Source organism: Pleurodeles waltl, chromosome 10 (assembly GCF_031143425.1).
Source record: "Pleurodeles waltl isolate 20211129_DDA chromosome 10, aPleWal1.hap1.20221129, whole genome shotgun sequence".
Taxonomy (NCBI): Eukaryota; Metazoa; Chordata; class Amphibia; order Caudata; family Salamandridae; genus Pleurodeles; species Pleurodeles waltl.
Genome location: NC_090449.1, coordinates 57,234,587 through 57,378,765, shown reverse-complemented (window position 1 = coordinate 57,378,765; position 144,179 = coordinate 57,234,587). Strand labels below are relative to the sequence as shown.

General features: G+C 44.9%; 1 protein-coding gene across 1 annotated transcript; it reads left to right on the top strand.

Moving 5' to 3' along the window:
• The first annotated feature begins 23,335 nt into the window (after positions 1-23,335).
• On the top strand, positions 23,336-121,785 carry CFP (complement factor properdin). Its single transcript, XM_069209654.1, has 10 exons — positions 23,336-23,504; positions 53,675-53,825; positions 81,566-81,735; positions 88,151-88,321; positions 90,315-90,512; positions 92,106-92,279; positions 97,367-97,558; positions 106,899-107,010; positions 116,884-117,026; positions 120,545-121,785. Exons 1-9 carry the CDS (start codon positions 23,450-23,452, stop codon positions 117,023-117,025), a joined length of 1,365 nt encoding a protein of 454 aa, XP_069065755.1. The 5' UTR covers positions 23,336-23,449; the 3' UTR covers position 117,026; positions 120,545-121,785.
• The last annotated feature ends 22,394 nt before the right edge of the window (positions 121,786-144,179 follow it).

Sequence of the window (144,179 nt, the reverse complement as noted above, 5' to 3'; positions counted from 1 at the left end):
TGTTAGCATACGTGTTCCGAGAGTTCACCTATATCACAGTAGAGCACATTACAAAGCTGAAACACAGAGTAGACAATATGGGGTAAACATAATCCAGGGTGAAAAGCCAACCGCAACCAAAGTAGAGCTATCTCAAAAGAGTAGTGCAACAATCAAAAGCCATTCACAACATTGAATTCTGGCCAGATTGGAGTCAGTATTCAGCTATCATTGGGTTTCAAGGCTGATGGGAACAGGATGGAGCCACAGTTGGAATATGAGACAGCTTAACCCTAGCCTACACCAGGGTTCCAAGGATTTGTGGACCTCAGGCCCTCTCAGCATCATCCTTTTAGTGCAGAATCTAACTCAGCATTCCAGGTTGGACCTCCTAAGACTTACATGTAGGGATGGGTAAAAAGCAAATGAGATATGCATTTAAACAAATTCTAACTGAACAGCAGACTTGGCTTTGAAAGAAATTACATCATCTATACTGTAGGCTGTTTAAAGAAAGGGGCAGATTGTATATTTAAACACAGAAAACGTCCACTGGCTGGGCTGGCATACTCCCATCAACGAATAAGAACAGTCCAAAAATAGAATACTATTTTGATTGGTTGAAAGGTTGGGCGGTAGATTGCTATTGTGTCATCAATTTGACGGACCACCCTGACAAGCAATCAGAAGAGAGTTCTGTGTTAGCACCATTCAAAAGTGAGAAAAATCAACAGACCGAAATGCTGAAAACTCTTGTGCCATCTGGCAATCTCACAAGGGTCAATGAACCTCTACACATTGGCGGCCCGTCCTTTAGGGCGGAGGAGCCACGCCCCCCACCTTTTGCCCCTCATGAAGAGTGTCTGTCAGGCTGAACAAAGGTCAGCCTGGCAGACACTCTCCATGTTCAGCTCAGACAGTCAGGAGTGAGACATGCACGATTTGCGCACACTCCTGGCTGTCTGAGCTGAACTTTGCTGGGCTGAGGAGGTCACAGCTCCTATGGGCGTGACCTCCTCAGCTCAGCAAAGGTGCCTCGAGGCCCTGCCCTGGGTGGCGAGGAAAGCGTCACCAATTGACATTCTCCATGGGCGCTTCAGTTTAAGCCCTGAGGTCCCCAGGGCGAGTGTCAATCAGTGACACTTCGTCACAGAGTGGGGTGGGGTCAGCAGTCTCACTGACCCTATCCCACTCTGTGACGAGGCTGGGACTGCTGCCTTCCATCACTGGCTGACCCAAGGTCAGCCAATGATGGAAGGCAGCAGTTCCAACCCTCCTGGAGGCTGAAGGTAAGTGTGTGTGTATGTGTGTGTGGTGTTTTAAATTGAATGTTTGGTGGGCGCGTGCATGTTTGAGTGTTTTGAGTGTTGTTAATGGATGTGCGTGCGTGTGTGTGTGAAAGAATGAGTATGTGTGATCTTTTAAAATGAATGTTTGGTGGGTGTGTGCATGTTTGAATGGTATTAGTGTTGTTAATGGATGTGCGTGCGTGCGTGTCTGTGTGAAAGAATGAGTGTGTGTGTGTGTCCCGCCCGCCCCCCTCCCTCCTAAAGCTGCCGGCCGCCACTGCCTCTACAAGATACAGCCTGCTGTTTGTGTATTTTCAGAGCATGGTAGGTTTAAGCACATTCTCTGAATGCAACTGAGATCTATCTATCTATCTATCTATCTATCTATCTATCTATCTATCTATCTATCTATCTATCTATCTATCTATCTATCTATCTATCTATCTATCTATCTGTCTGTCTGTCTGTCTGTCTGTCTGTCTGTCTGTCTGTCTGTCTGTCTGTCTGTCTGTCTGTCTGTCTGTCTGTCTATCTATCTATCTATCTATCTATCTATATGTATCCCTGTCTGCCTGTCTGTCTGTCTTGAGTAGAGAAGTGAGTATGAAAGATGTATATACTTGAATTTATAGGCGGTAGCTTAGGCATTTATTTTGGAGTTTAATGAGCGTACACCTTACAATAGTATTATCATTAGTATTAATAATATTAAAAAACAAATTGTAGATTTTTTTTATCAAGCACTGCTACCCATCCCCTGGTGGTCTCGGAGTGCGGGGAGTCTCGGTGCAGTGAAGTGTATTAGGTGGCCAGATATTGACTACACACCTGGAGGTCAGTGGTTTAACTGTTTAAGTAAGAATCTGAAGTTCGTAAGCCTTTAAAACAGAAATATGGCCCAGTGGGAAGTGTGTCATCCTTGGGTGTCCAATCAAGACTGCTATGAGCTTTTCGAAGAAGATGGGATATTTTGCAAGTACTGTGGAAAAGAGGTGAGTATTCGGATGTTTTCTGTACTTGAAGGAATCATCCTCTAGTCGTAGGTCCAAAGGTAAGGAGTTCCACAGGGAGGATGGCTCCTGCAGCGGTAGGCAATGACCGCCAAATTTCTAATATCTGGTCTTTCTAATAAAAGTGAGTTCTTTATTAGGCAGGGGCGGCTCCTCCGCAATGGGTGATGAGCGTCGCCACACTGCCTAAAAGTCAGCATTAGAAAAATAAAATATTTCATTATCATTTAATTTTTCTGCTGCTGGCTCAGCCAGCATGTGAAGGGAGGGACGAGGCTGGACAACGGGAGGGAGGAGAGAGAGGGGTAGTGGAGTCTGTGGACTAAGGGCGCATGCGTGTTTGGCCGGCCGTCTCAGGCTGCCCAAACGCACATGCATACTTAGGTTTCTCCAACCTGGCTGTGTAACACAGCGGGGTTTGAGAAACTGCACAGGTTCGAGTGCGCTGTCTTATTGGCAGATCAAGCCTCTCAGACCAATCTTGGTGCTGCTCTCATGCTAGGTTTAGCATGAGAGCAGAGGCAGGATTGCCGGGGAAACTTTGCTGGTGTCCCAGTGAATGCTGGAACACCAAAACAGCAGAGGAGCAAGGCGGCAGAAGGTGGCGACGGTGGCAATGGTAAGTGTTTTTTTAAATTATTTGTTTCCCCCATCCTCGTTGTCCCCCTGCAGCCCCCCTTGACAATAGTGGCGGCTGCCGCTGCTGATTAGAAGGTCAGGGTATCCTATGAGGAAATTACGGTGTGAACAGTTTTGTGAATTGGAGACCTGCTAAAAGCTTGGAGGGGCAGAAGGAGGGGATGGGCTCAAGGCTCTGTACCCACCGACGATTAAGTATCACTTTTTCTTGAGGCTACCAACCCCTGAAAAGTAGAGGAACACCACACTGGGAATGAAAAGACGAAAAGACGAAGAGAGAATGACAGAGAGAGAATGAATGAATGAATGAATGAATGAGAATGAGTGAGTATTACTGTCACCAAGATCTGCTGTATCCAAACTTCATAGGTGTGTTCCATTGGGGAAGTGGACCTGGCCTTTGGTGGTGCATAGGGACATCGTAAAAAGAGAAGGCCCTTTGAAGAAGGACTCATTAAGCCAAGTAAAAATGGATCATTGGTTTAAGGCTAAATGAAGGGGTCTCCTTTGAAGAACAGTGCACAGCTGTGTAGTGCCTTCTGCACTATGCATAGGGTCTTGAAAGTTGATTTCTCTTTTACTGGGAGCAAGTGAAGAGATTTTAGGGCAGATGTGATGTGCTCCTATCTATTCGGAATTAATAACTGCCAGGCCGAGTAGGTTTGGACACTTTGGGCCTCATTTACTAGGCCCTAGCGGCACAATGTGCCACCCACAGAGCCTCATTGTTTTTTAACGCTCCAGTGGCGCAGTGTGCCATCCCATATTTACAAGATCACGCAAAGCCACCTTTCATGGCTCTTCATGGCCTAGTAAATATGGACCCCTTTCATGCATAACACTGCGTGAAAGTGGCATTCCATGGGTATTGCTTGGGGTGTCCCCATACAACACCCATGGACCCCCAAAGAATCTGATGTATTTCCAGTTTTACAAGTCTGGGAATGCGTCAGATTCCTGCGCCACCTCAGGGGTGGCATAAGAGTGACACAATCACAACAGGGAGAAATGCCTTTATTTCTTCCTGTTTTTTCCTCTTTCTATGTATGCTGCAGCACACTTAGAAAGGGGAAGACACCTTTTCTGATTGTTTTTGGGTAGGAAGGTGTCCCTTCCTGCACAAAAACAGTCATCCCCACAACGCAGCCACCCTTGCACCACAGTGCAAAGGTGCATGTGTTGATGCATGGCAGCAATCTGTGCACCAGCGCAGGGGGGAGGACAGAAATGCACTGTATATTGTAGATAGGATGCATTTCTGTCCTTTTCTGCTAACGCAACAATCTGTTACAATAATCCAAATGTAGCAATACCAATGAAATGATCAGGATGATGTTTTTTGGATGCAATGTATCAACGCAAAACCACTTTTAGTAGTCTAAGTTGTTGGAAAGCGGTTTTGTAGATATCATTTGTTTGGGGCATGAATGATAGGTCACTGTCATAGAACATTCCCAAGTTATGAACTTAAACCACATGTTTGGCGATGGACCTAATTCCCTAGACCAGAGAAGAGGAAAAGAGGAGCAACTAGCTTGCCCCAACAGGACTCCTGCTTTCTTGCTGTTGGGACACATCAGTTATACTCCATCCATTGGTGGGCATGGACGCGGCATTGAGACAAATTGAAGAGTTTGCCAAGTTTGTCATTCAACCTGGGATGAAGTTGTGAGTCATCTGCATACATGTGGAAGTCTGATTCATCAAAGTTTAGAATGGCAGTGAAGGGTGGCACACAAACGTTGAAGGGTGAAGGCAACATAACAGATCCTCAGGGGACTCTCCAGCGATATTTGTGGTCTTGGAGTGGAATTGTACTCAATTTCACTTGGTGGGACTGGTTTAGCAGGACCAGCTCACATGAGGAAAGCGTGGTGCCAGTTACACAGGCTGATGTGGACAATCCTTCGAATGAGATATGATGGCCTGTGGTATCAAAGGTAGCTGAGAAGTCCAAGAGAATCACCGCGCCACGGAGGCCTTAGGTCATGTGCCTCAAGAAGTTCTTCTCTAATGTTAAGAAGCTTCATCTAAGTTCTTTGGCGAGGGCTAAAACCTGATTGACAGTCACTTAGGAGTATTTTAATCTCCAGATTTTAAGACACTCGTAGGTAGCAACATTCATGAATGCTTTAGCTATGCATGGAAGGAGTGAGATGGGTCTGTATTTGGAAAGAGTTTTTGGCTCAGTTATGGATTTTTTTTTAGGATTGGTGTAATGATGGCACTTTTACGGAAGAGTGTTATCCTGTGTTACAGGAGGTGTTGACTAGGCTAGTGATGACAAGTGTTAGGGCATCACAGCCCATGTTGATGGGTTTGGCATTAGAAATATTTGAGGAAAATGCAGATTCCTTGAAGGAGGACACAATAGTGTTAATGTTGAAATCATAGACAGGCAGTAAGCCGCTGCGTGGGATTATGCTGGCAAGGACTGTAGAGTGGTAGTCGTTGTGTGGACCCTAATTATGCTAATTTTGCTGGTGAAAAAGGGCATGAGATTGTTGCAGAGGATGGTGGAAGGGCTGGGTAGCTCAACGGTGCAATGAGGACCGCATTTCTAAGTAATTTCCGTGCAATTTGACGTTGCGGGGTCATCAATGAGTGATTGAAAGTATTTTTTCTTTGCTTTGAAGCAGACTTTGTAGCCTCTGTTTTGAGCTCAGAATGCTGTGCGAGATGAATGAGATTGTTCTACCAGCATTGCTCAATGGTTCTGTTTTACTATTTCATTTATTGAATGGTACAAGTAGACCACTTACCAGTTTTCACTTGCCTTAATTTGTGAAAGAACAGGATGCCAGGTTGCCCAGTGCCATTTTTAGTTTGAGATGACCTTAGAAGTTGGCAGCTGATTCCAAGTGGGGGTGAAGAAGTGCAGAAGGGTGGGCACTCAAAACATCAAGCTGAATTTTGTAAAGGTTTGTCGATAGAGTGAGTTGGCAAGATGTGGGCCAGATTTGGATTGCTCTTCAAATTCATTTTCCATGTCGTATTTCACTAGGAATGATTGGTTCAAGGTGGCGTGTGTGTTCTTTGGAACTGAAGATTAAGTAACAATAAGAATAGCAAGTCAAAGGTGTACACTCCATCATGAGTGGGGTCATAATCCAACTGGGTAAAACCGAGTGAATCCATGTCTTCAGTGATGGCCTTTCTGTAGGCATCAGCTGAATCGTCAACCCAGATGTGAAGTTGCCCAATATGACCACACAGGAAGAGAGCACAAGATGTGCTGGAGATCAAGTACATTTTGGTGGAAAGAAGTGCTGGATATCTTGAGAGGATATAAATCTTAACACATATGGGCTACTGTTTTGAGGATGAAGTCCATAAAGTATTTATAGGAAGGCATGGATGATCTTGACTGAGAGCGATTCATGGTAAACTAAAGCAACTCCACCGCTTAGACTCAATTCTCTGGTTCTGGCTAGGATGTTATAATTAGAGGGAAGGAGATTTGCTTGGCATTGAGGAAGAAGTAAACCAGCCTCAGTGATGGCCAGCAGATCGAAGCTTCTGTCACGGTTTTTCACCGCAGACCTTGTATTGATGAACGTGCCAGGTTGGCCATGGGTTGGAATGGAAGAGAAAATGGAACTTGCATCATCATTCACTATGGTGAGGAAAAGGATGGGCAGGATAGAGCCAGAGAGAGCGTTGGTATGAAGGGAGCTTAGAGGGAAGAGGGTGCCATGGCCGTGTGCTAGTGGGTGCGTGGATGAGCTCTTGTGGGGTGGATGGTTTTGCATGACAGATTTTAGTTTAGTGAAGCACTATTCAAAAGACTGGAGGTTGAACTGATTAGACTGACCCACGATCTTACCAATGTTTTAAATATTTATTGAAAGAAGAAAATTTTGAGTGACAAGAGGTATTACTGACATCCAGCTAGCATAGATTTATGGGTGAAGTTGTAGTTTTGGGTGAATGAATGCTCACAGGTGGGTGTGTCTGTGGTTTAAAGAAGGATGTCTACATTCGTATTTCCCATTAAAGCAAAGAGGTAGGATTCTGACCAAAGGATCTCAGGAAGTGCAATCAGCAGGTCGGATTTGATTTTTCTCTTGCTCTGGTTGGAAAAGGCAGTGTAGGGATCAATAATTTTGCAGCTTGAATGGCTGAATGCTGCAAGGTGGAATCACCAGGTGTTTGTGACTTCCATGGTTAGTGATCCCAGCTTATAGGAAAGTGAACAGTGCAGTTAGTAAGGGTAGATCCAGGTTGTTGAGGTGAGAGAGAGTCCTGCACCCAGTACTGCTCCAACAGATGCAAGGAAGATGGCATGAATAGGTGCCATGTGGCCAGCCTTTTAGATATTTAATAGTTACATGGCATTTGAAGTAATTATTTCATTAGTCTGGTCTTATATTAATTAATGACAATTATGAGATTGTTGTTCCCCACATCCAGCATGGCTCCCAGATTTGAACTGAGGAGTAGGTAGGTATGTTGGCTGTCTAGATGATATTAGTGATAAATCAAGATTGGTGCCCACATCTGAGTGGCAGGAGTGTGCAGGTCATATGGTGGCATCTTCATGGCACGGGACGCAGGAATCAGGACACACACCAGCATGTAGGCAGTGCCTGGAATTGTACTTGGGTAGCAGGGATGGAACTAAGGGTCTGATTTAAGGAAAGTGGCACTACACCAACTGCAGCGCCACTTTCCTTGCGCCCCCAGCACCCCTCTGCCACCACCATGGGTGCGCCGTATTTGCTCCTTATTTTAAGTACAGCACACCATGACGCAGGGTAGGGGGCAGTAGCGTAATTATGTATGACTCTATTGATGTACTCTTCAGGAGTAGCGCCAAAATGTTGGCGCTACTCCTGCAGAGTACATAGGGGCCCATTGTATTCAATGGCATGCCCCCTTTTAACACCTGCTCTGTGCAGGTGTTAAAAGTGCCAAAAAAATGACGCAAACAAATCTTCTAGATTCCTTTGTGCCATTTTGTGGGCCCCCCTAATGGGGACACCCCCCCTTGCCCACATTATGCCTGGCGCAGGCATAATGTAGCGCAAAGGGTTAAAAAGTGGGGCAATGCATGCATTGCGCCACTTTGTGAATATGGCGCATCGTTTTTGGCTTTCTAACACCACATTAATGTAAAAAAATGACCGTAATGGCATTAGAATGGTGCTTGGGGCTCTTAAATCAGCCCCTAAATGTGATTCTAAAGGGGGGTGCAGGTCAGGAGCACAGCAAAGACTCTCTGGCCAGCCACATTGGCTTTTGATTTAGGGCCCACCCAGGAAATTCCTGGCTTGACTGGGAAGAAGGTGCTCATTGGCCAGCAGGTATTTAGTAGGAATCAGTGAGACCGCCAGCGTTGCGAGCAGGCACCACCGATTGGCTGTATGTAGGGTGATTCTGGGTGTGGCCAAGGTCTGTATAGGGGCTGGTGTAACAGAGGGGCTCCAGCATATATGAATCTATAGGAAAACAGTTAGGACCATCTTAATATGTTATATATAAAATGTTGTATGGGCTAATATTTTTAATTTTTGTAGGAGAGCAAAATAAAAAGTACAGCAATTGGGGAAATTTTCCTCTCACCAAAACTCATTCATTTGATTAACATTTTGAATGTAAAATATCCATAGAAATTGATCGGTTCGGAACTAGAGAAGCACAGCATTATGTTTCATTGCTCAGACATAATGTTTACCTTACCTTTTTAAGAAGATGAATAATTGGTTTTCCCAACTGTGAAGTTGCTGGGAATCCCCAACAACTGAAGAAAACACCTGACGGTTTTACCACATAATCCACTGTCTGACTCCAGAGAGCAGCCTTCCAGCTTCTAGGCACCCTAGACGTGTCCCTCCACATACCTCCTCGGGGCACCATCTTGTACAACAAACATTGCTTCTTAGGTAGGTCCCTGCTCTCAAAAATCTCCACATACATAAATACCACAGACAGGCAAGGACCACACATACATTATTAACATACACAAACCACAGATACATACACATTACAGAATAAATATCACACCAATATCAATACTACATGTATATGAATACCATAAATAAATACCATATATAAACAAGGACCGAATGTACATTATTACTACTCAGAAGCCACCTATACAAAAACACCAAGCACAAATGCCACACCAAATAAATACAACATGTATATGATTACCATACATAAATACTTTACATAGAAAAGGACCACATACATTATAATCACACACAAACCAAATATACATAAACCGCATATACAGAAACACAAATATCACACACAAATAAATACCACGTGTATATGAACACCATGCATAATTACCACATATAGACAAGGACCACGAATTCATTACCTCACATAAACCATAAATACAGAAACACACAAAAGTTCCATAAACAAATGCATATCACATGTATATAACATACATAAATACCACATATAGACAAGGGCCTCACATACATCAATAGCCACAAATTCATTAATACTTGATATGCACAATAAAAATGTGTAGTTGTATTTTAGAGCATACAGAAAGGTAAACCCACGAAACTAAACAGTTATGGTATGAAATACAGGCATTGCATGCCATAACTCACTCCGCCTGCCATGTTTTGCTCTTGGTAAGTCAGACTTTTTTCCTGTGCTGTTAGCAAAGGGTTATTTTGGGCATGGTGGTGGCGGCAGCTATGACGTGAGTTATTTGCATTCCATTCCATAACTGGTGACTTTCCGGCATTTTAGGGACGTGCATTTGTTAGCCCTCAAAGTACCTAGAATTTAGTTTTTTCATTGAATTTGTATAGTTTTTATGAGGCTCTTCAGCTACGATGTGCCAGTTTGGTCAGCAGAAGACTTTTGGCCCCTGCTGGGGTGACTAAACACATTATATCTATATTGTATGATGATTCTGCCGGGGAATAATTCGATTAATGGACTTTTACTGAAAATGAAACTGAAAGTAGTCCTCTTAGTGCCAAAATTAATGAGAAAAACAAAGAAAGGCACATATTTTTTAATTGGAAAACACTCTATTTTATTAAACAGAACATATTATACATCACATAATGGTGTCCTTGCGGGCAAGCTGTGCAGAGTAGCACAGGGGACATGGTATGATAAAGAGGAATATTAAATACTAAGAAAACCACAAAGGCTTGTTGATAAATAATGTCCAAGGGCAAACAGTTCACTTAATGTTGTGCCCATTTGTAATCGTGTTATACCAAGCATTTGATTACGTAGATGTCAATGTTTCAACTCGTTTAAATGATTATTGGTTGAGTCTTCATCAGGACAAACAAAGGGGATACACCCTAGGTAATCAGAAGAAAAGTGTGTTCAGTGCCCCTGCCGATCGGTGCTACACATAGACAATACATGTATGCTTGCTAAAGCTCTTACCTCACAAGTCTTCAAGTTAGTATTGGTGACATGTGCGTGTTATGTCATCAGGTAAAGAGGATCTGGTAAGTACGCTCTATTAGGTCAGGATCCAGCGGAATGAGGTCCTACAGATGCACAGAGGCCAGAGTCAGAGACTCAAGGTGTAGCACCAATCTCTACCAGATGTTACCAGTGGTAATTGCTCGTTAACTGCTACATAAGTATCCCTGCACAAGGGCCTCTATGATACTCTGTGGTTATAAGAAAAATCAATCCACCTATGTCATCTAAGTCGACGATAGATGATATCAGAGCGAGCCACCATGGATGGTTGCGTGCCAGGTGGAGACTGTGTATGAGACTGGGTGTGCATCTATAGACTACATCCATGAAGTGGGGACTCATATCAGTAGAATCTATTGGACCCTCATCATCAAGCACGCAAAAGCACAGAAAAACTCACACAGTGTCTAACTCGAGGACTATCTTCAATTGACCAAACGCAGGTGATCACAAACACTATTTTAAACCAATGAGAGTGTAAATCACATATCTGCCAAGACCCATAAACAACTCACACTTAGGATCATGATATATTATTATTGATTTAGGGACTCGCATATCAATAGAATTAATTAAATTATTGTCTAGCACCTAGACACATCAAAATGCTAATTCCGTGTGTATTTACAGGCCAGCTCACAAATGACCATGGGCATTTAAAATAGTAATTAAAAGCATTTCCAAATGGTGAAGTTTGTACTTTTTATTTGGACCTAAGAGACAGTTTAGTGTGTGTACATCACATATCTGCCAGATCGCACTGCAGTTCAAATTGGCTAATTGGCTTTTATTGCTCTTACTTGAAGGGATGGTAATTAACTCTACAAAAGTAAGCCCGCTGTGTGAGGGTGTGCATTCTAAAGGTCAGAGTCAAGATTAACTTACAGAAAAGAAAATGCATCTTCAAAACCCAGCTGTGTGGAGGAGCTCATCCCTGCATCATGTCAGGATCAGCCTGCTGTTCAGTCTGTGGAGGAGACCAGATCCATCCTCGGTGATCCATAAACCCTGGACTGGCCCACACCGGTTTGAAAGGAGTGTCTCTAAAGTGCTTGTGAGGGAGTTTCATTGAAACCTATTTACATGAATCTGGCTTTAAACTATTCATGGAAAGCTACATAACCCAGAGGTTCCCAAACTTTTTAGACCCACGGCTCCCTTGACTTATTGGTCGTTGGCTGCGGTTCACACTTATGTTACCTTTTATGGGGTGGTGGGGGCTGTGAAGGACCAGCATCTGGAGTACTTCCATGTTTCTCCCTAAAAATAATTGGGGTGAATCTGATGAAGGTATTATAATCATAGATGTAACAAAATAAATATATAATATTTGTTTAATAAAAAACTTTATTTGTTCAAGTAGTGCCTTTGGTATGGTCTGATACATAGGTCACACGCTTCTCCAGAGCCTGTGGGCAGAACCGTGACTCAAGCACAATGAAGAATTGGCCTAAGCAAGTCAGTCTGGGATGCAGTCTCTTGACATATTTTAAAGAGGTAGGTCTCTGCACTGCTCTAGATCAGAGATGACTCAGTGGAATTTGATGCAAATCCCTTCCGCCTTGTTGGGTTTTATTAACTTGAGTTAATACACTGAGCACCAATTTAGAACTGATTTTAAGTGGTTAGCCCAGGATTGGAACTAGATGACCTCTGTGATAGGGAGTTTCAGAATTGTTTTTCACAAGCCGACCATTAAAGGCTTTAATGAATTGACATCACTTCAATACATTTCAGTCACAACAAAATAACACAAATTGTAGCACGTTGCGAGTTTTCATGTTAAGTTGTTCTTCACATTTTTGATATAAGATCGCCACCTTATGGAATAAATGTGCATAACATTTCTAATTTGGCAGGTCAATTTATCCTGAAATAAATATAAAACAAGTGCCATCAGTGGTTCCCTAACTGTGTTAGCGGTGCCCCGGGCTAGTTTTGAGGGTGCAGCGGTGGACAGATTGGGAACCACTGAGTCATAACCGAAGAGTGCAGGCAGGTGCAATGTGTGAATTGTTATGAAACAACTAAAAAACTTATAACATCACAATTTCAGATCAACATAATATTGCATACAGTATGATGTATATGTTACATTTGCTTAAGGCCTTATATTAAATGTCCTAATTCGTCATATACATTTAATCCAAGATTTATACAGTCAACCAGGTTCATCCATTTGTTTTCACATGTAAGCAGGCGAACGATATCCACTCCACGCCTATTTTGAAGTACATTTTCCAGTGCCAGCCATTTGATATCTTCTGGCTTGCGGATTGCTCCCTTGTAGTGGCTAAATACCACAGCTTCCGACCAAACCTGCACTACCTGCCTGCAACTTTTTCATGAAAATTATGATTTTTATGAAAATCAAAATTTTTTGACGAAGTGAGGCCTTTTTTACAGAAACAAAATGGCAGCTGCCTGATTGTGGGAAATGAGTAAACACATTGGCCCTCATTATGACCCTGGCGGATGGCGGTATTATGGAGAAAAGTACTGCCAACAGGCTTGCGGTACTACTCCCCATAATATGACATTGGCGGTTTGACTCATGCCAAACTGCCAATGTACCACTCTGTCCGCCACGGCGGTAACAACTGCTGGGCTAGAGACTTCAGTCTCTAGCCCGGCAGCTGTCACTAGCCCACCTGCGGGATTATGACCCCGCCTACCGCCATGGTTTTCGCGGCCTCCTTACCGCCACGAAAACCATGGCGGTAGGCACTATCAGTGACAGGGAATTCCTTCCCTGTCACTGATAGGGGTCTTCTCCGGCTCCCTCCCCCACCATGTTTTCCCCCCAAGCCCCCCTTCTTCTCTAGACCCACCCGCCAACATACACGCACATTCACACACCATCACACACACTCATACACACATGCACCCACACATGCATATATCCATTCACACATACATCCAAACACACTGACATACAAACAAGCACACACGCATTCACACAACTCAACATACACGCACTCACACATCCATACATGCACACACAGTCAACATGCATCACACACCTGCATTCACGCACACACAAACATTCAGACACACCCCACACACACAAACACCCCCCACCCACTTCCCCTGTCAGAGCACACAACTTACCTGATTGCAGGGGGTCCTCCGTCAGGAGACGGGACGGGGCGCTGCTGCCAGCAGCATCGTCCGCTAGCAGAACACTGCCATGCCGTATCATGGGTCCTGATACGGTCTGAAACAGTCTACAGGCGTGGCGCTGCTGCTGGCAGCAACGCCACCATACCGCCGTCCGCCGCCATGACCGTTGCCGGAATTCCGCCACCCTTCTGGCGGAATTCCGGCTGTGGTCATAATATGGTGGTCGGCTGGTAGCCGCGGCGATGGTGTTTTGGCGGCCGTCGCTGCGGCGGTAGGCGGTTTTTACCGCTTCTGTCATAATGAGGGCCATTGTCTTTGTCCCTTCTCGCCCCTTAACTTTTTTCCCCTTCTCGGAACTACATGAAATTTAACTTCATGGATCTTAGCTGTCTTTGTGCTAAATTTGGCACGGATTTGCCATGAGAGCCAATGTTGTAGGCAAATCCAAAAAAATCATTTTTCTAGGGAAAGTGCATCTGAACATTAACTTCACAGCGATGAATGCCGCCAACTGTATCATATATATTGATGCTGTAGCAGTGAAAATAAATGTGGCCTGATATCACATTATTTAGAGCAACGGTACTAACAAACGCACACTCACACATGTATTACTGCAGTGCAAAGGTCAAATTTGAGTTTATAACCACAGCAGAGCAAACTTGACATTAGAACTCCTCTGTTGCCTCACAGATTGCTTATTACAATTGCTTTACACGTGTAAACAACTTTCCTAATGGTCAAGATGCCTCTTCCATGTGATTTTACATTCCAACACAAGCCCTGCATCATTGTTTAGAATAGAAACATGATATATATTTTAAAGCAAACTTGAAAAAATGCCAATGCATAGAGCATACATCCACAATGAAAAATGATATTACCAATGTTGACGGAGTGACATTATAACCCACTTGAAGCTTTGCCTCTTATGAATCATAGCGCCTACTCTCTCCCAGCAGTGGGGATAAACAGCATATTACATTCGGCTTAGTATATTACTTTGCAGCCTGCAGTCTCTGTATTAAGGCCCGGCTCTAATTCCCCTATCGCAGGCAACTTGTGACATTTCAATTCATCTGTAATAATGAAATGTCGTACCTGACCAACTGCAGTCACTTATTACAGTTGAGTTCTGACATCATAATGCCTTCTGCCAGAGGCAGGTGAAGGTTGAAGCAGTCAACAGATCATAATTACAGCTGCTACAGAAACAACAACAAAAAAGAACATGCCATTCCTTCTTTTGGTTAGTTTTTTTCTTAAATGAACACTGATCAGCAGAAAGGTGGTATTCACGGCAACATGTTTATTTTTTCATGCTACAGGTCTTCATGGGAAAGACCACTATACATGTTTCTACACATTCTGAGCTACAATGTTTTAATCAGATTTAAAGAAACTGATTCCGATAACTTTGTGCTACAAATTACTAACTGATTTTTGTGTTTTTAATGTCACACTGCAGAGTCTACTTCATTTATGGTATGTCTGCAAATAACCTGGCTTTTTCACATGAAAGAGCAAGACACTAAGGAAATAAGGGCCTGGTTTAGATGTTGGTGGCGGGGTCACTCCGCCGCAGCGGTGAAGGATATCCCAACAGTCGAAATCTAAGCACCGTATAAAACAATGGTACTTAGATTTCAGTGGATGGGAAATCCTTCTACTTTGCGATTGAGTAACCCCAACGCCGAGATCTAAATTAGGCCGTAATGGTTTTGTCGAAAGTCTGATGGGATGACCATGTATTATGAAAAATTAAAATGCCCTCGCCAAAAGGATATTGCACTTGACTTTGGAGTTCTGTGATGAGATCTAATTCCTCCATATGGTCACGAAACTCCTGGGGGACATGTAATTTATGTCAAGAGTATTTTACCCCTTATATGTGTGTGTGTGTGTGTGTGTGTGTGTGTGTTTGTACACATGTATACACATAAATATACATGGGTCTGTTCATATAGAGGTGCTGAATTGTGGGTTGTATCTCCCTCTATCTTTAGTGAACACCGGCACTAAAATTTACACTTGTGTCTTCGCTAATTGCATATCCTCGGTCATCGCTATGTTGGTTGATGACAAGCAGCACAGGTTTATCCCCGGATGAGACACTACAGCTCATGTTAATACCGGCATTTCTGTTCTGGATGTCACAGAAACAAAAGGTGAGCCTGCGGGACTGGTTCCACTCAGCGCTGAGAAGGCATTTGATAGGGTGGCATGGGGTTTTCTATGGATGATCTTGCCCAAAATTGGGCTGGGAATAAAGGTTATAAATGAGGCCAAGACTCTCTATACTTCTTTATCTGCCTGTATTGTGAGCATGGGGCCAATATCAGACAGTATTTTGCTTCAGCGGGGCACGACTGCCCCTTGTCTCCGCTGTTATTTGCACTATACTTGGAGCCTTTATCCAGAGACTCAAGCTTCCCAATACTTTACTTCCACTGTGCTTGAAGCAGTTCATGGGAAAGATTACGGCTCATGCCGATGATATTGCCATCTTGACATCATATTCCGCTCAAGCACTAACCGGTATTGAGGCCGCGGGCGCTGATTTTGCTACAGTCTCTGGTTATAAATTAAATATCAGCAAAATACAAATTATAACAGCTGCGCTGTACCTTGAGTTTGCAGTCATGTCAAGGACGCTACTTATCTAGCGGTTTGTATATCTCCCAGCTCAGGTTGGGTGGTTTAGAGCAATTATGTGGGGCTATACAACGAATCAATGATACTCTTGCGAGAATTTGATAAGATTCAGCTGCGGCTAATCTCCCACTGTAATCTCATTATAATGGCCATTTTGCCTCAGTTTGTGGACCTCTTTTTTCTATATCATTATATCTCCCTAAGAATTTTTTGTAAAATGGTTGCGACTAGCTGGGAGGTATTTATTTGGGGATACAAAAACCCTGTTGCACCCTAAGGTACTTGCAGCTTTCTTGTGATATAGGCGTATTGCCCTTCCATCATTGTGGCTGTATTTCCTTTCTTCATTTGGATTTTACTGTTGGCAATAATGGGGAGGGTCGAAATACAGTTATCTTACTTATTTTTTGGTATACCCGGTGTTCAAGGACGCACCACCAACAGTACCAGGATTGATTGACCCAGTTTATTTCAGACATACCAGGTTTAAGATGCTCGTGGTCTATCACAAGGTTTGGGGTTCAGTTGGCACAAACTGCAGTATTTCTGTTTTTAATAAGTTCACTTCCCTGGAGGGCAACACTAACTCACCAGTGTCCTGGCATGAAGGCTATTTACAAGTCTGGCACCAGGTTATCATTAAACAACATGGCCAACTATCCTCTAATTGTATAGTTCAATAAACTTTAGAGCCTTCTCTGCGCTCATTGGCAGGAGTTTCTAGATATCTTCAGCTCAGTGATTTTGTCACCCACTGGCCAGCTACGGATATTTCTGTGCGCCCTCATCCATTTTTGGAGCGGTTCTATCATCTGCCTAAACCTCGGTCTATTAGTATTTTCTATAACACTCTCACCTTCTCTAGCTCTACTACACAACACTTACTACAGCTAGCATTAAGGTGGACTATGAATTTAGGCCTGACCAAAAGGGCCATCCCGGCTAGTGTCCAGTTGGCTCACGACATACCCGATGTGTCGCGATTGAAAGCTCATTTTTTAAGATATTATTCAAATTATGCTACACCCATTATAGACTATACAGAATGGGCCTTTGACCATCTTCTGACTGTTTTTAGGTGTTCGACACCAGGGCCGGATGCTATACATATTTTTGGCACATGTCCTTCCCTTTCTTCACTTTGGGATTTGGGATTTTATAGGCTAAACAATCTCTAACAGGAGAAATTGATTATGGCCCAAGCTTATGATGCTTGGTCAATCGACCTCTATTCCACATAATCTGGCGTGGATATAGTTTTACGCGACACAGCAGCTAGACTGTGTATCGCAGGGGCATGGCTGCAGTAGGAACCTCCTGATCCAGGGGCCTAATGGCGTGAGCTTATCTTTATCTGTGGTTTGGAGTTTAGGGTTATTCTTTGCAATCCCAAAAGACATAAACTGGAAAACTGTGGGCTCCGGTAAGGGAAGGTTTGGTCTAAGTTTGCCGGACTATCTTTCTGAGACCTTAAATATTTTAGATATTGTATAATCTTTAGATGATTGTTGTATGACATTGCATTTCTTTTGCTATGTATTTAAACTGGTTTTGGTTTATATTTGAATGCAATGTTATTATATTTTGTGCTTAATGTATTTTATGTTTTGATACTTTTTCAATAAAAAGAGGCAAGCAAGCGTTCTTGCCTAAACCCCACGTTGACTTCCAGCTTCTGTGTGTATAGATAAAAGTGGATGTTTCAGACAGTAAATATGTACATAAGTGCTATTTTACAAGATTTTTATTTAGTGCCAATGTTGCCTTTCCCAATGGAACCTAACCATTTTGGGTGACAACAGTCTAGTGACGCAAGCTTATTTTCTCACATGTAATTATTTTACACAGTATGAAATACTAGACAGGTTTACTTTACCCGGTATACAGTCACAGATAATTAAATGAATGCAGAGATTGTTTATAGGAGCTACGTATTATTAGGCTTACATATATATTTCAGCCTCGCCAACCTGTCATTGGGTACTACGCATGACGTAACATGGAATGATTAGTGCTATATTAAATATGTTCGAAGAGACTTGTGACCGTGCGTACATTGAGTGAGTAGGTACATTTATAAAGTGCAAAGTGTGGCTGAATCTCTGCCAGTGCCCTGCCTGAACCCTGCAAAACAGCCAATGAATAAGTTATCATCACCTTTACTTGTGAAATCCATGAATGTTTTCTCATAATAGGGAAACTGAGCTTAGAAATCGGTGTATTTTCGAACAGATAATAGTGTGGCATTGATGCGCTTGAGGCCTGCTGGCAAAATAAAGGCTGAAGTAGAAAATAATGGGGCATGTTTACAAGAAAGTAGTGCATAAGCTCTGATGCACCACTTTTCTTGCATCTCCCTGCATTCCCTTACGTCACCATGGTAACGATGTATTTACAATACGGTGCACCATGGCGCTTGTTAGGACAATAGTGTCAAAATTATTGATGCTATTGTGGCGCTTTGCTGGGCCAAAAGGTCAGGGAGGCCCATAGGGTTTTACGTCGGTGGCAATTTATCGCTTGCCCTGAGCAGGCGTTAAAAATAACAGAAAAAAATGGCACAGTGAAAGCTTGGAAATTTCCCTGCATCGTTTTTTTGGGCCTCCCTGCGGGGGGAACGCCCCCTTTGCATACATTATACCTGATGTGGGTATAATGTGGCGCAAGGGGTTACAAAGTGACGGGCAATGCAAGCATTGCGCCACTTTGTAAATTTTCCGCACGGTTGGGGCCTCCTTCCTTAACGTCAAAAAAGTGACAGTAAGCCGGCGCAAGGGGCATATAAAAATGCCGCAAAATCCCTCCACTATCCCACTGACACACGGGGCCCGATTCACAAGGAAACTTGTAAATCTGAACCCCTAGTTCTAGGACCTCACAGAGCTGAAGATGTATGAACGGGATTTACTCCTGCCATTGACGGAGTAAATCTGTGACTGTTTCCAGGGTGGGAAGGGTGTTGGAAGAAGGCTGTGAGCACCACAAAGTAGATATGTGTGAGCATAAAACTTGTAAGCACTCATCATCCACCCCTAGAGTGAGTCACCCTGCACAGCATTACACGCCTGTGCACCTGTTTTACAAGCGCGAAAAGGGTTTCCACCGAGGTCATCTTTTGTGAACTAGGAGGAAACCCAGCCATTTGAGTGTGTAAGTGAGTTTAACACACGCAGATGGGCCCATGTCATCTCCTCGGCAGTGAAAGCATAAATGAGGCATCTTCCTTTGTGGTTAGGAGCTTCAGCTCCTGGGGGGTTCTTGCATCTCTCAGGAGAAACCTCCGATAAGGGGGGGGGGAACACTGCAAAGCCGCACTGTGGGCCCCTGGGAGCGCAGGTCCTGCGAGTGCTGAAGAACAGCCTGGGAAGTTCTCGAAGGTAACCCCACAACCTGGTTCACAAGAAAGGGGCCAAAGTCCACGTCTCTCTCGGCAAAAGTCTGCTGCTATCTCCCATCCCCCCACCTCCGCAGCCCCTCGTATGGACCGTAGTGGTACTTCTGTCACTAGTGTTTACTTTCAACTTTGTGCCCTGACCTACGACCTTTGGTTCCTGGTCCTGGCTTGTTTAGATGATGGTGAATTCAGAGTGGGCGACACCACCGGGGAAGGGGTGGACTTATCCTCTCCTGGCCTATTTATGCCTCTGACAAACTTGCTGGATGTAGGTTATCCCTAGATGACATTCTGAGAATGGACTCAGGGCATTATTAACACGCGGAATGCCCATTTCGGTGTGGCGTAGCAGCACTGTCATCAGATTGCATATTTTGGCAGGGAATATCACCAGCGGCCTCCATAAATGCCAAAGGAGGGGAGGAGACTGGAAGGAGGAGGGGAACAGGGAAAAAAATACGGTTTCATCGTCGCGGCCCGCCGTCTCCTGCCTCCTCGTGCTCCTTTTCTGGCATGCCAGTATTCACTGCTGGGACACCAGAACAGGCTCCCCAGCAATCCTGGTGCTGCTTAAATGCTAAACCTAGCACAAAGGCAGTGTCAGGATTGGTCTGAGCTGCAGTGACTGACGCTCAGACACAGCCCTGGGGTCTGTGCAGTTTCTCCAGCCCACCTTGGCTGGAGAAACCTAAGTAAGTATGTGTGTTTGGCCGGCATGAGATGGCTGGCCAAACACACATGCGCACTTAGGTGCACTCTCCCCTCCTCCCTCCCACCTCCTGTGGCTTAGCTCCGCCCCTCCATGCACTGCTGGCTCAGCCAGCAGATGAAAAATAAAATAATATTAAAATATTGTTTTATTTTTCATCTCCTGACTCTTCCTATTGCAGAGGAGCCACCCCTGGTACTACTTTGGACAAAATAGATGCCCCTACTTACTGGTGTGACTGCGCTACTTAAACCCATCTAATAAACTGCCTCCATCTCGCACTGTGCTGAAGAGTGCTCAGGAAAGATTTGGAGAGGATATGGCAGTAAGTACTACGCATAGGCTCTGCCCCGCTAGTGGAGCTAACAGAGTTTTTGGCGCTCCGCTTGGAGCACAGAGTTCAGCCAGAAACACTGCTAGCCCCGCCAGGGGAGCGGAACTCACCGCGTGCACACTGCAACTCAGTTATGGGCCCCACAGTGCAAGTGCAGACAGTCTGCACTTGTGCTGTGTGACCCACAACTGGACTGCAGTGTGCACTCTCGGCCGGCATGGAGCTGCGGCTATCGCCAGCTCTGGTTCCACTTCTCCCTCTGCCACAGCCCCGGGGCAGGGGGTAGAGGGAGGCAGAGAGCCGGTCCACTGGGAACGAGGACCTAGGTAAGTCGTAGTTTTTAAATTTTTTATTTTTACACACTGGTGTACAAGAGGCCTGAAAAGGCAGCTTTCACTGCCTACTTCCTGAATGCGCCCAATCTTGGAAGCACTAAGCAGGGTCAGGACCAGGGTCAGGGCTGGCTAATCAGGCCAGACCCTGCCTAGCGCTTCAGAGATCAGGTGCATTCAGGACAGGGTACCACTAGGGCAGGCGACAGTGGCCCTCCGCCACTCACGGAATTCCATCTCGGTGGAAATCCACACAGTTGTAAATCAACTCTGCGGAATTCCCTAGAGTGGAACTCCGTGAGCTCCGCCCAGGCCTACTAAGTACAAAGCAGTACAGAGATCCATTACAACCACCCCTCTCCACGCGGTTTCAGAACTGGGAGCCACTGAAGCTGGCTGTGCAGCTCAGCCTATGCTGGTAATGATTAACACATGATGGGGCATATTTATGAGGAGCATGCGCCGCCGCTGTGTCTTTTTTGTGATGCAACTGTGACGCAGACATTTCACCCACATCTGTGAGACCAAGCTAAGCCACAATGCTGGCTTTGAATGGCCTCCTAGATATCGAGTAAGGCAAGGCAGTGTAAATCGCTGCATGGCCTTACTCTCCACCAGGGTAGCGTTCCATGGCAATTGAGGTGGGTTTTCCACACAACACCCATGGAATTTGACACCTCTCCAAATTCACAAGAGCCTGTAAACCCAAGGATGCTCCAAAGCCTTACGGTTCCCAATGTGAGGCGTAGCGACGAGAAATATTTTATTTCTCCTCGTTTTTCCCTACTTCTCTGGGCGCTGCATTCTGCAGCACATGTAGAAAGAGGAAAACACCTCACAGGATATTTTTTATGCAGGAAGGTGTCACTTCCTGCACAAAAACAATCCTGCTGTGAACACAGCCACCCTTGTACAATGGTGCCAGGCTACTTGCTTTGGTGCTAGGCTACCAAAATGGCACCAGCACAGGGGAAAAGGACAGGAATGCACCATATTGCAAAAATACGGTGCATTCCTGCCCTCTCACTTTGGCGTAGGGCAGCGCAGCAAGGTGACTTGCGGAGCTGCCCAACACCAAATCACCATACATTTGGGCCTGTGTCTTTGTTTCGTGCTCATTTTGCTGTTTTGTAGCACAGTAACAACAGTAAGTCCTATCACAATGCCGTTCATCTGCACTGCGCCAATACAGAAGAGATCTGCGTGTTTCTTTTTGGCATCTTCAGCGCGAACATTGACTTGAAAGATCTCCGAATTAATGCATGCTTTTCTGACCCCAGAGGAAGGAAAGGGGGTAAGGGCCAGAGATGCCGACTTTGGAGCTGGGGAACCAGGTTCCAGTGTGGGCGTTTGCTCAACATCCTGTGATTCTGGGCAAATCACTTAATCTCCTGCGCCTACCCAGGCCTTTAAATGGGCCGGTACTGCAGGCACGAAGTACCAGCACTTTTTTATTTGGAGAGGGAGAGTACCTGCACTTCTCAAGAAAAACGTAATACATTTAATTGGAGAGTACCGGCAGTTCTCAGAAACAAGCAGGTACTCTGGAACAGAGTACCTGCACTTCTATCTTTCCATTCCAAGCACTTTGCCTACCAAAAAAACATGAATGTGTCCTTGTGTAATGTAATTGGTGCTTGTGTAAAGCGCTCCAATACCTTCCGGTGGAGTTCGCGCTATATAAAACCGCAAAATGGAAAGGAAACACAGGACAGTAAATGCCTCTTATATTTCGAACTCTACTGTCACAAAAGCATGCAATTACTCGCAGATGTTACCTAATGTAAGCGCACATAACACAAATAAAGCGTTCAGGTATTGCTGTTACTAGTGCTTTAAATGGGCCGGTACTGTTCGCTACTGAGTACCGGCACTTTTTTATTTGGAGAGGGAGAGTACCTTCACTTCTCGAGGATAAACGTAATATTTTTAATTGGAGAGTACCGGCACTTCTCAGAAACAAGCAGGTACTCCGGTAGAGAGTACCTGCACTTCTATTTTTTCCATTTCAAGCACTTGATGTTACCCGTCTCAATGGTACTCATTTTTGAGTGAGTAATGAAGCAAACCTGAGTTGTCGCTTCGTGGGATTCAAGCCCACTGTGACTTGCACACCCAGCAACAGGCGCACAACTCACTGAGCTATCTCCCGATTCCCAGTTTCAGCTGAGCCCTTTGTTGCTTTGCGCAGCAGGGCGTTCACCGTGACTCCTTCCGCTCTTTATTCATTTCTTTTTTTCTGAAATCTTATTTTAAAGTTGTTTAGCAGGATTCGGGCGAATTTGCGCAACTTCGGGCATATAGTTGGTTCTTGCTTGACCGGGGGGGGAGAGGGGGGGGAGGAGGCGGTCACTGTGGATAAACTCCTCCCTTTCTCTGCTTGTGGTCGGGTGGACAATGCCCCCTGCCCGAGGGCGGACTGCCAACAAACAGAGGGCAGATAAAGGATTACCAGCAGGCGACTGACCCCGCCCACCCCCTCAGCCTCTAGATTACCGCGAGCTACTCAGCCACTGCTGCTGGGCAAGGGCAGAACAGCTCCAGCCCTCGGTTCACCCCAGCCATGACTGCCGGGATACCCCTGCTCCTGACCGCTCTGCTGGCGGGCTTCGTGCGAGGTGAGCCCCTACATTCACGAATGTGTGCCGTACCAGATATTACAGGGCTTAATTTGTGCCGGTGCGGGGGGAAAAACCTTGCAACGGTGACATAAAGAGAAATGGAGTATAGGGTAGTGGAAGAAAAAGGCATGAAATGGAATCAAGACTACGGGGCCTTGGTATTGCCAATGGGGAACCCCCAGTCTTTTAAGAAAGGGTTCGGGCCCTGAACTACCTATATTAATATTTTACAAATTAAGCACTTTGGGGGGGGGCGGGGGGGGGGGTGGTTGTTGCTAATGTCCTTCACCGACAGCAAGCAATGCTTGTTTATCCTTTGCACCCTCTATCTACTGTGGACGTTTTGCGTGTGCTTGCTGCTGCCTGTGCTGTTTGTTAAAGGGGCGATGTATACATTCAAGTCTCGAGTTTCCTGTCCTCCTGATGTAGGATCTCCCTCTAGTTACAACATCAGGGCCGGATTCACACATCTGTCTGCAAACTTATATTACTGCAGAGATGGCTCATGACGAGTGCAGATTCAATAGTGTTTTTCACAACATGTGAAGTTTCGCTTGTAAATGGATTTACACCTATATTTAATTTACACTAGCATGATTTAATTTCCGTGCTGTTAAGCTTCCTCAAAGGGACACGACTGTGGTGTTTCAGGGTGTAACAAAGGCGACAGTTGATGAGGACCTACAAATAACCACGTTCTGTATACAGACGTAAAACATCTTAGGAACTTGCACTTTCTGAAGACATCTGTGTTACTACACCCCTGTACTACACCACCAGTCAGTAAGTCCCTTTCACTACATTACCTGCCACAACCTCATTTTCGGTTGTGGGAGACCCCATATGTAGTTTCATTTACATTGCCTTAAATCTGTTTCTATTTTTAACTAAAAAATCCTCACACTTAACCTAACTTATATAAAACTTACATTTTGAGATTGTGTTGTCAGGCCCTGTAGTGGGGATGTGCAGTGAGCATGCGCAGAGATTTACTCCTGTTTAAGCAGCAATGGAAAGGGGATGGAAAAGCCCCAAAATTCGGATAAGAAGAAGAAGGAAAAAGTTAGGTGGAGAGGTACACCTATGAATTAAAGGTGCCCATTTGGAAATAAATTAGTTTAACAATTGTTGTGTAATGCACTGGCTTATGGCTGGGCTTGTTGTCGAAGAAAGAGGCAGCCGGGCCTAGGAAATGAGCCACAGGAGGACAAGGTGTGTTTCACAAAACATGAACTTGTAATTGTAAACTGACTTACCGAAGCATAAAGGTTTATGCTCATAGATGTTACGATCCTATACAGTCAACTGTGAGACCAGTCTCAGGCCACGCAGGCATTCTAATGCATTAATGCCCCATTGAACAACCTGACGAGCAGGTCCGAATCCAGATGAAAGTTCATAGATGTGCTACCGGGTCACGGAAAAGTACCCGGAATCAGCACTGGAACAGGGATAGTGGAATTTTGATTGGTAGACTGAATTAAAAACACTGACAGTTTGTAAAAGTCATAAGACATTGTCCCTCTTCAAGGCATATCTTGCTGAGAAACCTCCAAATCATGCAGTTGACACGTCCATCTGAGAAAGTCAACAGCAATGCAGATGGCATGTGATCCACTGTATAAAACTGTGAAAAACAAGGAAACAAGGCAACAAATACATGCTACGACGAAAAGGCAGGGGAACTGGTTGTCACTCAGACCAAAAGGTGATTTTTGTTAATAAAAGGCAAAAAGGTAATCTTGCAAAGATCATGTTTACCTAAGGGCTGTGCACTTTTTGGGCTGCATTTTAAAATAACACGTCCTTTTTTTCTGGCTGATGAAGTGGTGACTTGGGCAGAAACCGATGAGGTCATGAAAGGCAGCGAGCGGACATATTCCTTAGTTTAATAAGGGGCTCATCTTTGGAAAACATTTTTTTTTTTTTTCCAAATTTTACATTTTAAAATGTAGTTATAATGAAAAGAATGGAAGTCCAGAGAATACGTAAATTGTTTACAAATCAAAGACCTAATAATACATTGCAGAACACTGCACAGGGTATTGATTTCGCTGCTCTTCCTAATGTAATATTCCATTAGCTTTCTATAGTTTTGCAGCCCCACGTGCATGTATTGCTTTCATCTCTCTGTGCCCTTAAACACTGCTTTATACCCCTATTCTGTGTTTATTTGCAGCCCCTCTTCCTTTTATATCCATATGTCCCTTTCATTTTCTGTACTGTTACCATTTTGTTTGTAGGCACCTGACAGTAAGTATGTATTACTATTTATGTATCGGAAACCTAGTTGGAGAGCAATGTTGTGAAATACATTAGGGTGGGAGTTGGGAGACAATGAAAAATGGACACACCAAGGTATCCATGCAAGTGCCCTAGAATACTTTGTTTTTTCTATTCCCCTGAAATTACCATTAGGCCTTGCAGGCACTAGTAAGGAGGCCCAAAGTAAGGAAGTACATGTTTTTAAATCACAAGATGTGACTTTCCCCGCTGACTTACATTTAAGGAGCAGAGATTTTAGGCGGGAGACACCTAAAAAAAATATTTTGGGCTTGAAAAATCGGAATTCTCCCACCTGAGTCTGGTCTGTTTATGGTTGAGGAGCATGCAAGTTTCATAATATCAGCAAGTGACTTAAATTTACACCGCATTCAACTCTTAAGAATAGAATCACAAGGACCAGTTTAGTAAATAGAACAGGAATCCTGGAAGTAAAAACAACATGGAAGCCATTGGTAGATTACATGCTCGGCTGAAATCAAACAAACAACAATGAAACCTAATTCGTTTAGTGACATGGAGAATAGACATTGTTTAGCCAGTAGCATCCTTACTTCAATACACCTTAATGGCCAAGGCTTTGATTTTGAAGAGCTGTCACAGGCATGGGCTCTCAGGAGGGGATGGGAGATAATGGGGGAACCCATCTTACATTTTAACCCCAGTGAAGAAGTCGACAGCCAGTATTAAATAACCACAAAAAGTCTAGTAATGGAGTACATAATGGTAAAATCCGTCTGCTAAAACACACCAACAGATAGAAACACTCCCACTCTTCACTGTTTGTTTGTAAAATAACATCCAGTTGTGATCTGGCCACTAATACTGAAATCTAGGCTGCTTCTAAGCTCTTCCAATATAAATGAGTTAATGATGCTGAAAAAGATGGCGACTGACGTGTCTGAATGGGACAAATTTAAATGTGATGCAACCACGCCTTCCGTTTTGGAACAGGGCAGGATTCTCAAAATACTTGGTACAACCTGCCATTCTCTGTCTGTGCAAGAGCTGCTGGGGTCAGCACAACTTGCTCGAAGCCGTATTAGGCAGGCACACTCAGGGCCCCCACCGGCAGCTTGCCAAATCGCCCTTCGCGCCCTCAACCTGCAAGGACCCTCGAGCAACACGTGGTCACAGTTATCAAATAGATTAGATTCGCTGTCTCGTTTGGTCCTCTGATGGAATAACAGCTCAGTAGGTTAAGTGCTTGGCGCGGGGACCCGCGTGTAACCTGCAAGTTACTGGTTCGGATTTCGGAATCCATGAAAATGGCGCTGTGGTTTAACCAGTGAAACCCTGATTAACAATATTCATTAAACATGGAACCTTGCAGACTTGATTGTGGAAAAAGAGGGCTCTGCAAGTGCGAACAGCAAACCCTGATTCAAAGAAACATACCCTGCTCACATTTTGGGCCACAGAATGAAGATATATGTTCAGAAAATCCACATGGATGGCAGATTTTCTGTTGCTGTGGCCAGATGGGTTTCTCCAGGGTAAAGGGAGCGTGTGGCCTTAGTAAAACGGTCAACACTCACTAAGTAGAAACTATAAGGGATTTCACAAACCACCTCAATAGTTTTTCATACCTAATTCGTGCATCACATTTTTCGCTGAGTGCAAGGGACTCTTTCGTATGCAAACAAAAAATAAAACAATAAAAAACAGAAGAAAGACAAATGAGTTTGTATTTTCAACTTTATCCTAACCATGGAAATGTGCGACTTTCGTAAATTCCCTTGCACAGGCTGCCGAATTTTTGTCAGTCTCAAAAAATCAAACTTATACCGCCCTTTCGAGCAAGCATGGGGGGAACTAGTGCTGGTGGTGCCTTCAACCTCTGCACAGCACAGGAACCGCACGATAGATTAAAGAAACAGTCACCAGAGATGACTGGAGAGACATGCCCTACCAAGGCCTTTCAGCACATGGGACTTTTGTCACAAAACACATTGACCGTGGGCGGTCCTGGCCACAACCCCCCCCCCGCCCCCCCACCCAACATGACTGCAATCTGTCCCCCAGGGACGTAGGAATGATAACACCCAGAACCCCTCCCCCACTTCCTATTCAGGCAGAGATACATACATGATAGTGGCTACCGACCCCTCCCCTCCCCCTTCTCAGCTCAAGACACCCCCCCCCCCACCTACACACACATCGTGCACCGCCCACTGCCAAATTAATTTGATTTCAGTTGATTGTTATTGTTGACTCTGGGGTTGAAAAATGTTGGCCCCTAAGCAAAGGAAACTGATGCTCTTAGCAATAACCTGCAATTAATGTATATGGAACTGACACTGTAACCTGTTGCCAGGGAACTCAATAAAGACAAGTTAAAAAATTCTCAAAAAGTCCATTACGTTGTAAGCACAAGCTTGTAGAGTTACTCATTGTTGGAGGAACGTGGACCAAAAAAGTTTCCACTCCTGGGTGTATGGTTAGAAGTGTGCAATATTGTTTCACGCCTGCGGCGAGACTTACCTTTATGTGACCAGGCCCCGTGCTCCTGCACCACCCTCTTTACTGGGACCTCTGTCTCAAAATGGATTGGGATTTATGCTGCTTGTTTCTTTGGCAGTGAACTGTATTGACACCAGTATTATAGTTTTGAGTGTTGAATTATTCAAAATATTTGCTCGTATTGCGAAACGTGAGATATAAGCTCCTTCTTCAGGTCTCAACAATAAAGTTTGTTTTTTGGTTTTTTTTTCTAAAGATCCGGGCCGGAGCACACAAAGTGCCCTCAGTTGGCATTATCTAACCACACAAGGCAGTCACTGTTTGAGAGCCAAGTGTTGCCACAATCCTCTCTTTAGTTGGGGCCACTGTAGTGTTGCTTGCTGTGTTAATGTTTGTAGTGCGTAGCACCATGATATTGTCAGGCTGCAACCTGGAACATAGGTCTTAAAAGCAGTCCATGCGGAATATATTCTTACATTTATTCTATGTCTCTCGTATACCCTGGCTGCATTGTCCTAAACATCCAAATTTGGTAACCCCTGTTTATGGTTTTTTTCAGTTATTTCATGGTATTTGTGACTGGACCTTTGAGGTGCACCACTGGTTGGTTAGTAACCGTAATGTTGAATGTATTGGGACTTTTGGGGATTTTACAGGCCTGGTAATGGGGACTGAGGAAGGTCTGCTTTGCAGCTTACCACTGGGCAAAGCTGCATTTAAAATAAGCATTTGCTATGCATCGGGTCTCGCATTACGTCGAGTTAGAGCTATTAGCATTGTAAACTCCTAACCGGACTTTCCTTGCCACATTACATGAAAAAAAAAAAACCGAGCACAATCGCGCTGTGTAAAACTCAGCACGATCACACTGCGAAATAAAGAGAAAAAGTAGTCCAGAAAACATGTAGCCTCATATGTTTCAGTAGTTTACCCGTGCTCTCGAGGAGGGATAAACACCGGAAAAGGCATGACCTACGCATGCCTTTCACGAATGAAAACAAGTGAATTTTAAAAGGCAAGCACACAAACCAATGAAAGTGACGTAAGATGGGCGCGGTTAAAATCTCCCTAAAGAGAGATTAGAAGAGGGACGGAGCGCTTTGCGCTCGCCCCTAAAAATACTTCTGGCAGCTATAATAATAGATGATATGGTGCAATATGACGCCAACGTCAAGCAGTGTGCAACTGATTGCAAACAGATTTAATGCCACAAAAAATAATATGCTTATTGGGGAAACGTAATATCTTGATTACAGCCCATATTTGACATCCCATGCATTAAGAGTGATGCCACAATATTGTGGTAAGGGCACAGGATACATGTAACATGGCACAAAGTGGTGAAAACTATACCGTATTTACATGCAAAAATGTGCAGCAACCACGTCAACCACTACTTTGTCTTCATTTGTTGGCGCTGGGCGCTAAACCTGAAGATAATAGTTTGTGGGAAGGTTATTATTGCTCCAGGGTATTACCTACAATATTTATAGTGACTCTAACTGGTTTCATGTGTATTGTTCTGCAAATCATATTCTGTGTTTTACGGTAAGGCCCTCATTATGACTTGGCCAATGAATTCTCATATTAAGTGTAACTCATTGACAACACTCATTAGAATTATTATGTTTTTTGTGATAAAATATTAGCAGCTCAAAACTGACGATATTTGTAGGGGAAAATGTTCAGCTTTTACTGGACTTTGGTGCGGAAAGAACTCAAATCCGTGTATTATTTATATATACGAAGTTTGGAGGATTTTAGAAGCATTTCTCATTGAAATATTTTTCTGTGCTAATTATCAAACTTTGGCACTGACCACATTCAAAAAGAATCCTATCATATATTTTCTCCTTTTCTGCCAGACATGTGGACCTGTCTCAATACAAACAAGTTCATAGAAATAAACTACAGTGTGAGACAACCTGTAATCATGAAGCCACCAGAACATTTTTGAGCAAATGTGACTATGAAAAGGAATCCCTGACCACAACGATATTCACAACAATCTTTCATTTTTACTCCTCTCACCTTATTCCCTCCTTTCTCTGTTTTGTTACCTGTAACTTAGACGCATGACCTGACCCTACCCCATTCTATTCCCTAGCGGTTAACCCACCTAGTCCCGTCCCCTCTATTCTTAAACCTTTTCTCGCTCATCACCACGATGCCAGCCGAAACATTTATCACAAGTCCAACCCTCTATCTAAACTAACCATGACCAACACCTTATCTACTTATTTGCTTTCCCATTGACTTTAACTATGAGCATTTTGGGGGACTCTCTTTTAAGATATTAATCATGGTGGACTCTCTGGTAAGATATGCCCTGGTGTGATATTCTATGTCATGACATATTTCAGACAATCACCAGGCAGGTCTCCTTTTGGTACAACATACACCTGATGGTTGATGGAATCAGTGTCACTGCCTTGATCTTTTTTTCTGAGAACCACATTTTTATTATTTTCGCTAAGTCTGAGACCAGTACACACACAGTTGAGTTCCGATAGTGTCAATAATATAGTTACAGACTATAGGACACAATCCATTGCTGGAAAACCAGTGCTTAGCATTACTTTACAATAAAACATCATGATAGGCCCACCGTTTCCCCCATCACTGTCTCGATCTTGCACAAGCGACCAGTATGTGTTTTACTTCACTCCGGATAGTTGTGGGGAGCTGTGTTTTGTCTGGTTGTGTTCAGCAGAGAGATCCTTCATTGATTACTTCTGTAACCATTGATCTTACAAAATCTCTCATGCCTCATTTTTATAATATATTATGCTTTATCTTGTCGCCTAAACTATTTGCTTCTTCATGTTTCATAGTATATGTATTTGAACAATGATGGACAAGGAGGCAGCAGGCAATCCCAAAACATCTGGATAAAGCTCACACTTTGAAAGAAGTTCTGGGTTTTTTAATACAGTCTCCCACTACTGAGCGAGAGCTTTAGTCTCTGTCAGGTTGCAATTTCCATTAATATTAACATCCTGTTGTACTCTAATCTTAGAAATTGTATGTCCCTGCTACAACTCTAAGGGCCAGAACTACAAGGCCCTTGCGCCCCTTAGCATCACATTTGCGGCAAAATTTTTGCTGCAAATGTGACGCTAACAGGCCTTTACCATAGCGCCCTATTTACAAGGTGGCGCAAACTAGGTTTGCGCCAGGTTGTAAACCCTTTGCACCACATATATGCAAATGGGGTGTTCCCCTCATTAAAGGGTTGCCAAAAATGGCGCAATGGAATCTACAAGATCCCATTGCACCATTTCTAGTGTAATTTTTAACGCCTGCTTAAAGCAGGTGTGAAAATGAGGCTCCCATTGATTTCAATGGGCCTCTTTACACTATACTGGATTAGCGTATTTTTTTTTACGCTAATACAGTATAGCATTACAATAGCGTCAAACAAATGATGCTATTGTCCCCAGCATGCGCCATGGTGCACCGTATTGTGAATACGGCGCTACCATGGTGGCATTAGGGGACGCAAGAAAAGTGAAGAATCACTAGTGATGCACCACTTTCTTGTAAGTATGGCCCCTAATACATTTACATGAAAGTCATATATACATATGTTATAATCCACTGTAAAGCCCTTCCTGTTTCTTCAGAGGGCAGCCTTGGTAGAACATACAACCCCAGTCTGAACGTTTCAAGTAACTATTCAAGTGAATAGTTCAAAGTTCATTTTCATCAACAACATGACTTTCAGGATTCTTGTCTGTGATGCACTTGTCCTTCATGAAGCCATGAGCTCCTGCACAGAGATTCAGGATCTTATAGCAAGAACCTGGCCGCAGTACCATTCACAAAAGTTCCACAATGGACAGTGGTTTCCTTGAAGGATGTTTAGCTTCCGAAGCTTCCTAAGCAGATGTAATGTAGACTTACAGAAAACCTAACAAAACAGGTATTTAATACTTGCTACCACGTCTAATGAGAACACTAATATTGCAACACAACTGCCAAGCAAAGGATGCCAAGAGCCATGCGGAAGGGAGGATTCACTCGTCATCCGAAGAAACCTTGCTGCAGTACATTGTGAGACACGGAGAGGGCAGGAAGGCGCTATATTTAATATTATATGGTGCATTCCTGTCCCCCCAGGTGCTAGCACACTACATGCTGCCTAGTGCCAACGCAGGCACCTTACACCGTCGTGGTGCAAAGGTGCTTGCATTGCAGGCAGGATTGCTTTTGTGTAGGGATGGACACCTTCCTGCACAAAATCAGTCCTCTGTGGCTCTTCCCTCTTTCTATGGGTGCTGCAGAATGCAGCACACGTAGAAATTTAAAAAAACAAGGAGAAATAAACACTTCTCCTTAGGTCTTCCCTGGGAAGGCTTGGAATGTTGATGCATCTCTGGGTCTACCACTCATGGGAAATCTGGGTTATGCAGATTGAGGAGTGTATTCCGACATGTTGGGGAATCAAGCTTGGATGGGCGTTTCCCACACATTTGAAGACTGGATCCACCACCTCCGCACCAACATGGTGAACATTGCAGAAAGAACAGCGGACTGGATTACCCGGATGAAGCTGGATGCTTTGGGATGGTTCCCGACTTCAGCTGTGCACTTGGTGCTCGCGCGCTTCCCCCAGTTCTTCTGCAAGAGATCCCTGGCACTGAGGCAGAGCGCGCCAGAGGCTGCATCCCACAACTTCGCCTTTCAGCATCTCTAAGAAATGACTGATAATTGTGATTTATCTTGGGCGTGCATTCACTGTATTTTTGTCGTATTTACACTTCTGCCTCGCTTGTAGTTTGCACCCATTGACTCCAGGCTGAATACAAACAGCATCGGAGGCCATCGGGCACTGCTGAGCTAGACAGATTGTCTAACAAGGGGAGCTATTTCTATGCACTGAACCGAGGACATGTAGTTACGGAGCACCCCTTCATTTCCCGAAGGCGCCCACCTTTACCTTCCAACATTCGTATCATCAATGCTTGATTAAGTATTATTTACACAAGCTTATTTCTCTCCAAATGTTGGTAGAGCTATTCCACATTATGGTATTTTCCTATTGTATCTTAGTAATTAAGAATTGTTGTTCAGTAGCGTGTTATTTTGCAAACTCGCACTGCTTTGGTTTGTGTGTGGTGTTCACGTTTATTTCAGCACGGGAATTCACTGGGGTCACGTGGTGTAATCTTAGGGCAAAGCAAAAACAACAAGTGATGGACGGAATGCTGAACATTGTCAGACACTCACCCCCAGTCACAGATCTGGGTTTAATCCATCGTTTTTTTGCTCACCATGCCACCCCAGTTTGGACCAAGCCATATGCAAATCAGTCTTGACCCTGTTCCTCATGGGAACAGTCCAGCCCGAACTGCCAAGCCAGGTCCTCACTGGACCGGAAACAAGCATCCTGGGACCGGTTTCGGGGTTTCACCCCTCATCAGCCAGGCTAGCTTGAATCCAGTGGCATGGGAAGCACGGGACCCACGTCTGGGTATACCCTTCCCACTTAGGGCGACAAAGCAAAAACAACAAGTGATGGACGGAATGCTGAACATTGTCAGACACTCACCCCCAGTCACAGATCTGGGTTTAATCCATCGTTTTTTTGCTCACCATGCCACCCCAGTTTGGACCAAGCCATATGCAAATCAGTCTTGACCCTGTTCCTCATGGGAACAGTCCAGCCCGAACTGCCAAGCCAGGTCCTCACTGGACCGGAAACAAGCATCCTGGGACCGGTTTCGGGGTTTCACCCCTCATCAGCCAGGCTAGCTTGAATCCAGTGGCATGGGAAGCACGGGACCCACGTCTGGGTATACCCTTCCCACTTAGGGCGACAAAGCAAAAACAACAAGTGATGGACGGAATGCTGAACATTGTCAGACACTCACCCCCAGTCACAGATCTGGGTTTAATCCATCGTTTTTTTGCTCACCATGCCACCCCAGTTTGGACCAAGCCATATGCAAATCAGTCTTGACCCTGTTCCTCATGGGAACAGTCCATCCCGAACTGCCAAGCCAGGTCCTCACTGGACCGGAAACAAGCATCCTGGGACCGGTTTCGGGGTTTCACCCCTCATCAGCCAGGCTAGCTTGAATCCAGTGGCATGGGAAGCACGGGACCCACGTCTGGGTATACCCTTCCCACTTAGGGCGACAAAGCAAAAACAACAAGTGATGGACGGAATGCTGAACATTGTCAGACACTCACCCCCAGTCACAGATCTGGGTTTAATCCATCGTTTTTTTGCTCACCATGCCACCCCAGTTTGGACCAAGCCATATGCAAATCAGTCTTGACCCTGTTCCTCATGGGAACAGTCCAGCCCGAACTGCCAAGCCAGGTCCTCACTGGACCGGAAACAAGCATCCTGGGACCGGTTTCGGGGTTTCACCCCTCATCAGCCAGGCTAGCTTGAATCCAGTGGCATGGGAAGCACGGGACCCACGTCTGGGTATACCCTTCCCACTTAGGGCGACAAAGCAAAAACAACAAGTGATGGACGGAATGCTGAACATTGTCAGACAATCTTAGGGCAACCTACAAAATGAATGATTTCACCTGCACAGCCGGCTCGAGGTTCCCTGTTTCATTTCTTTCATTTCAGATGGTCCAACCAGTGGTCAGGTGACCAGGTGTTTATACCTTAGCAGGTATGGAATATTTTGCATCATGCCATGTGAATTTATTCCCTGTTCACATTCGGGTTTGTTAACCTTGATTTTATTTTGAGTTATGCACATTGGTTTATTGTGGCACTGGTTTATGTTTGGGGTATGTTGGGTTTGTGTTAGTGTACACATTGGGAATTCATTCACTCTCTGCGTTTACAAATGCTGTAGGTATTAAGGGGCATATATAAAGTCCCCTAGCGCCACCCTGCGCCACATTAACGTCATTTATTTTGATGTTAATGTGGCCCAACGAGGCCAAAATCCCTGCGCCATATTTACAGGGTGGCGCAATGCATGCATTGCGCCACCCTGTAACCTTTTGCACTACATTACGCCTGCACCAGGCATAATGTATGCAAAGGGGGCGTACCACTGTTAGGGGAGCTGGTAACATGGTGCAAGGAAATCTATGGGATTTCCTTGCGCCCTTTACTATGGCACTTTTAACGCCTGCTCAAGAGCAGGCGTTAAAAGGGGGATTCCATTCTTTAGAATGGGCCCCTACGTACTCTGCAGGAGTAGCTCCAACAGTTAGGCGCTACTCCTGCATTGTTGGCGCTAATCATGCAGAGTACATCAATAGAGCCAATAAAAATGACTCTATTTCCCCCTACACTGCGCCATGCTGCGCCGTATTTTAAATACCGTGCACACATGGTGGCCGTAGGGGGGTGTTATGGGGCGCAGGGAAAGTGGCACTGCACTGCCACTTTCCATAAATCTGCACCTTAGTGCGTAGCACAAGTGAAATTATTTTTCGCAACGCTTTCATGGTGATTTATTTTCCAATGGTCTTAATGAAGTGCATGCTAATACTTTACTTTAATGCTGAATTATGTGCAATGAGACAGGGATATTAATGGCTGCTTATGGGCCTTGTTATGTGTTGTATTTTCCCCTGACGAAGGGCTTTCAGCCCGAAATGCCTTGAGTTTACACCAGCTGGGTTATGCAGAATGATGAGTGCATTCCGACATGTTGGGAATAAAGCTTGGATGGGCATTTCCCATACATTTGAAGATTGGATACACGTCGCCATAGTGAACACTGGAGAAAGAGTAGAAAGACTGGATGAAACTGGATGCTTTGTGGATTGCTTCCAACTTCAGCTGTGCGTCTTGGTGCTTGTGTGCTTCCTCCAGCCTGGTTTGGAATATATCCCTGCTGCTGAGTCAGAGCACGTCTGAGGCTGCACACTACAACTTCGCCTTTGAGCATCTCTGAAAAATTACTGATAATTATGATTTCACTTTGGTGTGCATTCTGCTGCATTTTTGTCAAATCTGGAACTGTGCCAAAATCCATAAGTGGATGCGTGAGAATACCCAAGCTCCATCCATGGAACACCTCAAGCTCCATCCATGGAGCACCTCAAGCTCCATCCATGGAACACCTCAAGCTCCATCCATAGAACACCTCAAGCTCCATCCACGGAACACCTCAAGCTCCATCCATGGAACACCTCAAGCTCCATCCATGGAACACCTCAAGCTCCATCCATGGAACACCTCAAGCTCTATCCATGGAACACCTTCCCAACGCAGAGGACAGCAAGGCAGCAACTAGCGCTGCCTTGCGTTACTCCAGATTTACCCAGCCAAAAAAGGCCATGCGAGGTGGCCTTCTGTGGCTTGGTAAATCTGATCTAGGTTTTGCATCACCCTTGTGTTACCTTGTGTGACGCAAGAGTGAAGCAAAACATTGATAAATATGCCCATTAGTTCTGTAGAATGCAAATTAGTACTGTTAGGAGTACTATTTACCTACTACAAAATGCAATTCACTAATCTACTATAGGAATTTTACCCCCACCTCTCCTATTGTGTCTGTCTGGAGATCACTGGCATGATGGAGGAGATCTGGCACAGATAGGTATTCAGCTTTGAGTAAATGCTGAAGAGACCAGAGGGAGTGAGGGGAACACAGGGAATATTTAATCCAAAATGGGTGGAATTAAGGTCATGTTAAAGATGGTTTCAGCGTGGAATATGCTAACGCAAAGCAAATGGTCACAAAATGCTACTCTGTAATACTGGCAAAACAGGCTTAAATGTACTCCAGTCCAGCTTTGGAGTTAGTGAAGAGCCAGACATGGACAACCACTGGCACTGCAACACACTCCCCCAGAAATCTGTGGTGGCAGGACATAAAACTTACACCCCTTAAAAATAAGTATTGATTCTATATGTAAAATCTATCTATCTATCTATCTATCTATCTATCTATCTATCTATCTATCTATCTATCTATCTATCTATCTATCTATTTATCTATCTATCTTTCTTTCTTTCTTTCTATCTATGTATTTTAATTTTCAGTGATAAAAATTAAGAAAAATTGTTGATTACTTTTTGCAATATAATAATATACTCAATAAAAAATAATTGATTAATGATAATGCATTAATTTAAAAAATAACGATATGCAAATTATTTATGATTTAAAGCAAATTTAATTTGATCGGGTAATGTATTGTAACTTTTTAGCTTATTACTTCCAGGTAATTATTATTAATATTTTTGTTTAAATTATTTTACATGTATTTTTTATTCAAATATTTTAATTAATATATATATTTAAAAAATCTTCATTAACTTTCCCTATGCTTTCTTGTCTCCGCCCTGGTGGTGGATATCTCTACCAACATCTGGAAAGTCACTAAAAGTAACTTTACACTCAATCATTCAGTCATAGTAGGCTCCATTATTATGAATATAATTGGCTGCAAACTGAGGGATGGTGCCCTGCAAGCTACAGCAGACCATTCTCCCCCCTGTATATGCATTCCCAAATGGGAAACCTATGTTGCTTTAAAGTGCAGCCTGTATTCATTGCAGGAACCACAGCTGCTTTTGCAAAAAAAGATCTCTATTGGAAGCACATCTGGGAGAGCAGCCACTGGTTCCTCGTACCATGCCCTCCTTCTCCCGAAGTCGCCGACACGATTCCCAAAGGCAAAGCTGTCAGATGGAGACAGCTTCCCCTTTGCAAATGTATTGGCACCTCCTTTGAGGAGTCGGTAAGTTTTCAATGGTTAGCAACCAGAATTTCATTGCAAATCATTGATGCATTCCATTATGAATTACAATTAGGACAGGACTTCCTTTTTCACGCTTCTTCCTAACTATGATGTGGAATGGGTCAGTATACCCATTTTTGCGAGTCAGAAATGCTTTCCCGCTCACAATATATATTTAGTACATAGCAATAAGGGGCTTTGCGAAGCAAAATGGTTTTGTACACCCGGCTCTCAGTTCTTTGCTACGTATGCGTGGTGCACGTAAATCAATGCTTTTTTTTCTTTTCACTAAATCAGGCACTTCTTGCTGTTATTTGTATTTATATGACTAGACCTGAATGTGTGCGCATGTTGCCGTATTAAAGCCAGGCCTGTTTGAATTTCCTGTGCATATTATTTTCCTCAGTGCAGCACCTTTCACCCAATGGGGACAGAGATTATATTAAAATAATAGAAACGATAGGCTGTGAGGGAGGTGCAGTGAACAAAATGGAGATATACAGAAATGAAGACGTAATGATATCCTTTCAAAATTGTCGAAATACACACACATTGTGATGTACACTTTCATTGAGCAAAAGTGTTTTGCAAGTACTCAAACACAACCAATGAGAAAATGAGCAACACCTTCCTGCGAGGAGGTAAGAGTGCAATAATGAGAATTAGTACAATACCTTTCTCTGTACAATACTTAAAGAAAAATAAAGGCAAAAAGAACATAGCAGGGGTGCACCCATCATAGATGCACTCAAACAGTTTTAAGATTAATCACTAGACTATTGCTTCGTTTGTAAATACCAAGACATTTAAAATAGCCAAAATTAAATTGACCTATTTGTGAAATGTTTCTTTTAATAAAAATACTTTAACTGATGCAAGTACAATTAACACTGCTTTATTATTACTTATGTTATCTTCATTTCTTTCTTTATTAAATATTTTGTCATTTTTGTCCTAGATGTTATATCTAGTTTGAATGAGCACAAACGAGGTCTGTAGTCATCTGGTGGATTTGAGGCATGGCCTTCACCTGTGGGTCTGAAAAGGGCATGTTTTCTTTTTCTGACCCCGCTGTCCCCTGTAACTTGCATTCACACCCCTCACATGCTTTTAGGTTTGTGCTACATAGGCTTGGCAAGGGTTAAAGTCCAGCAGCCTTCTTTGGGCCATCATAGATTTCAGGTTTGTTAATAAGCCCAAGGCTGGCCATCAGCCATTGTAGGTTGAGTAAACATTGCAGAGCTTATTCCAGTAAAGCTCCCTGGGAGGGGGGGGGGGGTGTTGTTCACATTTTGCCTCCGCCCACCATAGCTTACAGCACGGGGCAATGGGTCAGCCCTCTTCTGGCTCTCTTCGCTCTACGTGCACATACACCTAAAAAGTAGTCCATATCAGTAGCAGGGCTAGTAAACCAATCTGTGCTTTCATTTTTGGATTTTTTTATTTTTGAGGTGGGTAATTTTTAGGTCGAGCGTAGCAACACGCATGTGCTACTTTTCTGACGTGTTTGTATCTATGTGGGGTTTTAACCACTCCCACCTGACACCCATCACTTTCACTTGTTCTTGGGCTTGCCTTTCAAAAATCCTTTGTTATCATTGGTAAATGCTTTACGTTTTTCCCTTCTTGTGGTGGTTTTGTTGCTGCCTTGGCGTGACCCTGTTATGTCGATAATTGCACTTTTACCGATACGTTTGACTGCGAGCGAACTTCTTTTTCCTTTTGTGTCACTCCCTCGCGCTCATGCTCATGGTGGCTGTGGTGCATTGAATTGAATTGCTTATGTCAACTGTTTTACTCTTCATTTTCAAGTTATGTGGCAAGAAAAGTCTAGTTAGGAATTTACAAAGCTAATAGCTCTTACTTGAGCAAACGCGAGACCCATTGCATTGCAAAAGCTTGTTTACTATATTTTTACAGCTACACACTGCCCACCTCTAGACGGCAGCATTTTTACCATGCATTATTTTAACACTTTCAATATCCATTTCATACGTCTGCAAAAAACATTGCATTCTTGCAAATGACAGGGCTAATGACTTTGCCAATGCTTTTTGAAGGAAGGTGGCTGATGTTGGCCTGACCAGGTGTGCTGAAGGATGGTACTACACAGTTTTAAAAAAGATTACATTTCTTACCCCCGGCCTCCAATCTCATTCCTCTGACATGTCATGTTTCTTGATCCATTATTTTCTAGATACATACGCTCAGTAATGTAAGCATGTCATCTACAGATCTATCACCAAGAGGTGTTGTTGAATTATCATAAGTCCACTTTCACTGCTTTCTTCAGGGCTGTGCATAGCTCCTCCCTTCTCCTTTCTCTGGCAGCAATAGGTATTTGGGGGCATATTTACGAGAAACTGGTGCATCAGTCCTGATGCTTCACTTTGCTTGCGTCGCCCCTGCTCTACCTAACGATACCAAGGTTGCACCGTATTTACAATAAGGCACACCATGGCAGTCGTTAGGACAATAGTGACAAAATTTTTGATGGTTTGCTGCACTAGCATAAAATATTTTGACGCTAGTGCACCAAAGCGCTGGGAGGCTCATTGATTAAAATGGGTGCGTCATTTTAACGCCTCTGAGCAAGCTTTAAAAATGACAGAAAAAATGGTGCAGTGGAATGTTGTAAATTTCACTGCACTGTTTTTTCAGGCCTCCTTGCGTGGGAATGCCCCCTTGCATACATTATGCCTGGCGCAGGCATAATGTGGTGCAAGGGTTTACAAAGTGGCGCAATGCAAGCATTGTGCCAGTTTGTAAATATGGAGTGGGAGAAAGGCCTCCTTAAACCACTTAGCATAAAAACAGATTATGCTCTGGTGACACAAGATGGCGCTAGGGGCTTGTAAATAGGCCTCTTGGTGCCTTTTCGGTTTTGTGTTTTTTTTCCCCTTCCGACCTCTGAGCTGAGCAAGGGCAGGTGCGGTAGTGTCGCCGCCCCTGCCAGCAGCTTCTGCTGCAAACCTTTTACTAAAAAATGATAATAAACTACGCATATTATCATTTGATGAGCAGTGAGGGCGGGCCATGGGCAGTGACGAGCACTCCTCCTCAGAGTGCTTGTGTGTTTGGCTGGCCGTCTAGGGCATCAGGATTGGCCGTAGGGCAGGCTGGGAGCCTGTGCCTGCAGTCTGCCTGCATTAGAGGAGCAGCGCGGCGGTGACAGCGGCGACGATGAAGGTACGTTTATTTTAAAAAAAATGAATTTCACCCCCCGTGCACCGCCCCCTGTTAGCACCGTGAGCCACTCCTGAGCAGGGGTGTGTTTCTCTATATTAGTAGGGGTATGCAAGCAAATGGTAAAGCTTACCAGCCACTGATGTCCTATCCTGAAATCATACGCACCAGCTCTCTGGATAGCACACTGCCGCCTGACTGTCTAAAAGGACTAACCTTGATCCACCTACCACTGAACCAAGAGGTTAGTCCTGTTTGATGAGGATGAGGTGAAAAGGAAAGAAGGAAAAGTCACTAACACTTTGCAAAATTGGTCATGATTTTCTGGAAAAATGGTGAAAGTCAATATTTGCTAAGTGACTTTTGTTTTTTCTCTAAAGGTGTCCAAAGGAGTCCACCCAAACTGTACTTCCTAATTTATATTGGAAATTCAGTGAAAGTCATCTATTAAGCACACCAAGACTACTAATGACCCAGCTCAAACAACCAGAAACTGGGCTCCAGTCTATAAACAAATCTTCAAGTCCAAGACCATGGGCTGTAAATATCTCCCTACCATCACATACCGTACCTGGCAGGAGAAAATTAAGGGCCTCATTTACAAGGTTTTGGCGCAGGACAGCGCCGCAGGCCTTCTTGCTGCGCTGCCCTGCATCAAAAAACAAAAGGGCAGGAATGAGTCAAAGCAAAGGGCAGGATAGAAGATACTGCGCATTCCTGTCCTTGTCCCCTGCACTGGTGCACAAATTGCTTCCAGGCATCAAAGCAGGCACTATCGCACCATGTTGCAAGGGTGCCTGCATTGTAGGGAGGATTATTTTTGTGCAGGAAGGCAGACCTTCTTGCACAAAAACAATCATGAGAGATGTTTTCCCCTTTCTAAATGTGCTGCAAAATGCTAATAGAAAGAGGAAACAACAGTGAGAAATAATGTGATTTGCCCCGTTGTGCCACCCTTACGCCACTCCTGGGGTGGCGTAGGCTTTTCACACATTCCTAGGCTTACAAAACCTTGCAAATCTGGAAATGTGACAAAATCCATGGGTGTTGCGTGGGAACACCCACCACAACATCCATGGAACACCGCCCTGATGCAAAGTAAGGCAACGCAGCGACTTGCGCTGCGCTGCCTTACTCCATACCTACAAGGTAATGTAATGCCACGCAAAGTGGCTTTGCGTGGCCTTGTAGCTATGGCCCTGCAGCCTGCACTGCCAGTGTGACACAAAAAATGATGCACTGACGGTGCAGGGGGCTTGTGAATATGGGCATAAGTCTCAACAACATTTGGAGGTACTGCCCAGAGCGAATACTGGACCAAATTCATCCCTAATGTACCAAGTGGGACTGTGCATTGTGAGGGGCTCTTATTGTTCCTTCGCTTCTCTACTCCAAGTGATGGAGACAGAGTGGCATGCTGAAGACACCCAAATCCATAAAACCAACTGAGTGGCATGCGGAAGACACCCAAATCCATAAAACAGACAGACTGGCATGTGGAAGACAGTGAAATCCATGAAACAGACGGAGTGGCATGCTGAAGACAGCGAAATCCATAAAACAGAGGGAGTGACATGCTAAAGACATTGAAATCTATAAAACAGACAGAGTGGCATGCTGAAGGCACAAAAATCCACAAAATAGACAGAGTGGGATGCTGAAGACACTGAGATCCACAAAACAGACAGAGTGGCATCAGGGTCAGACTGGGAACCTAAAGCAGCCCTGGCAAAGTTTGTCAGACCAAACCCCTTTAGGGTGGATAGTGAGCAAGCTTGACCCCTACAACGGGGCTTAGAGGTTTGCCCCCCAAGAAAATTTGAGAAAAAGTGTCAAAGAGAGTGCATTCTACAACACATTTTTCAGTATATATTCAATTGTATTCGTTTTTAGAGCCTGGTAAATGATGGCCTTGCAGAGCACCAGGATACGGCAGTCTTTAATGAGGTTCTTCAGTGATTCCCTCACCATCACCCTCTAACAGGACCTCTCATCTTTCCATAGCCCCCGTCACACATGTATTTTATTTGTTTTATAGCGCCTCTTTTACCAGCGCAGGGTGTTGGAGCACTTTACATCACATAAGAGGGGAGACAATGAATCAGTGAATGGAAAATGTTGAGAAAGTGGACTAGATGGTGTAGTATTCACTTTTATCCACACTGGTAGCAGTTCTTGGCCTGGAGAAGCTTAAACTCAGGATTCAGAATGTAACACAGTGGTTATGATTGACTTTACAAATAACAATTTATTTCCTACCTAAGCAAACCCTTTTTAACAAAATTAGGATAATCAAAGACTGGGAAAAAAGCATAACTTTCTAACATGAACTATGCAGTTTGAATGCAGCTGCTTGATGGCAGTTCATAGCTCACTGTGCTAGATTGTGATTTAACTTAAGAACTGCACAGTAACAAAAGGATTTCTGTGACAAAAGCAGCATCCTACGGAGCTAAGCACATAAAATACAGTTCTGTGATCTGCATAGTACATGTTTTATGCAGCAGGCACATTAATCCTCTGTGCTACCTTTCTGTGCTACCTTTTATGAGTCAAAACTGCCACTAGACAAAACCCCACTCTCTCTCTCCATCAGGTACATTAATCACCAGAGTTATCTTGGCACTGCCATTGCTGCCTGAAGACTGTTGGATATACAAGGAGCTCTGCAGTTATTTTAAAACTGCTACAAAACTGGCCCACAGTGACAAAAATGGATCTCCCCCAAGCCCCACCCCCACCCTTCCAGCCTCCCGGTGAAATACCCGAAGCTCGGTATGGCCAGTCCGGCCTTGAGTGGCATGCTGAAGACAGAGAAATCCCTAAAACAGACAGAATGGCATGCTGAAGACATTGAAATCCATACAAATATTTGGCTAACACTAATACTGATTTCACCTAGACACCTACTGTTTTTTACACTTAGTTAAAGTGGAAAGTATAGACATATCAGAAATATACTCAATAGCACAGTTCTGCAGTGGAAATTCTTGGAATGCAGGGGTACACCCCACCCCAGAACCTCTTGGGGACCAATCTGATTGCATTGTATGCCTCCAGATGGCCGTTAAAATCATTTAATTGTGCTAACTGTTCTGTTGTTTGCTGTTATTTTCTGCTGTCATACCCTATCAGTACTTATACTAGAAATAATATGAAAATACGAATAAGATCCTCGTGACAAAGTGGCCTATTAGTTGAAGTGGGTGGCAGCCTTCTTCAAGGAATAATGGTACTTTTCCTTACTAGGTCCAATTAGGTTTAAACCTGGGCTCAACCCCTGATAAATGCAGCACAAAGTTGTCAGGGCTAACATAGGAGAAATGTGTAAAGCCTTTATCAGTAACAAAACAGGTAATAAGTAGACAACACAACATAATATAAATCCCACTCAAAATTATAAAAATAGAGAGAATTTTATTGAGCAATTAGACACCGAAACAAGAAAAATCGGATGCAGGGAACCAGAGCTATTATTTTTTTAATACATATTTAGATGTTTCTAGCCCCAGAAGTCCAGCGCTCCATCAGCAGGTATCTGTTTGCACTAGACCGGATCAAAGGTAAAGTTAAGGCTAACCATGATGGAGCATAGATCTGATACAGGGTACGGGTTTGGTCCGGTAGAAAGTTGACTTTCCTCCTTGGAAACTGTGAATCAGAACGCTACTATGAGGCTAATAGAGGCATCCTCACCATGCAACATTACCCATGAACTTCACCTCCTCTGTGCTATTGCAGGGCTCTCACCTCCAAGTCCAGAGTCCAGACCAGGAACTGTGTGACATAGGCTGTAGCGCATTTTTTAGGTCTCGCCTGTGACAGCGCATGCGATGCTTGCACTCTTGCTTGCAAGAGATACTGCACACAACCAGGGACTTGCAGCCACCTCCCATTGATCAACATTTGTTGGTTACATTGTCACTCTTATTTGCTATGTTCTAATTGGCCAGCAGAAGCTGGCTTAACTTCCTCTTCTTTTGGCTGGAGCAGGGACTAATTATTGATTGCTTTAGCTTGATTGCTGTCCTTTCGATGATAGCTCTGTGATTGAGGTACTACTTTTATTTTTTTCTTCTTCTCAGTCGTTGTTATCAAACCTCTTGTCATTTGTAGCCATGTTCTACTCTGCCATATGCACTTCAAAGAAGCCATTTTTTACCTTGAAATAGATGCTTATTGTGACAACAGATGCTATGTGCTTTAATTGTGGCAACGGATGCGATCTGGTTCCAAATGCCTTTATACTGAGACATAGACATGCACTCAATTGCTTTCTTTATGTGACAGGATTTTTTCCATGTGTCATATTTATTTATTTTTCACGCATAGGGTGATTAACTGGTTTGCTCAGAATCACAAGGGTGTTGTGCAAAGATCTAATAAGCATTGGCAAAGCCAATTGGTCTCACCTTTGAGACTATTGGTTCTGCATTGCCTTAGCTTCATGCTGTACAACATAGGCAATGCCAACTTTGATAATGATGTGTTGCCATTTTGCATAGCAGTGTGACTGCTGTGGAGCACGGCTATATGTCATAGTAAAAAAAGATTATGATTCATCCAGCGCTGATGCACTTTGTAAAAGAATAGTGCAATAGCCTTAGCAGCATCATAGCACTTTCTTAAATTAGTTTTAACCACTTTGCAAAGCATCTGCGCTGCTGTACAGCGTGGCTACACAACATTGCCGAAGCAAATAGCTCTCATAGGTGAGACCTATTGGCTTTGCCAATGCTTGTTCCCATCTTGGTCATTTACCAATTAAGGCTTAGAATAAAGGTTTAGTGTATGGACCCAAACATCCAAGAAACTGAATGGCTAAGCAGAACAGAGGTCACCGGAAGGGAAGTAAATTCTCTGACACTAGAGTTGCCTCCCAGGGGGCATTTTTTGCACTTTTCCTTTTGACAACTGCCATGGATAACTGGTGGTCACAAACAGAAATATCAGTGTCAGAAGGCCAGCCTGCTGTCAGAGGGTTTCAGACAGCAGAGCCGGGTGAGATGTGCTATTGGAAATTTAGCAGCCCCCACTTCAAAATGAAGAGTGGGAACCAAGAGGTGGGTGGAATGGAACATCTACAGATTTATGCAAATGCCCTATTACTACCCACCTCTACATACCCTCAATGTCATGATCTCATGGGAATTGTTCATATTTGTTTTGGTCCACAGTAGAAAACTAAAAGTCTTCCTGGGGACAGGCTACCAGCCTCTCTTTTCCTCCCCAGCAGCAACTAAATGGGTAACCTCACATCTCTAGTGTGGTCAAGGTTATAAACTAGACTGTTCGGCAACAAGTTTTTCAGTGGGATAGTTTAGAGGGTCACCAGCAGGGTTCACATATCCCTGTCTTTAACGTCACCTACAATCTAATCCATTGAAGGATCCTACTCTTGGGTACATATCACGGTCTTAGGAGATCAACAAATTAACTGGCTGGATTTAAGATCTCAGTGCCACATTATCATGACGTGGGATAAAATCAGGGCACTTAGACTTATGTGGCAAAGAAGGATCAAATTATATGAATTATATGTCAGGGTTGATCAAAATTATGTGACAGAGAAAGGCAAAGTATGCAACAGTGCAGAACATTCTTTGAAATATTTATATTATTATTTTGTCATTTTAGTACAGATTAATATTAACTAGATACCATTACTAAAGAAGTTATTCAGGTTTTTCAAGGAAGAAAACACTATACATATTATCAGATCCCAATCAAAGTCCATTCATTAACAAAAATAACTTTTATTATTGCACAGAAGGCTATTTTATGCACACTGCCCTAACTCCCACAGTAGCCTAGTTTGTATCAAATACACAGTGCTGCATTCAGCTGAAACTAAACCTACATGTTCATACAGTTTTTTAAATAAACAGTGTATTTATTGTGGGCACCTCAGATATGCTTTTGTACACTAGTCTTCAATGCAGATTTATGCCCTCATTATGACCCTGGCGGTCTCTAGACGGTTGCAGGCAGCGGTCCTGCCACTTTTTGGCCGCCTGACGGCCTGGTTGTGCCGGCAGTCCCAATCCACCAGGGCAGCGCTGCCCTGGAGATTACGACCCCTCTATCCGCCGGTGTTTACAAAAGGCTGGCGGAGAAGGGGTGCATGGGCCCCAGGGGGGCCCCCAAACTGCCCATGCACTTGGCATGGGCAGTGCGGGGGGCCCCCTGGCCAGCCCCGTCACGCAAATCACTGTCTGTTGGTGCACAACAGCATTGCCGGCGGCTCTATAATGAGCTGGCGTAAATGTTGTTGTGCTTTTCTCGCTGGGCCAGTGGGCAGAAACTGTGTTTCCGCCCGCTGACCCAGCAGGAAACTCATCAAAGGGCGGGAGGGAAGGAGACTGCACTGGCGGTCTCCTGACGGTGGGAGTTTGGTGGGCGGCCTTTTTTGCCCGCCAAACTCGTAATTAGGGCCTTATTCTGTGTCCATACTGTGGACAGCTCCTCTTTCCTTTAGAAAGAACCCTGCCTTGTACAATAGTTATGTATAATGCAAGTGTCTCACACATAGGCAGTGTAAGATTCATTTTATCAGCCCTCGCAAAGGGACAGTCACTGTGGCGTAGCCATAGCATTCAGTTTGCTTATGTGTGACATTCCCATGTGTGCAGTGCGTTTATGTCTTACATTTCAAGCCTTGTGTGTGACACTCTGAGTGACATTTTATTGTGAGTGAAATCAGACAGTTGCATCAATGTCAAGAGGTCATTTTTAGAAATGACACCCTTTTCTCACATGTGACGGTCGTTAATGCTCCAATTGAGCCAGGGGAGCTTTAGATGAGAATCAGATAGATCTTTAATTAGCACGATTAAGTTAGATGGCTTACTCAGAATCGCAGAATATTGAGCCGAGGACAGGATTCAAGTCCTCTTCAACGGTTCTAAAGTAGACAGTTCTGGTCCCTAGGCCACATCTCATCCAGCCTTCACCACCTTCTCCCTGGAAAGTTCTCCAATTAGGCCCCTCTTCTGATCAACAGGGGCAGGTGGTAACCTTAAAAAGTGGTGCGGCTAGCGAAGTGCCCCACCACTCCCCACAAAATAAAATAAAATACCCCCACCCTAAAAAAGCCCTTAATAAAACACCCCCTCCTTCAAATGCACAAGATGAAATACTCCCTTCCTCCATAAGCCCATATTAAAACAACCCCTCCCTCCAAAGCCCCAGAATAAAGATTCCATGTTAAATTGAAATAAAAGTTACTTACCGACCGAAGGAGGTCCTCCCCAGAGTTCTGGAAACTGCAGTCTTCTATAGAGCTCCCTTGACCAATCCAAACACTTTTCTCATGCTGTTAACCAGCATGAGCGATGTGCCTGGATTGGATGGACCGGCTGGCCGGACACTCCTTCAGGCCCCGGAGGCCTATGCTTTCTCTCCGCCCTTAAGCTGTCTTAAGACAGCTGAGTTAGGAGCTTCAAAGTGTGCATGTCACTTTAGCCTGTGAAAAACAGCCGGCCAAAGAGACATGCGCACTTTGGGGCATCCAGCCCACACCCCCATGTCTTGTGCCTCCGGGTCACTGTCTGCAACGCGCACATCGGGGGGGGGGGAGAAATAAAATGGCAATGAAATTGTTTCATTGCCATTTTATGTTTTTCAACCTTGGCTCGCAGTGGGTGGGGGCGAGGGGTTACGCTCCCCCACTCTCACTGAGAAACTGCCGCTGCTGACCAAGTTTCTGGCATATATTTAGAAACTTTGTTTTATGGTTGGACATCCACATCTGTTTGATAACATGGTTTGAGCAGGGACTGATTTTGTACATTAATTAGTCTGGAGTGTGCTTTTGTGTCTAGTTCTTCAAATCTCTGTAGTTTGCTGGACTGGGATATGAGTTTCGGTGACAGTGGAATATTTCTCGTAATGTATTGATAATTGTACACCAGTACCCCCTTGTGGCCTTTGGTAAACAGTACTCGGAGCTTAGTTTTTATGTGTCCCATCAAAGTGAGAAACTGGAACTATACATGTTTATCTCACTTCAGGACACCTTTTTTGCATGACAATCTCAGACTTTGCAGTAATATGGGAAAATGTGTTATTTTTAACGCGTGGTGCGTGGCACTTGGCAGGGCTACATACCATGAACCTGCACTATTATAAAAAAAGAGGAGTTGTTTTTTCTCTGTTTTCATTCCGTCTAAATCTGAAAGGTTTGGGTGCTGCAGACAACAGTCTTTCTTCAGATCACCAACAGAGGGCGCTGGTAGCAGTGGCGTAGCGTGGGAGGTGCAGGGGGGGCCGGCCGCACCGGGCGCAACATCTTGGAAGAGACTAAATCCACGGGTTAGGGGGCGCAAATTACTTGCCTTGTCCCGGGTTAGGGGGCGCAAATTACTTGCCTTGCCCCGGGTGCTGACAACCCACGCTACGCCACTGGCTGGTAGCACCTAGATAACATGTTCACATCTTTGGTGCCTGTTAAATACACGCATTCATCAATCAGTGGCTGACTGGTGACCAGCTGGGTCATGCCGCATATGAAGTGTACATTTGGTATCTTTTGATTTGCCTGGCCTATAAATATTTTTTGTTGAACTATGGAAACTACGCAGCAGATGACGGATTATGTGACCAATGTGAGAATCCACAGTTGTGCAGAAAAAGCAGCGGCAACGGGATCACATGTATCTTGAGTGTCTCAGGATATCATTTTATACCCACATGTCCACATGGGATAGCTGCTTATGCCAGACTTTGCCCCCCACAAGAGTAACAGAACAAACAAACTTGCAAAGGCAGTTAAGGGCCAGATGTAGCAAAGGTTTTTACCCATTCTGTGTCTATGGGAAAAAGTGTTCGTACATATGGCCCTTATTAATGTGGTATTTTAGGTGGGTAAATGTCTCCAAGAGAATGATTGAGTTTCCATTACGGATATTTGTTATTTTAGTGCACAATCATGTTGTCAAATCAGTGACACGTGATGTGCAAGTCTTGGACAGGAGCTCTAAATGTCAGGGCCTCAACCAGGATCATTTACAAGTACCAAAATCAAACCACATGCTTGGACTACAACTGAAATGATCTAGGCTTCTTTAAAGATCGAGACCCATGTTTATGGGCTTTGTGGCATGGCACAGCAAATCTCCTTGCTGCGCTGCTCTGCGTCACAGGGAAAGGGCAGGAATGCACAATATTTAAAAGAATACTGCACATTCTTGTACTTTCCACTGCGCTGGTGCCCTTTAGACAGTCTAGGTCCAACATACGCACCCTTGGACCCCACGGTGTAAGGGTGCCTGTGGTGCATGCAGGATTGTTTAAGTGGCACCTTCTGCACAAAAACAACCCTGAGTGGCTATTTCCTCTTTCTATGTGGGCATATTTTTTGGCACATTCCTAGATTTACAAGTGCTTGTAAATCTGGGAATACATCAAAATCCATGGATGTTGCGTGGCAGAGTAATGCAACGCAGCGATTTGTGCTACGCTACATTACTTGAGATGTATGAAGCCACACAGGGCGATGGAAGGTGGCCTTTTATGGCTACCTCAATCTCGCTTAAGGTTTGTGTCGTTGTTGCACCACATTGTGTGGTGCAAAAGTGACTCAAACTGCATCATACATACGTCCCCAGTTTCCATATAAGCACCATCATTAGGGAAAACCATCAAAGTCAATTTGTAGCAAGTGTCACTATTCAGCATTCACCCTTACATTTCCACAGGGTACACAAGCCTTGAATCATACTATTAGAATGAGGATACAATCCCAGCAGAGCTGCTGTTTCTCTATCATGCGGAGTCCTACACCTCTCTTGACCAATTTCATCTTTAACTCCCATTCAACTCCACCATTTCAATTTGTTGTAAAAGAGTTTACCCAACGTACAATATATTTTCGTGATTATTTTATCAGTTCCATTACACACATCCAAACGAGACAGATGTTTCTGCGGACAGGCAGGTGACTGACCTACTATCATCATATTATCTGCCAACTTTAATGGGCGGTGGGCCAGATGGATATTCTGGGTGGCAGAGGTTTCACTATTGGCCTGGCAGAGGACTTTACGTCTGCAAAGCCATGAATACTTTGCCCACCAGATTTATAAATGACCGCTAAGAAGGCAGTCATTTATAAAGGTATTGACAGGAACCACAGTCATAGCAGTTCCTGTCAATGCATTGTACTGCTTGTTACAAGACTGCATCGGCAGGACACAGCACTGCAACACACAGTGAGTTTTTTTACTTTTCAAAAAGAAAATCCTGAGGTGGGATTTTCTTTTTGTAAAGAAAAAAAGTATGCTCCCCTCCCCACAGGAGGCTTCTCCCATGGCGGGGGGAGCATTAGAATGTTTTTACTGTTCCTTACCGCCAAGTTTTATCTGGAAGGAGCAGTTGAAGTGCATTAAAAAACACGTATGGGAACTGTGATGCTGCATGCAGTGGGGGCGGAGTCAGCGAGCATGGTGGCGGGGTCAAAGGTGGGGCTAGAAAAAGTAAAATATTCTGTAAGTTTTTTTGGTCTTTCATCATCAGGTAGCGACAATAAAATAACATGCAGCTTGATTGAAAACAAATAAACAAAAGTTGTTACTCATTGGGAAATACGCTATAGTACTTTAGGAAACCTCTATTAGTTAATGCACTGCAGAGGTCTGTGTGTCACCAGAGGGAACAAATAGGTCACATCATGTGACAGAAAGCACTGTGGATATGTAATCCATTATTTTAAACTTGGATTACACACAGTATAAGAGATAGACTGCTACAAAATGTGCAAAATGTTTAAAGTAAAATGGTTCTTCCAAAAATAGATTTTACTACTACCCAGAGTGTATGTATTGCAACGTTTTTACATTACTGTCTCTTCATAACCTATTGGTGTAGTAAGTGTGATATAAATACTTTACAATTAAAAACCTGCATTTCACAACCCAGTTGTTACCTATGTGCACTTCCGCTCAAAAAGAATAAATCTTTGTCATCACAACGCCTCAAGCGATTAGGTAAATTAAAGCCAGTACTGGCTCCAAAGCATCCTTTACATTTGCAGATTAACTAGTAGTGCACATTTGCATTTCTTTCATGCAAGCAGGCACTCCGGCAGGAAGGCTTATTTAGCTATCTGCCTGGCTTCGGTTTCACCCCACAAGAGACTCACTTAATGACATTTCAGCGGAGGCATTTAAACTGTGGGAATTAACCATTGTCGCGCCCCTTCGATTCCGCCCACTTTGAACACTGCCTGGCAGCAAGTAATAGTAAACAAGCATTTGCAATGCAATAGGTCTCGCGTTTGCTCGAGTTAGAGCTATTAGCATTGTAAATTCCTAACTGGACTTTTCTTGCCATATAAATTGAAACTTAAAAGTAAAATAGTTGACATAAGCAAGCCAATTCAAAGTGCCACGGCCACCATGAGAGTGAAGGAGAGACAGAAAAGGAAAAAGAAGTTTGCTCACAGTCAAACGTATGGGCAAACGTTGAATTATCCATGTAACAGGGTCGATGGCCAAGGTGGTAACAAAACTGCCCCAAGGAGGGACAAACATAAAGCATTTTCCAATGATAAGAAAGGATTTTTGAAAGGCAAGCCCATGAACGAGTGATAATGATGGGAATGCGGTGGGCGTGGCTAACAGCCCACAGATAGATTACAACACGTCAGAGCACTTGCACGCTCAACCTAAAAATCCAAATTAGGTGGGTCATTTCTCTGACAGCTCTTGCTTCCAAGGGCCATTGGAGGGGGTTATGGCAGAGAGAGTAGTCTCTGCCATGATTAATCTCAAGATGTGCCGCATTTAAATGAGGTGGGGAGGCTGCATTCTTGTTGGCGAGGACGGAGTATCCTTACTGCCAAGAAATTAGGCCTTTTGTATCTTAGCTTGGGTTCTATCGGAGAGCAGTGTTTTTCAAGCCACCAGCTAAGAAGTATTTATAAATAGATACTAAGCGCTTACGCTAAAGTTTAGTTTTAACAGAAAATCTGTTTATTTGGGGAGGAACAGGTAAACCTGTAGGAGGGTCTGCCAGCAGAATTCTCTGGATTAGCATATTTGTTTTCAGCATGCTCTCTCTATTGGGAGGAAACTCCACTGGTGGATTCTCCACCAGATTTAGAAATTCTTCCACAAATCATTTTCCACCAAGCTAGTTAAATTTGTGAAATTCTGTAAAATTGATACAAATCTAACACAGATTCATACACTCAATTTCCCAGAGATGAGTATTACATGGTGCATATCTCTGTTAAATCATATGAATTTTTTAAATTTAAAGGAAATGTCAGAATATGAAGAATTTAAGAACGTGTGCCTTTTGTCCTGGGGATTTACTCCCAGCACAAATGTATTCTGTGAGCATTAGGGTCTGTCACCAGAACTTCTTCCACCAGGAACTCCCTGAGAGCAGTTTCTCAAAGGTGCAACTCATGTTGTGCGTGGCAGGGGGCGTTCAGTGATGGGCATTAACCTAATGAGATAGCCTATGGGAACCCACCTCTTTCTCACCTCTGATCATGTTTGTCACCCATTGGCTTCAACAATAATCACTCTGCTCCTTTCCTCTTATAGTCTCAGAGAGTGTTTCCTGCTACAGTAACTTCAACAACGCTGATGGCAGCTGCGTGGACTTCCTTGGCGATGACGTTTCGCAAGATGATTGCTGTCTGAACCATCAGTATGGCTTCAAGCATGATGAAGGCTCCCCCTGTGAAGCTTGCTAGTAAGTATGATTGATGGTTGGAGATGATCAGTGTCAAAGGGCAGGTATCAGCCAGTGTGGTCCAACAGCCGTAGTTGGGGATGCTTGCCTCTGGTATGCTGGGGCTTTCCTACTAGGGCTTTGCAAACCAGGTCATGTACTCCCCTTTTGCGCTCGATTCTCAGGGCAGCAAGGGCAAGCAATTAAAAGCTTTTCAGAGAGCTAATGTGAAGGACAGAGACTCAGAACTAAAAAAAGTGAAACAACAGACACCAATATTGGACTGTCCAGTTCAACGCTTATTTTAGGAAACAGAGGTACTTTAACCTCACAACAAAACAAGATGTCATCTTCAATAGTGGAGGTTCAGGTACAGGGTGTTACTAAGTACACCACGGGACTCTTGCTTGGTTCTACAGGTCCTACACCAACAATTGTGGTCTAGCACCAGTGAAAACAACACAGGGAGAAATCGGGTACAGGTGTGGCTTCACTAGTAGGCTTGTGCGAGCAAACACTAGGTTTGGAAACCTGTACCTAACACGCTAATTTTTTTATGCTCAAGACACATCCTCTAAGTCATCGCAGCAGTTGTGCAACTTATCTGTTCAGAAGCGGCCTGGCATGGGGGTTGGTGCTGCACCGTTAGTGGTGCAGTCATCTCCTCAACCAGTGCGCCAGAGGTCACAGGCAGTGGCCCCACCGCGTTGATCCCACCACTGGGAAGGAACACCATGTGTGGCCTCAGCAGCAGTTACTCTTTTCTGGAATTGCAGCCTGCATGCCAGTGGATGTTCATTCGCTACAGCGGTGTTGTTGGGTCTCACATGACTTGCAGCATGGTGGATCAGTGGCATCCCTTTTGTCATGTTGCATTAACGCTGGACTGCATGCTGTCATATGGGGGACTGCGGAGTCCTCTTCACACAGTTCACTACATGAATTGCAAAGAGAGACCTGGTGACTCTCACAGCTCGGGTCAATGGTGGTCACACTCGTTGTCACATGCCCGTTCTTCTTGGTGGAACATGGTTGGGCTTCTCCTCCTTCACGCTTTCTGCCCCTGTAGGGCCAGATACACTCCTTCCCAGTGGCAGCTCCTCTACATGGGCATAAGAGCCTTGCCTCCCTACTTTGAGCCGCCACCCCTCTTGAAAATGTCTTTTTTTGTTCCATAGTAAAATTCATGTTTGCAGAGCTTCGCAACGCAACCCGGCTGGGCTACTGCAGTTACTTTCATTGTTGCCAAATGACAACTGTGGGGGGAGGCATGGCTGCTGTTGCCAAGGAGAGGGTGCCAGCTGTGCTGTGTAATTAAAAGTGCGCATGACAGGCTGGCAGGTCCCTGGAATCGGCCAGCATGACATGCGTTGTTCAGGCTTCTCAGTAAGAATGCTCACTGCCTTGAGATCACAGTGCGGAGCAGCAAATGCAAACCTCTGAGTCTTCATTGGGGCGCTGGGTTCCCTGGTCCATCCAATCCTGACACAGTTCTTATGCTATGTAATATTTAAACATCATAAGAGCTGCGTTGGGATTGGCTGTTAGGCACAATTGAAACTGCCGAACTCAGGCACAGTCAAGCATGAGAGTGCGGGTGGGAACAGCATACACATGGCCAATAGTGGGGCGCTTTTATATTAAAGCACAGGACAATTGCACTTTTTTTTAAATTATCCTTTGTCCTGGCTTTCTTCCAGCAGTGAACGCGCTAAAGAGATCCGTGTGCTGTCAGCTGAGTTGTGTGTGTTGTCTGCATCCCGCTAAGGCACCTGTGGCCGTTGTACTTATATTTCAAGATAGAAATAGCAAGATGGGTCCCTGAGCTTCACTCATAGTCATCCTCCACATAGAATCATTCAGATGATATCTCTGACTCAAGGGGTGCACCCTTCTTTATTTAGTAAACACAGGACAAGGCCAGATGGTGTACAATGCACTGTCACTATGATGGTGTTGAAATGTCTTAATTTGTCAGCGCAGCTGCTCAAGACGAGAAAGGGTTTGCTTAATTTTTTTAGCAGCAAAATAGAAAAGTAACACATGATTTGTGAGGGAACAAAATGAGGAGGGAGCTGCATGCACTTAGTCAAATAAGTAAACATTTAAAGGTAACAATATGTGTCATTTGTGTCCCACTCTTACATTTCAAAGAATTTCAGATTGATTCCGAATAAGAAATAGCCATTTCAGTTTTCATTGTTATATTGTTAAGGTCACCATTCCTTCTGTGCATAAATTCAAAGTGATGTTTGCCTCTCATTTTTTTATGAACACATTTTTTAAAATATTATGGCACATGCCAGTTAACATTAGAAATAGTTAGCAGTATCAGTGATACATAAAAGGTATGATTAGCCATTTCCCTGCCATCATCCCCCACCCGATCCCATGTATTCATAGTCTATCATTATAAATGTGTAGAGTCTGACCATCTCAGGAGACTTGGAAGTTTCTGATCTCATCCTCCAGCAGTCGCATTTGGGTTTGCACTGGGGGCAGGACTATATCTCATTATTCGGCTCATCTCATCTGGGATTTTGGGGTGTTTCTGTGGGCAACCCCTAGCTTGACATATTGGTATTTCAAGTCCCAAACAGTAATCCATACCCTGCTTCCATTCAGAGATAAATGCGGATGTGGTCAATTTCCACTACTTCGCTATAGCCCTCTTGGCGATTGTAAGTCTCAAGAGGAGGAGTGATTGTTTGTACCTATTGCCCCCCAGGCCATAAGAGCTGTGTGGGAGTATCAGTCGGGGGTCCAATGGGATGGGTCACGCAAAGACCTCCCCAAGGTATCGTGTCACTTTGAGCTAATATTGTTTTAAGACAGGACAGCCCCAACACAGGAATGTACCCTCTGCTGTTCAACATCGGAGACATGAGGGAGAGGTAATTACTCCCATGCACCACAGGAGGTGTCTAGTGTCATATGCCCTGTGGAGGTATTTCTGCGGTATCAGGTGCAGGCGCGCTGTAATAGCCGCTGCCCTAGGAGCCCTTATGGCCTCCGCCCAGGCTACACCCTCTAGGTTAATAACATCAGCCTCCCAGGCTTGCCGAAGGGCTGGTAATATGGATAGGCTCTTTAATACTAACAAGTGGTATATTTTACAAATTTTGTGGGTCCCACCATGTCCCCATAGAGGAGCTTTTCTTCCAGGGGGTTGAATTGGGGCAGTGTGTCTAGATTTCTGATGTATGGGGTGAATGCATGTCGTAGTTGAAGATATCTATGGAATTGGTGGCAATATAATTGGTTGTTTGTTTGCAAATCTTGAAAGGTTTTCAGTGTTGTGCCACTCAGAAGGTCCCCAAGGAGTGAAATTCCGATCAGGTCCAATTTCCTGAATCCCACAAGCTGAACCACCTGTGGCATGATGGAGCCATGCCACAGGGGTGTCATCTCCGTAGGCCTACCTGACCAGCCCAGGCGTTTCAGTGTTCTTCATCACGCGGTAATGACCACCTGTGTTGCAGGGGGACCTGATCAATAGTCATGGTACTTACTATAAAAGTAAGCAAGGAGCGGAGTGTCACCTATCGCCCATTTTTCAGTCATGTATGCAGGATCATCAAGTTGGCCACACCACCAGTTATTTATAAGCAATAAATGTGCTGCTCCGTAGTAGGAATACATGTCAGCCGTGGTTGTGCCCCCGGAGTAGGTGGATTAAAAACAAGTGGTTAGAGCTATGTGGGGTGTTCCACCATTCCAGCGGAAGTTGGAGAGGGTATTGTTGATCTGACAGAACTAACTGCATGGGCTAGGGTATGGGTAGTCTTACACTCTCTATAATAGCCGCAGGAGGGCGACCATTTTAAATATCAATGAACGACCCAGTAGCGATATAGGGAGAAGTGACTATGCTTTAATTTCTTCTTGAGCCTTGGTGGTGACTGATTCAATATTCCTAGTACAGGATAATTCTTTTTGCCTCTCATTTGATCACTTCTACTGACAGCATGCACCATTGCAAAGTCCTGCAAACCACCTGCTTGTCGGGGCAATGCTCTATTGAAAAAAATATGTGCCGGGGCAGTGCTACCCCTACAGTGCTCAACTTGTAAATGATTAAGTGCCGGGACCCAAAGTTTTGCTCAGAAACCTCAGCCAGCGCTACTGAATATTGGTGTGTTGTGTAGTCTTGGTTTACCCTCATGCCGGTCCATTTTACTCTTTCGTTCAGGCTTTTGCTTTCTTCCTTTGACCCATTCTTCCATCGTTCTCTTTTTATCCTCCTTTCCCATGTGCTTTTTTCTGTCTCTTGCTCTGTTAAATGTGTTAGTTCCCAAAAATGAGTGCCGGTGGTCTCCATCTACAACCATTGACTTAAATTAAGCATTGGCTACCCCCTTGGGTTTTGGGGTTGGTTACTGCAGACTACACCAGGGTAAAGATAATACAATGTGAACAAACAGAGAAGTCGACACAGACAGGGGGCTGTGACTACTGTGTTGGATAAATTAGCCACCTACTAATGGCAGGTAAAGGAGATAGATGCAAAGTTCCTGAGGGCAAATATCTTTGCACAAACTCTGCTGTAAGATGCACCTCTAGGTGCTCTAATTTTCAATATTTTCTTGGGAGAGGATACCTCAATACCCCCTAGAAAATGCTGGGCTAGAGTGCTTCACTCACTAAATCCAATATAGGGCATGCATTTACGCCCCACCATTTTTAAATTACACCAGCCGCCACTGCTCCTTCCATCTCAGAGCAGGCAGGCAGGCTACTAGATGCTACTCAGATGCACGGCTCTCCAGCAAGATGCACAGACTTCAGATGACCCTCTCCCACTTCCAGGAGACTAGTTGCCAGGCAGACAGCAGACCTATATCCCAGCAGGTCTTAAAGTACTCTACAGAGCACTCCCTTCCATGGTCACAAAGACATTTGGACTGTGTGAATGTTGGGTGGTTTGGATCCCACTTTTATACACATTTTCTAAACAGGTGAGGTGACTCCAATGTGTAAGGAACTGGAATTTGTTTGAGGTGGTTTATTTTCACATTTCATTTTTTGGCTGCTGCACAAACAGCTTTTGTGCAGGGAGATGGCTCTCACAGCAGGTTTTGATGATGCTGCCCCCTAACTGGCATATCCAAGGCATGTGCACAATGCAAAAAGAAGACTGCACCCGCTGTCATTCCTAAATTAGCACTCAAGGATAGACAAAAGAGGCAGGCCTTCCCTAGAAACATCCTCACCTACAGTAACAGAATCTGCAGACCCACCCTCTCCCCTGCTACCCACCAAATAACAATGCTCAGGAAGCACTAGTTAGCAACACCTCGCTAAAAAGTCCCGAAAGGATTTCTATGGGTATCCCTGTCTTTATCCTGCCACACTTAGGTGTCTGAGTCTCCTCCCTGGCAGTCAATGCACTTCTACTTTCTTGGGAAGTGGTGTTCTATATATATATATATATATATATATATATATATATATATATATAGATATCCCCTCCCCCCTTCGATTAGCCCAGAAATAATAGGCTAAGAACTACTTGCGGAAAAGTCGTGTCTTTATAGACTTATTTAGATTTAATAAGTCAGAATTCTTGAGACGCTTATGAGGAAGCTCATTCCACAATTTAGCACAATATGCAAAAACATGCTGCAACCTCTACTTCATATCAACAACCCAGCAGTCCTAGGTCATGCTAGATGACATGCTTGGTATACCCCCCCCACCCGGATCACAGAATGGGTTCTGGAGCTTGGCCATAGCATGGAGAGAACACATCACACATGCTACACTGACTTGTTGGCAAAGCCAAAGAAAAAGCCAGTGTGCCAGCTTCACATGCAGTTGCATCTTGAGTTGAAGTATCCTATTTAGTTACATTGTGGTGTGTTTCATCTCTGTAACACATTCTTCTTCAACTCTGATGTGTACACACAGAAAAAGAAATATAAAAGGTAATTATCCATACATGCCATCCTTGTACATGTAATACAATCCGCTTATAGCACCATCTAACAATATGACCTTTTACAGTAAAATTGCAGTTATTGAAGTTCAACATCAAAGGTTTCTGCCGAGATGTTCCAGAGATGGAAAAGCAGGAAGTCTTCTGCTGCTGTAAAATGTCGTTATTTGTTGTTGTTTTCACACCAGGTCAAAGTAGGATATGTTCAGACAGACCCTGGACTGCTGTAATAGAAACAGAGGGGATTACAGAGAAAAATTAGATTTTCATTGATTATGGGACTCATAGGAGAGAGATTAAATGCTGGTGTGGATGGTTTTGCAGCAAATATTTCCTCATGTAAGAAACTTGTATTTGAGTATCTTTTATTTGTACCTAAATTTGTAATTTAAGGTAAAATTATGAAGAGTCTCGGCAGGAAAACAAAAGATACAGGAGTGTTTGAGCTGAGGGCAGCCTTTTTGTCCCTCCACTTTCAATTACTAACAAAAGTCAGGAGGCAGAATGAGCAGTGAGCCAGAGGTGCTGGTGCCTGCAGGAGCATTGGGACTTTTTTTGATTCTCAGTTATGTCTGAATACAAAACCACCTGGCAAAAAGAACCTCCTGGTAATAAGAAAATAAGAGACAGACCTTCAGAAGAAGGTAAAGGTTTGTACACACTTAAATACACCTAAGGGGAAATTTACTAACTTTTCAAGCAATGCTATGCAGCAAGCGAAGTTGTTGCTCTTTGTTGTGTGAAAAGGAAGACATTCTCTCTCTTATCGCTGACACACCTGTGGCTGCCTAGCACCAATCCAAACACCCTAGCAAGGTTCCCCATGCTTAGGTCAGGTTTATTTTTGTGCAGGAAAGAATAACTTCCTGCACAAAAACTATCCTTTGAGGCTTTTTGCTCTTTGCATGTGTGCTGCAGAATACTTTGCACAGTGGCCCAAGGTTTACTCAGGGAAGTGGTGTGGCGAGAGACACAGAATTCAGCACAAGTCAATTTATAGTTAATAAATCAGCTTTGTGAATAACTGGGTTATTGATTACCACTATCTTGTTTGGTCAAACCCTAGTTCTAAGAGAACCTCTGCTCAGACCGTGGTACCTATGGCACAAGCAGCAGGCAATCCCCAAAGAAGTGCATGGTAAGGTCAAGCAGTACAGAACATTTCAATATTAAGAACATAATAAATGAAAATTTCCAAACTAATATAGAAAATTAGGTGACCCGGATACTCATTTTCAAAGTATTTAAACAAAAAGTACCTAGATAAAGTAAAGCTCCAATGAAAAAGTTTGCCTTTGAACTGGCACATCAGCTCCGATGCGCAAGTTTTCATTGTGCCACCCTGTGCCTCCCTATCGACACCATGGTAGCACTGTACTTATAATACAGCACACCATGGTGCTCTTTAGCGCAACCTCGCCAAACTTTTTGGCGCAGTTGTGGTGCTTTGCTAGACTAGCGCCAAAAATGTTGGTGCTAGTCCAGCAAAGCTCAGGGAGGCCCATAGGATAAAGAACTAGTGTCACTTGAATGCTGCCCTGGGCAGGTGTAAAATAATGATTCTAGAATGGCGCTGAGAAATCTTGTAAATTTCAATGCACCATTTTTGTGGGCCTCCCTGTGGGGGAACGCCCCCCCTTGCATACATTATACCTGGGGCACCTATAATGTGGTCCAAGCATTTACAAAGTGGCGCAATGGTACGATTGCGCCACTTTGTAAATATGGCGCCGGGTGAGGGCCGGTTTAGCGCCATAGTAGTGTAAAAAAAAATATGCTACAGCGGGGCTAAAGTGTGCGAGTTTTTTTAATATGCCAGCAAGTTTCTGAAATGGTGGTCAACATCTTCCAGCAGGACAAGGTCCCGGACTGTGCCAGTGAGGGTCCCATGAAGCCATATACATCGTCATCTAGCTCTTGCTGAAGCACTTGGTTTTGGTGCCAAAAGCACTGAGTAGGGCAAAGCTGGATTTTGTGCCAAGGTTGCTTTGCCGGTTGGATAGATTTGCCACTTCGCCCCATGCCAAGATTTTTTCTTTGGACTTTGTTACTTTTTGGGAAATCTGTATTCTCCAGTATAGCAAGAATGAAAGTTGTAGCCGGAAAGGCTGGATAACTTTACAGTGAATCCAGCTGACCCTGTTGTCAGCACAGCAAAAATCTCCAAGCATGACAAACTTGGTTTTCTTGCCCGCCTAGCATGTGACCTTCCCGGGCAAGCCTCACAACCTTTTCTCCAACTGTTGGGAACTTACTTTCTGGTCAGTCCTACGAGCTTACCTCCTCTGGCCAGTGTTTAGGCACCGGTCCTCTCTCCAGCCAGGATGCCTGCTGTCCCCAGAGCTCTATGGTCAGCTGACTCCTCTTGGCATCAAGAGTCATTCTCCTTCTAATTTCCCAGGAAACAGGAATTCAACCACTTCAACTTTGGAGGGCAGGTCCAGTCCCTGGGTTCCATTAGGAGTCAGGAATCCTTGAGTCCTTGAGTCTTTGAGTCGGTCCTCTTCTTCCAGCAGGAGTCTTCTTTCATCAGGGCCTTCTTCTTCAGGTTGAGTCCTCCTAAGTCCAGGAATATTCCAGGAGGTGGTGGTGGTTAAAGTGCTATGGTTAACCTGTGCAGTAGCCAGTGATTGGAGCAGTCTGCAACCGAATCCCAACTAATTTCTCCCAGCCCGCCTCCTTTTACAGCAATTCAACTTTGCCTTAACGCAAAGTTACCCCACAGTCCCTGTTTCAATATAGCAGAACCCTTCCTTCACCAGACACCCTGTTGTACGCTCCTTAGCCACTCCCATATTTAGATAAGCTCTCTATCCACCTGCGGGGGATCCAAACTGGTTCTCTACCCCACTTGGAATGGAGCCTGGCTGTCTAGCAGGGCCCTACAATGGAATAGGAGAAGCCCTTCCCGATATTCATAAGAGGTAGTTTTTTGCCAGTCGTTCTTGGTGAATCCCAGGTAGCTTATGCCCGGTAAGAAGTTTGCAGGTAACACCATACCGTCCCTCTTGAGCTCACAGGCAGCCCTTTGTCTCCTGAGCCAGGTTTATTAACTCTCCCATCAAAGGATTCATATTCCAGTGGTGTGATGAGTGGCAAAACTGGTTTTAAGCCAGATCTGCCTCAGGCAGCTCAAAGCGCATGTTAACGAGAGTGCTTTTCAAATCACATAATCAAAAATTGGCTTTTTCCATTAAATTCGATTTTGAAAATTAGGTAGAAAATAACTTTGAATGACCTTTCTAATATTGTCCAATGTGGAGCTACAGAATTAGATATTCTAATCACACCAAGGTTTGTCTAAAACAACATGTAGCTGGACTTGCATAGTCAAATAGCTGTTCAGCCCTCAGTCAATGTGGAGGCACACTTTTTAAATAAATGGCATGCCACTTTTTCATACATTAGGGGCCCTGACTCATGGGCTTACAAGGTAACCTTAGAGTTGATATATTGACTTATAAAAGTAGGTTTTCCTACATGACAAAGACACTTTTCTGGGACACGTTTTATTGCAGTGCCTTTAAACTGCAGCTCAGCCAGATGCAGACATTCACATGACAGCCTTATATTTCTGCCATAAGTGTGGGCCGTATAATTACATACTTTAGCCCACATATGACATTTAACTCCCATATGATTGGTGCTTTTTCAGCATCATGTACTATGCCCTTACAGGAAAGTTACAAAGATCAATTGGTTCATTACAATTTTCACTATGCCATTTTAGGGCCAGGCACAAACGCTGTGGCACTGAAGAGAAGTTTTACAGTGCAGTCCTAGCACCATCAAAATAGCTTTAAAAAAAGTGACAAATCTTGGATGACTAAATAGAAAATATGAATATGTTATAAATAGCTAGCCAGTACTTTTGATTAAAAAGAAAACTACTTTATGCTATAGACAGCTAAATATTACACAGAGGAAATTATTAAGGCACGTAGACAAACAAAAAGAAAAAGATAAAGGCTGTCCACAATGAGCTGTTTCAGACGACTGGCTTTTACAGAGGTGATAGCCCTCAGCTTGTGGTCTTGATAAAGCTTTGTACTTATGCCAAGATGGGGTGATGCCCAAAAGTTCTTTGTTATTGTGTCTCTGACATCCACCTTTGACCTGTTTTCTTTGTTGAGTGTTTCACTTTACTTTTGATTAGGTTGCACCCAATGGCCCAAAAAGTATTCTCTGAAACATGTCCTGTTTTGAGCAACACACCTGTGGTTCCTCGCCTAGTTAAAAGCAAACGCATGCACCAAAACAGTGGCAAGTGGAAGAGCGGGTGGTCGAACTGGATGGTGGGAGACTTTCCATAGATAAGGATCAGGAGAAGGCACATATGTCCTCATCACAGCCTGGCCCAGAGCCACACCCTCTTGATTCCTGTGCTGTTTTTTTCGAACGGCAATCTAGTCTAATGAAAATTAAGAGTATACCCCAGCCCAAACTGGCACACACTGCTCACAAAAAGGGATGGGAGATTGAAACCCCACATCAGGAGTCATTGATTGACTGGAGACGGGTATTGGTAACTGAGCATCTGGATCCCCAACTCAAGCAGCGAGGGGAAGTGAAAAATTAACAAAGCAGTACTACAAGAAAGCTTATCTTTGGGCAGTGCTATTGTGAACCTGTTTATATACAACTCCACACATCAAGGGGCCTACAGCTCAAAACGTGCAGCCCAGAGTAAGATTTATTATGACCAACCACACACAGAGTGGCAATTCTGTAACAGCTGGACTGTGGGGATTGATAGCTTTAGGTAATCACAACCCTGGCAAAATCATCTAGGCCAAAGAGCAGGACCAAGCAGACCCAAAGTCCTGTTGTTGACATCCAGGGGCACACACTGGAAGATTCTGGGACTGAGGGCAAACTATAGTTCTTTGTCACGCTAATCACCCTTTGGCCTTAAAGTTTTGGTGGGAATTTGGTGCTTAAATCCTTCTTCACATCCTCATCAGACATCAGGCCACCATGCTGTGATCTACTCTTCTGCAGATCTTTCCCTCATGAAGGGGTGGTTCCAAACACCATCATCACAGTTGTTGGCTTCTGCACAGAAGGACATGATCAAGCAGAACTTCTAGCAGAGTTCAAGATACTCATTTCTGTCAATAACTTGTCAAGGAGAGTGACCATCAGCCATTTTCAGCCCTTTATTTCAGCGGATAACATAGGCCCACTTCTGTGGACATCCTTTCTTGGGAAAAGAGAGCAACCTTTGTTAGGAAAAATTGTCCCGGCATCTTGATCTGCAGCCTGCACCCAGTAACTATCTCTGGCTGGCAGAGGCAAATGTGATTTCTGAAGCCTCCACTTAATTACATTTAGGTTTCGGGGCGTTGTTAAGTTCACCACAGCCTGTACCAGGCACAGTCTTTTGTTCTGCAAAATTAGCAGAAAGAGCATTTCGAATTGGATGTGCCCTTAAAGCGGTTGTTAAATTAAGGTACAAAAGAAGGAGAGACCATCCATCCAGCCACTACACCATGTACATCTGTCTCTGGTGATGCTTGTGGGAATAAGAAAGGAGAAAAGTCACAGGGCTGCTGCAGGAGATTGTAAAACCCCTCTTACACTCTTTAGGGCCTGACTCCAACAAAAGGGAAGCTTAAAGGGCCCCATCCCAATGAACCCGAGCTGCTCACCTTCAATCTCCATTTTGTCAGCTGTCAACACACAAGGATTCTAGATAAATCCTGACCCCTACACAGTGAAGCACAACACATAGAGCCTACCTCTTCCATGCTGAGTAAACATGCAGGCTCCAGCCGTATCCCAGATGGATGCAGTGAAGGGCCTGTTGGATGGGGCCAGGCCGACCTTTCTACAGCAGACTTGAGTAGGCATCCCTTCCTTGAAGACAACAGGAGAAAAGATGGCTTGTACCTTTTACTACATTGAAATGCTGCTTCACTGCCAGTCTTACAGCCATTTGTGAGAGAAGAGTGGTCACTCTCAATGGGTGTACTTTTCATGAAGCTCCAGTCTTCAGAGCCATGCTCTTGGGTCAAGACATTGCACAGGAGGCAATCAATGAACATCTATGATTGCCATGTTCACTGAGAACATTAAAATCCTGAAAAGGCCTACCAAGACATCACAAGCATTTTAATACAGAGCAGGGGCACATGCTTCACAGAGCATGCAGCTGAAGTTTATGGCCCCAAAGGCATGAATCTCTACCCTCCCTCAGGAATGCTAAGAAATGGCATACTTCTTGTATATTGATAATCTACATGTATGGTGTAGTCCATTCTGTGTTTTTATTAGTAGTAGTTACCAAATAAAAGGTTTTAACCAGAACCAAGGCACAAGAGCTTACATCCTTGCCGCAACATAAAATCTCATTGAATAGACCTAGTGAATATTAGCAGAGTTTTTTCCTTGATAAAGATGTGTGCGATCTGTGACTCAAACACCAGTGCTTTCTCACTTTAGTTTAGCTGTACTAGGGAAATAACACATAATTTGAAACTGATATTGTAATAATAAATGAATGGGTGCATGCACATTTATTAGAACACGTGTTCCAAAGAGCATGTGACATATATATAATTAATGCGGTCCACCAAATTCAGTGTCTGTGATGGACTTTTGGTGGAGTAGGTGGGCCTGCTCTGGGGCTTTGAACCTAAAAAAAAGTCTCGGGAAAGACCTACAAAGCTTGGTGTGGGTTCACAGTCCCTGGTCATGAAGCTCGTTATTGGTTCACAAATCCTACTGTACGGTCCATGGAACGTAGAGCTGGGCTGTGGACCACAAACCCAAGTGTGACATCCATCAATTCTTTAGCGATTATTGTTTTACATTTCATTCATAGTGGGATCACTTTGGGGATCCTCACCTGACCAGTGGTCATATTTTACCCCTCATGCCCCTTTATAGCTTGTTTCATTTTTTTCCCAAGAACGTGTTAAGAGTCTCTGCATGCTAAAATGGCAATTGCAACTTTTTCTCCAAATTGTGACTATACAATCATATCATACTGGGTTCATGGACCCAGATTAATGTTCAGAGACTAAAAAACACCAGAAAGGAGAAAAAGGGCCAATTTATAAAACTTTAGGTTGCTGAGGGTCCAATAAAACATTATTTAGAGCAACTATACTAACAGTAGGCCTAGGCGTTATACCCTGCACTGCCGGCGGAGTAGACAGAGTTTTGGCCACTCTGAGTTACGCCTGTAACAAGGAGTTCTGGCCAAATTCTACGACCTCCGCGCTGCAGAGTTTTTTCTGGTGCGCGGCTCACCAATGGTAAATTGGCAAGCATGTCCAAGAATTGGCATTCCATAGCACAATTTTCAGTTCCTAGGAGTGCACCTGGCACAATTTTTACAACGTGGGAGGTCACGGTCAGTTGCTTCCATTCATGGTGGGAAAGCTGCAGCTCGAGTAGAAAATCTACTCGAGCTGCATCAAAACCAAGTCGAGCAGCAGTGCCCTTTAGTGCGCTGTGTGGTGCCGTTCTTTCTGATTTCTCAGTATAGAATGAGCTCCTGGCCCTAAAAATCAATGCGGGCACCATGATGTGCTGATTTCTGCCCACTCGCGGAACTCTGTGGAATATCGCAGTTTTTATATAACTCCACACAATTCCGCAGTGTAAAACTTCATGAGTTCCACCCAGGCCTAACTAACAGACATACAGTACAGTGAAACTATCATGATAAAATATTTGTTTCTTTCTTTCTTTCTTTCTTTCTTTCTTTCTTTCTTTCTTTCTTTCTTTCTTTCTTTCTTTCTTTCTTTCTTTCTCACAGAATATATGTTATGGTAACTTTATTAACAAACATACCTCTGTAATACTCACAAGGCTTCTCCAATGTGACTTTTATATCAGTGCACTGATTTAACTCGTGTATCCTGATTCTCTTTAAATACCTTTCTTTATAGCTGCTAAACATGACAAAAAGCATGGCCTAAACGATACGTGCAGATCTGTTGAGCATAATAGGCTATTTATTAATACTGTTGATGGAGGGGAGGGGCATATGCACATCTGTATAAATTATATATAGTGCAAAGTAGCATTCAAACTGTATAGTGATTGTTCAGCAACACTTTCCACTAATTAGGTAACTTCTAATCAGTGCTTAATTTTGAAGTCCCATAAAACTTATCAGGGGGCCACTTCTGCTTGCAGTGGCCACTGACATTGTCTGCGCTGCCAATAGCAGTAACAGCACAACCAGAAACTATCGCACTGCAAAAGGTTGACAATTCTGACTATTCCAGGCCCCCAAAGCTGTGAGAATGGCTTTGGTGGTAGCTATTGGTCATTTTAAAGTATATTGAATTAATAATCAACTACTGTTGTGGTTGTTTGTAAATTAGAGAAACAGTGCCACCATGTGGCAGACTGTCATAAGTGCTGGTGTGACAATCAAGTGCTGGTGCCAGGCACTGGAAACCACTGGCTCAAAATAAGCACTGCTTATGATTTGCCTTTTTCGCTGGCTTCCAAGGACAAATCCACACACTATTTAGCACTTTCCAAGTCCAAACAGCTAAGGTCTGCCATGCATGATTTCATACAGTTTGTGCAGTGGAAAATTGTTTTAAAAAATATATGCTTTCCATTTTAGCTCACATAGGAAATTTTGCTCACAGCTACAGTGAAAAAGACACATAAACATATTTACAAATGTTAGGTGTTGGGTGGGCTAGAAGGCGTTACAACTTTTCATACATATCGTCGAAAGAATTTGCCAATTTGGAAATTTCTGTCAATCACATTTGAATATTTCAAGACATGAGATTGATTGGCTGGTGTACTGCATTCAAAAAATTCTGCCATTATAATAATCACCATTTGTTGAAAAATGTAATTTTTTTGTTCTGTGGAAAAAAACGAGGTATGAAAAGTTGTCCAACCCCAGGGGAGTGATAGGAGGCACTTATAGTTGTGAAAAAATGGGGTAAAAATAATTAATAATTAATATGCCCCTGTATAACCAGAAATTCGTCAGAAATAGCAACAACGCTGCCACCATTTTGCGTTCGGAAACAAGCATATTTCCCAAATTTGAAATTTCCATTGAAATAGCTGTTTCTAACTTAAAAAGGAGACAACAGTCAAGGCAATGGTTGAGAGAAGGGCCTGGTTGGAGGAAAAGGATGGGGCTGCACTGTCTGGTTGCAGTGCAAAATGAGTACATGGTCGGTGAGCGCAGATTATCATACAAAACAAGGACCCTGGAAAATAGAGTGAAAGGTTATAGATGTATTTGTCCTGTCTTTTTATGTGTGAAAGCTCCGCACTTGTAAAGGTCCTACTTGTAAATCTCTCTGTAAATAGCAAACAATCGTAAACTTACACAAAGGTTTAAGTTCATCTTTGTGAATCAGACCCCTTATGTTTGTTTCTGAGTAAATTTGTACAACTACCATGCATCATACAATTTTTAGTGAGTTTTTTAGGCTCTTCAGTGGAATACGTTTTCTCCTGGTTAAATCAAGAAACTGCTGTGTGTCACGTTTGCCCAGGGACAGTGGACTCTGGGGCCAGGGGTCGTCCTCTGACCCCACCCTGCATCTGGCTGTCCTGGCACCTGTCCCTGCTCGGCTATGTATGGTGGGCTCTGGGCCCACTGCAGAGCCACTGGCTATGTGTTGTACTCATGCCATGTGAACTTGCAGAGCAAAGCCGCAGGCCACGTATAGCAGGTTCTGGGCACAGAATGCTGGGTCAATCCACTTTGGTCCCTGAAAGGGCAATGGCCTGGACAGCTTGTGAAAATTCTTTCACGCTCTTCTCTACAGCCAATTCTAGCAAACTCTGTCCCATTCTAGAAAATACCAATAGTGTTGATTTACATGTGCTACAGAGGTGATTTTTTGCTTAAAAAATGTTTTAAAAAATACCAGTGGGTATGTTGACAGTGAAGAAAGGGAGCTGTTGGGTGGGACGAGGTGTCAGGTTTGTATCATGCCTAATATATCACCCCTTTGGGGCACACAGCAACTTAGATGGGCAGAAAACAGAAAGGTGGTGTGAAAAGCCTTTATGCATCTCCTCTTTTGGACACAGCAGTGATCAGTTCTTATTCTTACCTTGGGTGGACTTGACTTTTTGTGCCTCTCTTGAGTCGGGTACTGCTCATTTTGATCTTCAGAACTATCTGCAGGGGTCCTGTGCCCTCTGGGGAACACTCACCGGCACACGCCAGTGGGGGTGCTCTTCCTCATCTTCTAGAATATTCCTGTTTGTGGATCTTAAAGTTTGGGGTCCAGAGTGTCATGAAGGGTAGGGGTCTTGTGATCTAGTAGGGTGAATTGCATTGTAGATGGATGTAAGTGGGCCTCTCTTTCATTTTTTGGTACTTGAGGCATTTTTATTAGAGTGGAGCCTTCGAGCGCATGTGCTAGCCCTTGCGTCTTGCTTGCGAGACACTCTTCTTTTCAAAAAGGGCTTGGAGTTCGCCCTTTGCTTATCATTTGTTGGCTCCAATGTCCCTCTTCTTTGCAGCCTCGTTATTATGCCAGTGCTGGCGAAACATCACTTCCGATCCTTACAGTAGAGCAGGGACCAAGCACATATTGATTCAGCTTTAATCAGTGCCGGTCCATTGCTCCCAACGTAATTCAGGTACTCTTTCTTCCCCGTTCCCCTCCCACTCTCCCTGCCTGCTGCTACCTCCATAGCACTTTTTTCCCTGTGTTTTTTACTTGAATGCCATAAAGCAAGCTCCTCACTCTGTGGTAGGAATGTGCTAAGAGACTGTTACACCAGGCCGCTGAGTTAGGATCACACGCTGTTGTAAGACACCTTATTGTAGGTTGCGTGCTGTTACTGTGTAGTTCTAGTTCTAGTTCTGCTTGACGTTCATATTCAGAGACGGAGTTGTGCATCACCCAATTTGGTATTATTTTACTTTTCAGAAACGGCAACAAGTGCTCCCCGTGTTGTTTATACCATTATACTAGCTGGGTACAAAGTGAAATATTTGTCACCGTTTATTGTGGATGTACTGACTTGCCCAGGCTATGTATCTGTGCGTTCAACAGTAAAATAAAACCACAAATTGCCTTCTTTATTTTTAGATCTCAGCTCTAGATGGCGAACATGCACTGTCTTGAACTGATACATGCTGTATCCACATCGTGGGCTTCAGCCCCGAACATAGGCTTGCCACTGGCTGACTCTCTCGTCGTTCCATTATGCATTCTTCCAATTTGTCCATGATGTGCATACGTCATGGGTCTTCCAGGGTTTAGCCCTCCCTGAGAGCACCGCCCAACTAACCCTAAACCCACGCATCTGCCCTTTTATGGCATTGCTTGGGACTAATTTTTAATTTGTTGAAGAGCACCTTTCACGAGTGCTCCTGTTTTTGCTTGCACCGTTCTCAGTGGCTATACTAGACATTTAGGTAACAAAATGTAGAGGCGTCAGGCTGTCTACAAAACTGAAATGTGCTGAGAAATTATACTATAAAACAACGAGTGCTGGGGTTATTTCGGTCAGGTTGCTCTGGCCTGTTCTAGAAGAAAGTAGGTCGCCGATTAGGCGGTCTGCTTCAAAGACATGGAAAGTGGTAGTGGCGTTTGAGTGTTTGAGGGGTGACTGGGGGAGTTCCCTTTACGGGCTAGGTGGTCTCACACACATTGTAGTGTCATGATTCATCATTTGACAACCTAGCCCCACCCAGGTAAGATGATACTACGTAGGCGGACTCAACCTTGTTGTTAAATGAACTCTGAGAGAGTACTGAGATTTTATCTGTATGGATAAAACGGGTATCCAGTTGTAGGGAAAATAGATACTTAAAATTACCTCACAAATCACCTATAAGATATGATACTTTAATTAAGGCGTTTGTTGGTAAGATTAAAAGCAGTATGTGACAGCTTCGAATGCAATGGTTCAAGGTGTCTTACAGAAAATGTATGACCAACATATTTCCGCACTCTCCCAAAGTTGAAAACGGTCTGGGGCATTCGTCAAGGATCCCTAATTTGTGTGTGGCTAGCTAAATATGCAAGATCATGAGCATAAGCACTAGAGTGCACACGGTGCCTACCTGATTGAATTGTCAGAGGGAGGCCCTGTAGAAAAGAGGCTAATTGCCTCAAGTCTGAGAACGCAAGGAGGGGAGCTGCCCCTTATAGTCACACTTACTCCAAAGGAGACACCTGAGGTGCTGCATATCAAAAGCCGGTGAGGGTGAATAAACGTGCCCCTTTCCACATTAGTTTTTTGACCATGTTGTTGCAGTTTGGCGCCTTCTTGTGGCCATTGTGGTGGCACTGTAAGGCAGCTGCCTACAGTTGGGGCCACTGGAATTATGCGATTCTCTGGCTGCAGCTGTTTTCACATAGTTATGGATCTACCGCATTTGACGCATAGATTTTCTATGGCCTGCTGCATAATCTGCAGTTTTTAACAAAATCTCAAACGGATCAAAAGTTACTAAAACCGTTGCAACACGTGTCCATGTGCAGAGGAACGCCCTTGGCAAAACGTTAACTAGTCATCTTTCATTTGCTTATTTTTGTGTATGATTGTTAAACTGACACTATCTTTGCCCACACAATATTACCATGTATAACCATTGCAAAATAATGAAGTACTACTATAATAAAATGTGCACATTATGCCACATAACTTGCCTTTTCTTGTGGCGTAATTTATTTATCTAACCCTACCACATAATTTGGTGCTCCCCTGCCGCATGATTTCAGCGGCGTTGGCTATAGTGGTCTTCATGCAGCACATGCCAAAATGCCCTAAACATACCTTCATTCTCTCCTCCTCTTCTCCATCATCTCTGCAGCTGCCTCTCCTGAAATGAAATTTGCAACAAGCGCCTTTGACCTTTCCGAAGCTGTTAATTTTCTGCTTTACTGCCTCCACAGGGTTGTGTTGTGATTTCACGTCTCTCCCACTGCCTCCATCTCAGCTCCATCTCGAGCTGTAACTACCAAGGGAGGGTGAGTAGTGGCTACCCGCGTGCTCCTGGTAAAGAAGCCGAGGCCTGTAATCTAAATAACATTCTCCAAAAGGTCAGATTTGGCTGGTGGACATTTTTAAGCGCGCGCACATCTGACGTCCTGAACTCGGATGCGTGGGGGCGCCCGGGGAGATGGCTTTCTCACGAAGGTCGTCGTGACCCCTTTAAAACCAGGCTCGACTCTTATGGGCGGGAAGGACTGAATAGGTGTAAGTGGTAATTTATGTCTTGTTGCGAACTCGCAGACTCTCCGGCTTCTGCCCTCTCCGTTATCCTTCTCGCCTCCTCTCTCGCTCCATCCTGCAGGGCTCTCTCTTTTTGTCGTATAATTTTTTGCATTACACATTTTATTGAGTTTTGCTGATACTAGGGCCGCCTATGTAATAAGGTACAAGACACACAAAGCATGGCAAATAATCAGGAACATTAGATAAAACGTGCACAACATGTTCCCAACACGCCACTCCCACACGTTAACCCCAGTGTTCTCAATGCACTAGAGTTCAAGCCTCCTCCCCGAGGCCACGTCTATTGTCCCCAAACGATCGGATCTCAGCCTCGTCACAGTGGTTACTTGGGGCGGAGGGCTCTGGAGTGATTCCACTGTAGTCCGCCCACCTCTGCCAGATTTTTGGATGTTTCTGGGGGCATCCCCTTCCATGGTACACTGCAATCTCAAGCCCCATGCAGTGATCTAATCTCTGCCTCCAAACAGTGCTTAATTTGAAAATAAAAAGGTGCCGGTACCCAAAGCCCTCCTTTTAAACACGAGGCTGCTGCAATTAAATGTGGGAACAAGGAATGCAGAGGCAGACGAATCCTGAAGCCATCTCGGGCTTCTTCAATCCATTTACAGCCACTCCCTGCCCCTTCAGCTCACTTCAGCAGTTTTCTGCTTTCTCCTATTGTGACGCTTTCTCTTCCTCCGTCTTTCCCATATTTGTCTTTTGCTCACAGTAAATGCTTGAGGCAGAAGAATAAGCGCCGGCCCTCAACAATAAGTGCCTGTGCTCAGCACCGGAAACAACAAGCACAAATTAAGTACTGCATCCACACTGTCAGAGAAGGGGCATGTTTGGCTTTCCATGCCCTAGCTGTGTCTGTTTTGCCAAAGCTAGCCACAGGAATAAGAGTGCCCATTTGTATTTATTGCTCCCAAGCCCGTCTGCGATATTTAAAAGAATCAATCTCAGGTCCAGTGGAACAGTCCAAGAGAGAACTTCACTTAGACAGGTCCCTCTCTGCTAAAGGCAGGTCAGTGCTGAACAGCTCCATACTGTGTGTAGGAATGTTCTGTCCTCCATCCGGCAGAGTGGACATGTAGGAGAACTCAGCATCCCCGTGCTCCATAGGCTATATTGTGGGTAGTTTGGATATTTGAGCTGAATAAGGCAGAAGTGGCCGCCTTTCAGGGAGCTCACAAAGGGTCAGACCAGTCATCGTTATCTAAAGTATCGATATCCATCTCCCATGAACTTCTAAGGACAGAGAGCGTGTGTGACTTGTGCAACGCTAATGAGCAGTGCATCTTGGTGATTTTGTGAGCTAGAGCTCCCAAAAGAAGTTTGCCCTCTGAAGTTAAATTTGGGAAGTATTTCAATATGTCTAATGTACGGGGTAATGGCATGCTGGAGTGGTAAGCAGTGATGGAATTGGCTTCGGCACGATTGATATTCTAGTTGTAGCTCTTGAAATGATTTCAAAACCGTGCCGCTCATGACATCATCTAGGGGTGAGATGCCTATAGCATCCTAGTTCCCAAAGCCTTCCAATCTGGCCACTTGCTGCAACGCTGTTCTGTGCCACAGAAGCATCCCCTCAGTCTTCCCCACCACCCCATACACCGCAGGGAACTCAGCCACATAGTCAGAACCACTTGTGTTGCCGGGAGTAAAGAACCAACCTTTGCCTTCCTGGAGAGGTGTCCATCAGTGTGGTATTGCCCATTGCCCACTTTTCAGCTGCATATGCCAGGTCCCCATGGAGATCACACCACCACTCATTGATTATCGTCAATTGTGAGGGGGAGTAGTAGCTACATACGTTTGCAGTGTGATGCCACTATATGAGGTGATCTGGCTGAACCAGACTCAAGGGATGGCATATGGATAATTCAGTAGCTGATTCAATAGTCTGGACATGGAGACCATTGTGAAGATGGCCAATCAGCCTGTCGGTGACAATGGGAGGGGCGTCCATGCTCTTACCTCCTTCTTCACCCTGGTCACAGTCGGTTCAATATTTCTCGACCATGACCACTTCGCCTTCCTCTACTGACTGTAATAGCTGCACCCAGGCTACAAAAAATGGCCAAGGGCCTATACAGCCACTTCTATTACAGGCACCACTATATTTCCAAGTGTCGGGTGCACATGCATCCGAGAGGTCAGCCAGTTCACCTTCCCAACGGTAACCTACTTCCCATTGATTACCTCTATATGAGCATCCAGCATTCATGAGGTACAAATGTCCAAATAACACAGTTCCCAAAAACAACGGCAGTTGTCATAGCCTCTCTTTTCCAAAGAACTTCTCTCTCAATCCACAGTTTTCAAAATTGCTTTTATTGGCAAACGAATTTCCGAAGCCCAAATCTTATATGCAAACGGTCAAAGATCACAGTCGTAGCCTGTAGCCAACACGTTTCGCTCTATGTGAACTTCATCAGGGCTTAATATGTGTATAATACACCCACTAGGTTCATTGTAGATGGTATAACAAATCAGTATGGTCACTAAATATACTATGAGTGTCTTTATTATGCACCCACTTGGACCATCACAGGTGCAATAACAAGAGTTCCAATTCCAATGCCTAGAGCACCCAAACAAGCATGTTGAGTTCAGAGACTCGATTTTACAGGATAATACAGCAACCGTCAGGAGCACTCCTAAAGCGCGGTCGCCATGTTCAGCAGGCAAGCCACGCCCCGTATTATCATGTTTAACTCTCTCCTCCTATCTCTTCCGGGACATAGAGTGGCCCTTGGATACATTGGGCAGTTTCATTGTTTCAGAAACTATATTGCACTGGAAGGGAGGGCCATAGTGGTGGTGGGGTGGGAGTCAGAGGAGAAGGGTGGGTGCTTCCTGGAACACCCAGTGAGCTATGATCACCTGCCAGAAAGAGGCGGGACAGCAAGAAGTGAATTCAGGCGTGGACTTGTCTGTCAATGAGCCCTCATTTCCTCGTCCTATGGGGTATTATAATATGGAAGCTCTGGTTGTGGGTTTGGCTGTTTCTGCCCTTTGTTTGTCTTTGTGCCACCCTGACTGCCATTTGCACTGGGGAGCTTCATATGATCTACACATTAAGGAGTGCATTTTCTAGCGCAGGACCCTGGAAAGTCAACAGAAACATATGTACATGAAGTGCATACAGAGATTTGCCGAGGATCACACAATTTGAGGGATGGCTTGGATTCAAACACTGTTCTCCTAGTTCTGAAGTTTACAAGTTTGCCAATACACGTATTCACTGCCTAAGGGATCAATCATGCTAACCTGCAGCCTTCGCTTTTCAAAGTATTAGTTGGCAATCCACTGTAAATTCAAGAAGCAATTTCTACAAAATTAAAATCTATTTATTTTTATTTGTAGGCGCCAGTGGTGATATTCAGTGCTTTACAACATATTGCAGTTTTCGACTAGAAAGGACACTAATAACGTTTCCACAATAAAATCTTCATGGATACCAACCTTTTTAAATAAAACAATTTTTATCACAATGTTGTTCTTTCAAAGCATTGTAAAGTAATCATATCTCAGCAGGAATTTTTCTCCTAACAGCAGTAATGTTTCAGCTAGTTAAAAGCTATTGGTAGTTAGGAGATCATTGAATTTACTTCCCATTCAGCCTGGTCCTCGGGCGTTTGCTTGCTAGTAATGTGTTCAAATACTGCTTTGGCAGGTGGGTATTAAGTCCTTTTTACAAATTATTTTTCTTAGAGCCTATATTGTCCTTTTTGATAACCGAAGTAACTTATTATTTTGGAAAGAAATTTAGACAGATCACTTTACTAAATGGTTATATGATTAATTTAAATAGAATGCCGAGAGATTTTGGCCCTAATTGCGAGTTTGATGGACAGGAAAGCCCGTCCGTCAAACTCCTGACAGGATGGCCGCCGCCTTAATGACGACCACCCCGCCGGAACGATCGGGTGTTTAGGCCTAGCGGGAAATAGGAGGTAGCATTGTCTCCGGCTTCGAAATCAAGTGGGCTGCAATACTGTCACCTGCAGGGTGCACCAGCACCCTTGCAATGTTGACTATCTGTACAGAAGACAGTGAACACTGCGAGGGTGCTGGGCAGGTGGACCCCTGCACTGCCTGTGCCAAGTGCATGGGCAGTGCAGGGCCCCTCCTGTGGCCCGCTGCACCTGTTCTCCACCAGCCTTTTCATGACGAAGAAAACCACCATGAAAAGGCTGGCAGAGAACATGGTCGTAATCCGCAGTGCAGCTCTGCATGCAGCACTGCCCTGGCGTAGTATGAGCTCCACCTGCCGTCAACCCATGGGAATCACCGATCCTGGTAGAGACGGCGGAACCCCGGTGTTCTGACCGCCAGGGTCCTTATGTGGTGGTCAGACCACCACAGCATCAGCGATCTAAAGTCCGCCAGCCTCGTAATTAGGCCCTTTGTGTTCTTCAGAAAGTTAAACCATTGCAATGATAATGGAATCATACAGGCAAATGGCCACGTACCTAGGAACAGACCTGCTTGTCCCAGAACAAATAAACAGCCCTGTCTCTCCAGAACTTCGACATTTTGTGCGGGTCAGCCAGAATTAACAAGCATTGCCAAAGCCAAAAGGTCTAGCCTATTAGACCTATTGGCTTTGCAAATGTTTTTTTTAGCCATGCTTTACAACATCGCAGCTGCTATGCAGCATGGCTGAAAAAAAGAGGTGATGACGCACACGGCTGCTGTGCCATTTTGTTGACTCTTGCATTCAACATGCATGTGCTTGCCTACAAACAGACATGTTTTTATTTACCGACCCAACACGTTACCAACTCTCCCCAACTCTCCCCACCTCTCTACACATGTCCTGCCATGCTGCATGGTCCTTAACCTTTAAGATTTTAAGGAGAATTATCTACTCAAGTGCTGTTCCTACATGATTGGATAATCTGCTGGGTCATAGCAGCAAAACTGCAAATCTTCATAAGAGTTACTGTAAAATTCCTGAACCTAGCATTTTACACTCAGTTTTCATACAATTGTGAGTGCCTTCCAGATGTGACCACTTACAAAGTATCACTTTTTAACTGAATTTACAGTAAATCAGTGGTCTCACTGTCAGCAGTTTACATTTATTTATGTTCAGATGGGGTGCATCTCAGTCACCCACACGCCGAAGTTAGACCACTACTAAAAAAGCCCTTCGCCGACCCCAGTGAACCCAAAAACTATCGGACAATCTCCCTGCTCCCATTCCCAGTGAAGGTACTGGCGAAGATTATCAACAAGCAACTCATAACCTACCTAGAGCAGAACCAACTACTCAATGCCTTCCAATCTGGCTCCCGCAGCAATCACAGCATTGAAACTGCCCTGATCTCAGCCACCGACAACATCCGAACCCTCCTCGACCGAGGACAAACAGCAATTTTAATCCTCCTGGACCTCTTGGCAGCCTTCACATGGAACGACTCCTTGTGGCCATCAGGCCTAGGACCCGCTCCCTCCAATCACGCCAGAAACCTCGGAAACATCACTGACAATAAGCTCACCATGAAATCACAGATCAACGCCGTCTCTGCCTCCTTCCTCACTTTGCACATGCTACATAAGATCTTCAAATGGCTGTCCCTATACATGAGATGCACCGTTACGCAGGCCCTCATCACCAGCTGCCTGGACTACGGCAACACCCTCTACGTAGAAATCGGTGCGTACCTCCTACAGAGACTTCAGACTATACAGAATGCTGCAGACAGACTCATCCTTGGCCTCCCTCGATGAACCCACATCACACTTCACCTCAGGAAACTCCACTGGCTCCCTGTACAGAAGATATGCCAATTCAAGGTGCCGACCCACGCACACAAGGCTCTACACAACTAAAGACCCACGCACACCAACCACCGCCCAACCATCGAGGAGACTACGCTTTGCCTCCCATTCACTTGCCCATACTCCCCACATCTACCAAAGCAGAAGGAGGATGCTCCTTCTCTCACATTGCAGCAAATTCCTGGAACAGCCTCCCTACACACCTCTGGACCATCACCTCACTTCCAGAATTCCGAATGGCCTTCAAGACCTGGCTGTTCGAATAAGTCTCCAGGAGCTGCAAGCACTTTGATACCCTATCGGGTGATTAGCCATGTTTGATAAATCCTGATTGATTGATTGACCCAAGGTTCACTACTCTCCAGCTGGCCCTGAACAGATAAGAGAAGGATTTAAAGGGACCAGGGAGACTAAGGGCCTGATTACAAGTATGGCAGTCTATAGTCCGTCACATTCGTGATGGCAGTCAGGACCATCGTGGATGCGGCGCTCCGAAAGCTACATAACCTTGGCGGTCCGACCACCAGGAAACCTGTAGTTCCACCAGGATTTTGGATCCTGGCGGTCTTGCGGTGGCAGAGATCCTAATCCGCCAGGGCAGTGCTGCAAGCAGTGCTGCCCTGCGGATTACGACCTTGTTCTCTGACAGCCTTTTAATGGCAGTACCACTGCCATGAATAGGCTGGTGGAGAACTGGAGTAGGGGCCACAGCAGGGCCCCTGCACGCCCATGCACTTGGCATGGGCAGTGCAGCGGTTCTCCTGCCCAGCACCTTTGCAATGTTCAATGTCTGCTGTGCAGACAGTGAACATTGCGAGGGTGCTAGTGCACCCTGCAGATGACAGCATTGCCACCAGCTCGATTACGAGCCAGAGACAATGCTGTAGCCTGTTTTCCCACTAGGCATGCGGGCACAAACATAGGTTTCCACCCGCAACCTAGCGGGAAACCCTTAATAACTGCAGCGGGAGGTCTCCTCGCCACCCCGTTGGGAGTTTGGCGGACGGAGTTTTCTGCCGCCAAACTCAAAATGACCCCCAATGTGACCAGGTTGGCTATAATCCCCTTTCCCACCTCTAACACACTGTGGTATCCTTGTCAGCTTTCCTTACCTCTGCAGAGGGTAATGATAGGCTCAGCAACATGACTGTACTACTGAATGTTGACTCACAGAACACAGTGGTACAAAAATATCGATGGCAGAAAATTGCGAGACAAACTATCAAAAGAAATGCATTTAGGGAAGTATTGATTTACTATTCCGAACAAGGAGCGGCTCTTTCATTAGGGCGGAGGAGCATCACCCCACTAACTAAAATGTCCCCATGCTCCAGAGATCAAAAATTAAATGGTAATAAAGTTAATTTATTACCATTTTATTTTTTACCAAGCTGCGACCCGAGCTGATTGTCAGGATGGGGCAGGGCTGCTGCTGAGTGCCAGCGGCAGAGGCGCGTGGTGGGCTGGGCACTCAAGTTTAATATGCACATGTCTCTTTGGCCGGCTGTCTTGTGACGGCCAGCCAGACATGCATGCAACATGCACACTTTTAACCTCTCAACACCAGCTCTGTGAGACAGGTGCATTGAGAGCAAGCACAGGCCTCCAGTGCCCTTGGGAGTGCTGTGAGAGACCGCTCCATTCAATCCTGGTGCTGCTCTCATGCTGGTTAGCAGCATGAGAGCAGCATCAGGATTGGTTAGGGGAGTCGGGTGAGGCCTGGGCTGGAGGAGAGAACTCCGGGATGGATCAAGGACAGGCAGCAATATAAGTGACTATTTTATTTCCTTTTTTCAAAATGTACATCTTTGTGCTAATGTGCACTAAATCGCCGAAATGCATTACATTGCCATTTGCAAGTTAATTTAATGCACGTTGGCGATTTAATTATTGTAATTTTGAGTATGCATGCATCCCCCATCAATTTTACCTCCCCACCACTCTCCGTAGTTGGCAGCCACCACTGTTCCTAACTACACTTTTTTTTTATTTTAACAAAAGTTTATTGACTTTTATAATAAGATAAAAATTCATTAGACTCCAGTGTTCCTCACTCCACATCTACATACTTTGAGGATATATGTACTGCACAGGAAAATATATGTGGAATTAGGTATAGAAAATCTAGACTTACCCACTGATATATTTTTTCAATGGTTTGTCCTTGATATCGTGTCCCATTAATATTCAGGGTGCCCACCAGCCAGATTCGGGTCTGGTGTCCTGGGACAGCTGCTGGCAGAGCTACCACCAACTTTTTAATGCAAAACCTGGCTTAGGGGCCCAGCACCTGGCACGGCTTAGGGGGGCCAGGAATGGGAGAAAAAATGTCCCACAGCTGATGATTTGGCTAAGGCCTGACTTTCGATGGTCAATTTCCGTTATGGCCTATACGGCTGTGTGCCCAACATTAATGCCAAAGGTGATTCTCAACCTTGGCAGCACTGATGGCATAGTTTGAGTCTCACCCGCTAGAATGTCTACCATGGAGGGAACCACAATGGCCACCATCGGTTGTGAATGGCGGCTTCTTTTAAGCGTACCCCTAAGCCAGAGAAGCATTGTGTTTGGCTCATTGCCATGTCACTGTGGAATAAAACCAGAGGGCAAACCAGAAAAAGTCAAATAGGAATGGTGGCACAGCTGCCCTTGCCATGCAGTGATGTTTGTCTCTAAATTACATGCACTGGTGGAAGAATCTTCCTGCCCTCCAGACTGAAACTATGGCATGCTCAAGCCCTCTAGATACACGTGGCATCAGCGAGGCAGCTGGAGAGACAGAGCTCTCTGCTAATGACGTCATTTTTATGCTCCTCTTTGTTTGTCTCGTGCCCTGCAGCCCTGCAGAATGGAACCCATGGAGCGCCTGGGGGCCCTGCAGTGTGTCATGCGCAGAAGGGGTCCAGCGACGTTGGCGGGCCTGCTACGGCCAGGGGAGCTGCGAGGGAGATGACAAGCTCGAGAACAAGCTAGAGACCAGAGTCTGCTCCATGCAAGACTGCTGCCCACGTGAGTGCCCAGAGCCTTTGCGTGCCCACAGGCTGTGCCAGGCAGGCATTCTTTATATATTTACCAAGCTGTTGAGTAACAGAACGGAGCTGCTCTCTTAATTGGGGGTTTTAGATTTCGGGGGATTGGGAGCCTCAAGATGGTCCTTGCGTCGTCAGCATGCCCAGATGGCATACCCAAGGGAATCAGTATCCCTGTCAGAGGCAAGATATAAGTTCATTGGCGGTGGTATGTACAGGATTTTAAGACATGGAGTAGGACTCCAGCAACGGATGCCTGCTGCTGGAATGGTGGTTGTGAGGCATGGATCCGTACTGCAGGAATGGTAGGTGTGTGGCATGGAGTAAGATTACAGCCACGGATGCATGTACAGGAATGGTAGTTATAGGGCATGGGGTAAGACTCCAGCCACGGATGCATGCTTTTGGAATGGTAGGTGTGTGGCATGGAGTAAGACTCCAGCCACGGATGCATGCTGCTGCAGTGGTAGTTATAGGGCATGAAGTAAGACTCCAGCCACGGATGCATGCTGTTGGAATGGTAGGTGTGTGGCATGGAGTAAGATTCCAGCCACGGATGCCTGCTGCTGGAATGGTAGATATAGGGCACGGAGTAAGACTCCAGCCACGGATGCATGCTGTTGGAATGGTAGGTGTGTGGCATGGAGTAAGACTCCAGCCACGGATGCATGCTGCTGCAGTGGTAGTTATAGGGCACGGAGTAAGACTCCAGCCACGGATGCATGCTGCTGGAATGGTAGTTATAGGGCATGGAGTAAGACTCAGCCATGGATGCCTGCTGCTGGAATGGAAGATTTAGAGCATGGAGTAAGACTCCAGCAACAAATGCATGTACAGGAATGGTAGTTATAGGGCTTGGAGTAAGACTTCAGCAACGGATGAATGCGGTTGCAGTGGTAGTTATAGGGTGTGGAGTAAGACTCCAGCCACGGATTCATGCTGTTGGAATGGTAGTTATAGGGCATGGAGTAAGACTCCAGCCACGGATGCATTCTTTTGGAATGGTAGGTGTGTGGCATGGAGTAAGACTCCAGCCACGGATGCATGCTGCTGGAATGGTAGTTATAAGTCATGAAGTAAGACTCTAGCCACGGATGCATGCTGTTGGAATGGTACGTGTGTGGCATAGAGTAAGACTCCAGCCACGGATGCATGCTGTTGGAATGGTAGGTGTGTGCCATGGAGTAAGATTCCAGCCTCAAATGCATGCTGCAGGAATTGTAGTTATAGGTCATGGAGTACGACTCCAGCCACGGATGCATGCTGTTGGAATGGTAGGTGTGTGGCATGGAGTAAGACTCCAGCCACGGATGCATGAGCTGGAATGGTAGTTATAGGGCATGGAGTAAGACTCCAGCCACAAATGCACGCTGTTTGAATGGTAGGTGTGTGGCATGGAGTAAGATTCCAGCCAGGGATGCATGCTGTTGGAATGGTAGTTATAGGGCATGGAGTAAGACTCCAGCCACGGATGCATGGTGCTGGAATGGTAGTTATAGGGCGTGGAGTAAGACTCCAGCCACGGATGCATGCTGCAGGAAAGGTAGGTGTGTGGCATGGAGTAAGACTCCAGACATGGATGCATGATGCAGGAATGGTAGTTATAGGGCATGGAGTAAGACCAGCCACGGATGCTTGCTGTTGGAATGGTAGGTGTGTGGCATGGAGTAAGATACCAGCCTTGAATGCATGCTGCAGAAATGGTAGTTATAGGGCATGGAGTAAGGCTCCAGCCACGGATGCATGCTGTTGGAATGGTAGGTGTGTGGCATGGAGTAAGACTCCAGCCACGGATGCATGCTGCTGGAATGGTAGTTATAGGGCATGGAGTAAGACTCCAGCCACGGATGCATGCTGCTGGAATGGTAGTTATAGGGCGTGGAGTAAGACTCCAGCCACGGATGCATGCTGCAGGAATGGTAGGTGTTTGGCATGGAGTAAGACTCCAGCCACGGATGCATGCTGCAGGAATGGTAGTTATAGGGCATGGAGTAAGACCAGCCACGGATGCTTGCTGTTGGAATGGTAGGTGTGTGGCATGGAGTAAGACTCCAGCCACGGATGCATGCTGCTGGAATGGTAGTTATAGGGCATGGAGTAAGACTCCAGCCACGGATGCATGCTGCTGGAATGGTAGTTATAGGGCGTGGAGTAAGACTCCAGCCACGGATGCATGCTGCAGGAATGGTAGGTGTTTGGCATGGAGTAAGACTCCAGCCACGGATGCATGCTGCAGGAATGGTAGTTATAGGGCATGGAGTAGGACTCCAGACACGGATGGATGCTGCAGGAATGGTAGGTTTGTGGGATGGAGTAAGACTCCAGCCACGGATGCATGCTGCAGGAATGGTTTGTATAAGGCATGGAGTAGGACTCAAGACACGGATGCATGCTGTTGGAATGGTAGGTGTGTGGCATGGAGTAAGACTCCAGCCACGGATGCATGCTGTTCGAATGGTAGGTGTGTGGCATGGAGTAAGATTCCAGCCACGGATGCCTGCTTCTGGAACGGTAGATATAGGGCATGGAGTCAGACTCCAGCCACGGATGCATGCTGTTGGAATGGTAGTTATAGGGCATGGAGTAAGACTCCAGCCACGGACACATGCTGCTGGAATGGTAGACATAGGGCATGGAGTGAGACTCCAGCCACAAATGCATGCTGTTCGAATGGTAGGTGTGTGGCATGGAGTAAGACTCCTGACACGGATGCATGCTGCAGGAATGGTAGTTATAGGGCATGGAGTAAGACTCCAGCCACGGATGCATGCTGTTGGAATGGTAGGTGTGTGCCATGGAGTAAGATTCCAGCCTCGAATGCATGCTGCAGGAATTGTAGTTATAGGTCATGGAGTACGACTCCAGCCACGGATGCATGCTGTTGGAATGGTAGGTGAGTGGCATGGAGTAAGACTCCAGCCACGGATGCATGAGCTGGAATGGTAGTTATAGGGCATGGAGTAAGACTCCAGCCACAAATGCATGCTGTTTGAATGGTAGGTGTGTGGCAAGGAGTAAGATTCCAGCCAGGGATGCATGCTGTTGGAATGGTAGTTATAGGGCATGGAGTAAGACTCCAGCCACGGATGCATGGTGCTGGAATGGTAGTTATAGGGCGTGGAGTAAGACTCCAGCCACGGATGCATGCTGCAGGAAAGGTAGGTGTGTGGCATGGAGTAAGACTCCAGACACGGATGCATGCTGCAGGAATGGTAGTTATAGGGCATGGAGTAAGACTCCAGCCACGGATGCTTGCTGTTGGAATGGTAGGTGTGTGGCATGGAGTAAGATACCAGCCTCGAATGCATGCTGCAGAAATGGTAGTTATAGGGCATGGAGTAAGGCTCCAGCCACGGATGCATGCTGTTGGAATGGTAGGTGTGTGGCATGGAGTAAGACTCCAGCCACGGATGCATGCTGCTGGAATGGTAGTTATAGGGCATGGAGTAAGACTCCAGCCACGAATGCATGCTGCTGGAATGGTAGTTATAGGGCATGGAGTAAGACTCCAGCCACGGATGCATGCTGCAGGAATGGTAGCTATAGGGCATGGAGTAAAACTGCAGCCACGGATGCATGCTGCAGGAGTGGTAGTTATAGGGCATGGAGTAAGACCCAGCCACGGATGCATGCTGCAGGAATGGTAGTTATAGGGCATGGAGTAGGACTCTAGACACGGATGCATGCTGCAGGAATGGTAGGTGTTTGGCATGGAGTAAGACTCCAGCCACGGATGCATGCTGCAGGAATGGTAGTTATAGGGCATGGAGTAGGACTCCAGACACGGATGCATGCTGCAGGAATGGCAGGTGTGTGGGATGGAGTAAGACTCCAGCCACGGATGCATGCTGCAGGAATGGTTTGTATAAGGCATGGAGTAGGACTCCAGACACGGATGCATGCTGCAGGAATGGTAGTTATAGGGCATGGAGTAAGATTCCAACCTCAAATGCATGCTGCAGGAATTGTAGTTATAGGCCATGGAGTAAGACTCCAGCCACGGATGCATGCTGCAGGAGTGGTAGTTATTGGGCATGGAGTAAGACTCCAGCCATGGATGCATGCTGTTGGAATGGTAGTTATAGGGCATGGAGTAAGACTCCAGACATGGATGCATGCTGCAGGAATGTTAGGTGTGTTGCATGGAGTAAGATTACAGCCACGGATGCATGCTGCAGGAATGGTAGTTACAGGGCATGGAGAAGGACTCCAGCCATGGATGCATGCTGCAGAAATGGTAGGTGTGTGGCATGGAGTAAGACTCCAGCCGCGGACACATGCTTCAGGAATGGTAGTTATAGGGCATGGAGTAAGACTGCAGCCACGGATGCATGCTGTTGGAATGGTAGTTATAGGGCATGGAGTAAGACTCCAGCCACGGATGCATGCTGTTGGAATGGTAAGTGTGTGGCATGGAGTAAGACTCCAGCCACGGATGCATGCTGCTGGAATGGTAGTTATAGGGCATGGAGTAAGACTCCAGCCACGGATGCATGCTGTTGGAATGGTAGGCGTGTGGCATGGAGTAAGACTCCAGCCACAAATGCATGCTGCAGGAATGGTAGGAGGGTGGCATGGAGTAAGACTCCAGTCACGGATGTATGCTTCAGGAATGGTAGTTATAGGGCATGGAGTAGGACTCCAGGCACGGATGCATGCTGTTGGGATGGTTGGTGTGTGGAATGGAGTAAGATTCCAGCCACGGATGCATGCTGCAGGAATGGTAGTTATAGGGCATGGAGTAGAACTCCAGCCACGGATGCATGCTGCTGGAATGGTAGTTATGGGGCATGGAGTGAAACTCCAGCCACGGATGCATGCTGCAGGAATGGTAGAAGGGTGGCATGGAGTAAGACTCCAGCCACGGATGCATGCTGCTGGAATGGTAGTTATGGGGCATGGAGTAGGACTCCAGCCACGGATGCATGCTGTTGGAATAGTAGTTATAGGACACGGAGTAAGGCTCCAGCCACGGATGCATGCTGTTGGATTGGTAGGTGTGTGGCATGGAGTAAGACTCCAGCCACGGATGCATGCTGCAAGAATGGTAGGTGTGGGGCATGGAGTAGGACCCCTGGCACGATGCATTCGGCTGGAATAGTAGTTGTTTGACATGATGTAGGACACCAGGCAGGGATGCATATTGTAGGAGCAGTAGGTGTGAAGGCGTCAGGTCGGACAGGCATGGTTGCATATTGAAGGAGCGTTGGGGTGGAGGCGTAGAGTTGGACTCCATGAAGCAGGGGTGGAGGCATGGAGTAGGAGTCCAACTTTAGTTGCTCGATGTTGGAGTGGTGGTGTTGAAGGCAAAGTGCAGAACTGTTGGTGGTGACTTTGAGTTGGTCTCTGGCTTTGTTTGTGTGGTTGGTGGTGCTGACTGTGGAGACTTGGAGTAGACTCCGCTTTGTTACCATGTGTAGGAGTGCAGGTTTTAAAGACCCAGAGATGGACTTTTGCTATAGTTGAAAGGTGGTGGAGCCCTGGTTGTGGGGCGGAGGGCACAGAGAAGGTTGAACAGTGGAGGGACAGGAACTGTGTAGCTGTGTAGGAACTACATAAGAGTCATTATCATGAGCTACAGGCTTGTAAGCCCTGGCTCAGGATGCTGACTATCCACAATTAACACACTGGTAGAGTTGACAGTAGGTGAGCATGCATGCAATGTCTTATGGGATCCAGGGACTTTGGAGGAACTTTGACCCCACGATCAGAGGAAATCATTTCATGGGAATGCTGGGTCCATGTCGTCACAAAAGGGTACATTTCAATTTAGGACGAATGTGGCTCTTCATCATCCATGGAAGTACAACCTGTAGCCAGTCGTAGGATGATTTAAACATAATGACCCTTGATGGGGCTGGCGAGGGAACTGGCCAGTCTCTAGCCAGTCTCTAGCCAGACAAGGCCGGCTATATGGAATTATGTAGCACTAGCCATCTTGCATGGTTGCTCCGTGTGAACATTTGGCTTGTTTTTTATGTCTTAGGCTAAGGTTTTGTTTCACCCCAGCCAAGGTGCTAAGCGACAATTCTTTCAGATGTTGCTTGACCCTTCCTTCTCTGCCTGCTTCTCTCCTGGCTCCCTGTCCACCCTTTCTGTCTGTTACTCTTCACTCAAAACGTCTCTCCCTTCGTTTTCTCCTACCCACCCCACTCTTCTTAGCTCCTGTCTGCCCTCTCCACCAGTCTATCCACTGTGCTTTCTTTTCTCTGTTTTTCTTTCTTTATCTCCCTCTGTTCTCTGGCTATCTGTCCCCTCTCCATATTTACCTCTTTTCTCTCTGCCTGCCTCTTTTCCCTGTGTTCCTACTCATGTTCCAGACCCTCTCACTCACTTCCTGTCTGCTACCTGCCGTGACATTGTAACCAAGCTTCTTGTGTCACCTCATTTTCCAGAGGATGGTGGTTGGTCAAATTGGTCCCCCTGGTCCCCCTGCACAGTGACTTGTGAGACTGGAATGATGGAGAGGAGGAGAAAGTGCAACAACCCAACACCCACCTGCGGAGGAACCTGCCATGGTGAAGACAAGCAAATCTCCAGGTGCGACACCGGGAAGGTCTGCCCAAGTGAGTGCCCATTACATTGATCTGGAAATGGATCGGGATATCTACTGAGTAACAGGAAGAAGAAACCCCATTTACATGTAGTACCTTTCCAGGGTGGGACTAGACTGAGAAGACTCAGAGCCGATCGGTGGAAATAAATACGTGGCAGTGTTAGAGCACAAGGGAACATATAGTTTTGTTGGGAAACTCACAGCCTGATAAGGTAGCCATTTTTGCCACTCAAGGTGGGTATTAAATTGAGTAGACTAAAGGGTGATGGACAGATAGTATCAATGGTAGTTTTGGAGTTCCTAAGAAGGCTGAGGTTTGGTTGTGAAAGTTATGGGACAATGAGAAAACATTGTCTTTAGCACAGAAGCTTAAGGGAAGGTGGCGCTGGATATTAAGAAGCCCACTGCGTGATGTTCTAATGACAGTCATGGAAATGTCAAAATTTAAGTGAAGGTACATCTGGCTCGGTAGACAAATGGGTGATGGGCAGAAAACAGCTTTGGCAACAGAGGAACTCAAGGGAAGATGGAGCTGGATTCAGAAGATCATCAGGCAGTGGGCAGATGATACACGCATTGGTTCAGTAGCTTAAAGGAAGGAGGCGCTGCATTTAAAACATCATGTGGAGAGGCTAGTGACTTCACTTAGAGCCTCTTAGAAAGATGGAGCTGGATTGAGACGAATATATGTTGATGAGGGAGTGACAGTCATGGCGGTTCAGGAGCCACGTAGAAGTAAAAGAAGGATTGAGTTGACTGTGGGTCATTAAGGTGGCGTGTCCGATGATGGGAGATGGTGGCCATGAGAACTCAGGAGTTCAGTGGAAGGTAGGACTAGCTTGATGGGATCATTGACGATGGGCAGACAAAATGCACAAACGTTTAGGGGCTCAAGTCAAGAGGGGGCAGTGTAATTGGCATATTAGATCCTTGGAAGTTCAAGAGCTTGATGGACGCAGAAGCTTCATTAAGCCAGTGAAGAAGCGATGCGGCTATAGCAGCCATGTCAACGAGGAAGCGCGATGGAAGGTGAAGCTGGTTTGAAAGGACCAGAAGGTGAAAAGAGAATGAGAGGCATCTCAGGGGGGAAATTAAGGGCTGGTGGAGCTAGATGGAGATTTCTGACCTTGTAGTTGGGGATCTGCGAGTTCAATGGCCTGGTTTTATAGTCCACAATTGAGCAATGATCAGGTGCTTGAGGATAAAGTCAACTTTTATTTGTTAATTATATTGCACTGGTGCAAATATTAGGACAACACATATGCCTGTTTCAAATCACACTCCTTTAAAATGTTAACTTCTTTAAATGTGAGTGCTTGCGTTAGAAGAAAGTTGTCTTAAACTTACATTCTACTGTGTGGTCAGTAATGGTGCACGAGTGTTCTTTCTCTTTACATTTTACATTTGCTACTCCCTTTTTATGTAGACTTCAGTAACTCCTGAAGTTTTTTGCTGCCTACTTTTATTATTACTGTGGTTTGTTTGCTCATAGATTGCCCTTGAGCAATGACATCTACACCCTTCCAATTTGAGCACGTCCAGTGTGACATCACTTCAGGGCTCTGCCGTCAGACCCCCTGTGGAATGGCAGAGTTCTATCTGTGCATTTCTATGGAGTAGATTAATGCTTTTACCATTGTAGACAAAGCTGAGTGTGTGGGGTGTGTATATGTGTATAATCTTTAAATAAGGCACATCTGTCTATTTTTGGCAGATTTTCTGCACCTGCCAATCTCTAACTAAGCCCCTAAGTGCCATACTTTACAACAACTACAGTAAAATGTATGAATAAATGGCATTATAAAGCAACCTTAAGGAAGAGAGCAAAATAACTAATATGTGGTGAAGGTTCATAATTACAAATCTAGATAAACGTGCCCTGTACAGGTCTTAAACAGCCTCCTCTGTCTTTACCTCCTGAGTAGGGACATGGAGTGACTTGAACATCCCTGTCAGATACTGATGCACAGTCCCATATTTTACCTTATCTTTCTCCTCTCCAGTCCACGGTGCTTGGAGTAGTTGGGGCGCCTGGGGCGAGTGCTTCAGCAGCTGTGTACAAGAAAACGCAAGAAACCTGCCGACGCAAGTACGCCACCGACAGTGCAACAATCCACCACCCTCCGCCGACCCCCCAGGAAATGTCTGCCCTGGGACTGGGATTGAGAACAGGGACTGCAGTGGCCTTCCTTTCTGCCCGGGTAAGAGACCCCCTTGCACCCTACTATCTGAGAGGTACAGGTGAACAGGGAGGCACTGTGGCAAGATCTTAGAGTGGCCGACAGACACAACACAAGACTTTACATGTGACATCTCATGAACATCACATATAGCAGGGTTCATTTTCCTTCAGGATTTGGTACCAATAAGATAACCTTCTGCACTGTCCTTACAGAAATTGACATGTTTATAGAGGGTAAAGGGTCTGATTTCCCAGCATTTGGGAAGTGGGCATGGACATTACCTCCAGTAAAGGTTCTACAGGCGATTCAACTTTAATAGAGAATTGACTAACAGGACATAAGTATTATTTACTCAGTTACCTTTTCATGGCACTAGAAAAGAGAACCTCAGGTATTATTTCATGGTACGTGAAGGTAAGATATTTAGAAAATCACCTGTCGCACAACTAAAATTTAGGAGCATATTTAAGAAAAGTGGCACCACTTTTTTTGCGCCCCTTAGCGTCTCCCTACTGCCACCATGTGTGCACCGTATTTAAAATACAGCGCACCACAGTGGTAGTTAGGGGCCTAGATTTATTTATGCTAGTCCAGAGCTTTGCAGGACTAGCATAAAAAATTTTTAAGCTAAATCTGCAAACCTCATTGACACCCATTGTGATCAATCGTGTGCCTCCTTTTAACGCCTGGCCTGAGCAGGTGTTAAAAGTGCTGAAAAAAATGCCGCAAATAAATCTCTTAGATTTCTTTTTGCTATTTTTTTGGTCCCCCTAAGGGGGAAACGCATCATTTTCATAGATTATGCATGGCGCAGGCACAATGTGGCGCAAATTGTTACAAAGTGGCACAGAGCATGCATTGCGTCATTTTGTAAATACGGCGTGGGGATGTTGGCCTTGTTGGGCCACATTAGCGTTAAAAGAATTACGCTAATGTGGCGCAAGGAGGCATTGGGGCTCTTAAGTATGCCCCTTAGCATGTAACGTTTGAGCTACGTGCCCCAACCTGGAGAAAACAGCCGGTCATATGGCAAGACTACTCAGAAACAATACCATTGACCAGCAAGAATGTATTAAATGTCCTGTGTGGGAAAACATGTATTCATCAGCGACAATCCATGCACTTATGTACACCTTCATGCTGGGAGCCTGAAGTACAGAAAAAAACACAGTTTTACCTCTGTTAAATAATGTCCTTCAGCTCAGCCTGAAAGGTAAATCTCAGTGTGATTTCAAGCTTTGGGGTCCTGTATTACCTATGAGATCTGCCCTCAGTGGGTTTTCCCTGATGACCCTGCCTGGTTACAGAGAACAGCGGTGACAATGCTCTCAGACTCTTAGCTCACCACTGTGTGTTCCTGGGCAATTTCTGAACTTGAGCTGTGACTCTTGTCGCGATGATGCGACTGGAGGTTGGAATTTACATCCTCCAGAGCAATGAGGATGAGCCAGTATAGAAAGCAGGAACATGTTTTATGAAACTGACTCTGACCACTGGTTGGCAAACCCCATTGTTGGCACTTTACATACGAGGATTCGCATCGGTGATAGGCAGGCTGGTGAAACAGGCCCTCCGGCCCACCATAACTCCATTTTGTTTCTTTATTCATAGTGGACGGTGAGTGGGGCAATTGGCAGAAAGAAGGCGAATGTTCAGTGACCTGCGGAGTTGGGCGTGAGACAGAAAAGCGCTTGTGCAACAATCCAGCTCCGCGGCACAACGGTCGCTACTGCATTGGCAGCGACACCAGGGCGTGGACATGCAGCACCGGAGTGCCCTGCCCAGGTAAAATATGACTACTTGGCACTGCTGGTGAGCAAGAAGGGTCCGTATTTTCTTAGAAAAATAGTTGCAATATTTCATTATTCCAGTAAATCTCCTCGAAAGTGTTATGTCCTTTGGCGTTGCCCTCTTGACACCAAGTTGGCTCACCTTACATACCATATTAGAGTCTACTGTTGTGTGTGGGGCTAAAACAACACTCCTTTTCTTGGACAATTACTGGGCTTATTTACAAGCCCCTTGGTGCAGGTCAGCGGAGCCCGTACTGTGCGGCCCTGCGCCACAGGGAAAGGGTAAAAATGTGCCTTATCTATGAGATACAGTGTATTTCTGTCCTCTCCCCTCCCAATGGGCTGGCTACTGCTGACACAGGCACCCATGCACCATGGTACAAGGATGCCTGCATCGCAGACAGGATTGCTTCTGTGCAGGAAGGGACACCTGAATAATCCATGGAGGCCTTTTCCTCTTTCTATGTGTGCTGCAAAATACAAAATGCAGCACACATAGAAAGAGGAAAGAATTAGGAGTAATAAAGATATTTCTCTTGTTGCATCAGATTTTGGCACATTCCAAGGCTCACATATTCTTGTAAATATGGGAATGGGTCAAAATGCATGGGTGTTGCATGGGAAAACCCACCGCAACACCCACGGAATGCTTTCCTGACGCAATGCAAGGCAACAGCGCAACTTGAGTTGCGTTGCCTTACACCATATCTACAATGTCTGGAAAAGACACACAAAGTTGCTTTGTGAGGCATTGTAGAAACGGGCCTGGACAATGCGCCTGTGATGCGTTACAAAAAGCAACGCACTGGCGGCGCACACAGCATGTAAATGAGCCCCTAAGTTCTAAAACAATCTAGTGCATCTCATTACATGGGTTGTGTCCTCACTGTTAATGCTGAGTTATGGGTGCACCATTGCCTGTGCCACTCTTGTCTAGCTCTCAAGCCACGGAAGCAAAATGCATATTTACACCTAACTTTCTCCAGGTAAGGGTTGTGCTGTTATTTTTAAAGGTGCAAGAGTATTCCTTACTTAGCTACAAATCTGAAACACATCACACACTCCTCTCAGCAGCGAACACAGTTTGGAACTCCTTCATGTAGTCTGGACTTTGCACAGCAGTGAGCTTAGCTTGGTTCGTTCCCAGTGGACAGCACACTTAGGGCCTCATTTACAAGAATCTGACGCATCGCCTCTGATGCATCAGATTTCTTGCACTGCTCTGCGCCCTCTTAACGACACCATGGTAGCGTTGTATTTATGACACAGCGCTTCAAGGCGCATGTTTTGACAGATATGTCAGAAACTCTGACATTTGTGGCACTATAGTGACACCTTGCTGGACTTGCGGAGAAAAAAAATGCCCTACTCCAGCAATGCAAGGAGGCCCCTGTAGGAAAAAGCCCAGGGTCACTTCAACACCTGATGTGAGCAGGCATTAAAAAAGTGGTGCTGTGAAGTCACAGAACGATGCAGTGAAATCTTGTAGATTTCTCTGCGCCAGTTCTGCATGGCTTTTAATGGGTGAACGTCTACCTTGCATACATTATACCCGGCACAGCTATAATGTGGAGCAAGGCTTTACAAACTGGCGCAATGGTCCTATTGTACCAGTTTGAAATGTGGCACACTGTAGGGGATTATAGCTGCACCGCTGCATCAAAAAAATGACACAACGGTGGTGCTTGGGGCTTGTAAATAGGCCCCTAAGATTCCTTCCAGTGGTTAGCACTACCCAGATCCATCCAGGCAGTCAGCACAGTTTGCATCCCTTTCAGCAATCAGCTTAGCATGGATCTCTCCCAGCAGCCAGCACAACTCAAATCCCCGCCAGTTGTGAGCACAGCTCTGATGTTTTTTAGTGATTAGCATATCTTGGATCCCCTTCAGTGTTCAGCATGTCTCTGATCCGTCGCAGAGGTTAGCACAACTCAGATTCCTGCCAGCGGTTAGCACACCTCTGATGTTTCTTAGATCCCTCCCAGTGTTCAGCATGTCTATAATCTGTCCCAGCAGTCAGCACATCTCAGACCTCTGCCAGTAGTTAGCACAGCTCTGATGTTTCTTAGATCCCTCCCAGTGTTTATCTTGTCTCTGATCTGTCCCAGCAGTCAGCACATCTCAGACCTCTGCCAGTAGTTAGCACAGCTCTGATGTTTCTTAGATCCCTCCCAGTGTTCAGCATGTCTATGATCTTTCCCAGCAGTCAGCACATCTCAGATCTCTGCCAGTAGTTAGCATAGCTCTGATGTTTCTTAGTTCCCTCCCAGTGTTTATCATTTCTCTGATCTGTCCCAGCATTCAGCACATCTCAGACCTCTGCCAGTAGTTAGCACAGCTCTGATGTTTACTAGTGGTCGGCACATCTTAGATCCCTTCCAGTGTTCAGCATGTCTATGATCTGTCCCAGCAGTCAGCACATCTCAGGTCTCTGCCAGTAGTTAGCACAACTCTGAGGTTTCTTAGATCCCTCCCAGTGTCTCTGCCAGTAGTTAGCACAACTGAGGTTTCTTAGATCCCTCCCAGTGTTTATCATGTCTCTGATCTGTCCCAGCAGTCAGCACCTCTCAGATCTCTGACAGTAGTTAGCACCGCTCCGATGTTTACTAGTGGTTGGTACATCTTAGATCCCTTCCATGTTCAGCATGTCTATGATCTGTCCCAGCAATCCACACAGCTCACAACCCTCCAAGTATTCAGCCTAGCAAGGATACCTCCCAGGAGCCAGCACAACTCAGCTCCCTACTGGAAGTCTGCACAGATCTGTTTTCTAGCCACTAACACACCTCTGACCCCCTCCGTAGGTCAGAACAGCTTGGATCCCTCATAGTGATCAATACATCTGTGATTCCTCCAAGCAGTCTACACAGATCGGATCCCTCAAGTGATTAGGAGAGCTTAGATTCCTACCACCAGTTACCACAGCTTTGATTGCTCCCATCATTCAGCACAGCTTAGATCTTTCCCACTGTTTAGCACAGCTGTGATTGCTCTCACTGGTGAGCACAGCTTTAATATTTCCCTGTGGTTAGCAGAGCTTGGATGCCTCCCACGAGTCAGTAGAGCTTTGATCCCTCCCATTGGTCAGCAGAGCTGGTGGGGTGCCAGCACAGCTTGTATCTCTCCACAACATCCCAGATCCCTGTCACTCATTTCACTTTTCAGGAGATACTTCCTTTCACATCCCATATCCCTCAAATACAAACTCCTGTTATCACCTGTTCACACCGCAGTTTATCCTCCCTCTACTCTCATACTCATACTTCTCTCTCTAGTCTCCATCAACAATCTAAACGGCACAATCACAACATCAAAATGAATAATCGTTCTAACTATTGGAAGTCCTGGAGGAACAAAGGTATACACTAGATAACCAACTCCTTCACAATGATCAAATTTTACCCTTCTCAGTACTCAAAATGACTTGCTCTCTACCCCTGCCATTTCCCAAACAATACGAATTATTACATCACGCCCTATCGAACCTCATATCCAATCCCCAACATCAACCGTACTCTTACACATCGTCAAACTCACTCCTTGCTTTACTAGCTATTAATCCCAAAGCATCCACAATATACAAAGCACTAAGCCCCACAACAAAAAGAACTAAATCGAAAGTTGAATCAGTTTAGCAAGCAGGAATTCTGGATTGCTGGCCCCTTAGTTTATGGGACAACTTTTGGACAAAAATTCATAAATCCACCAGGGTTGCCAATACTCTTCAATCTTTTTTTTCATTTATCGACGTAAGTTATTCACTCCTGTTATTTTGCACCCTTTTTCTTCCCGATCGAACACATCTTGTTGGTCATCCCACACCTCATATGCTGATTTAAAACACACACTCTTTGAAAGCCCTGAGATTAATTTATTCTGGACAAAGGTTTGGAACCAAGTTAATAAGATTTTTAAAGTTAACATTTCTTACTCCATCTCAAATATTTTACTAGGGAGTCTTGCTCTAGCCTGGATTGAACATACCCAAGGCACTGAATTTATTGATCTAATATTAGCTGTTGTCTTTCATCTCATTACACCCAACTGGAAAAATTCCCAACTTGCTACATTCCAATCTGGATGGAATGCTATTTGTTTTAATCATAGACTGGACACAAACTATCTGACACCTATTTCTTTGGCAATACATCGAGATTTACTATGGCCCCCAAATTACTAAATTTTTTCTAAATATAGCCTAGTTCTCTGTGAGATTATCCTAACCCCTGATGTAACTCAAAAAACCCTTACATCTATTATCCACTGTCTTTTTATTTCCATTTTTGTGTCTAATAATTTAATATTATTGATCACATTGTTTACAAATGTATTATATGTCACCATTCATTAGGTTTACCAGCAATCATACATGGATTATTTCCTCTTTTTTCTCGTCTCCCTGGGTTTCCTTAGAGTACATCTATAAGACACGGTGTTTTTTTTCCATATTATTATTATTGAACTCAAGTATTTTCACGGCCTTTAATTATCCTTCTTATTTTATTTTTCTAACTACTTTTTGTCTCTTTTTCAATAAACTCAAACTTAATTTGAAAAACAAAACTAAAAAATCATGAAGTGAAAGCAGAGATAAACAAAGAGATGGGTCCACCAAGCCTGGTACTGAAGTGCACCACTTTTTAGGCATTTGCTCATGCGACCAAAAGGAAAATAGCATTGCTCACAGTAAATAAAGCGAATGATCAATTTCCTCATGATGTTGCTGTGGTGGGCGGAAGCAAAATGAAAATGCCACTTGAACAGACCAATGGGTGAAACAGGCTGACCCAAAGCTCCTTTATTTAGATACATGTGTATGTATTTTTATTGTGAACTGTTGGGAAAACATGAGGTCAGGGCCTCTTCAACCCAGACCTAAAATTGTAATGTCTCACTTTAGGCATAGAATTTTATGGCTTTTCACCTGAAAAGATAACTGACTTACCACCTTTTAAAGAGTGGTTATCCACTAAGGTTTGCCCCCTCACAGCCCTTGACCCTTCTTCCTCAATAGTGCTTTGTTGGCCCAGTTCATGGGATTCTGACCACTGATCTCTGTTCTCTCCCTATGCCTCCCAGTGGATGGGCGCTGGAGCGAGTGGACCAACTGGGGCCCATGTGAGAGGATCGGGCTTACGATCAAATGTACCAAGAAAATCGGCATCCAGAAGCGCACTCGTCGCTGTGAGCAGCCTCAGCACGATGGGCAGGTGTGCGCTGGTTCCACCATTGAGCACCAGAGCTGCTACAACATCAACCTCTGCAGATTCTGTGAGTACTGCTGGAGTGTGCACTCACTCTACAAACACCTGTGCATGTGGCGACTGTGCTCTTGCTTATACTTCGCCCTGTACATTTGTCATACCCACACAAACACACGTACACCAACGCACAAACACACACAAATACTTACACGCACAAAAACTTAAATCACGCTCTTACACAATTACACACACCCACATGCGCACTTACACCCACACACACAAATACACACACACACCCATACACACTTAGACACACAAAAAACACTTAAATCATGCTGTTACACACACAGACACATATACACTTGCACATACAAACACGCACGCACACAATTACACACAAAACACACACACAAATACTTACAAACACAAAATAGCACTTGCAACATGCTCTCTCTCTCACACACAATCACACACACAAAACCCTCACACAAACAGATATACACTACACACAAAAATACTTTCTCTCACACATACTCACACACACAGTTAAAACATGCTCAGACACCCACATAAATACACACACAATTACACCTATACACACAAACACTTGCTCGCACACACACTCACACACAAACACTTAAAACACACTCTTACACACACATACATAGACTCATGTACGCTTACACACATACACACACAAATGCTTACATAAACTTACACACACCAAAAATACTCACACACATCCACAGACATGCAGAATCACACACCCTTAAATCCATAGACCCTCCATTGCCACAACAGTGACAAACTATACATGTTCTGAATTGTGAAGTGAGTCTCTCTGCTTGCCTGAACAGGGTTTCTTCTGTTGCCTTCTCTGTTCATCTTTATAAGCATCTAAGTGTCCCAACCTTTGTGGGGCTGATGGAATGGCAAGTGGTTGTGCACCCTCCCAGTGGGAGGGTCTCAAGAACCCTCCAAAAGCACATTGAGTGGTAAAGATGTGTGAAATAGCTAGGATACCTGGGGGCTTCACTAAGAGAAATCAAGGTAATTATGGCCCGATTTTTTAAGATGATGACGCTTTCTTTAAAAATGTGAGTCAGTAGTAAAACCACTCTATTGGCTTTTTCCTCCCAGCCTATGCTGTCTCCCTGTGCCGAGCCTTATGAGTTTGGACACTTCCCTGCTGTCTGGCAGAAGGAAAGTGACCATCCTGTGATACCGAAGATAGGGTTGGTGGGGAGGACATAGATGAAGTGCCGCACCCCTGCTAGCCCCATACAATAGGTGATACTAGATACCTGTGGGTGGAGGGGTGGCCCTGGTTGCTAAGGGGAATTCTGGTGCAAGTGCTGCCCCCATTGGCAACAACAATGGTCACGTCCAAGGCCTGATTGAGTAGGCCTGTGGGAGCTGTGGGCACCTGAGTAGGGATTAGACTTAAGTTGTCTCTACACTGCTCCCTGAAGATCCCAGTATAGGGGTCAGTGGTCTACATTCAGCCAGGCGGGTACATCCCGAATGACATGCCCAGGTAGGGGTGGACCCCCTGTGGAGGATCTCTACTGGAAGGGAGCCAGCCGGATCTCAAAGGGAAAGTTGGTTCCCTGATATGTGGCTGTGGGCCATGAACATCGGCCCCCTGTGTAGACAGGGTAGGGATGCAAGCAAAGGTGTTTCCCAAGTGGGGAGACTGTGCTGACGAACGTGTGCGGGACCAGTCATGGTTGGACCCAGAGTGTCCCTTAGGTCTGGAGGGCAGGGTAAAGTATGAGCCCGGCACAGCTGGCCCGTACCAGCATACCCATGTGCTGGAGACCCCCTGTGTGGTACACTGGCGCATTAGCCCGGAAGGTGCCTAACCTCAGCTGGGCACCATATGACCCAAGAGCCTAGGAACTCGAAGGCCATTCCCTCTGCTAATGCAGAGTGAAAGTGCCCATACCATCCATACGGGTTTTAGAAAATGGCACCACTACCTCTGTGTAGGTTTGAGTACCAGGGCTGGGCCAGGTATGGATGGGGGTTAGGCTCTCCGACCCAGGCGCTGATGTCTACGACCAGGTAGGGTGGTTTATATGTGAATGCGCACATGCCCAAAGTGACCATGGCAAGCTTATTTACACATGAGTCTTTCATGAAAGGAAGAGAGTCTGAGGGCTTAGGCTTTCCGAGGGTCATGATTCCGGTGGTGGCTGTAGCCGAAGAGTCACCTGCCTTGGCAGGTTACTGTGTGTGTTAGGGCATAGGTGCCGGAATTGCCGAACACCCACACTTGTTCGCACTTCCCATGAGAGTTGCTCTACCCATACAGTGATATGGAACGCAACGGCCTATTAAGTCCAGTTGCATGAAAGGATCTCAGGGGAGCAGCCTCATACTGTTTGGTATCTCTGGACTCAGGATGACAAACCTGAGCCAAATTTTCTTACTTCTAAACTATACACATTGGGACATTCACAACCCTAACTGTTGACATAAAAACATAACTCAGCAGACATAATGATGCATGTGTCACCAACTAACACCCATCCCACCTCACTCACTACAAATATTACACCTTCTTTATATGCTACAACTACTATACCTGCAAATACATTAATATAAAGAACAGAATACACATTATTATCCACTCCCACTAAATGGCAACTAACTCACTAGGAACCGCTATGGAAACAATGCCAGGCACTCCAGGCACTATACAAAATAGGTAAATGTACCATACATAGACTCTGTCGTGACTCTATGTACACACCCAATTCTGTACGCGGCAAGACTGCACTCCAGACCAATGCTTCACTACATGTGACCTCCATCACCAATTCAGTTAGATTTTTTTCGGTTTTGTTGGATACCTCTCCATGGTATCTAGATTCTCATCACAAATATTTAATCAATCACTATACTATCATTTTCTTCTCCCATGTTCTTTTTACCTTTCATATCTTTCCTCCTTTCCTGTACTATGCTACTCTACTATCTCCTTTCCTTCATCCCTCCCCCCTCCCCTTCCTCTGTCACCCATTCCGTTTCCCCTCACCCATACCATCCCTTCAAATCCACCTGCCCACTCCCCCTCCTACCCTCACCTCACCGGCAAACAATAACTGGCATTTAGCTGGTTAGTTTGACAAGAAGACTCACCTCCCACAGAAATGAAAAATATAAATATACTCTCCCTTAATGTCAAGGGTCTGAATCACCCAACTAAATGACAGAAAATCCTAAACTATACACACAAACTTTAGGGGGACCTCATTCTCCTTCAGGAAACCAAGGGGGCCATGAAGGAGGTAATCCTCCTAAAAAAAGCATGTGTTAATGACTTATCATGCGCCCCAGCCCCCCACAAAACAATGGGCTGATCACCGTTATCTCGAAACCCTCCGGCCTCACTGTCCTGTCCTCAGAAGCAGAAACCGAAGGCAGGTGGCTTCTTACTAAATTACAGAGGGACAACAGTGAAATTATAGTCGTGAACATCTATGCCCCCAATAACGACAACCCTACCTTTTGGATTAATCTCAATAAAAAACTCTCAACTTTACCTCCCAATTTACCCTGAGGTGCCACCCTTGACAGGAATCCTGCATGTCAATTTAAACCCCAAAAAATCCCATAAATAAATGATAAACATGTGCAGTTCTCTTAAACTTAAAGACATTTGGAGACTATTCAATCCCACAGTGAAAGAGTACCCATTTTTCTCCAATCTGCACAATACATTCTCTAGCATCAATTATATCTTAATTTACGAAACTCACGTCCCAACCACCTCTTTCCCAACAATTGAACCAATCCTAGTCTCAGACATCCTTGTATTTCATTACTGTACAATATTGCATGCAATACACCAGGAACAAAAACATAGAGAATAAACGATCTCCTCCTGGAGGAACCCTCCTTCAAGGAAATAATCAAAAAAGAGATTGATGAATACATAGAACTCAATAGGTCTTCTGGTCCAAATGCACAAATCATTTGGATGCTCTGAAATGCACTATGTGTTGGCACAGGATTAAGCATGTCAAAGAAAAACAAACTAGACAACAAAACCTTAGACCAACTACAACAAAAAATAAAAGCATTAGGGAAACGTCTCAAATTCACCAAAGACAAAAATCAATAAAACTAACTAAACTCAAGTATGAATACAACAAGATTCTGAGTAACAAAGTCCACCTAATAGTCCAAAAATATGTAGGCACCAACTTCTGTGGACGTAATAAAGCAGGCAAAAATACTTGTAACTTATTTAAAACAGACCTGCCAGAAGACAAGAATAACTTCTGTAACCAACAACATGGCATCACATTGACAAACGAGAAGGACATCCTAAATACTTTTGAAAAATATTACCATACCCTCTACTCCAAGAGTAATAACACATTTTATGAGATATACTTAAACTACCTCAACAAAATTAATGTAACTAAGAAAGATGAATCAAAAAAAGAATCAATACAACAACTGATTTCCTGCAAAGAAATCCTAAACAAGATCAAAACAATGAAAGCCAGGAAGGCTTTGGGCTCAGACGGCTTCCTAGCGTAATTCTGTCAAACTTGGGGTACCTCCCTAATCACTCCCTTAGAAGACTTATTCGCCCACTTCTCCTCCACTGGCTCTGTTGAGGGCTCCGCCGCAGAGGCATCCATAACATTTATACCCAAAGAAGGGAAACACCCATCCAATCCCAAGGACTACTGACCCATATCCCTCATAAACACAGATTGCAAAATATACGCCAAGATCCTAGCCCTCAGAATAGAGGCCATTCTCAAAAACATAATACATCCCTCCCAATTAGAATTTATCAAAGGAATATTTATCGCAGATAATATCAGACTTTTTAGCGATGAGATTAAAATAGGCAAACTCCTGCACCAACCAACCTGCACGATATCATTAGATGCAGAGAAGGCCTTTGATGAGGTGTCGTGGACATTCCCCCAAGCCTCACACACTTTCTTCAACTTTGGCCCTGCTCTCTCAAAAATGATCCTTGCTCTATACAAAGAACCAAAAGCTAGAATAAACATCAATTGAAAATTGTCTAATCCCTTTTTACTTCACCAGACAAGGATGCCCATGGACTCAAATGGGCCACAGATAAGATAAAGTATCTGGGTATATGGTTCACCCATAAACTTAAAGACTCCATCGATCTCAACAAGAAAAAGACGCTAGATAGCATCAAATATAGCTTAAACAAATTGTCAACCAGGAGTAGAATAGAATCTATCAAGATGATGATTACCCCCCTCATTAACTTTTTAATCAGCATCTCCCCCATATACCTCTCAGACACCTTTTTTACTAAAATAGACGCATTACTTACCAAATTCCTCTGGTAGTCTTAAAAAACCCAGAAATGCTCTAAAGAAACTGAAACTTCCTAAAAAACTTGGCAGCCTGAACTTACCCAACTACCGGAGATACCAACATGCCTTCCTAGCAAAACAGGAGAGCGACTGGCTCCTAACCCCTACCAACCCCTCGCTAAACCCTTATCTCTCAGTCCATTTCTAATCATCAAACAAATTAAAACACACCACTCTATAAACATTCTATCCAGCACAGCACAGGCAATCCGAAAAATTGACAACAGACTACTCAACAAAATTAAATACTCATATATCAAGCCTTTCTAGTGCACAATGAAACCAGAAGGGAGAATGATGTATATAGAGAAATGGGCAGAAAAATATATTTTCCTGGTGAGAGATACTGGCACCCCCTCAGAACCCATACCATTCTCTCAAATTAAAGACAGATTTGACCTAAACGATCTAGACTTTTACCACTTCCTTAAAATAAAATCACTTATGCCAAACATAAACCTCTAACTCCCCCACCCACTGACCTACCCAACATATTAGACGTATTTACCTAAGGCGGTCACCCAGCTTCCAAACCGTACTCCCTCCTATCCCCCAAATACACCTCACTAAATAAACTAACACAAGACATGAGGGAAACTCTACTATCAGACTCCAACAACACTCCAAAGGTCTTACCGGACTGCCCATCTACCTGGAGTAACCTAATTTCCAACATAATAACCTTATCACTAGCACAAAGCAGATACTGGATTGCCAATATGGCCCACTGGACTCCGGCCAAACTTTATAAACTAGGCCTCCGATCCTCCGACACATGCTGGAGCTGTGAGAAGGAAACAGGAGACTTAAAACACATACTAATGCAGTGCACCCCCACCGAAAGGTTCCGGCCGGACATCAGTGTACAATAGCTCAAATACTTCATACAAAATGGACTCCTTCTTTAGCTGCCATTACACTGGGCATCCTCCCCACTGACATTAAACGGGCATTAAACAAAGCAGAGCATCTTCTATGGGACATTCTAGTCACACTTGGCCTTAAAGTTATCCTCAATGAATGGAAAGTCTCATCAAAGCTATTCCCCCACACATGGTGGGAATGGGTCCAATTCACCAGACATGCCTGTAACTCACTAAAATGATACGTGAAGACAACACCAATGAAGAATGGTAAACTCTGGTGCAAACAGGACAGCTTTATGTCTTACTCATCTATGTAACTACGATCATCTGATCACTTGATCCTTCATGCATTCATTCACTCATTATCCCACCCTTCGCCTCCTTTCCCTGCTCTCCCAGCCCCTCCTTTCTCTACCCACACACCCTTCCCCATGTACTCCTTACTTTTCACCCCTATCACCTTCTTCTTCTCTTCTCTCGCCTCTGCTCTTTTACTCTGTCTCATTCACCTACAACTGAGGTACCTTAATCATTCACCACAACATCAAAAAAATGCTCCGTCACAATACATACACTTATGAACCTCACCTCCCCATTGCAAACTAATACACTTATCACTACCCTCTACTTTTACAAATGTGGACCGACTCCCCATGCTATATCCTAAACTACTGTTCCCACTTGATTTGATGGTCCCCTTCAATGTATTGTTTCTTTTCATTTATGTTATTTAATTTTCCTATTGCATAAAAGCACAATAAAACACTCTTGAAATAGCACTTGGCTCAGGCATAGCCCATGCAAACACTGGTTTCTGTGCATATTGCATCTGAACTTGAACATGGTGCTTAGTGCCATTATTTAGGCTCGCTTCCTTCCCGTGCACCATTTTTGCATAGGAGGATAAATAAGGCGCTAGCTCCTTAGAGTAATTGGGAACGCACACCTTGCATCTCATTGACGCAAGGTGGTTTCACGCATCCAAAAAATGGCTTCAACGCCAATATTCTGGCCGTAGACTAGTCTAGCATCATAATATAAATATGGAGTTAAGTTTGCGCTGAATTAACATAAAAAATGACACTAATTCAGCGCAAACAGAGTTTAAATCTGGGCCAATATTTTTGAAGAAAGAAAGGACCCACCTCAAGAGATCAGAATTTGGCAAAATTCAAAGATATTAATGGAACATATTGAAGACTCAATATAAACTAATTGTTGAGCAGACATGTGGCAGTAATACTTGGAAGAAAGGCGACGTTCATAGGGGTGCTCTGATCTTCCTGGAAAAGTTAAGTATCAGGATCCTTTTTCACTGTGGAAATACAAGTTCTAGTATCTCTGGGTCTCCCCATGGAGATCTGAAAGCCTTAATAGCCCTCATTGGACCCCTAGCTCGAGGGATGCTAATCCATTGTGGAGTCCTGATAACAAAAGTCTAAATTCTGAGGAGGAGAAAATGTGACACAAAACCTTTGCCTGAACTACAAGACTCAGAAGATACCCAATGAGAGGGCATGGGCTGCCTTGTTGATTGACAACTGGACGTATCTACTGTCATGCCTGCTTCCCTATCTCTAAGATCTTAACCTTGGGATTTCTCTGCCCACAGTTTGATTGGAGCGATAAAGAGTCCAACCAAAGCAGCCACCTTGAGGTAGGGGCACCTGACTTCTTACAGACCTCTTGGAAGGAAGTCATAGCACATACTAGCTCTTGAGATGTCCACAGCACACAGCTGAAGCAGTTTCACAAAAGTGTGAATCAGAACTTCTGTTGGGAGCAGCTGACGCCTACCCATACGCTTGTCTGATAAGCCTGGGCTGCCAATATTTGCCACTTTACTCACTTTGCCTGTCAATAAAGGCTTTTGTCAACTATACTGTCGAGTTTAACCAACACAGCATCTGCATGGGATTGGTGGACTTCTGGTTACATTGGTCAGTGGAAGCAGGCAGTAGGTATGTCCCTAAATGGGTTCAAGAAGAGAAGGACAAATGGGCCTAGTCACCAATGAGGATCTCAGGTGTGTGTTGTCTCGAAGTTTAAAGATGTTTGTAGAATGTTCAGAGCAAGGCTAAAGTTATGCAGTCACATTTGGGAATATTTTAGGGAGTCTCAGAGCAGACAGGAGTTACTGGGCTCAGATTTTGACAATCAGAGCATTTTACCACCTGTGTCATGCAACATCTATCTTTTCTGTAAGGGACTGCCTCTGGCATTGAGCCATCATGAAATCTACAGTGGTTTTACTATCGGACAACACAGCCCTCTGTTGTCATACGGCATATCTTCATCAGCTCTCCTAGGGACAGATTTTAAGGTAGGCTTTTCCCTTCTGCCATCCCTATTTTATGTGTAGGTTGGGTGGGGGAAAATCTGAACTGTATAACTGCTACTGGTGTTGCCCGGAAGAAGAATTTGGCAATGCATCAGCACTTTCCACCAATTGTGGGAACTATTTGAGAGCTTACTTTGCTCAGATTATAAAAATGAGAATCTTTTATCACTTTGATCTGAGGTTTCACTGTAGCAGGGAGTCCAAATTTGAGCACCGAGGTCACCATTTAGCACATGACTATCTGGTTAGCGAAGTGGAGCTGCTCAAGGCTTTCTCTGGCAGGTGGTGTGGGCTAGAGACTTGGAACGCCCCAAAACATCTATTAGCAATCAAAAGATCAATGCCCAGTATGCCTTCTCAAAAAGAAAAAGTATCTAATTTGCAAAGGTAGGTGAGTCCTCAACGCCATCTTTTCCCAATGGAACATGGGTTAGAGTTCAGAGATACAGAAAAGGTCCATAATGCTGTGACCTGGTGGACTACTTCCTAACCAATGCAAGCACACAGACACACATAGACTTAGGTATTCCGTGTTTGTTAATTTAATATAGATGCCCAAAATAAAGTACTACATTTTCAATGAACTTTTGCTTATTATTTATTTTTATTAATTAATTGTTTCACTACGTACCATGAATAAAGCCCCATAGGGTATTTGGTTTAGTCGTAGTGCACTTTTCCCTGCCTGGTCAGCAACATTCCACTGAAACTACCCACATATTTTGGATAGTATGAACTGCTGAGTATTGTTTCAATGGTCTCCCTGAGGGTCTTCACAGCTGATATACCATTTCTTACCACTGTACTTTGCAGCGGAAGGCAACTTTTGGTCAGAATGGAGTGAGTGGAGCCTGTGCAAGCCACCATGTGGAGAGTCCACCCGAACCCGCGCCAAGCAGTGCCAGCCGCTGCTGACCGGATATAAGTGAGTATACTAAAAATTTACCTAAGGGCATGGTGTTCCTTGTGCCCATGGGTATGAGCTGTAGTGGGGGTAGATATTAGGAAAGGATCGATGCCACTTATGTAAAATTTACTTATAGGATAATAAAAAGATTGAAAGTAATTTACGGCTTGCACTGAGAATAGGTCAGTCCATATGTAATCCATCCCCCTAAACTTTCACAGTCATCCTCCTTTTGACACCAAAACATTATCCTTTTCTCTGCCGTGAGCAAATGTATTTAACTTATTTGCATTCTGTCCTAACTAGTTACAGCCATCCATTCCAGTGATATACTCCCCTATTTCCCTTTCTGTCCCTCCGGCCTCCTGTTGGCCTACGCTCTAGGACCCGCTGAAGCCCTCACCAAGTAACACCGCACCCCTTTTCTCAAACTTTGTCATCATTTCAGCATTAAACTGCAGCCAAACCCTGACCAGCATCATTCTTCCTCTAAGCCCCTCCCCCTTCCATGTCTATGGCCACTTGGATCCTGGTGAATTCTTATGGCAGTATTAGTTGGCCAACTACAGCACACTAACAAGGTGGGGCCAAGTAGTCCCTGGAGTAATAAACACAGCCCCCCTTGCAAGACGAAGGCATTAGCAGAATTTAACTAATGGCACTGTATACTCCTGTACTGGTCCTGGCTGTTGAGCATTTACCACCCGCAGGGTATAGATTGAAAAATCAATGCCTGCCCATTGGACTACAGATTTGTGCACGCTGACGTGTAACTAGTTTCCCTTCTGTCCTGGTGTTAAATAATGATTATATATAACACTGCTAATTCAGAGTGCATCATTAAATAGACTCAGGTGGAAGAGGAATTCTGAATGTATGCTCTTAGCTCTTGGTCCAGCCATTTTTCTCATCCCAAATTCCTCCTTGTGTTTTCTCAGTTTTGTAAAACCGTTCCCGCTTGTCCTTCCTACTGACCTGGGGAACTCGGAATCAGAAAGTAAAACCGCCAATGGGAAACGGCAAGGCTCAGTATTGGTTTTTCATAGGTGGTTTTAAATCTCACTATTCCAGAATGGCCTGGAAAGTTTTTCCGGTTTAATACTGTTTCTAAACACTTTTTTCTCTCATTTTTGGTAAACCTAGGAGGCAAAAGTCGCATTGCAGAACAATGTATTGATATTAGGGATTCTTGAACCTTTCTGCGGTGGGAAACCCATCCATGAAATGTGCACTACAGCATCACCTTGTTTCCTTTTGGGCCCAGTCCTTCTTTTAGTTCTTTTTTAGTCTTTTGTTCTCAGTGTCACTGGGCTTTAGTGAACATGCGCTTAATTATAATACTACCAATAACAACAGAAACAAATCTTTTACAGACCTGCTTTTTGGTCCGGTACATCTCTCACTCCTTCCCGGTACCAACCCCCCTCAGCGGGGATGTCTGTCTAAAATAATCCACAGGAGTCACTATTTTGCTTCTTCCCTGACAGGTCAAACACAAAGATCACTTGACTGCATTAAAGAAACTATTTTTTCTTGTCCCTCACGCATAGCATTACAGAAATGTGAGCTACGTTCCCTTTGGGTGCAGCAGGTGCAGTCTCACCAGGGGCCCAGAGGGACCCATTGAACCCTGATAATTGCTGTATTTTGGATCATTAACAGAAGGTCAAAACAAAAATATAGTGTGAACAGAATATCGTGTCAAAAATATTTGGAGCCAAAAAATTTGAAGGGAAGTGCAAATAGATAAGATAGGTAAGCATGGATTTTCTATTCGTAACGCCACCTTTATGTACCCTCAAGATAGAAAAATATATCTTGAGGGTACGTGAAGGTGGAGTTAAGAATAGTATATATATATATATATATATATATATATATATATATATATATATATATATATATATATACACACATATGTCTGGATTTATATCTATAATAAAACTTTGCTTACCTATAGAAACTTACCTTTATTTTATTTTTGGTTCTCAAGATTCTTGACACGATATTATGTCGCATAATATTTATCTTTCCGATATTCTGTCCAAGCAACCTGTGTTTTACCATCCACACAGCAGTCAAAAGGGCCATTTTCCGTGCTTGCGTGAGGGCCCGCCGCACCCCTGCTACTGCTGCCACTTTACAGATGCCTATGGCCAGGCCAATATCCAAAGCACAGATCCATTTCGAACTGTGGCAGTCCCAAACAGCAAACTTCTGTCTCATTTGTAGGAATGTTAATGATTCCGTGAAGATGTCTAAATTTTCATTAAACACCCATCATTAACAATCAGGAACAGCGCCTCTGGTGTGCGCAGAAGGGATTTAGCATTACAGTACAGTAGGCTTGAGGAAAGGCACACGCTACTTTGTAACTTTACATGGAGCTCTCATGACAATGCAACAACATAAGGCAACAAAGTATCATGTGCCTCTCTTCCACTTGGCCTGGGCACAGCAGACAACAGTTAATCAAAATCCTTCAACTGGGAAACGAAAGATAGAAAGTCACGTTAGCAAAAATGACTGGATGGTTCCTGGATTTTGTAATGTGGACCATTCAAAACCGAAACAATGTGTTGAGTGGAACTTCCTTTCAATAAATTAGCCACCCGAGCAATGATGGTTCCTCCATTGTGAGAAATGAGTTTAAAGTACTTCCAATGAAATCAAAAACCAAAAAGTTCTAACACTTACAATTTGTTTTATCTGTGATCGATTAACGGACCACCACCGTGATTCTTCCTATGGTTTTGCATTTGTGGTAATTCCGATAGTTGCTTCCGTTCGAGGTATGAGTAGCATATATATCTTTTTTTTTTTTCGTTGGTAGGACATAAAAGGCGCTATTTTTAATTTGTAGGATATCACTCGGTCAGCAGTGTCCTGAGGCCTGCGGATTAGTTCCCTTTCAACTCATGTTGATGTTGGAACTCAGTGTGGATTGCTAACTTGTGTTTTTCGGATGTATATACGTAAATATCATACTTTTGCACTTAGCATTTTCTGCATCTTGTGCTGCCTGCACTGATTTTATGAAGTCATGTCATTGTGAAAATAATAAATCACGCTGACATTGTACTATCAGCTTATAATTGCATTTATTCATACATTACCACACCAATAGCGAATCAGGTACCAGTTGGGTGTTAACCTACTGGGCCATAGCTTATTTCTTGACCCAGGTTCCATACTGGGTGTATAGGTCGGTCCTTGTATTTAGTGTACATATCCATTTTCCAACTGACGGCATGGATACTGACACTCCCCGCATCCTGTGGTACATCTGCAAACTCCAAGTCAACAATCCCAGAAGCTATACCATCATCATAAATAAGGAAAAGGCCATTTTCGCAAAAAAAGTATTGACCAGTGGCGGCCCGTCCTTTAGGGCGGAGGGGCCACGCCCCCCCCACCTTTTGCCCCCCATGAAGAGTGTCTGTCAGGCTGAACAAAGGTCAGCCTGACAGACACTCTTCATGCTCAGGTCAGGCAGCCAGAAGCAGACATGTGCGATTTGCGCACACTCCTGGCTGCCTGAGCTGAACTTTGCTGGGCTGAGGAGGTCACAGCTCCTATGGGCGTGACCTCCTTGGCTCAGCAAAGGTGCCTCGAGGCCCTCCCCTGGGTGACGAGGAAAGCGTCTCCAATTGACACTCTCCCTGGGCGCTTCAGGTTTAAGCCCAGAAGCGCCCAGGGTGAATGTCAATCAGTGACACTTCGTCCCAGAATGGGGTGGGGCCAGCAGTCTCACTGACCCCATCAGACTCTGTGACGAGGCTGGGACTGCTGCCTTCCCTCATTGGCTAAGGTCAGCCAATGAGGGAAGGCAGCAGTCCCAACCCTCCTGGGACCTGGAGGCTGAAGGTAAGTGTGTGTGTGTATATGTGTGTGAAGTTTTAAATTGAATGTTTGGTGCGCGCAGGAATGTTTGAGTGTTATGAGTGTTGTTAATGGATGTGCATGCGTGCGTGCGTGTGTGTGTGAAAGAATGACTGTGTGCGATCTTTTAAAATGAATGTTTGGTGTGTGCGTGCATGTTTGAATGGTATGAGTGTTGTTAATGGATGTGCGTGCGTGCGTGCATGCGTGTCTGTGTGTGAAAGAATTGTGTGTGTGTGTGTGTGTGTGCTTCCCGCCCGCCCCCTCCCTCCTAAAGCTGCCGGCTGCCACTGGTATTGAGCCCTGCACTTCATAGCTAGAATGTTGAGGTGTACACATATTGAGCATAAAATATCAAATCCAAACTATCGATGGGTTGGTAAGTACAGATTTTTTATCCCTGATTGCTCATGACAATATATATATATATATATATATATATATATATATATATATATACATATATATAAATATATATATATATATCTTCATGGTATGAAGATATGGAGTTCAGAATGTTAAATCTATACTTCCAATATATGTGCATACCTTTCGATATGTTGATCATCGATATTTAGTCCACAATATTCTTGCATCTTGATATTCTTAGCCTCAATATTCAGTTGTACAATCCTTACAAAATAGGCTGGAAGACAATGCCATCATTTCTCAAGTGCGTGGAGTTTTCAGAGCTGGGTGCCCAACTACCAATCAAATCTTCGTTCTGCGGACACTGGTGTCGATGTTCATGGTGACAAAGAAGGCGGTCTTCTATGACGCTTCCCTACACTATACTGCAGTCTTCGATAGTGTAAAAATGTCCAGTGGGAGAAACTGAGGATGGAAGGCTTACTACGGCAACTAGTAAACCTGAAGCCTAGCTTTAAAAGCATTAACAGGTTTCAGCACCCAAAAGTCACAAAACACAAAAGTTCAACACTAACATAAGAGTAAAACAGGTATTTGTTCTAGACCTTTTACTGTTTATGGAAATACTCCCTCAAGAGACAGAAGACGTACCGATCCAAGTGTGTACAGAAATCCTACTCAGAGTACTCCTGTGGATGACTCTGTGGTGTAAGCAAAGATACCCATTTCCACAAAAAACTCTCAATGCTGTTTCTGCTCACCAATGGAACATAAATGATCCTAGAGTGTGGTCTGCACTGACCTGTATGTAAAAATACAAAGGGGCATTTTTAAGAAAGGTCGTGGTCCCCAGTGCCGCGCCACTTTTCTTGAGCCACTAAGGCCCACATTTATACTTTTCTAGCACTGCATTTGCGTCATTTTCTGGCGCAAAAATGGCGCAAACTTGTAAAATACAATTGCATTTTGTAAGTTTGCGCTGTTTTCGCGTCAAAAAGCGGCTCAAATGCAGCGCTAAAAAAGTATAAATATGGGCCTTAGTGTCCCCCCCCACCACTACCATGTGTGCGCCGTATTTAAAATTCGGCGCACCATGGCGCAGGGTAGGGGGCAGTGTCGTCAACATTTTTGACGCTATTGATGTACTGTTCAGGGTTAGCACCAACATTTTGGCTCTAACACTGAACAGTACGTAGGGGCCCATTGTAACCAATGGCGTGCCCCCTTTTAACGCCTGCTCTGAACAGGTATTAAAAATGCTGCAAAAATGGCTCAAAGAAATCTTGTAGATTTCATTGCGCCAATGGGCCAACACCCCCTGGCATACATTATGCCTGGCGCAGGCATAATGAGGCACATAGAGTTACAAAGTGGCACAATGCAAGCTTTGCGCTACTTTGTAAATCTGGTGCTGTGATGTTGGCCTCATTGGGCCACATCACCATAAAAAAAATTATGCTAATGTGGCGCAAAGAGGCACCATGCCCTCTTAAATCTGGGCCATAATGTCTTTGTGGGGGACATCCTGCTACAGAGAGCAAAGACTGTTGAATATCTCAGTGTATACTACCCAGCAAGCAATCCGTGGATGGCCCAGTTCACAAGTGAGGAGTGACTGACATACGTAATCTATGATTTATTTTCAATATGGCACCCAGGCGGCCCAGTTCATGGACCCGCTGCTTGGAAGATAACTGCCTAATACCCTCTGTAGGACAGAACTGTGGGTTCTCTGCACTAGCCTGGACACTTTTTGATCTAGTGCAAGGCTGATTCTGCAAAAAGGTTCTAGGACAACAAGAAGGGACTAGAAATGTGAATGTGGAAGAGGGCTCCAATTTCACTCAGATGTCCTTTCATGCTAGAAAAGCTGCATCCTCAGAAAGAGTAAATCCTCAGACAAGGGCCTAGAAGATATTTGCCTGTAAGAGCTGCTGATGGATGACTAGTTTCCTCATCGGATCATTCAGAGACGAATGGTGCAAGCTGGAGCTCTTGTTGGAGACAGGATCTAGTCACTGAGATGTCACAAACAAGTCAGAGGACAACCGGCTTCTGAAAAAGGCATATAGTGATCATAGAACTTTGAAGTCGACATATATGGCAATAACTCGTGTCCCTGGGAAATACATCTTCTCTAGCACGATGAACTAATTTCATCTTTACTGCAAAGAACTCAGTAGTAAACAAAACCGAGTACTAATCTGCCAGACCTCGGTCTACTCCTACACGTCCCACTGTAGCGCCAACAGCTGGAAGTAATCAATCTCAAATCCTTGCAGAAATCAATGGATTGTGCTAATCTGAGCAAACAGGAGACTGACATTTATACTTTGATTTAAATTCTTGCTAGACACGGAAAATGTGATCCTAAATTTAAAGCACTCTGAAAAGATGCACAACAGAGGTCATTTAGACCTTGATGGGCAGCTTGCCAGCTTGCCAGGCCAGCAGATTCCCTTGCCTCTGCCTCCCTCGCACCCCGGCTGGAGGACTGCCTGCCATATTTAGAGATCCCTGTCCGACTGGTGAAAAGTTCTGTACTGAAAGTGCATCCCGATTGCTAGGATTTACACTTTTATTACCCTGGAATACTGAAACGAGACGCCATGTTGAACTGACATGGCTGGCATTGTCTTTTGCTTTGCAGCCATTATTCCCTATGCAGTGGTTTATGTATGCAAAGCAGCAAGCAAATGTCCCTGGTACGAAGGGAGTTTTCTCCCCGTGCATCTGTGGCATTTGAACCTTTTTCTTCCTGGGACTGCCATGCATATATAAGGCAGGCTGGCGTGGTCCTCTGGTGAACCTGCAACCAGATGATCTGACTGAGGCTCCACCAATAGAACCTTAGAGCCACCCCTAAATGTGGCACTTGAATGGCACATTTGACAGGGCACGTGCACTGTCACTTTATACTAAGCTCCACCCAGCCAAACCACAAACGCCCTTGGAGGCATGTCCTTAGTCCTTCTACTGGAAGGGATTAGAAATTAAACTGAATGCAGACACTTTAGAGACCCACAACTTAGACAGGAATGGCACAGCTCACTCCAGTGAGATAGACAGAAAAGGAGCTATAAGTATCAGTGATAAACTAGAAGTGGACTGAAAAGTTGCTAGAGGAAAATACAATAATGTATTCACTGAGGTTCTCTTCAAGGGTTTCTCTATAGGAAAAAAAGTCACAATTTATGCCTCGAAGACTAGCAGGGCACCACATTTTCTTTGTGGACACGCTCACTTCCTGTGTGTCACCACTGGTGGCCACACCCCACTTTTTAATTCTGTATTATTACCCTTTGACTCTACTTGGATTCAAAGCTGTTTCATTTTCCACAAATGTTTTAGGTTTTTCAGCCTCTGGTATGTAGTAACTGACTTTTACTGAATTACCAACAAAAACTACAAAAAATCAATAAATTAATCAGACAGTGCTCCCATTGTGTGATCTTGGGCAACCCAGACCAGGTTCTCCTATCCTGTATTGGTCTGGCAGTAGAGGAGAATGTACAGGATATCCTTTGACAGGAACATAGAACCTATGACCAGCCCCAGAACATCATGCGATTCTGGGGCAAAGATATCAAGAAGAATATCCCACTCAGAGGATTAGTAAACACCCCAGGTAAGCAGCTTATACGGGGGTTGCCACTGTGCCACAAGGGCTGGGGAACTGGATCCCACTGCAGTGTTTAGTGGATGTTTATGTCTCTTTTCTGAGGATAAAATATTCACTTATAATTCTATTAAGGAATACGGTGACAGGTAGGCATGGAAAGAGGGCTGGCATTCACAGCAACATAGACAGAGAATTATGGAAAGAGGGAAAGACAAGGAGATGGTCAAAAGGAAAACGTAAACATGCAAGAGAATGGTGAAATAACAAAAATACTGATGATAAAAAGTATGAGTAAACACAGAAAAGAAAGGTAGAAAAGATTGTAAGAAAGGAAGGAAATGTGAAAGGAAATAAGGAGGAAAAGGTGAGAGGGAGGATAGAATAGTGAAAGGGAGGTTGAAAGAATGAACGCGTGGAAGTGTTAAAGAATCAGTAGATGAAATAGTGAAAGGATGGATGGAAGATCGAGAAGATTGATTGGTAAAAAGGTGAATGGATAAAGGGATGAAGAATTGACAGATGAAGACTGAAAGGGTGACAGATGTGTTGAAGGGTGCAGGGTTGTAAAGATGGATAGATGAGTACGTGGATATATTGATGGTGCTGTGGTGGATGGATGGGTGGATGAATAGATGGATGGATGGATATGTCATGGTATGGGCAGATTAATAGGTTATCAGACAGAAGGGAGAAGGATGGAAGTATAGATGGAGGATCGAAGATGAACAGATGATGGGAATTGTCCTACAGATGGTCGGGATTGAAAACTTGGCGTGCTTCGTGTGATTAGAGATGTGGTTCAAGTGGAGGATATTTACATTTTTTGGCTACTTCCTTGATCCTGACACCCTGATGTTACCAGTGTCTGGACACTTTTCGCCCCAATTACTTCTTGTAGTGTAACCATGCTGCACACATGCCAAGATGTCCAGAAGGCCTGGTACCTCAGCTACGAGTAGAAAATGAACACAACAGTCATAGTGCTGTAAGTGTCCACATGTAAGTGTACACGTGACACCTACACATGCCTGGGATGACACGATCAAGCCATGGCTATGCAAAATGGCAGGACTCAAAGTGCTAGTGTGTGCCTCAATCTTCACTGTTGTAAGAGTTGTGTGGGAGTTGGATTTATGTCAATAAAAAGAGAATTACGAAATGAGCTTATGATAAGATTATTACTGTCCTCCATCTTGCCTCAACGTCACAATATACCACGTGATGACTGCTGCTGACTCCTGTTCTAAATAAAACTTGTTTAGTTTTCACTCGAGTAGGCAAAAAGTGTTCTCAGAGTCATTTTCCGTTATACCGAATCAAGGCTTATGGTACAACAATGTATCGGGTTCGCTGTGCATCTACGCCTGTGAGAAGGGTTGAATCTCCATGTACTGCTACCCTGAGAGTATACTCTAAGGTATTCTATTGTAAAATGTTTTCACCCACTTGTTTCCTAGTGGTCCAAACTCTGAGAATCATTTATTCCTAGAATGTATGAAAGTCATTGTCTAAAGCCCTTTATAAGTGCCTGGATTTCTTTAACAAGAGAGACTCGCTTTCCTTACCTAGAAGGCGAATCTACGGCGGATTTCATTCAGAATCTTAATGATTTCTTGTACCTATGACTCATATGCTTTGCTGCTAAACTTAGTTATAGCACCTTTTTAATAATTTGTCTATTCTTATATAAAGCATTGAAATGAGAATCTTGGTCTGTCATTCTTATGAGAATGTTTTACCATTATTATATTGGTTCCCCTAACTAAAAAGTGATGGTTCGAGTCAGGGAGCACCAAAGTTCGAATCAGGACTACACTGCTCCCAGTCCTAGATGTTGGTGCTCCCCATAAATTAAAATTGAAGACAGATTTGCCCACAGACAGATCTTAAAGCTATTTCCAACCCGAGCCGTGAGGTGGCGCTGTCTCCACAGGTTGCGGATGTGAATTGAACTGGTTGGTAAGGACTCTCGGAGTTACCAAGAGGAAAACCTGTATTTTTTTCTGTTCATCCCCCAGGAATGAAACCGGCATCCAGAAGGTTACTGAGGTCTTCTTTTGGGGTACGCCAAATGTACTGTGTGAGGAACTTGATGGACAAAGGAGGAAGGTGGTAGAGAGCCAGAACTGCAAAAATGTTTACGAATGTGATGAGCTGTAAGGTAAGTTGGTAGCAGAACTGCAAAAAAACCCTAAGGATATAGGATAGTCTAGATGAGTGCACCTATGTCTTCATCCTTAGCTTCGAAGGCTTTTCTACCTCCAGTGATGAGCTCTCTTTTTGATAATTAAGTACTTCGATGATGAGACCCTTTTTGATATTTGGGTATTTTGTGCTTTTGTCTTAGTACATTTTTTCCACATAAGGTATCCGTGTCAATATGTACTTTTTTTCTAACATCCTGGGTACCCATGGTTTGTGGATTGCCCTGATATCCCAAAATATAACTAGATAATGTATTTTTAGGGGGTGAAATTGGTAAAACTTACTGTGCAAGAAAGTCTGTGTTTTGTTTTCTAATAATAACACTAATGAAAGGTCTGCTGTGCTAGGATCACCATCCGTCAGCGGCAAACAGATTTCTAAAAAACATTTTAAACACACAATCTGCATTTTTCTAAGGGGTAGTCATTTTTTCTTAATTTTTTGGTTTTAACCTATTTGCAGTTGGTGATGGTAATGTGCGAAACCCATGGGTGATCTTTGAAAGCTACACATATCTGAAAAGTAGACAAAATTATGAATTCAGCATAGGGACATCTGTGTAGATCCCTGAAGGTTTCCATAAATAAACTAATTTTCGGAGAAAAAGAATGGAAATAAGTAGGAAAAATAGCCATTTATGACAATGTTTTCATCAGTAATTTTTGGTCTTGACGGCTGATCCACAAAAGCAGCATACAGTTACGTCTGATAGAGCCTTCTGGTTGCAGAGATATATGAGGTTTGTAGGTTCTTCAAAAACACGTGATACCTAGAGTCAAGAGCTGTGCAGAAGCATTTATGATTTTTCATCATGTACCGACCATGATGCAACTTATAAGGTAAAATGTATTGAATGAAAAATGGTTATGAAGGACAACTATCCATTTTATTTTTAATTTGTAGCATTGTTTTATTATTGTAAGCAACCTAGCATCAATATCAATAATGACTAAGCTATTCAGCATCCACGGCCATACAGTCTTACTTGTACCTTCAATTCCAGCAAACAACATGCAGCCATCATGAGTTTACAAGCCAATTGGTGGGGCAACCTCTAGAGGAATCGACCACCACATTAGAGTCCGGCGTTGGGCTGTATCTTTATTGTTCCATGTCTCTGGATAAAAGGGCTATAAAGTATGTGTCTTCTTAATGGTGGCATCTTCTTTGCTTGCTGTTGACTACCTCACACCAGTCCAACTTTTTCCTCAACACTTCGGCCCGGCTGTGTACTGTCCCTTACCTCTACCAACTCTAAGGCCATCCTCACATTCCTCCTTGCACTGATTCCTGCCTCACTTGGCCCCCTTGGCTCGTTGCAATGTATATCTCATGGGCTCCTTCCCTCGGAGCGTCTCCCACATGCACACATCATCCCTCCATTACATGAACCCCATATTTGTTTTAATTTCCACATGCAGCCCCTTCCCTTGCATATCTCTCTAACCTACATATTTCTGAAATGTGCACATGATACTGAGTTTAGGAAGAGTTGTTATTTGAACACTTCTGATTTTAGATTTACCCATACTATCATGTGATTCAGAGGGTATTTTGGAAAGTATGTTCTTTTTTGCTCACTGACTTACATTTGAAAGCAGAAAATACAGATAAATCCAATAGGCAATGAAGAACGCACTACTATTCTGTGTTCTACTCTTCTCTCTATAAAAAAACGGTACCCCCAATGGATGGCTTGGACTAGCACCCACAACACAAAATACGCGAAACATGACAGACAGACATAACATTTCACAGAATAAAATCAACATTTTATTTTTTACAATGTGGGTAGCTGCAGAATTTGGGCCCAACTCAGGCGTCACCCAGAGTAAGCTAACAAACACATGCATTTCTGAAAAAGTAGACACCTAGGGGAGTCCAGGACTGTTGACTTGCATGGATTCGCTATTCAGGGCCTCATGGGTTTTCTACCCATAAGGGCTTGAATACTGCATATTTTGGCCTAAAACACGATTTTTCCTTATGTTTCTGTCAGAGAAAGTTCCAGAAGCTGGGGCGATCCACTAAGTTCCTACCACCCATCATTAATACATGTCTCCCGATAGAAATGATACCTTACTTGTAGGGCTGGGCCTAGCGCTAGCAACACAAACTACCCCGAAACACGACATGGAAACATCAAAATCATCTGAGTGAAACATGACCTGGTTTGGCGATCTCACTAGCTGGAGTATTACGGGCGCTGGGCCTAGTGACACAAGTGTTTTGCTGTTTTTATCAGGAAACATGTTGGAATGCTGGGAGGAAGACATTTTGTGGATCCCAGCAGGTGCTGGAATTTTGTCTAACAGAAATATGAGGAAATGTGTGAATTTAGCCAAAGTTTGAGGTTTGCAGGGCGTTATGGGTAGGAAAACACTTTGGGATGTGCACAAGTCAGACCACCCTGGACTACGCTGGGTATTAAAAAATGTCTGAGTTTAGTAGGTTTCCCTGGTTGCCGGCTGATGTCAAGCCTGATTGGGGCACACATTTAACATGGTAGCATGGTAAGCAAGGCTAAATTAGAATACACCCACACTCTTCTGGCCCATATGTTACAACCAAGCCCATATAAATCAAAATGTATGTATTAGTGCCCAAGGGAGCAGAATGTGGGGTGGTGGTGTCAGATGTGAGGATGAGTCTGACCCAGCCCATTATTTGAAAGTACCCTGGCATCCGGTGATCTGCTTGCCTCCCACTTCACCACCTGGAGGAAGCAAATTGGAAGCAAACTACCAGTCTCCGCTGGAGTACGGGGGGTGAGGGGCAGAAAGAGTGTGTTGCCACGTTGGGCATTGGGTGCACTCAATGCTTTGGTGGGACTCCACACTCATTTTTTTGCCCCACAGGGAAAATAAATCCTGATACATACTGATTGATGCAGGGGAGGCAGAGCTATGCTCCCACTGGTCAAGAAGTAAAACCAATTATACTTTCCCACCTGTGGCATTGGCGAGCCGTATCGAGCGTGGGCGTCACAGATGAACGGGGGAAGGTTTGGTGGCTGCAGTGGAAGTGCATGGGGTGGGCACGTGTTTTAGTTACTTGAAATAATTCTAACTATAACTGCTGAATTTCTACGGTTTTGTAGGACTAAATTCAGAACCTAACATAAATATCTATATATATATATATATATATATATATATATATATATATATATATCAATTCACAAATAATTTAAATCAGAATGTTAGCAACAATTCATCAAAATGAAAGAAAAGATAAACCTACAACCCCTCGATTATACAACATATATAAGACAGGTCAGTGTTTTTAACATTTTATCAGATACGCTCAGAGGCATACTTTATAGACTGGATAGTAAAACTGCCTCAAACAGGCCTCCTTGCAGTCCAACGCTTAGGACTCAGCTAAAGCTGTGTTAAACTTTCAGTTTGTGGGCTGAATATCTGTTGTTCATCCTCTCATTAATAATCACTTCTGCTTTGCTTTCTCTTACAGGTTAAGTCAATAACAACAACGAGCAACCACAGCTACTCACAGAGAGGGAGAGTGAAGCCCTTCTACTCTACTTTTATAGTTTTTTTTGCACCCTTCACTCTTCTCCCTATGGGTTCTTCCCTTTCCTTTGTTCCTTTCTTCCTACTCGTGGTTTTGCTCTGTCTGTCGCTTGGATCCCGTTGGCCTCTGAAGTTCCGCGAGCATCTTCTGCCACGTCCTGCAGAGGTGACTCTCCCATCCTCATCGCTCAAGTTTCAATGACTTGTCTTTGTCAACTGTGCTCTGTGTAATGAACAGCATCATATTTCAGTCATTTTTCACCAAGAGCCAAGGTTGCATTATACATTTGGTCTCACGTCTTGGACATTTTGTATTGATCCAGGCAGGATAGCTATAACATGAAAGACCCTAACACCGCGGACCCCGAGTGATCCAGATGGATAAATTGTTCCTAGGCTGTGATATGGAATCTAGTGGAGAGTATACTACATTATACAGAGTACATTTGTACATGTTTCTTTCCCACTAATAATTCAGTGGTTTTCCCAATGATTTCTCATCTGACGCACGAAAAAGCTGGTTCCACCTCCTTCAGAAGGCAACCAACACCCCTTGAATGTAAGGGGGTCTTCTGGATGGTTGAGCATCCTTCCTCACATTTGATCCCTTAATTACCCACCTCCAGCCAATACCCACTAATTGACCCTACACACTGCCAAGCACTTCCCACTACCAGTCTGTAGCTGGTACATTCATTACCCTCTGTCAGCCACACCCATCACCTTGCTGTACCCGCTACCAGGCTAGACCCACTACCAGGGATACCCATTAACCACTACCACTCTCCGTCCACTACCAGTTCATCCTCACTACCAGCCAGTACCTTCCAATGGTTCATGAATATAACCAGGCCATGTTCCGACCAGTGCGTACCCACCGCCCGTGTGCAGGTCATACACAAGATGCACCCCTAAGAGAACATATAGCCAAGCAAGAGGGCACTCACTAGTGTTTTAAGTGGTCTTTAAATTTTTGGTAGCCACAGAAACATCTTGCATCATTCAAGACTGTAGGGAAAAAACACTATTAAAAAAATAGTGTTTTTTCCTTTCTCAACTTTGCTGCTTTTGCATGCTGCACAGATATACTCAAAGGCAGTGCTACCTTATTCAAAGGTATTTGCTAAGGCAATCAATCTTTTATTTTTTTAATAACTTTGTAATAAATCTCAAATTAACTGACCAGTTTTGGAGTATTATTTTTGAGCGTATATTTCTTTTTAGCCTTGGTTTATCAAAAAGAACTTTACTGTCTGTTCCATATGAGCACGATTCCAGGAATTCACAAAGGGATTCCTTGCACAGCCATATGCATTTATGAGTGTTGACGTCTGTGCCTCATGTGTGGAGAAAACTGCACTTGTAAGTCCTACTCAAGGGATAGCAACTAGGAAAGCTGGGAGTGAGGAGGAAAAGCTTTCTATATGGGGGAATTGTTACCGCATGCCCCCCAGGTAGAAAATAATGGCTCACATTTAAAAGGGTCTAGCGCCTCCTTGCGCCACATTAGAGTCATTTTTTTATGATGCTAATGTGGCCCAATGAGGCCAAATTTGTGGTGCCATAGTTACAAAGTGGTGCAATGCATGCATTGCGCCACTATGTACCCCTTGCGCCACATCAATCCTGCGCCAGGCATAATGTATGCAAGGGGAGCGTTCCTCTTTACAGGAACTCCAAAAATGGTGCAGTGGAATCTAACAGATTCCACTGCACCATTTTTGGTGGCTATTTTTAAAGCCTGCACAGAGCAGGTCTTAAAAGGGGGCATACCATTGTTTTCAATGGGCCCTACGTACTCTTCAGGATTAATGCCAAATTTTGGTGCTAATCATGCACAGTACATCAATAGCGTCAAAAATGTTGACTCCATTGCGCCTACCCTGCGCCATGGTGTGCCGTATATTAAATAAAGAGCACACATGGTGGCGGTAGGGGAGGGAGCTAAGGGACACAAGAAAAGTGACGCTGCATTGGATACAGCACCACTTTTCTTAAATTTTGGCCCAAATGTTTTTTCAGAGGAGATTCTATCGCCCGTTTGTGGAGCTCTACGCTGAGAACTACACATAGGGGGAGTTGGAGTATTGCACCATCAAAAAAAGTTGCATGTTATATCCTGGAGTATACCAGGAAGCCTGTGCCTTGTTCATTTTTCCTGGAGGTCTTCTAGGAATGTTTGTGAATAGAAAAAAAAAAAAAAAGTAGGTGGAGTTATAAATCTCCATTTGTACTTTTCGTGAAGTGTATCTCCTAAGCATTTTTTGTGTCAACTTGGCCGTCTAATGATGGAAGCTGATATAGCTGGGTGCACCTTTAAGTTTGTGGATGGAATAGAACCTGCTGCAGTTTCAGAAATCATTGAGAACTTTATCATTCTTCATCTTCAACTAATGGTTCAAACACTAGAACACCTGCAGGAGTAAGTTAATATTGATGTATCGTACTTGTGCATTATCGTAATTCAAGTCATATATAAATTACAAAAATAAGTGAACCAATGATACAGGTATCAACGGCAGGGTTATTTTCCACCAAGGGATTCCAAATGACATCATTAATGATGATGGCAAAGTTTGAGCTATGGGAGACAACTTTGTCGATACCAATCCATCAATTAGTTTGATACCAAGCCACTCGAGCCCACCACCCCAAGCTTTATTGATGAAGAAGCTCTGGTGATGGAAAAGAGAAATGAGGATTCAAGCAAAATATGTCCATCGCCCCAAAATACGTGACTATTTTAAGAATCGTTCTCCATCCTGCCATTCTTCTCTAACCACCATCTGGCCAGGAGAGAGAGGAGAGGGGAACACTACTTCCTTGATTCATGGGTCGTGTCTCTACAAAGTTTACTGTCTGAGTCTGGTGGAAATTATAAAGCTTAGTGGTGGTTGATCTGTTCCTTGGCTTCAGAGGAGTGGCTGATCACGGTGAGTGAGTGTTCCAGCAAGAGCTGGACAGCTGGAGAAGGCGTGGACTGCAAAGGATAATAGACTTGTACTGTAGGCCTAAGACCTTCAACCCCAGGAAAGAAGATCTGACCTTGAGGACCCTAGTGTAGTCGCACTAGAACCGGGTTGGCCTGGGCGACCAGTTTCCATGAGTGTTTCCTGTTCCAGACTTCTTGCTGAAGCTGAGAACAGAGTGACGTAAAGATGCATCCAGATCCCAAGGAGATATGTGAGAGAGCAAGTGGGAAAAGTGGTGGTACACCACTATCGGGCCTCCAGCCATGGTAGGTGAGACGGGGCACATGTAGGACCTCACTACAAGAGATTGTCGGTGGGCCCTACCCTGGATCTTATACAGTCAAATATAGAACCAAGGTTCTCTAACAAAAATGCTAATCCCTTTGGCGAGCTTGAGACGGATACTGGAGGATTAGCCACTTACATTAGATCTTACAATCGTGAAACTGCCAAATTGACTCCTAGAAAGGGCAAGAGAGCTCCTTATAAATGTCTCAAATCGAGGGACATTCAGAGATGTAAAACCTCAGTCAAGAGGGATATAGACCTAGTGTGGTCAGTAATAAATAATGCTTGTCTCCTTCCCTGTGTGAGTACTTATGTTTTGTGAGCTTCACCACTATACAGATAAAGGCGGTGAATTCCTGCTGCACACGGCTGAACTTTGATATTGAGATGGCCTATGTGGGTCCCTTGCTGCATCAAGGCCCATTTTATTGTGATGATAAAGGCCAGAGTTTGGCACATAGACTACTGTCTTATTTCAGAATCCAATTAAAGTTCCTGACCATGGACAATCTGTGAAGTGTGTGCCGAGCACAAGGAAGAAAGGACTATACCTGTGACAGGTTATTCTAGTTCCAATAAAGAATTTCCAAGGAAGCCACAGACCGCAACAAAAACCGGGTCTTTGGACATAAGTGCCCTGAAGAAGGCAAAGGGATGACAACCTGTGAGAAAAGTCCTAACATGAAAACAGATGAGTAGTTGGTTCTAAAAGGCCTGCAGCAAGCGGACAATGGAGCAGAAGTAGGAAGGGAATTGGATGGATCGGCAAAATATATTTGGATTATGGTTACATTTTCTAAAAACGAGTGCAAAAGTGGAGGATGAGTGTGGGACGGGAGGAGGAGTGCCATTGCTGAGGAGGCCGGTGTGTAGGAAGCTACTGATATTCCATGTTAGATACAATGATCACTCTTAAATTTAGATGAATTCAAGGTCACACGATTGTAATTGATCTCTCCCATCTCTCTGTAATACACCAGACTTTAATTGAATTAACATTGCTTCAAGACACCTTCTGCTCATCTCCCATATTACTTTCACAGCAGCCTTCGGCAGACTCTTTCATTATAAGAAGGAACCTATCCCATTGGTAGACTGGTGCACTTAATGCATGAAACAGGGGCTTCATATGCATCCCAGGAGCATCGTCAGCATTGTCACCAGCACCACTCTGGCCACCATCGCTATATTCGTCACCTCATCCTCCACTAAGGATGATCCCCTTAAACTTCTCATTGCTTGAGTTTCCTCTTCCACTAACTCTGAAGAAGCAGGGAGAATGCGGTAATGCAGACTTCATATTACAGGCAATTTGCTTCCAGTGCACTAATTCCCTTCTGCGCATTACCCAGCCGAGCTCGGTTCGGTATAGCAGCCTCTGGTGCTCAAACACAGGATTGAGGTTCACCAAAGGTAAGGCCTAACAAGCGCTCAAGGTGCTCAGTGAGGCTCCTTTAAGAAGATCAGGCTAACCTAAAATGAGAATAAAAGATCAAAAAGAATGAAGGTACAACTATATGATGCTATAGCTGTCACAGAAGGAAAGACAGCTGCAACAACCCGCCAACATAAGATAAACGAATACGGGTTGTCTCAGAGTGTGGATGAAGCCATGAGAGGTCATCTGGTCATTATGGTTCATTGAAATAGGAAGGAGTAATTAAGCACCTTCATGCAACTACAGCTCTAGCCCTCCCTGACCGACTCAAAGGCCCTTCGTATGAGTTGTCTGTTAATTCGGATGGACCTGGTAATAGGACTTTCTTGACCCATCAGAATTATGGCGTTAGCAAGAAGACCGCTTGTGACCGATGTTCCACACAGAGGTTTTAGCTGCTTCAAGCAGGCAAAGCCTCTGGATGGAACACCGTCGTGAGCATGCGGACATGAGGATGGTAAATCCAATACCTGCACGTTATTCCACATAAACTGATCATCCCAATTTATTTTCCTCTCCGATATTATGGGTGCCCCAGTAACAATAAATCAGGAGGAGGCAAACAATGGGGTTTTTAAGGTCGACTCATAATGATTGCTTAGACGAAGAACGTCGCCACTCCCTAACTAAATTACACTTGCATCCTCCCCGTCTGATCCCCTCGAATCTAGGTTAAATGTCAGAATTTAAAGTAGGAAAACCTAAAAGTGTAAATGAAGACGTTTGAAATGTACAGAGTAGGGAAGTCCATGTAACCGCCAATTAGATTGAAAGTCAAAAGTGAATTTACTTTTATTCTAATAAAAACATGTTGTTGCGGGTCTTAAATCCTACCCTCGGATTCAAATGCAAATCCTCCCACTAACAACTACTTTTTTAGCGCCGCATTTGCGCCACTTTTTGACGCAAAAGCGGCGCTATAAAAGTATAAATACGGGCCTTGGGGGCATATTTATACTCCGTTTGCGCCGAATTAGCGTCGTTTTTTTCGACGCAAATTCGACGCTAAACTAACGCCAACTAACGCCATATTTATACTATGGCGTTAGACGCTTCGGGCGCCAAAGTGCCCGGAGAGTGCGTCATTTTTTAGCGTGAACCCCTTCCTTGCGTTAATGATATGCAAGGGAAGCGTTCCCGTCTTAAAAAATGACTCCCAGGCCTTTACGTGGTATTTATACTCCCGGGCAAAAATGACGCCCGGGAGTGGGCGTGGCCAAAAACGGCGCTTTTGCGCCGCTTTTTAACGCCTGGGTCAGGCATGGCGTTAAGGGACAAGTGGGCTCAAAATGAGCCCAGAGTGCCCTCCCCTGCCCCCAGGGACCCCCCCTGCCACCCTTGCCCACACCAGGAGGACACCCAAGGACGGAGGGACCCATCCCATGGACATTAAGGTAAGTTCAGGTAAGTATTTTTTTTTTATTTTTTTGTGGCATAGGGGGGCCTGATTTGTGCCCCCCTACATGCCACTATGCCCAATGACCATGCCCAGGGGACAGAAGTCCCCTGGGCATGGCCATAGGGCAAGGGGGCATGACTCCTATCTTTACAATGATAGGAGTCATGTTGATGGGGGATGGGCGTCGAAAAAAAATGGCGCAAGTCGGGTTACGACGATTTTTTCGACGTAACCTGACTTGCCCCATTTTAAGACGCCCATACGCCATTTTCCCCCTACGCCGGCGCTGCCTGGTCTACGTGGTTTTTTCCCACGCACACCAGGCAGCGCCGGTCCGCTTGCGCCGGCTAACGCCATTCCATAAATACGGCGCCCGCATGGCGCTTCAGAATGGCGTTAGACGGCGCAAAATCTTTTGACGCTAAACTGCGTTAGCGCAGTTTAGCGTCAAAAAGTATAAATATGGGCCTTGGTGTTTTGTACTAGAACCCGAAATCACAGCCCGTAGCTATAGCACTAACCGCATTCTTTACTCCATTTCCCTCTCTTATCCTACGTGTGCGCCTGCCTCAACCCCATTCCTACACTCTCTCGCTATTCGTAAACATATCCCTACCCTAACCATACCATACTCTTGCCCTTAATGTAATCCGTTACCAGTCCTAAAACTTTCTCTAATACAGTCATTACCATAACCATGGTTTCACATTTGCAAACTTTTTTAGACTTTATGCTTGTTTTCCCAACTTCTGACTTTTTAAAGTTTTGCTATTTCTAACTAAAGTTGAAAATTACTCCGTTTCCGGTCCTCCTTTGAAGCGTTTCGTTGCTTCCCATGAAGTTCCGCACTTTGTAAATCCACAAACGTACATGCAAGCCCCTACTGTAACATCCGAGGCCAACATGCGCCCGGGATCAGCGGTATCACCCACAGGGCGGCAGACACACATTCTTGGGGTCCCCGAAGGGTGTGGGAGAACCGGTTCCTTCTAACCCACAGAGCTTTGCAGAGACCTCATTAAGGAAACTTCTATTGTTCAAGGTATTGGGGTAGAATTAGGGAGATTCCGTCGTGTGTTGTTGCTGGAGATCAGTGCGACGGCGGTAATCCGTCCCTGAAAGCACCTCGCCCTGCTGGGGCTTAGCTGGCTCTAAAGTCAAGTTTAGGAATGGCGCTGTTCAGCAGAGGGGGTGGAGGCAGGCTCTGTTGGGCAATTGTAAAAGCGCCTAGTGTCGAGCCGTGGGGCAAAGATTTCTATGTAGTCTCTTTGACCCCGAATTATGCTCATTTTAAATAACAAGAGGACAAGCGGAAGTGACATCACATAAATTGCCACACATATAACATCGCAGGAAGTGACATCATACTAGATAAATCTAGACAAAAATGAAACGTCACTTATCTTTTTTTTTAAACAATCCATTTTGATGAACAGTAATTCATACGGCACAAGAAACGGGCAATTAAAATAGCAACAGTCGAAGGTATTCTATGACAGGCGAAGGGATATTCATGAACCGTAGACAAGTGTGGAGGAAGATGAAGCTGAAAGGTCTTTCATTTTGATCCTGCAATACTTATGTATGACCACGAGGGGGCGGCAAAAGTACAGCCTTGAAGTAGAAAACCCACCATGAAAGTTGTGATGGACATTGGTGAGGCTGGAATTGTCTGCGAGAGATGGAGTTACGTGTCAGAATTGTACGTCGACTGTGATGCCTATTTTAAAGGCATCAATAATAGGCGGTTCATTGTTACCAGACAGTACCCATGCCTGACCCACGGTACATAACGTTTTCCATATCGCGATACGCTTCAGTGACTGTAAACTTTGACAGCAGGACCTGTCAATGTTTATTGCTTTTATTTTTTATTTTCCAAAACGCACACCCCTAAGAGATCTCCCAGCGCACTGCTTGATCCACGCAGTGGTCCTGGACAGGAAAAAGTGTGGGCATGCAGACGACCCTCCAGCACAAGAAGGGTGAGACTTTTGATGGCAAGTTCACCTGGAGATGCCCTGCTCTCTGATTGGAGTGGGTTTGCAAGAGTGGGCCGATGGGACAGCTGCCACATTTTGGTAGCTGGCCACCACCAGCACCACTTAATAAAGCCCTGAGGCTGCATTATCTCATGGGACCCATTGGACTTGAGGGTTTTCATTAAACCAATTAGTTGTCTACTGGTAACGCGGGGATCGCATCTCTTGCGTAAGAGTGGTTCCATGAGCCACATTTAAAAGGAAAAAAACCTTACTTCATCTTTCAAAAGTCATCCCCTGGAGTTATCCAGCAGAATCGACTCCCCCCTCTCGCTGCCTCATACACTGCACCGCAACGCCCATGGAAAGCCTCCCTTGCGCAGAGTAAGGCATAGCAGCAATTTGCTCTGCTATGCCTTACTCCATATCAATGAAGCCATTCAAAGCCACACAAAGTGGCTTTGCGTGGCCTCATAGCTATGATTTCAAGGTTTTTCGCAGCTGTTGCATCACAAAAAGTGATACAACCAATGGCACAAGGAACATAAATATGTCCCCCTAGTGTCTCATCTGTGTTCCTATTTGGGAATGTAGGAGGCTGGACTGGCTTGTAGTGAGTACCAAGGGGTACTTACACCTTGCACCAGGCCCAGTTATCCCTTATTAGTGTATAGGGTGTCTAGCAGCTTAGGCTGATAGATAATGGTAGCTTAGCAGAGCAGCTTAGGCTGAACTAGGAGACGAGTGAAGCTCCTACAGTACCACTAGTGTCATATGCACAATATCATAAGAAAACACAATACACAGATATACAAAAAATAAAGGTACTTTATTTTTATGACAATATGCCAAAAGTATCTCAGTGAGTACCCTCAGTATGAGGATAGCAAATATACACAAGATATATGTACACAATACCAAAAATATGCAGTATAGTATTAGTAAACAGTGCAAACAATGTATAGTTACAATAGGATGCAATGGGGACACATAGGGATAGGGGCAACACAAACCATATACTCCAAAAGTGGAATGCGAACCACGAATGGACCCCAAACCTATGTGACCTTGTAGAGGGTCGCTGGGACTGTAAGAAAACAGTTAGGGTTAGAAAAATAGCCCACCCCAAAACCCTGAAAAGTGAGTGCAAAGTGCACTAAAGTTCCCCAAAGAGCACAGAAGTCGTGATAGGGGATTTCTGCAGGAAAGACACAAATCAGCAATGCAACAACGATGGATTTCCAAACGAGGGTACCTGTGGAACAAGGGGACCAAGTCCAAAAGTCACAAGCAAGTCGGAGATGGGCAGATGCCCAGGAAATGCCAGCTGTGGGTGCAAAGAAGCTGCTACTGGACTGTAGAAGCTGAAGATTATGCAGGAACGACAAGGGCTAGGAACTTCCCCTTTGGAGGACGGATCCCGCTCGCCGTGGAGAGTCGTGCAGATGTGTTTTCCTGAAGAAAGACCACAAACAAGCCTTGCTAGCTGCAAGTCGTGCGGTTAGGGTTTTTGGATGCTGCTGTGGCCCAGGAGGGACCAGGATGTCGCCAATTGCGTCTGGGGACAGAGGGGTGTCGAGCAAGACAAGGAGCCCTCTCAGAAGCAGGCAGCACCCGCAGAAGTGCCGGAACAGGCACTATGAAGTGGAGTGAAACGGTGCTCACCCGAAGTTGCACAAAGGAGTCCCACGTCGCCGGAGGACAACTTAGAAGGTCGTGCAATGCAGGTTAGAGTGCCGTGGACCCAGGCTTGGCTGTGCACAAAGGATTTCTGCTGGAAGTGCACAGAGGCTGGAGTAGCTGCAAAAGTCGCGGTTCCCAGCAATGCAGTCTGGCGTGGGGAGGCAAGGACTTAACTCCACCAAGCTTGGACTGAAGAGTCACTGGACTGCGCGAGACACTTGGACAGAGTTGCTGGATTCAAGGGACCTCGCTCGTCGTGCTGAGAGGAGACCCAGGGTACCAGTGATGCAGTTATTTGGTGCCTGCGGTTGCAGGGGGACGATTCCGTCGACCCACGGGAGATTTCTTCGGAGATTCTAGTGCAGAGAGGAGGCAGACTACCCCCACAGCATGCACCACCAGGAAAGCAGTCGAGAAGGCGGCAGGATCAGCGTTACAGAGTTGCAGTAGTCGTCTTCGCTACTTTGTTGCAGTTTTGCAGGCTTCCAGCGCGATCAGCAGTCGATTCCTTGGCAGAAGGTGAAGAGAGAGATGCAGAGGAACTCGGATGAGCTCTTGCATTCGTTATCTAAGGAATCCCCAAAGACAGAGACCCTAAATAGCCAGAAAAGAGGGTTTGGCTACTTAGGAGAGAGGATAGGCTAGCAACACCTGAAGGAGCCTATCAGAAGGAGTCTCTGACGTCACCTGCTGGCACTGGCCACTCAGAGCAGTCCAGTGTGCCAGCAGCACCTCTGTTTCCAAGATGGCAGAGGTCTGGAGCACACTGGAGGAGCTCTGGGCACTTCCCAGGGGAGGTTCAGGTCAGGGGAGTGGTCACTCCCCTTTCCTTTGTCCAGTTTCGCGCCAGAGCAGGGCTGAGGGGTCCCTGAACCGGTGTAGACTGGCTTATGCAGAAATGGGCACCATCTGTGCCCATGAAAGCATTTCCAGAGGCTGGGGGAGGCTACTCCTCCCTAGCCCTAACACCATTTTCCAAAGGGAGAGGGTGTAACACCCTCTCTCTGAGGAAGTCCTTTGTTCTGCCTTCCTGGGCCAGGCCTGGCTGGACCCCAGGAGGGCAGAAACCTGTCTGAGGGGTTGGCAGCAGCTGCAGTGAATCCCCAGGAAAGGCAGTTTGGCAGTGCCAGGGTCTGTGCTAGAGACCTGTGGGATTATGGGATTGTCCCAACTATGCCAGGATGGTATAGAGGGGTGGCAATTCCATGATCATAGACATGTTACATGGCCATATTCGGAGTTACCATTGTGAAGCTACATATAGGTAGTGACCTATAAGTAGTGCATGCGTTTAATGGTGTCCCCACACTCACAAAGTCCGGGAAATTGGCCCTGAACAATGTGGGGGCACCTTGGCTAGTACCAGGGTGCCCACACACTAAGTAACTTAGCACCCAACCTTTACCAGGTAAAGGTTAGACAAATAGGTGACTTCTAAGTTACTTAAGTGCAGTGTAAAATGGCTGTGAAATAACGTGGACGTTATTTCACTCAGGCTGCAGTGGCAGGCCTGTGTAAGAATTGTCAGAGCTCCCTATGGGTGGCAAAAGAAATGCTGCAGCCCATAGGGATCTCCTGGAACCCCAATACCCTGGGTACCTCAGTACCATATACTAGGGAATTATAAGGGTGTTCCAGTATGCCAATGTAAATTGGTAAAATTGGTCACTAGCCTGTTAGTGACAATTTGTACAGAGAGAGCATAACCACTGAGGTTCTGATTAGCAGAGCCTCAGTGAGACAGTTAGGCACCACACAGGGAACACATACATATAGGCCACAAACTTATGAGCACTGGGGTCCTGGCTAGCAGGGTTCCAGTGACACATAACAAACATACTGAAAACATAGGGTTTTCACTATGAGCACTGGGCCCTGGCTAGCAGGATCCCAGTGAGACAGTGAACACACCCTGACATACACTCACAAACAGGCCAAAAGTGGGGGTAACAAAGCTAGAAAGAGGCTACCTTCTCACCCCCCCCCCCCAAACGAAGGACAATAAGGCTAACCTTGCCCAGTTGAGACTTTATTGTCTAAGTGGTGATAAGTAGAGAGTAGCTCTGCAATAGACTGGTTACTCCCTTTATCATCCACTATATGGTTACTTCCCTGTGGGGATGTAAACCACCCTGTTTGAAGTTTTTTTTGCTAAGCAACAATGTGAAGATGTATTTTCAGAGTTTCTATCAGTAAGTTTTAGTTTAGAGCAGTGAGAATTGTCCACTGAACCTATTTGTAGTGATGGAAATACCAGACAGGGATGCTGTCTCAGTAGAGCCATAGCTGGGCAAAAACTTTGTCCATATGGCTGGAAGAGAGAACAGGGATGCTGTTTCTCTTGAGTTGGAGCAGGGCAGGGATGCTGTCCTATGAGCTCCACACTAGGACAGGGATGCTGTCCTAAGTGTTGTGAGGCAGTGCAGAGTTTCTGCACTAAAGTTTCTCTGGGAGGGTTGGAATGATGCTCCATGTTAACTAAAATGGTGCTCTTTTTCTCACCAATGTTAGTTATCCCACAGAGAGGTACTTCTACCTCAGGGAGTACAGCTTTGCCAGCTGATGATTCCCTTGGAACAGGTGCCACCCCAGGAGAGGTTTCTCCCACCACAGGAATAATATCCTGATTGGCAGGGTGGTTAGGGGATACTGTGATACCCTTTTTACCTGTTGTTGGAGACGGATCCTGAGTTTTCAGGCCTTCTCTCCTTTGCTTTTTCATTTCAGTAGAAATGAGAGGGAACAATTCCTCTGGGATGCCCAGCATGGCTGCATGGGCATAAAACTCTACATCAGCCCAACCTGAGGCCTCTAGGTCATTACCTAAGAGACAGTCTACAGGTAAACTAGGTGATAACACCACCTGCTTAGGGCCAGTAACTCCACCCCAACTAAACTGAATTATAGCTAAGGGAAGAAACTTAGTGGAGTTATGGACATCAATAATCTTATTCTGTTGTCCAATGATGTGTTGTTCAGGAGCCACTAGGTTTTCAGTCACCAAAGTTTTACTGGCACCTGTGTCCCTGTAGGCCAAGGCCTCAACACCATTTATTGAAACTGTCTGCCTGTACTTATCCATTGTAAGGGGACAAGCAGCCAGTGTGTCAAGGCCAATGCCACTAGGTGTGACAGAAACTGTCTTGGGACTGACTACCCCAGTTTCTATGATGGACCCATAAGTGAACCCAACTACACCCTTTGCTTGACTGTTGCCAGCAGTCCCACCACTAGTACCACTACTGCTAGGGGCACTAGAGCTTGATGTATTAGTGGTGGTAGGCTCAGGGGGTTTACCTGGACAGGACTTATCCCCTGGCCTATGGCCTCTGTTTTTGCACACAAAGCACCAAGGCTTTTTAATGTGTGTGGGTTGAGAAGAAGAGGAAGAATTTGTTTTATTCCCACCCTCTGAAGAGTGTTTAAGATTTGAAGTGGGATCTTTGGTTTTACCCTTATCCCCATGCTTATCTTGAGATTTTTCACCATCTTTCTTCTTGCCATCCTTGTCACCACCTGTATGAACTTTTCTGTTCACTCTTGTTCTGACCCATTTGTCTGCCTTCTTTCCCAATTCTTGGGGAGAGGTCAGATCTGAGTCCACTAGATACTGGTGCAACAAATCAGACACACAATTATTAAGTATATGCTCTCTCAGGATTATGTTATATAGGCTTTCATAGTCAGTCACTTTACTGCCATGTAACCACCCCTCCAAGGCCTTCACTGACTGGTCAACAAAATCAACCCAGTCTTGTGAAGACTCCTTTTTGGTCTCTCTGAACTTCATCCTGTACTGTTCAGTGGTTAAGCCATAACTAACTAGGAGTGCATTCTTAAGAATTTTGAAATCATTGGCTTCACTTTCTTTCACAGTAAGGAGCCTATCCCTACCCTTTCCACTAAATGATAGCCATAGGATAGCAGCCCACTGCCTTTGAGGGACATCCTGTACAACACAGGCCCTCTCAAGTGCAGCAAACCACTTGTTAATGTCATCCCCCTCCTTATAAGGGGGAACTATCTTGTTCAGATTCCTAGAATCATGCTCTTTTGCAGGATGACTATTGGGAATACTGCTGCTGCCACCATGGGTTTCTAAACCCAATTTCTGTCTTTCTTTTTCTAGTTCAAAGGACTGTCTATCCAAATCCAGCTGTTGCTTCTTGAGCTTCAGTCTGGTTTGTTCCACTCTCAATTTATTGAGCTCCCTTTCTAACAATCTGTCATCAGGGTGGGTGGGAGGGACATGTCTAGAAACAGAAGTATGATGAGAAAGGACAGAAGGAGACCTGTCCCTAACAGAAGGCACCCTAACAGCTTGGCTCACAGAAACAGCACTTCTACTATGATGAGAAGGAATACTCTTACTGGGATGTGAGACCACACTATCTGTATGATGTGACTCAACATCAGTTCCAACTATGCTAGGTTGTCTGCTAGGGGGCAGGCTTGGAAGTTTCCCTCCCACTTCTTTAGCTAGGGGAGCCCCAGAGTCAGAGTGGGAACCATCAGCTAACTTTTCAACAGGAGTGCCAGCTGTGGCCTTATCCTGTTCAATAAGCATATTCACTAACAGTTCTCTGGAAGGATTCTTCCTTACACTTAAACCTCTATCTATGCAGAGACTCCTTGCTTCTTTCCAGCTAAGGTTATCATAAGTAAGTTTGGACAGATCAACAGTTTGGCCTGTGCCAGACATTTTAGACAGTGTTTAAGTGACAGAAAAAGTGAAGAAAAAGCTTTTCAGAACTTTTAGAAAGACAGAAAAAAACTTTAAAAACTTTTAAAGAACTTTTTAGAAAGTTAGAGGTACTTTTCAGCACTTTAGAAAAGAAGTGAGAAAAGAAATGCAAAACTTTTTGGTTAGGTGTACATACACTGAACTTGTTTTGTATATTTTTCTCTTATGAAAAGTACAGTGACAAAAGTGGTAAGTAGTTACAGAGCACTTAACCCACCACTGCACAACCAATGTAGGAGGCTGGACTGGCTTGTAGTGAGTACCAAGGGGTACTTACACCTTGCACCAGGCCCAGTTATCCCTTATTAGTGTATAGGGTGTCTAGCAGCATAGGCTGATAGATAATGGTAGCTTAGCAGAGCAGCTTAGGCTGAACTAGGAGACGAGTGAAGCTCCTACAGTACCACTAGTGTCATATGCACAATATCACAAGAAAACACAATACACAGATATACTAAAAATAAAGGTACTTTATTTTTATGACAATATGCCAAAAGTATCTCAGTGAGTACCCTCAGTATGAGGATAGCAAATATACACAAGATATATGTACACAATACCAAAATATGCAGTAATAGTGTTAGAAAACAGTGCAAGCAATGTATAGTTACAATAGGATGCAATGGGGACACATAGGGATAGGGGCAACACAAACCATATACTCCGAAAGTGGAATGCGAACCACGAATGGACCCCAAACCTATGTGACCTTGTAGAGGGTCGCTGGGACTGTAAGAAAACAGTTAGGGTTAGAAAAATAGCCCACCCCAAGACCCTGAAAAGTGAGTGCAAAGTGCACTAAAGTTCCCCAAAGGACATAGAAGTCGTGATAGGGGATTTCTGCAGGAAAGACACAAATCAGCAATGCAACAACAATGGATTTCCAAACAAGGGTACCTGTGGAACAAGGGGACCAAGTCCAAAAGTCACAAGCAAGTCGGAGATGGGCAGATGCCCAGGAAATGCCAGCTGTGGGTGCAAAGAAGCTGCTACTGGACAGTAGAAGCTGAAGATTATGCAGGAACGACAAGGGCTAGGAACTTCCCCTTTGGAGGACGGATCCCGCTCGCCATGGAGAGTCGTGCAGAAGTATTTTCCTGAAGAAAGACTGCCATCAAGCCTTGCTAGCTGCAAATCGTGCGGTTAGGGTTTTTGGATGCTGCTGTGGCCCAGGAGGGACCAGGATGTCGCCAATTGCATCTGGGGACAGAGGGGGTGTCGAGCAAGACAAGGAGCCCTCTCAGAAGCAGGCAGCACCCGCAGAAGTGCTGGAACAGGCACTACAAAGTGGAGTGAAACAGTGCTCACCCGAAGTTGCACAAAGGAGTCCCACGCCCCCGGAGGACAACTTAGGAGTTCGTGCAATGCAGTGCTGTGGACCCAGGCTGGACTGTGCACAAAGAATTTCCGCCGGAAGTGCACGGAGGCTGGAGTAGCTGCAAAAGTCGCGGTTCCCAGCAATGCAGTCTGGCGTGGGGAGGCAAGGACTTACCTCCACCAAACTTGGACTGAAGAGTCACTGGACTGTGGGAGTCACTTGGACAGAGTTGCTGGATTCAAGGGACCTCGCTCGTTGTGCTGAGAGGAGACCCAGCGTACCGGTGATGCAGTTCTTTGGTGCCTGCGGTTGCAGGGGGACGATTCCGTCGACCCACGGGAGATTTCTTCGGAGCTTCTAGTGCAGAGAGGAGGCAGACTACCCCCACAGCATGCACCACCAGGAAAGCAGTCGAGAAGGCGGCAGGATCAGCGTTACAGAGTTGCAGTAGTCGTCTTTGCTACTTTGTTGCAGTTTTGCAGGCTTCCAGCGCGGTCAGCAGTCGATTCCTTGGCAGAAGGTGAAGAGAGAGATGCAGAAGAACTCGGATGAGCTCTTGCATTCGTTATCTAAGGAATCCCCAAAGACAGAGACCCTAAATAGCCAGAAAAGAGGGTTTGGCTACTTAGGAGAGAGGATAGGCTAGCAACACCTGAAGGAGCCTATCAGAAGGAGTCTCTGACGTCACCTGCTGGCACTGGCCACTCAGAGTAGTCCAGTGTGCCAGCAGCACCTCTGTTTCCAAGATGGCAGAGGTCTGGAGCACACTGGAGGAGCTCTGGGCACCTCCAAGGGGAGGTTCAGGTCAGGGGAGTGGTCACTCCCCTTTCCTTTGTCCAGTTTCGCGCCAGAGCAGGGCTGAGGGGTCCCTGAACCGGTGTAGACTGGCTTATGCAGAAATGGGCACCATCTGTGCCCATGAAAGCATTTCCAGAGGCTGGGGGAGGCTACTCCTCCCCAGCCCTAACACCATTTTCCAAAGGGAGAGGGTGTAACACCCTCTCTCTGAGGAAGTCCTTTGTTCTGCCTTCCTGGGCCAAGCCTGGCTGGACCCCAGGAGGGCAGAAACCTGTCTGAGGGGTTGGCAGCAGCAGCAGCTGCAGTGAATCCCCGGGAAAGGCAGTTTGGCAGTGCCAGGGTCTGTGCTAGAGACCCGTGGGATCATGGGATTGTGCCAACTATGCCAGGATGGTATAGAGGGGGCAATTCCATGATCATAGACATGTCACATGGCCATATTCGGAGTTACCATTGTGAAGCTACATATAGGTAGTGACCTATATGTAGTGCATGCGTGTAATGGTGTCCCCACACTCACAAAGTCCAGGGAATTGGCCCTGAACAATGTGGGGGCACCTTGGCTAGTACCAGGGTGCCCACACACTAAGTAACTTAGCACCCAACCTTTACCAGGTAAAGGTTAGACATGTAGGTGACTTATAAGTTACTTAGGTGCAGTGTAAAATGGCTGTGAAATAACGTGGATGTTATTTCACTCAGGCTGCAGTGGCAGGCCTGTGTAAGAATTGTCAGAGCTCCCTATGGGTGGCAAAAGAAATGCTGCAGCCCATAGGGATCTCCTGGAACCCCAATACCCTGGGTACCTCAGTACCATGTACTAGGGAATTATAAGGGTGTTCCAGTATGCCAATGTAAATTGGTAAAATTGGTCACTAGCCTGTTAGTGACAATTTGTACAGAGAGAGCATAACCACTGAGGTTCTGATTAGCAGAGCCTCAGTGAGACAGTTAGGCACCACACAGGGAACACATACATATAGGCCACAAACTTATGAGCACTGGGGTCCTGGCTAGCAGGGTTCCAGTGACACATAACAAACATACTGAAAACATAGGGTTTTCACTATGAGCACTGGGCCCTGGCTAGCAGGATCCCAGTGAGACAGTGAAAACACCCTGACATACACTCACAAACAGGCCAAAAGTGGGGATAACAAAGCTAGAAAGAGGCTACCTTCTCACACAACCCCCCCCCAAACGAAGGACAATAAGGCTAACCTTGCCCAGTTGAGACTTTATTGTCTAAGTGGTGATAAGTAGAGAGTAGCTCTGCAATAGACTGGTTACTCCCTTTATCATCCACTATATGGTTACTTCCCTGTGGGGATGTAAACCACCCTGTTTGAAGTTTTTTAGCTAAGCAACAATGTGAAGATGTATTTTCAGAGTTTCTATCAGTAAGTTTTAGTTTAGAGCAGTGAGAATTGTCCACTGAACCTATTTGTAGTGATGGAAATACCAGACAGGGATGCTGTCTCAGTAGAGCCATAGCTGGGCAAAAACTTTGTCCATATGGCTGGAAGAGAGAACAGGGATGCTGTTTCTCATGAGTTGGAGCAGGGCAGGGATGCTGTCCTATGAGCTCCACACTAGGACAGGGATGCTGTCCTAAGTGTTGTGAGGCAGTGCAGAGTTTCTGCACTAAAGTTTCTCTGGGAGGGTTGGAATAATGCTCCATGTTAACTAAAATGGTGCTCTTTTTCTCACCAATGTTATTTATCCCACAGAGAGGTACTTCTACCTCAGGGAGTACAGCTTTGCCAGCTGATGATTCCCTTGGAACAGGTGCCACCCCAGGAGAGGTTTCTCCCACCACAGGAATAATATCCTGATTGGCAGGGTGGTTAGGGGATACTGTGATACACTTTTTACCTGTTGTTGGAGAGGGATCCTGAGTTTTCAGGCCTTCTCTCCTTTGCTTTTTCATTTCAGTAGAAATGAGAGGGAACAATTCCTCTGGGATGCCCAGCATGGCTGCATGGGCATAAAACTCTACATCAGCCCAACCTGAGGCCTCTAGGTCATTACCTAAGAGACAGTCTATAGGTAAGCTAGGTGATAACACCACCTGCTTAGGGCCAGTAACTCCACCCCAACTAAACTGAATTATAGCTAAGGGAAGAAACTTAGTGGAGTTATGGACATCAATAATATTATACTGTTGTACAATGATGTGTTGTTCAGGAGCCACTAGGTTTTCAGTCACCAAAGTATTACTGGCACCTGTGTCCCTGTAGGCCAAGGCCTCAAAACCATTTATTGAAACTGTCTGCCTGTACTTATCCATTGTAAGGGGACAAGCAGCCAGTTTGGCAAGGCCAATGCCACTAGGTGTGACAGAAACTGTCTTGGGACTGACTACCCCAGTTTCTATGATGGACCCATAAGTGAACCCAACTACACCCTTTGCTTGACTGTTGCCAGGAGTCCCACCACTAGTACCACTACTGCTAGGGGCACTAGAGCTTGATGTATTAGTGGTGGTAGGCTCAGGGGGTTTACCTGGACAGGACTTATCCCCTGGCCTATGGCCTCTGTTTTTGCACACAAAGCACCAAGGCTTTTTAATGTGTGTGGGTTGAGAAGAAGAGGAAGAATTTGTTTTATTCCCACCCTCTGAAGAGTGTTTAAGATTTGAAGTGGGATCTTTGGTTTTACCCTTATCCCCATGCTTATCTTGAGATTTTTCACCATCTTTCTTCTTGCCATCCTTGTCACCACCTGTATGAACTTTTCTGTTCACTCTTGTTCTGACCCATTTGTCTGCCTTCTTTCCCAATTCTTGGGGAGAGGTCAGATCTGAGTCCACTAGATACTGGTGCAACAAATCAGACACACAATTATTAAGTATATGCTCTCTCAGGATTATGTTATATAGGCTTTCATAGTCAGTCACTTTACTGCCATGTAACCACCCCTCCAAGGCCTTCACTGAATGGTCAACAAAATCAACCCAGTCTTGTGAAGACTCATTTTTGGTCTCTCTGAACTTCATCCTGTACTGTTCAGTGGTTAAGCCATAACCATCTAGGAGTGCATTCTTAAGAATTTTGAAATCATTGGCTTCACTTTCTTTCACAGTAAGGAGCCTATCCCTACCCTTTCCACTAAATGATAGCCATAGGATAGCAGCCCACTGCCTTTGAAGGACATCCTGTACAACACAGGCCCTCTCAAGTGCAGCAAACCACTTGTTAATGTCATCCCCCTCCTTATAAGGGGGAACTATCTTGTGCAGATTCCTAGAATCATGCTCTTTTGCAGGATGACTATTGGGAATACTGCTGCTGCCACCATGGGTTTCTAAACCCAATTTCTGTCTTTCTTTTTCTAGTTCAAAGGACTGTCTATCCAAATCCAGCTGTTGCTTCTCGAGCTTCAGTCTGGTTTGTTCCACTCTCAATTTATTGAGCTCCCTTTCTAACAATCTGTCATCAGGGTGGGTGGGAGGGACATGTCTAGAAACAGAAGTATGATGAGAAAGGACAGAAGGAGACCTGTCCCTAACAGAAGGCACCCTAACAGCTTGGCTCACAGAAACAGCACTTCTACTATGGTGAGAAGGAATACTCTTACTGGGATGTGAGACCACACTATCTGTATGATGTGACTTAACATCAGTACCAACTATGCTCGGTTGTCTGCAAGGGAGCAGGCTTGGAAGTTTCCCTCCCACTTCTTTAGCTAGGGGAGCCCCAGAGTCAGAGTGGGAACCATCAGCTAACTTTTCAACAGGAGTGCCAGCTGTGGCCTTATCCTGTTCAATAAGCATATTCACTAACAGTTCTCTGGAAGGATTCTTCCTTACACTTAAACCTCTATCTATGCAGAGACTCCTTGCTTCTTTCCAGCTAAGGTTATCATAAGTAAGTTTAGACAGATCAACAGTTTGGCCTGTGCCAGACATTTTAGACACTGTTTAAGTGACAGAAAAAGTGAAGAAAAAGCTTTTCAGAACTTTTAGAAAGACAGAAAAAAACTTTTAAAACTTTTAAAGAACTTTTTAGAAAGTTAGAGGTACTTTTCAGCACTTTAGAAAAGAAGTGAGAAAAGAAATGCAAAACTTTTTGGTTAGGTGTACATACACTGAACTTGTTTTGTATATTTTTCTCTTATGAAAAGTACAATGACAAAAGTGGTAAGTAGTTACAGAGCACTTAACCCACCACTGCACAACCAATGTAGGAGGCTGGACTGGCTTGTAGTGAGTACCAAGGGGTACTTACACCTTGCACCAGGCCCAGTTATCCCTTATTAGTATATAGGGTGTCTAGCAGCATAGGCTGATAGATAATGGTAGCTTAGCAGAGCAGTTTAGGCTGAACTAGGAGACGAGTGAAGCTCCTACAGTACCACTAGTGTCATATACCCAATATCACAAGAAAACACAATACACAGATATACTAAAAATAAAGGTACTTTATTTTTATGACAATATGCCAAAAGTATCTCAGTGAGTACCCTCAGTATGAGGATAGCAAATATACACAAGATATATGTACACAATACCAAAATATGCAGTAATAGTGTTAGAAAACAGTGCAAACAATGTATAGTTACAATAGGATGCAATGGGGACACATAGGGATAGGGGCAACACAAACCATATACTCCAAAAAGTGGAATGCGAACCACGAATGGACCCCACACCTATGTGACCTTGTAGAGGGTCGCTGGGACTGTAAGAAAACAGTTAGGGTTAGAAAAATAGCCCACCCCAAGACCCTGAAAAGTGAGTGCAAAGTGCACTAAAGTTCCCCAAAGGACATAGAAGTCGTGATAGGGGATTTCTGCAGGAAAGACACAAATCAGCAATGCAACAACAATGGATTTCCAAACAAGGGTACCTGTGGAACAAGGGGACCAAGTCCAAAAGTCACAAGCAAGTCGGAGATGGGCAGATGCCCAGGAAATGCCAGCTGTGGGTGCAAAGAAGCTGCTACTGGACAGTAGAAGCTGAAGATTATGCAGGAACGACAAGGGCTAGGAACTTCCCCTTTGGAGGACGGATCCCGCTCGCCGTGGAGAGTCGTACAGAAGTATTTTCCTGAAGAAAGACTGCCATCAAGCCTTGCTAGCTGCAAATCGTGCGGTTAGGGTTTTTGGATGCTGCTGTGGCCCAGGAGGGACCAGGATGTCGCAGATTGCATCTGGGGACAGAGGGGGTGTCGAGCAAGACAAGGAGCCCTCTCAGAAGCAGGCAGCACCCGCAGAAGTGCTGGAACAGGCACTACAAAGTGGAGTGAAACGGTGCTCACCCGAAGTTGCACAAAGGAGTCCCACGCCCCCGGAGGACAACTTAGGAGGTCGTGCAATGCAGGTTACAGTGCTGTGGACCCAGGCTGGACTGTGCACAAAGAATTTCCGCCGGAAGTGCACGGAGGCTGGAGTAGCTGCAAAAGTCGCGGTTCCCAGCAATGCAGTCTGGCGTGGGGAGGCAAGGACTTACCTCCACCAAACTTGGACTGAAGAGTCACTGGACTGTGGGAGTCACTTGGACAGAGTTGCTGGATTCAAGGGACCTCGCTCGTTGTGCTGAGAGGAGACCCAGCGTACCGGTGATGCAGTTCTTTGGTGCCTGCGGTTGCAGGGGGACGATTCCGTCGACCCACGGGAGATTTCTTCGGAGCTTCTAGTGCAGAGAGGAGGCAGACTACCCCCACAGCATGCACCACCAGGAAAGCAGTCGAGAAGGTGGCAGGATCAGCGTTACAGAGTTGCAGTAGTCGTCTTTGCTACTTTGTTGCAGTTTTGCAGGCTTCCAGCGCGGTCAGCAGTTGATTCCTTGGCAGAAGGTGAAGAGAGAGATGCAGAAGAACTCGGATGAGCTCTTGCATTCGTTATCTAAGGAATCCCCAAAGACAGAGACCCTAAATAGCCAGAAAAGAGGGTTTGGCTACTTAGGAGAGAGGATAGGCTAGCAACACCTGAAGGAGCCTATCAGAAGGAGTCTCTGACGTCACCTGCTGGCACTGGCCACTCAGAGTAGTCCAGTGTGCCAGCAGCACCTCTGTTTCCAAGATGGCAGAGGTCTGGAGCACACTGGAGGAGCTCTGGGCACCTCCCAGGGGAGGTTCAGGTCAGGGGAGTGGTCACTCCCCTTTCCTTTGTCCAGTTTCGCGCCAGAGCAGGGCTGAGGGGTCCCTGAACCGGTGTAGACTGGCTTATGCAGAAATGGGCACCATCTGTGCCCATGAAAGCATTTCCAGAGGCTGGGGGAGGCTACTCCTCTCCAGCCCTAACACCATTTTCCAAAGGGAGAGGGTGTAACACCCTCTCTCTGAGGAAGTCCTTTGTTCTGCCTTCCTGGGCCAAGCCTGGCTGGACCCCAGGAGGGCAGAAACCTGTCTGAGGGGTTGGCAGCAGCAGCAGCTGCAGTGAATCCCCGGGAAAGGCAGTTTGGCAGTGCCAGGGTCTGTGCTAGAGACCCGTGGGATCATGGGATTGTGCCAACTATGCCAGGATGGTATAGAGGGGGCAATTCCATGATCATAGACATGTCACATGGCCATATTCGGAGTTACCATTGTGAAGCTACATATAGGTAGTGACCTATATGTAGTGCATGCGTGTAATGGTGTCCCCACACTCACAAAGTCCGGGGAATTGGCCCTGAACAATGTGGGGGCACCTTGGCTAGTACCAGGGTGCCCACACACTAAGTAACTTAGCACCCAACCTTTACCAGGTAAAGGTTAGACATGTAGGTGACTTATAAGTTACTTAGGTGCAGTGTAAAATGGCTGTGAAATAACGTGGATGTTATTTCACTCAGGCTGCAGTGGCAGGCCTGTGTAAGAATTGTCAGAGCTCCCTATGGGTGGCAAAAGAAATGCTGCAGCCCATAGGGATCTCCTGGAACCCCAATACCCTGGGTACCTCAGTACCATGTACTAGGGAATTATAAGAGTGTTCCAGTATGCCAATGTAAATTGGTAAAATTGGTCACTA

Coding starts and splice junctions, on each gene's coding strand:
- CFP (XM_069209654.1), top strand. CDS start 23,450: ATGACTGCCGGGATACCCCTGCTCCTGACCGCTCTGCTGGCGGGCTTC. Junction 53,826..81,565: donor TCCCCCTGTGAAGCTTGCTA/GTAAGTATGATT, acceptor CGTGCCCTGCAG/CCCTGCAGAATGGAACCCAT. Junction 97,559..106,898: donor CATCAACCTCTGCAGATTCT/GTGAGTACTGCT, acceptor TGTACTTTGCAG/CGGAAGGCAACTTTTGGTCA.